Raw genomic sequence first — 144,179 nt, 5'->3', positions numbered from 1 at the left:
GCGTCAGTCACGATCAATGACATTGCACTACCTTTCATTTTCTTGTAGCGGTACAGCCCCTCACGGTAGATAAGTATTCTACTTTAATCTCCCAAGGCAGTACCGCTTGCGTCTCACTCTCCCCGAAACAAGACAAGGTCACAACAGATGAAGGCTTAGCGGGCACGTGCACAAACCCAACCTTAGGTGTTTAGTGAGTAGGCACCGAAGGTTTCATGTGAGTCCTACATAACCTAGGCATCCGGCTGCGTTGGTATGCATGAGCATTCATCATTTCCATCGTTATTTTTTTTATGGAAAAGGAGGACAAACGAGCGTACGGGTCACCTGGTGTTAAGTGGTCACCGCCGCCCACACTCTCTTGCAACACCAGAGTAATCACAGGAGCGTTGCCGACCTTTAAGGAAGGAATTCGTTGTCTTGGAGGGTAGCCCTTTCTTCTTTGTCTGGTCGCAAAAAAAATAAAGTCTAGTTTTTTTTTATGTATCATTTAAAAAGGAGTTTGCGGAGTTTTGTGCTGTTAGAAATGGCATAAATACATCTTAATATATATCAATTACGTGACACGTTGTTTGTCCGCGATGGACTCCTAAACTAATGAACGGATTTTAATGGGGATAACTACATCGAGTATATACGAGTCGATACGATTATAAACGTCATTAAAGTCCTGTCGTCGAGAGCTATTGCAATGCAACTAACCAACAGAATTGGACAACCATCGCGATAAGAGCAACCATCAGAGAGGACAACCCCATAACCACGACCACTCTGCCAGGACTGAACGTCTAACAAAAAGAATGTATATACCTAGTAAATTCGTATATTATAACACGGGTGGTTAAATAAAGTTAGGTTTACCCGGGCATAACTAGTATTACCCAAGCGCTTTGGGTATAGTCTGTAAATTTAAGGAACATTCTTCTCGCGAGCTCTACTTTTTTCGAACATAAAGGAATAAATATAAAATTTAATTTTCAGTAGTTTAAAAAAAAATATTTATAGTGACGATTCAAAAGGGCTTATATTAAGCCTATTTAAATAAAGTATTTTTATTAGTAGTAAACTTTAAAAAAACAGTAAGAATGAGAACTGAGTGGATACCCACTAAGTATCAAACAGATTTAGCAGTGTTGTAAACACAATTATTAGAACAATTATCACACGAGCGACCTCAATTCCTACGGCTTCTCGTTTTTCACAAACTTTTTCAAAAAATCTAGTTTCAATCAATATGTTATGTTTTTAAAGTGATAACCCTCACTTCTAGCATTAATACACAAATAAAATTTGAAAAACAAAATTTTATGAACGATGCGGGATTCGAACCCACGACCTCCGGCGTTCCGTGCCGGTGCTCTAACCAACTGAGCTAACCGTTCGAGTACCGCCTCGTTATAAAATTCTTTTTACTTTGTTCGTTCATAAAATTTGGTTTTTCAAATTTTATTTGTAGTTTCAATCAATTCATGTCTATCATTACTATATAACCTGTGTATAAATTATTGCTTCGTTATACAAAATTAGGTCTTATTTAAACTATCCCTAATTATTATATGACTTTAAAAGCGAGCCCTGCCCTAGTATTAAAATATGGTTGGATAAAAAAAAAACAATAAATAATATTAGATACCATTAAATTTATTATTTTAAATTGTTGGGTATAGGACTGGAAAATTCATTAAGATTTAAGCATTATAATATCAAATCCTCTTTTAATTTTTAATAGAATCATAAATGTTCGTATTTATTTAATTTTTTTTTGTATGTTTTGAAGAGAGAACTGTTTAGGTGTGCTAACGTCTTTATTTTATGGATATTGAATGAGATCAAGCTGTCACTCTTATTCGGACGAAGTCGGCTCGAATCATCTACCAAAGTAATTGTTTATATATTTAGAGTTATTTATATATTATTGTAAGTACATAACAAATTGATATAATATTATTAATCGTAAGTCATTAGTGGACCAAAAGAATGTTAAAACCTTTATATAAAAATTGCCATAATATCAAAAAATCCAAGGCAGTGCCTGACCTTTCGTACTGAATTAGATGCTACGAACGATTTTTGAATAGAACATTTTGAACCCAATATTTCTGTATCTGAAGCAAATACATGTTTACTACACAAAAAATATCACCTATATTTTTCCACTCCCGGTGGAGTACCGTGCGTGCGTTTCACTGCAGTGCGAAACACTTTAAGATCTAACTAACATTCCGCCTGGAGAGGTAGTGTAACTTAGGTTTGTACAGATCAGACGTCTCATACCGCTGCACCATCAGCCTCGGGGCCTTCAACTTGCCGTTGGTCTTTGCTGGTGTGTTCTGCTCGTAGTTCTCAACTGATTTGTCACTGGACGGGCTGTTCGGGAGCTCTGGAACGTGAGAATAAAGATTGTAATTATTAACATGATGACTAATAGGATAAAATTAAGTCACTCATCAACAGATCCTGCTTATGTTAACTGTAAAAGTCAATACATTCTGAAAAATACAAGGCCTCTGTCTTTGCCCCTCCGGTGACGTTTAACGACTGCTTTGCCGGGAGTTTAGTGCCCTTCAAACGACGTCGTAAAATACCAGCAACAATTCGCCTTCGCATAAATATTTCCATGACCAGCTCTTTAGTATTGATTGGTGGCACATCATAGCACTGGTTCGTTGCGTCTCTTACAGCAAACTGCAAACAACAGGCGTAGCGAAACCGGGTGACAGCTGGAAACAATAAATTCGAACTGCAAAGGTCCGAAAAGGAAATACAGCCTCGCCATTGTGTTACTCAACTGGAACAAGCAAGTTCTGGGCGTTGTTGAAAACTACGATTGGTAAATACAGCCAGCCGTCTCCGCAGCTGTTGTGCCTGGGGAATAGCACCTTGGCCCATACGGCAAATGAGAAAGATCATGTACACTCGACATGCACTCTTCAACTTAGGACGACAGTAAAAACACACACTCGTATCAGAGCTCTATGCTTCATGACAATAAACTGTTCAGAAAGCTCTGTTTCTTAATGAGGGTGCATGCAAACAAAAGGCTCACGTGATGGGGAGAGGTGAGGCAACCGCCCATGAACATCCGCAACGACAGGTGTCAAGAGATGCGTTGCCGGCCTTTAAGGTGGGAGTATGCTCTTTCCTTGAAGGCACTTAAGTCGTATCGGTTCGGGAAAACAGCAGCCGGTAATTGATTCCACAAAGTGGCTGTGCGAGGCAAGAAATTTCTTGCAAAACGAGCTGTTGTGGAATGCAAGACGTCAACGTGATGTGGGTGATATTAAACATTTTAACGTAATGTAACGGTGGTGGAATTCGGCTGCTGGTATCAGCCCGGACAACTCCTCTGAGCACTCCCCGTGATATTTCCTTGAATGTTCAGAAGTCGAGCGTAGGGTACAAGTTAAAAAACGTGTTAATTTTTGATAATATAAGATAATGACAGCTCATTCGATTCGGAATGACGTCTAGAAAAATGTATCGACAGTATGTATTAGTAAATTAAAATTAAATAATTGCAATTGTAGTTTTCAAATTAAGACAAAAAAGACAGCATTTACTCTTTCGTTAATTAATGAAAGAGTATAAATATATGAGGAATTAAAAAAAAATATCCTTATGAAGGGGAAATTTCCAATAAAAAAGGTACGACTCTCAGAACTCTATCGCTATAATTTATGTCCTCGAATGGCGACCACGTACCGGAAGACGTAGTGGTTAGTACGCACAAGATGAATCGAAGTTCTGGTCAAGATCGCCAGAGTAGGTTGGATGAGGGCAGGACCGATCGTCATGACAGTCTGTGGGGCCTTTGTCCAGCACTGTATTATCATATATGCGCAGATCATATTTCCCAACATTTCCATAAATTAGTACCGTCACTTAGTCTACTTTCACTATATCTTCTTGTGAAATTTAGACATGACCAAATCACCTGAACTAAACTGATTTACATCTCAAACTAGTGTTGTTAATGAATTGAAGGGTGTGGGGCCTGTGTTATTAAAGGCGGCAATTGAGATATTTAACTCTCAGGTGGTTTTGCAATGTGGTTATTACTCACATCATATTATGTTAACTTTTTGAGTACAAGTTGCCACTTAACATCAGATGGCACATAACACACTCGTCCCATTACTTATTCCCATATATAGTATCTCTAGTTACCAGTTCTCCTTGGTCGAGGCAATCCAACTCGCCTTGCTTTCCCCAAATATTTAGATCTTGTGTTTGCTATCCTACCATCATATGTTGTTTCTTCTGTATCTAAAAGGAGGCAATGAGTGTGATTAGATATATTTTATTAAATTTACTGTATGTAAACCTTTATAAAAGTGGAAAACTGATTATATTTATGAATATATTTTCTTTATTTTTGGAGGATTTTAATCACCATGTATGTTTTCTCAGTTAAAATATATGAGGTCGTCATCAGACCAACATCGAATTTATTATTCTGCAATAGGTGAGCAGGTACATAATTATTGAAATTTAAAAAAAATCCTTTGCAGAGGGGTGAAAATATCAATAAAAATACCGGCAAAATATCTCTATTAAATATTTGTACTTATGTCATTCCTGGAAACATTGTTTGGGAAATAGTATTATACATGGACAGATAAAAACTGTCCATGTATAATACTATTTTCTCATTTTACGCCTAGTAAGACAATGACTCACCTTGAGTTGTCGAAGAGATTTGATCACTGCTTAACCTCCTTATTTTATTTGGTGTTAAAACACTCCTATTATTATTATCAGCTGTTGTTTCAATATCAATTTTTCTTTTCAAACCATTATCAGATGCATTATCGATGTTAGATTCCATTACGTAATCTATTCTGGGCATTTTTGTTGGGGATTCATCTACCAAATTACCAAGAATAATCTCCATAATTTCTCTTCTAGATGTGTTATTAACCATGTCTTGCAATTTATCGTCGTAATCACTTCCTATTTCAAAGGAACAATCAGATTTATCTGGACTTAAAATTGGAGATAAACTATTTTCTTCATAGCCCATTGGTAAGGACACTTCAGTGGTAAGGTTGACATTTTTAACTTTATTTGTTTGAGGTAGTTTTAGATGTCCATTTCTCTGATAATTAACAATTTCATAATTACCAAAACTCTTTGCCACATCTCGTACAACATTCTCTTCATATGTATTGCAGTTGATTAAATATATCTTATTGATAACTGAATTCTTCATAACATAGTTTTTATAAAAATTTTCAAACTTAGCTTGTTCCAATTCAGCGTCGTATTTTTCATGTTCAGCGAAATAACGAAAATTTTCTTGCTTTAATTTATTAGATGGTTCCATAGTCTCGTCACTAATCTCTTCACAAATCACAGAAATATTTAGTTCAATATTTTCAGTGTTTGTAGTTGTAGCTGTTATAATGTCATTTTCTCTTTTTTGAGATTTAAAAGGAATTGAAATCTCAGTGGTTTCACCCTCATTTTGATTATTATTTATTATTGGCGTACCAGAAGTGCAAATAATATCTTCACATTCTTTTTTAATAACTGGATCTGTGTTATGTGTATGAACTGTTGAATTATCTTCAATAATGATTGGCTTATCACTTTCAGTATATTTAGCTTGCAGATTGGTCAATTGACTTTTTGCTGTTTCATTAATATTTTCATTATTATGTATTATATACTGTGTTTGTGACATGCTAGCACCACAAACAAATTCTAATTCAGGTCCCGGTATGCTTGAATAAACTTGACTCAAACTAGGCCTTACATTTGCCTGAAACTCCAACAACAATGCAGCTTCTTGATTCATTCTTCTTTGTTCTTCTTCTAAGAATTTTCGCATTTTCATAATTTTTTTGGCTTCCTCAAAATTAGCAGCAATTTTAGGTTTCCGTAATGTTATATCAGGTACAAAAGGTAATTTAGGAGGGGAAGCTATAGCTTTCTCTAAGTGGTTATCTACTCTCACAATAGGCTTATTTTGTACTAATGTATTAGCATTTGTTCCTAACTGATGAACAATGTTTTCTTTATCACTGGGACTGGTCGAGTTGCTGCTGGTAGTATTATCTGACTTTGAGCTACTTTCTTTAGTTTCTTTTTTACTCTCTGATGACTGAGAGCCTGAAGGTCTGTGTGAACCTTTTGATGATGAACTTCCATCATTTGAATCCCTGTCAGTAGAACGTCTATTGGGATTCCCCCGACCAGACAAACTATAATGATCATCTGTTTCTTTCTTAGATTTTTTTTCCTTATCCTTCTTATCATCATTTTGTTTATTTTTGCTTGAGCTACTACTATTACTTTTTCTGTCTTTGTCTGTATGAGAACTAGATTTAGAATCTCTTGGCTTATCTTTTGAAGATGTTGATGACTTCTCTGAAGTTTTATCTTTGTCCTTCTGGCTTGATGAAGACTTTTTATCACTTGAATGTCTATGGCTAGAGCTGGTGCTTCTATGTGATTTCGAATCCCTATGGCTTGATTTATGAGAGCTTCTGTGCCTTGATGACTCTCTACTGTCTTTGTCTTTCTTTTCATATTTATCTTTAGACTTGTCTTTATCTCTGTCAGATGATTTATGCTTAGTTTCATCTTTAGACTTTTCTGACTTTTTATCATGTCGACTACTATCTTTACTACTAGATGGTTTTGAATCTGACTTTTTGTCCCTACTACTAGAATGTTTATGTGAATCTCTAGATCTATGTGAGCTTTTGTGACTCTTTCTCTTTTCTTCAATAACTTTGTCCTTTTTTATATCTTCTGAATTTAGATCAATGTCCATTGATTTTGTTTCTATCATATTAGTCACCCTAGTGTTCATATCACTTTCATAATCAATTTGTAAATTATGAGAGTTAGAGCTGTCTTCGTAAACAGGTGTTGCAAAATTGTTTATATTCACATGATTGTTGAATTGGTAAGACAACTCTGAATCCTTTGTTTCAGGCTTTTTATGATCTGAGCAGTTCTCAGCAGACTTAGAATCTAATGCAAATTTAAAGGAGCTAGGTTCTATCTTCTCTTCATTTTTAAAGGAAGAAAAGTCATTCTCAAATGCCTGCTGAGCGTCACAAGAATTTTCATTATTAAAGTTTCTTATTGGTGTCAATGGAGACATATTTCTGCGCAATGAGGAGTCAGAACTTGAATCGTCATCATCACTCTGTATTGATTTAAAGAAAGATTGTTCACTTGTTTCTTTTGCAATTTCGTCAGGCAATGGAATGTCAGTAGTAACATCCTGTTCTTTTGGTAATTCAATATTCTCTAATTCAATTTTCGGTGGACTATATTCTGGTGGAGGAATGTCTTCTGGTCGAATTTCTTCTGCAGGTAATGGAATACTTTCCTTATCGTTACTTAATTCATCATCATGAATAATCATTTCACTTACAACTGATGTTTCAGGAACATCCATTTTGTCCTTAACATCATCTATATATACAGTATTGTCATCTTTTATTTTGAGTGCACCCACATCAGTTTTATTATCATTTCTTATTTCTATTGAATCATTATGCCCATCATTACTTTTAACAGATCCAGGACTGACAGCCTCAAGATCTGTTGGGAGCAGGTCAATTTTCCCATTTGAAGTTTCAGATGTTGGGTTTTTCTTTCTTGCTATACCCAAGTAGTTATATACTACATCTTCTACTTTAGTTATGAATACAGTTGATACTTTAGGATTGACAACTTGATCAACAATTCTTTCTACACCTTGTTCTAAGTAGTTTCCCCTGCAATTAAGTATTATATTATTCAATAAGGTTTGCTATTGTACATAAAACAATATAGGGCTTTTCATTGCACACAAAATCTGAAATTGACTGAAACACAGTTAATGCAAGTTATTTTATTATTTTATTTGTACATACTTTATGTTACATTTGACATGCACAATCAGAAAACCAAGGCTCAGCCAATGTTGTTCAAAAGGAAAACCAAAGATTTTTTATTAAATTGAAAATATATATTGTTTTGCTAAATAAAATTGAAAACACAGGATTTCAGAACCAGAAACTTAGTCTTATTCTTACTCATAATCTTATTTCCCACAATTTTCTAATATAAGGAAAAAAGTGAGTGATGAAAATTACAGTAAATACATATAAAAAAACAATGAATAAATCACTTCTCACTTCTCTGCTGCTTAAAGTAAAAAATGTAGGTTTCTATAAATAATAATAAAACCGACAGTGAATTGAACGCTCATATTAATTGAAAAAGACTGCAGTGTGTTACTTTATAAAATCAATAAAAATATTCAGGTATGAAATTTTTCAACCAATTTCTCTGCCACATACACCTATCCACACACAGAGGCCAGAAATGATTATTTTTAATGTTATTATTTACTATGTTAAACAGAATAATATTTATATAGAACAGAATAATATTAGAAGTTATTGAAATATATTTTATTTACCTTTCAGAAAGCAGTTTCTAGAAAACTGCTTTTGACAATATGTTGTGAGTAGAGCACTACCTCAATACTTCACTTATGAAGCATGCAATAAGAACTATTGAAATCTAGACAATTAATATCTTTCGAAAGGTCACATGAGAAAGGTTATGTAAGTCCTGTCAAAGGGAAAACAGGCTAGATAGGCTGTGATAGGAAATAATGTGAAAATATAGAATATAGAAGCTTTTGCAAATAAAAGGGAATCAAAATGGTATACTATTAGTTTAACTCCACCGTAAAATAGATATTTATGCATATGTCTTAGGTATATTGACAAAGCGGTGATATTACAATTTCACTAGTGATATTATAATAAAACAGTAGATTGTCAATCCACTTCATTTCTTACAATTTAACGGCCTGGTTTTAGTGGCACTGTAATATCACAGGTACACTAAAGTGATATTATAATAAATCTAAGTATATTACAAATAAAGTTAGCAGTGTGAGACATTGAGAGTTCTGAATCACTATAGAGTATCCGTGACATTATAATGTCTCTAAAACCAGGCCGTTAAATTGTAAGAAATGAAATGGTTTGACAATCTACAGTTTTATTATAATATCACTAGTGAAATTGAAATGTCATGGATTTGACAATATACCTGCAACATATATATGATTTAGAACCACTATAGCTTAATTTATGAAAAAGAAAGAAATATTCAGCAGAATTATTGTATCCAACCTTGGCAAAATATGATAGGTCACTAAAAATCTTGTAGGTAAAGCCACTTATAATAAATAATAGTTTAAAAAAACTAAATAAAACACCCTTTTTATAGAAAATCCAACTAAAACTTGAAAATAAATATTAAATTAAGAATAGTGTTAAAAATTTTGATGAATATAAATTAATAATGTGTACTCAAATGAGAAAAAAATATTTTGTTAAAAAAATGTTTGGGGTGCTTTTTAAAATAATATCCAAATGATAATTCATCTACTCATGTCTAATAATAAAATATTTTAGTACAAAGTTAAGAAGCTCTCATCTATATTCAGTTTTCACTATTAGAAACTGGTAAACTGTAATCATGGCTTTTCTTTTCTTGAATAAAGTAGTTGTAAAACATGAATTTTTAATGTTAAGTGAAAGGAGTAAGACATACTCAAATATATGCTTCCTCAGTTTTTCTCTTAGCTGGTTCTTGTTCAGATCTGGCTGCCAGCACTGTCTAGCCAGGAATGTAGATACAGAGTTCTCAACTCTTTGCCGAAGATTTTGGTATGCTGGTCTTGTATCAACATCAGCTATACAATCCTTCCGGAACTGGAGAGAGTAAAGTATGTTATTTTCTAACTAATGCATGTCTCTTTTCTTTTATGCTCATAATTTGTACAACACTTGTTCCATCAATTTTAAATATTTGATTATTTCTTTCTAGCAATATCTTGAGTTCAGTTAACAATATATATATATGGATACCTAGTGATGTTTCCTGATTTTTTAATAGTAATTAAACGCAAATCGTTTTGTTGTGAATGTCTGTTACTAATTCGTAAGTCTGAGAATTACATGACTTATGCAAAATATATATATAGTTTTTAAAAATATTTAAAATATAATTCTAATTTGTTTTCATTACAAACCTGATCAAAAATTCCTTTGGATTTAAGTTCGTACACCAATTGGTCAACTAAACGAGGATCTCCTGGCATATATTGTACGTGAGCCATCTTGTATTAAATAATAAATTCAGTGTTTATTTTATTTGAAACATTATATAATTTTTATTTAATTTTAAAAAGGACAAAATTGGAAATGTATTTGTTTTAAATACGATTTTTACAATTATATCTTTTTTTAATAATGGCTCCGCTGAGTGTCACTGGGTGGCGACGATTCTGCCATGTCGTGGTGGATATTTACGTGAGGTACATAAATAATGTATGGACTATGTTCAGCGACACAGCTGTGGTTTTCTATAGTGGGCTGAAAAATTGGCAACTCAAAATTAAATACGGTTACTTTAAAACACATATAATTATTGTCGTAAACCTTAGTAAATTCTTTATAATAGTAGGGATAATATAATGTATCGAGGTTAAATATAAAATAAACGAAAATATAAAAGTTAAAGGGTAGAATATTTGCTAGAATTCAAAACTATATTCCATCAAAGCCATGGTTCTCAGGTTTGGTGTTGAGCAGGAGAGTGACGTGTATCTTGACGCTTATGTGTTTGGGCCACGTTTGCTCTCCTGTTCAACTGGCGAAATTTGGAATTGTGAATAGTGATCTGTGTGAATGTGGTGAATTGGGTGACCTGAACCATATATTTTTATCATGTCCAAAATATAACCGGGAATCGTTATACCCGGGTCTTATTCAGTGTCATGTCCCACTTCCTACTTCTGTTGACATCCTCTTATCCTCTGTTAAACCTTGTGTATATAAACTTCTTTCCTCATTTATCCTATTAAATGATATTAAACTGTAAATAAGTAGTATAAGTATTCCATTATATATTATTTTCTATCCTTTCCTGATCCTATCAAAAATTTCGTTAGTTATTTTCTATTTTTTTTTTTAAGTAAATAAGTTTCCGAAAAAATAAAAACTTGACAAAGGCTCAATCGCTTAACGCGCAGAGCCAATAAACCAAGAAGAAGAAGAAGCATGTACCTAACTTGAAGTGACAATGACAATTGACAACTGAAAAGCTCGGTCTCTCCCCACGGCCCACCCCCCTGATTAATCTGAACTTGACGCCGCGTCAAGAAAGTCGTGTTTCTGTTTACGTGAGTGTTCTCGGTTGAAAAATTTAAATTACTATATAGAAACTATTGTGTTGTATACAATATAGTGTGTTTATGGTGATTTTTATCAGCTTTTAAAAGTGTAGTGCAGAAACTTATTAGTAAGTATGTAACAGTATTTATGTTATTATCTTACGCCATGATATGCCGCCCGCCATTACGCTTTATTAGGTTATTGTTCCTGTTTTTATAGGAATTATGCTTGTTATTGAATCGTGTCGCAATAATTATAGCATAGTATTATTGTGTTGCATATATGGTACGCCGTTCGATACTTTCAGAGGAATTTTCATTATGTTTTGATGGATCGTTTTGAGGTTAGAACAAGCGTCTTTACGATTCCAAATTAAAACTTAAAAAAAAAAGACTTCTAAGCGTTGTAGTCTGTTATGTCTCTGAAATCTCACTATAAATATTTCTAAATGTAATTTAATTAATATTTTGACTGTTTAGAAGTAAGGCCCACGTAAATAGAGCTCGTATAGACAAAAAACAAGGAAGCGGGCATAATTATCTAATGTAACAACCTGTCTCAGATTTTGAAGGCATGACCTTGCTTTTAGTTATAGGTAGGTACGTAATCTAATTTCATAGCATCATAAAGTTATTATTTATGTATTTAAATGGAACACCTATGTATACATATAACATTACTTTTATAGTAGGATGCCAAACCATTTATCAAGTGTTTAGTTTGCCCCACCTTTCAGATGACAAAGCCTAATCCTCACTAAATGAAGTCATGTGTGACAATCACTGAACCAAATGTAACTTTTTATGCCACACATCCCTTTAGGTACCATGAGTAACATGGCATAAATAATATATACTTTTTTTAAATGTAGTAATTTTTGATCAGGTGGTTTTTGCAATTGTATCTAAAAAAATGTTCACTGTGACAAACTATTTCCTCAAGAATATAATTCAGTGTCATGAGATTTTATGATCTTATTATAAATTAATTTTTAATATTTACCTGACATTTATGAATAGGGATATTCTATAACAATCTAGCAGACAGTATCTCAAATTGTAATTTTTTAATTGTTATTAATAATGATAGGAATTATCAGAATTTGCAGTAAGTTTTGTGAATGAAACTTATATTTACTCAGTAACGTAGCCTATGTGAATGTTTCCTTCAGAACAAGAAGCCACTCAAGTGATTCATAAGATTCCCTTATGAAATAAAATTTACAAGCCAACACTTACAGCAAGTAGCAAGATATTTACTTGAGTTGTTTACATGAACAACAAATAATATTAGCTTACAGAATGCTTAGAAAACATTGAATTTACAATTCTAATAAGGAACACATTACTTGACCTGAGGACAAAAGAGAAACTCGAAGTTTATGCTAATTTTGATGCAATTGTGATTTATGCAAAATGATTTTCATATGAAAGAGTCTGAATTATATACAAAACAATATTATATATATCATACAGTACAAAATCCTTTTTAAGTTTGTTTGAGATATGGATTTTGTTCAAAATAGGATTTGAAATCACTTATTGACCATCACACACTACCTACCTGTAAGGAAAATTATATGTCAAACCTGAGTAGAACTCTTTCGTTAATATCATTGAATTAACAAAATTGGTTATAATCACAGATACAATAATGTGGATGTAACTTCATTTAATAACACAGCTTTACTCACATTTTATTGATGTGTGTACCGGCTAGTTTCAGACCATTTGATGGCGTACTCACCCACCACCATCGTGGTGAGTGAGTACACCATCATGTGCTGCCTCAGACTGATGAAGGACCTTGTAATGGTCCAAAACTAGTCAGTACCATTAATTGACTTTGACTATCATACTCATGACAACCAAGTTCAATACCAAGTTGAACTTATTGCACAGACTAAATTTTCAAAACTTAAAACCATAATTTTATAATGTAACACATTTGTTATCTAGAAATACATTATTATACCGATGACTTAAGGACAATGCCATTGCGTTTTCCTTCAGCAAACTAGGTTTGGTCAAAAGATATGCAATTAAATATTAAGTTTAATTATTATGGATCAATGAATGTAGAGCATCTTTGTAAAGGTGTACATATTATTTCTGTTAAGTTTATGTATGAAAAATGCATAGTTTAATGAAGACTAATCTAATGATGCAATTGCCTGCCTTTTTTTTTATGGAATAGGAGGACAAACGAGCGTACGGGTCACCTGTTGTTAAGTGATCACCGCCACCCACAATCTCTTGCAACACCAGAGGAATCACAGGAGCGTTGCCGGCCTTTAAGGAAGGTGTACGCGCTTTTTTTGAAGGTACCCATGTCGTATCGTCCCGGAAACACTGCACAAGGAAGCTCATTCCACAGCTTTGTAGTCGTGGAAGAAAGCTCCTTGAAAACCGCACTCTGGAGGACCGCCACACATCCAGATGGTGAGGATGATATCCTAACTTGTGGCGTGTCTTGGAAGGTGGAATTCGGCGGCAGGAATCAGGTTAAACAGCTCTTCGGAATACTCCCCGTGATAAATGAAGCCTTAGAAGAAGTTGCGCATTTCACAACTTCCTTATCATAATGTGCAAAGTTTAATATTTTTAATAAGCTCACACAATCCATTGTGTTGAGGCAACCACCCATGGACATCTGCTACACCAGGGGTCAAGAGATGTGGTACCGGCTTTTAATTTGGGAGTACACTATAATCTTGAAGGTCACAATTAAAATCTGTGCCAACTACAAACTAATTTCTCTATTATATTTTAATAACGCAATATCTATTTGAATCACAAAGCACACAGCAATATTACTCACTGTGTACACCGTGTTATGTCAAGAAGAAACTGAAAATAAACAGATATTTAATCCAAATATTTTTATTCAAGATAGGATTTTAAATAATAGAACGTCTAAAATCACTTATAAAATGTCTAAAACTACCATCCATTTGAATAAGTATGCCTAAGAGTAGAACGGGCCTAGAGAAGAAACTCAGTGGGCTTCTTTATTTAAATATTTTTTGTTTTAAATATTAACGTGAATGTTACACATTTAATAAAACTTTTAAATGGAATAAAATGTGTGTAATTAATAACTGTTTTACATTTGATTTCAAGTATTATTTTAGGTAACCCAACATTTCAAGACCTTTCCTACCAAACCTTTAATTTTATCTTATTTCGTTCTTTGTCTTGTATCCTTTAAAAAGTGGTTTAATTAAAATTTCGTTACAATATCAGGATTCCTCTGGCGTTGCAAGGTTATGTGGGTGGCGGTGATTACTTAACATCAGGTCATCCATACACTCCATTGTTTCTCCTCTCCCCTTATCTGCTCACTTCATATTAAAAAATAATGGCAATATGCTTTTATACTAAAGTTTGCAGCTGCCTGAATCGAATTTAATTGACAATAAGAATGTTATCCTGTGGGCTCCAGCATCTTGTACAAGAAGCCGTACACATCTTGTACAAGAAGCCGTACACGACACCCGAGCCATGCTTGTTTCAGTATTCTTCTATTTTTTGTTGATATTATGTTACATACCTGCCCGCTGGCAACATTCATTGATTGTTGCTCTGTCATGCCCAAGTATTTGTAAAGCTTTTTGTAAATTCCCACATAGTCTGGGTCGAAATGGATGATCAGGAGAACCAAGGAAATGAGAGCTTGTATGAAAAGGTTGAGAGGAAACAGACATGGAAGTACTGAGGACTATGATAATGGAGGATAGATGGATGTAGTCTATGCCCTGCTCTGTGGTTTGCATTAAAACCTCAAAATATATTCAAACTATTTGTATTTACGATTTCACCTTGACAATACTGTCTTTTTATGTAAAAATCGTAATCTTATCACAAACCCGTTCGACTAGTAGTGACTTCTGTATGTAATGCAAATGATACAACAAAAGGAAAAAATTGATAGTTTCGCTTTCAGTTCAACAATGAAAAAATAATGAAGGACAAAAATCGTAAGTACAGTCTAGACATAGCGTCGCGGTAGGGTAACTTGCATACTACGACATGCGTGTCGCGCCTTTGATTTGCTTGTATGTGGTAAAATATAATATGATAGCGATGTCCGTTCCGTCTTTGTTTCAAGGCTGTGGGTTTATATATAGTATATCTGCCTGCGACATACCGTTACACCGACCACATTAACTTAATATCACGCTCAATCGGGATCTCTAAAATATTCGCGTTAGCAAGGCAGTAATTTTAAGATTGGCCCTACATCAAATACGTCCTCCGCGTTCATATAGAACTTGGTATGCTGTGCGACCTGGTGGGCACTGGGTGCTGCAACAGAGCGTATAACAAAAACTATTTCTCCACTTTCTATTTCAAGGTTGAACGGTGCAGAAATTGCAGCGCCACCTGGTGGAGAGCAGCAATAAATATAATGGCACAAAAACATTCTTCACAGAGAATATACTTAAGACAGTAATTTCCATAGTGATTAGTTGAACGGTGTCGGAGTAATAAGTCAACTTACATTAATTATTATATGTAGGTATATAAAAATCAATTTTTTTGTATAATATCGATAGTAATAATATTGGTCGGGATTATCGTTAGTCGTCGTCGTCGTGTAATAGTTACTAAAATATTAATATTGTTCTTTCAGGTCAGTGATACCATGGTATTTATTAGTAAAATAGATCTAAACAGAGATGAATAGCAATATTTAATTTCATCATAATCAATCCTTGTTAAACTGGAATATAATCGACGACCTAAACGGACAATTGTTTTAGTCACAGACCTGGCCTATAGATGGCTCTGAGTAGATTCAATTCCTAATAGCTATATTATGTTAATTTACAACTACACTGTCGACATACAATTAAGTAGATACTTATAGAGTTTTTATGCATTTCTTCGTCGGTAAAAAATGTGTGTATGTATAATCAACGGCAAAGGTCTCACTATAACTCTGCGTTAAGAAGAATATCTTGGAATAGTTATATAATTTAATATTCATCCCAATGACGTCATGTTGTTGTGGAGAGGTAATTTTCGGCCTCTTAAGAATTATGCATAAATTTAAATAATTTATAATATGATACTTTTGATTTTTGTATGAAATAACACAAGTTTTGATGATGATGATGGATGGAGGATGATGATTTAAGTTATTTTATTAGTGAATATACAACGATCTTAGAATTTTAATATATCTAGAGTATAGAATTTGGTACGAATGATTGATAAACAACCCACAAAAAGGTGAAAAGGAAAATAAATAAATACTTTTCATTTAAGAATGTGTATTTTAGATATTTTGGGGTTGTGATTATTGGGATTCTTAATATAATGTGCGTACACTCAACGGCGCCTTCGGGAGATGCAAGATAGTGTTGGCGGCGGAGATCACGTAACTACTATCAGGCAGCCTGCTGTTCGTATCAGGTTGCCCCATTAAAAATTTCGGGATTTGATCTATCTAAAATTACCGGAAACGGTACTATTATCATCGCATGCTCTAACAACGCTGTGGAAATTGGGGCAACAGGTAAACGACTCCTGACTCCTGACGCGTGATAACACGAAAGGTGAACGTTTCTGAGAAAATTATCATTGATTCAATATGTCGTGTGTTGGCGCCTTGTTATTGTATTAGGCCGCATGCAGATATATATAACGGACGACAGCGAACGAAAGCTGACAAACGAAAGGGAAAGAGTATGTGTCTTAATGTTATGACTATCATAAGTCAAAATTTCGCTAAGATTTGTGATTCGTGTAACTCCACCCCGCCCGTAGGGCCCAGAGTTAGGGTTATACGCGCTCCAAGAAACGGGCCCGGCTGAATTTGGAATAATTATGGAACGCCTACGGAAAATATGTCCTCGAATGGCGACCACCTACCGGAGGACGCAGTGTTGGTAGGCCCCCCACAAGATGGACCGACGATCTGTTCAAGATCACCGGAATACGTTAAACGAGGGCAGCGCAGAACCAGTCGTCGTGGAGATCTTTGGGGGAGGCCTTTGTCCAGCAGTGGACGTGTTGCGGATGATGATGATGGAACGCCTAATTCAATAAATGAATAGGTGTTTGTGTGGGGAGTGGCTACCAGTTTATGACATTTTATATCCATATAATATCCTCTCATAGACTATTTCTCTCAGAAACAACAGATGCTGCCAATTTAAGTATCTCCCAAATACAATCACGTACACGTTCTCATTAACGTATTCTCTTAATAATCTCAAATCATGTTCAATATTCCAAATAGTAATTGCACATTCCTGGAACTTTTTAATGTCGGCCATCTTTACTACTACCATTAAACCTATTTTAATCGAAGCGTCTCAAATTTTTCACTCGAATTCGCTTTCATTATTTAATGGAAGTTTAACTATAAGCGTGAACCTGTGAACACGTTTTTAGATGCACATCGTTCTGTCTCAGCACAAAAACTAGTAGTTTTAGGGGACGGTTGGCTTATCGAAAAATATTTCAATGTATAGAAGTCCGAAATTATTAATAACCATATCCATTGCTAAATTAAATTCCATTTACAATTATTTTGAATGTAAAATCTCTTGTTTTGTTCTATATGTATTTTCATCTATAAAACGATTATTTGTTATATTTTTTTAAGTGGGTTTTTGATTAGAATTTAAACTCGGGTGGGTTTAGCTGAATGTGCACTGTAGTGTAAAGTGTTAACAGAGGGACTTATCAGTTGGGAGTGCCGTGCAGGGTGATTGTTCACGTTCACGAGGCGCTTAACCAAAACGCAAAGTCCATTTTAGTTGCATGTATACCAAACTTGTCATCGGCGCTGACGACGAGTGTTCGGTTAGTTTCACTGTTTATTTACGGAGTCGTATCGCGCCACGTGTTCACTGACTAATGTTTGTAGTTTTAAAATAGTTTGGCGAGTCTGCCCGGTTTTTTACTATTTTAATTATACGATACCGAAGTGTTTTCTGCTGTTTTTGTTTGGTTTTAAAAATAGATAGAATATGAAATATTATTACGTGAGATTCAATGTATTTTCATCTATAGAATTAATTTAAAACGTTATTGAGTTGTATTTATTATTAAATTAAATATGGTGAAGCCAAAAATACAGTTATTAAGGCCCGTGTGTTTGTATGTTAATCTGCTCTCATGTTAGGTACCTAGTTCTAATTATAACTAGGTACTTAATAATTGTAAACATAAGACAAATAAAGATGACGTTAGCACATATTAAATAGACACATCTACACACACACGTAAACAGAAGTAAATAAGTAGTTTAAATAATAAAATATTATAAAGCTGCAGTGTTTGTTTGTTTGAACGCGCTAATCTCTGGTACTACTGGTCCGATTTGAATGATTATTTCAGTGTTGGGTAGTCCATTTATCGAGGAAGGCTATAGGCTATGTTTTTTTTTCAAAATTAGGGATCCGTAATGAAATTGCTATTTTGTAACACAAGGTGTAAAATCGAAAACCTATTTTTGCGTGCGCTGCAAAAACTATTGACAATAGAACAAAATGATGTACAATATATATATAGGCAATATTTTATTACTTATAAAACTATCGCGTGAATTATACTTTATATGGCAAAACAACGTTTGCCGGGTCAGCTAGTAGTTTAAATAACTAAAATACGCTTTGAAATTTCATAACTAAATTGAAATATTGTTAAAAATATGGAGTTCCTTTTAAAACATTCTTCTCTTAAGATTTTTTCCATTGAGATTTTTTTGTCTCCAACGAATAAACAAAAAACTACGTGACTGATTTGAAATATTCTTTCACCAGTAGATTAGTATATTATTATCACTAACTTTATTATTACTAACTAAAGTGAAGCAAGAAATTAGATAATTTAATAATTTGTTACGAGAGATGAAGCGATAAATATTATCGCACCATGTGCACACGAATCACGCATATTTATTATGAGCTGCATTTATTTAAAAAATATCGAGATCCCTACGTAACTTGTTTCAATGGAACAAATGGTAAACATTTTAACCAATGTTGGTTTGCAACACGCTGAGAGCAATGACGTAACATTTTTACTTGCTGTCAAATATGAGCTGAAGGAAGTCGGCACGAGCTACTGGTGCCTACATAATATATGAGGAGGTTTGTGAATATTTGAGCCTGCGGGTAAAATTTAAAGCAAAAGAGTTTTATAACGTTTGTTGTTTTTGTTGTAAAACGTCTTCACAATAAGCGCTTTATTAGAATTTACAATTACTTCTCATATTACTTCACTTAATGTACGAATATGGTATTAGAAGGCAACCATGCCAGGCGACTGTTGTAGCTCGACTGGCTTGCTGATCGTTTGTGTTGAACACGTTAGTAACCGATTGACAACTTGCTGAACAAAGAGTAGGTTAAGTTGTCAGGAGGCAGATTAGAGAGAACCAACATTGTCTATGGAATTAAAGTAGAGTAGACTTATGGTTTTAATATTTGTAACAAGAGATGTCGGGAACGTCGTACTACGTAGTTTATTGAGTGAGATGATAGCTTTGAATGGAGGACCAACTAAACAAGGTTTTGTTATGTATTAAATATGTAAGCTAATATACCTAGGTATATTTGTGCTTACACAGTTTTATCGGTCTGTGAACCTTAGAAATGTTGAATAGGCAAATATAAATTAGTTCAGCACGTAAATTACCGCTGAACTGTGAAATCGTTAATTCTTCGAAATTTATTTTAAACAGATTGTTATGAGGGTGATTATGTAATAATAAAATATAGTGGAGTAAGAAAAGGATTAAGCTTAGGGATTACGATTAGGCTTGATTGATTTTACTGCTGTCAGCGAATGTTAAGACTCAAGTTTACGCGTTTACCACAAAGAAAACCCCTTTTCTCGTATCATCGCTCTTCGATTACACTTCCCTTCCTCGTGTATTATTGGAATACTGAGTCTCGAAATATCGAGCAATTGCAAAAAAACAAGCTGGGCGTCATAAATAGAGCACGGCAATACTTACCCACATTTTAGCGCTCTGCATAGAGCAGGTCCGGCCACATATGGAGTATTGCTGGTATCACTGGTCTGGTGCACCCCAGTATCAGCTCGATCCATTTGACCGCGTCCAACGCAGAGCAACTTGAAATGTCGGGGACCCAGTGCTCTGTGAACGGCTTAATCACTTGGCGTTGCGTAGAGACGTCACTTCTTTGTTCTACCGCATTTATCACGGAGTGTTCCCAAGAGCTGTTTCACCTGATTCCTGTCGCGGAATTCCACCCTCGCACAACACGCTTTCTTCTTTAGCCGTTCTCAACCTCTAAGGTGTAGGCCTCCTTCCTCCTCCGCACAACACGCCACAAGTAATGATATCATCCCCACCATCAGGATGTGTGGCGGTCCTCCACAGTGCGGTTTTCAAGGGGCTTTCTTCCACGTACTACAAAGCTGTGGAATAAGCTTCCTTGTGCGGTGTTTCCGGGACGATACGACATGAGTATCATCAAAAAAAGCGCGTACATTTTCCTTAAAGGCTGGCATCGCTCCTGTGATTCATTGATTAATGTTACAAGAAAATGTGGGCGGCACATAACACCAGGTACCACCCGTACGCTTACCCGTACTTTTCCATAAAAAACGCCGTAAAAATTAATAAATCTTTTATATTATGTTTCAAGAATTGAAAAAAAAAACCTGTTAATATGATAAGTACATCAGGAAATTCTGTAAAAATAATTAATTCCAAGATATGTTGCATCATATCGTGGCATTTGTTACGAAATTCAAAGATTATTATTTAGAAACGATTATGTGGTAATTACTATTAACAATAACTTTCATAATGAAAAACGCCTTAGGAATGAAAAGTTAATTGTAACTAATAATGTTATTAAAAGAGAAATCGGCCACTGAGTTTTGTACGCCCGTTTTTCTAAGGTCTGAAGCTGCATTATATCTACAAATGGGTCATAATTATAAACGTTTTATATTATGTTATTTAAAATGCTGTATGTTATTGACAATAAAAATATTTGAATTGATTTCAATAGGTATGTTTATATATGTACTAGCTGCCCCGACAGACGTTGTTCTGTAGATAATAAAAAAAATGTTTTATAGTAATTTGCCAATAATCAAAACATCAAGAATTATTTCGTAAAAAATGCTCCCTGTTGTTATAATGAAATTGTTTCACAGCGGAACTGTCAAACTGTGCGTCACTAAATTCTCTCATGGAAAATATGTCCATACAAAACAAATATTGAAAATAAAAATAAGTATGAGTCCCAAATCGAAATAAAAACTATCCTATCTCTCAAGTTGGACCAAACTGCACTCCATGGAGTAATCCCCATTAAAATCCGTTCATTAGTTTGAAGTCCATCGCGGACAAACAACGTGTCACGTAAATTATATATATTAAGATAATATATGCTCACGTCTAGGTTCAAACGGTCTTTTTCAAACCAAGACAAAACCAATAGGTTTGGTCATATTTGTTAACTGGCCTTTATTATCTTAAACATTTATATCTGTATTATACAATCATTTAACCTAGTTTTCAAGTACAAGTTAATCGATCTTGAAAATGGACACGTGTCCTTCACATTCTGACGATTACAATATAATAAATATTACCTTTTATTGTATCTTTTAGATTATTTAAGATTTTAAATGATTAATGAAACGAGAACATGAGCGATAATAATCAAATACAGTCAGGTGTCATCATTAGGTACAATAAATCTACTAATTCCAAGTTTGTTTGAGTTGCAGTGATCGTACCCATATAACGATGAAGTTCGAAAACTGTGTCTTAAAATAGACACATAGACGTCTCTAGCAGAAAGTAAATGTTAAATAGTTAGGCACAAGCGTCTATCTTATGTTATGTTCATAAAGCTAATAGCTACGGCCCTCTCACGTTCCGCGTCGCTGCGGTTGGCCCAAGTCATACGCTGATAGCTATATAATAATATATAAATATCTTAGCTATATAAATAATCTTATTCTAAACCAGCGATTTTTAGATATTTTGCTTTTTTGTATCTCGGAAACAGCTTTGATAATTTAAATCAAATTTTGTATTTAGATAAATAATGCTTTCAAAAAGTTATCTCCTGAAAAACCGCGTAAAGGAAGTATTTTTCGTTAGAAATTATTTATTAAACTAATATAGTAATCGTTTATTTATTTCTCTGTTTTACATGGATAATAATGATTACTATCTATCTATATACAAACAAATAAACTTACAGCATATCAATTTCATTAAGTCAGATTTTCAACATTAGTTCAAAATTGTTTGACCATAATAATTGCAATAATTCTGACATTATTATAATAAGATGACAGCAAATATATTTAAATACATCAAGGGGTCATTGGGAAGGAAATATTTCATTGAACAAGATTTGATAGGCCTTAGGACCACACGACCTTACTCGAAAGAGCGTCACATAGCCAAGCGTACAAGGAGCTGACCTTAAGAAGTTTTCACTTTAAATATCGAACTTCGGCCTATTTGGTTAAAACTAACGACATCTCAATGTATTTAAACATTTTGCAACTCGGGCCAACACCAAAACACTTCAGCCAAGTGTGTGTTAGTTACGTTGGAGTTCATTGACCCGCGACACAAACACAGATATTGTGTTTCATATTATACTGATTACTGCTACAAAATCAAGGTGAACTCTATAGGGATCTAGGTTTTTTGTTCATCAGAGTTACTTTTTATCGATTCTGATTTTTTCTTGTAAGTTTTATTATCTACGGATGGGTATTGGACTCACTAAATGGTTGTAGGTTACATCAAATGAGTTTTTAACTTTATTTACTAAATAGCTACCTGCTTATTGTAATAGTGTATTGGCCTATTGCGCTTCGAGATATGAATGTACATTGAAGGTAAGGAAGTCCCACAATTCATACCTATTGTTACGAATATTAAAGCCATAAGTCTACTTTACTTTAATTCCATAGACAATGTTGGTTCTCTCTAATCTGCCTTCTGACAACATAACCTCCTCTTTGTTCAGTAAGTTATTAACGGATTACTAACGTGTTTATCATTAACGATCTATTTTTTTCCGATTTAGTTTTATATATATTATTCACTAGCTAACGCTAGCCTTCGCTTCACTTGTTGCTTATTTTTATTTTAAGAACTAGCTGACCCAGCAAACGTTGTATTGCCGATATTAAAATCGCGATACAAAAGTAACTGTTGATCGTAGATGGCTGAAAATTTGAAGTTGTATGTATGTATTTAACAAATTTAAAAAAAAATGTCAAATAAATTAAAAAAAATCGTGTGGACCACCCTTAACATTTAGGGGGATGAAAAATAGATGTTGTCCAATTCTCAGACCTACCCAATATGCACTTAAAATTTCATGAGAATCGGTCAAGCCGTTTCGGTGGAGTTCAAAGTTTAACACCGTGACACGAGAATTTTATATATTAGAAAGATATCTTACTTTGACGTCGACCAATAACACTCATTTTTATTTTTGAATTATTTAATAATGTTACTTTGACTTTTATCTAAACAAATAACTTGTTTATTAAGTTTTTTTTTTAGTAAGCGGTTTCGATCCTGAAACGAAATGCCGAATCATGATGTTGTACATTGGCATTAACTCTTGGTATCACCTACTATCAAGTGGGTGATGGTTCCCATACTTTTCCGTTGTTAACTGAAATATAAAATGTTTTACTAATAAATAAAACATTATGCGCTATCGTCGATCTATGTAGAAAGAATCGTTTGGCAGTCGAATGACATTTACAGGGGAGTTTTACGTGTTAGTGTAGTATAAGGGCAACCAGCTCGTAAAATTCTTACTTGTACGGAATTTATTAACGTTGAATAACTGTGCTAATTTCACGGAACGACAAATCAAGAAAGGCATCCATTTATTAAATTATGACACGTGACAACACCTTTTTTTTATGGAATAGGAGGACAAACGAGCGTACGGGTCACCTGTTGTTAAGTGATCACCGCCGCCCACAATCTCTTGCAACACCAGAGGAATCACAGGAGCGTTGCTGGCCTTTAAGGAAGGTGTAAGCTCATTCCACAGCTTTGTACTACGTGGAAGAAAGCTCCTTGATAACCGCACTGTGGAGGACCGCATCCAGATGGTGGGGATGATATCCTAACTTATGGCGTGTCGTGCGAAGGTGGAATTCGGCGGCAGGAATTAGGTTAAACAGCTCTTCGGAACACTCCCCGTGATAAATGCGGTAGAAGACATACAATGAAGCGACGTCTCTACGCAACGCCAAGTGATCCAGCCGTTCACAGAGCACTGGGTCCACGACAATTCGAGCTGCTCTGCGTTGCACGCCGTCAAATGGATCGAGCTGATACTGGGGTGTGCCGGACCAGAGATGACAGCAATACTCCATGTGTGGTCGGATCTGCGCTTTGTACAGCGCTAGAATGTGGGCCGGCTTGAAGTATTGCCGTGCTCTATTAATGACGCCCAGTTTCTTTGAAGCCAATTTTGCTTTGCCCTCGAGATGGCCACGAAATTGGCAATCGCTCGAGATTTCGAGACCCAGTATTCCGATACTAGGCGAGGCTTTAAGAGAAGTGTTGTCGAAGAGCGGTGATACGACAAATGGGGGTTTTTTAGTGGACACTTTTACACTTACCTGCAACTCAAAAACGATTGTCAAATATGGACACTTCACAAGAAGGCGGCGGCGGCGTTAATTCCGAACATGGCCACGTGCCAAAGATCGCGCTGTAATCTCAGATTTGATATCATAATTTTATTTACTTAGCTAAAAGAACACACTATTGATATAAATGTTAATTTGTTCCTCCGTCTGAACTGAATTTTACATAATTTTTTGCCTGATTCAAAAATTTCATCCGGTTTATAGAAATTTAAAGTGATAGAAGAACATCGCAAAGAGACCGAGAACAAATAATACGTAGATATATTATCTTATAATATGTATATATAAATTACGTGACACGTTGTTTGTCCGCGATGGACTCATAAACTAATGAACGGATTTTAATGGGGATTACTTCAAGGGGGTGCAGTTTAGTCCAACTTGAGAGATAGGATAGCTTTTATTTCGATTTGGGACCCAACATTATTTTTATTTTCAATATTTGTTTTGTATGGACATATTTTCTATGAGAAAATTTATTGACGCACGGTTTGACAGTTCTGCTGTGAAACAATTTCATTATAACAACAGGGAGCATATGTTACGAATAAATCTTGATGTTTTGTAATATTATTGACAATTCATAAAAAAATAGTATTTTATTTATTACTAGCTGACCCGACAGCAGTTTAGTTCAGTTCAGTTTCACAGCAGAACTGTCAAACCGTGCGTCAATAAATTCTCTCACAGAAATTATGTATGGGCACATATAAGGAAAAACAAATTTGTTGTTTTTATTTAATTTAGCAGCATTTTCCTATTTATTCACCTTTTAAACCTTCTCTGGACTTCCACAAATAATTCAAGACCAAAATAAGCCAAATCGGCCCAGCCGTTCTCGAGTTTTGGCGAGACTAACGAACAGTAATTCATTTTTATATATATAGATGTATAGAACAACGTCTGTCGTGTCAGCTAGTACTTATATAAACAATATTAAAATATAATTGGGAACCTTTCAGTATATCAAATTAATATTTTTTATTATCTATTAGAAGCCATGAAAACCCATACGGGTGATATGTTCAATGTAGTTTAAAACTACCTCCGCCTTGACTGATTGTTTATATTCTTAATCTGCGGGCAGCCAGGTTATCACTGCGACACGAATGACTTATCGCGGTATGATGGATGCATATTGCCTAATAAATGCAAGACTGTGCAACACTATGTTGTTATAATATATATTTTATATAATTTAATATTCTATATCAATTTTATTGTGTTTGGAATAAATGAATGAATAAACTAATAATATTTCGTACTTTATTTAACACGGAAAGTTTTCCATTGGATCATATTTAAATTATTATAGTTTCTTCGTTTTTTTAACAAATCAGTTAATGATTACGTATGTTTTTAAAATATGTGTATGTTTTAGGTAAGACATGAGTCAGATAATAACGCGTAAGGGGCCGGTCGGTGAGGATAAGGAGAAAGATAAGGTGAGAACATTTATTAATACTACTACTCGGAGATTCTGTACAAGTATGCCATGCATTATAGTTAGTAATACCCTTAGTTATTATGTCAAGTTAATTTCAATTTAATAGGTTATTGGCAAATATCCGCCGTGGACAGGCGCCGGCCGGACTGTCTAATTATTCAACATATTAGTCACTCTGAGGACTTAGCCACATATCCCACCGCTGCGCCATTAATAAAGCGTAGAAGCGTACAACATCCCATGTAAATTATAAAAGAGACACATTTCAATAACTATTCATGCTGCCGGCGAAAACTTCACTATACTGCCACAGCTACTACAGCTACCAAAGGTAGTACTGTTGAACCGATACTCGATAAGTGTTCAGAAACACTCGCCCATCGTCCCTAGTGGTAATGTTCTAGTACAGTCCGATATTGGCCTGTCCCGCTTGTATACTCACTATACTCCAAAGACAAAACTATCGTAACTCTTTTCTACTATCTAGATCTTACTACCATCTTTATTACTGGCTGTGTGATATATATTCTACTACTAATTATTATTAGAACCTGTAAGTAGTTTAAATATGCCGTCGATACTACGTCTCTACTTTGAAGCTTGTTTCCATAATACGAGACTGCAAGTAATTCCTAAATATTTTTTTTTACTGTTAAAATATTGTATTCATCCTTAGTTTTGTATCTTTATAACCAGTTGTTTAATAATATGATATTCATTAAAAGGCCTCTAAGATTAATTCTTATAAGCTTATATTTAAAAAAAATGTATAATTTTACAGAAACACGCTGACAGTCCCGCAAAGGAAACGAAAAAGAAAATGGCTGCTCAAGCAGAAAAGGAGAAACAGGTGAACGAGAAAGAGAAGAGTACAGAAAAATCTAATTCGAGTGATAAAACTAACAAATCAAACCAGAACGACAAAGAAATTGTTGTTGATAAGTCAGGTGAAAAGAAAGATAAAGCTATAGAAAAATCTGCTGACAAGAAGGAGAATACAGCAGAAAAACCTGTAGATAAAAAGGAAAAAGCAACAGAGAAACCTGTAGACAAAAAAGAAAAAGCAACAGAAAAACCTGTAGACAAAAAAGAAAAAGCAACAGAGAAAGCTGAAGCAAAAAAGGACAAGGTTCCTGAAACAGGTGTAGAGAAAAAGGTTGAAAAGGTTGTTGAAAAGAAGCAACAGCCTGTTGAAAAAACTGTCGAAAAGGCAGCAGAGAAGAAAGATAAAGGGGAGAAGAAGGAGGCACATGTGCCTCCAATGGAAAGGGCGAAAGATGAGGCAAAGGAAAACGGGAAGGTTTGTAGTTTTGTTATATTTATATACAATTTATTGACATAGTATGACCACACTTATGCAAGTCAGTTATGCAGTTTGATTGTTGTATAGTACTTTATAAATTACATTTGGCCTTTTGACTTAAGTAAAACGTAATCCCACTAGAAGAGCATAGTATTCTAGTGTTGATACAGGATTATCTCACATTCTAGGATAATGAGTTGATCTAGTTTCTTCATACATACTACTAATATTATTGTTTAATGTACACCATATATTATATTATATATATGTATGAAGAAGAATGCTCAAATAGAAAACTTATTATTCTTATTCCAGGTAGGTTTAGCAATAGGATACATTTGTTATTCTTTAAATTAACACGATTTAGCGAAAACCTGTTCCTTTAATGGAAAAAAATGTTGCTGATCAAACTGAAAAGTATTTCCAAAAATATCAACAACAATGTCTGATAAATGACTAGTGTTCCACATTGTTATGGCTTTGCCACTTGATCTGAATTTTAAATCTGATAACATATTCGATCTTGTTCATGGATTGTAGCAAACCGAATTTTAAAATATGATAAAATTATTATATTTTCAGGGGGAGACGAGCGACACACCCAAGCCTAGCAACAAGCCAGCGCAGAATGGCACTCGAGTGAACGGCGATTGCGAAGTCACGGTGAGTTCTGAGGACGAGGAGTTCCCGGAGCTGGCGTACGAAGACTCGGATATCGAGTGCTTCGAGCCGTCCACGCCCGACGGCCTGCCCAGTCGCAGCTACACGCGCCGCTCGCAGGTCAGTCGACTGCCCGCGCCGGCGGCCATCTTGGATAGGCTGGGCGCACACTGCGGACTGACACTACGGTCTCCCCACTGTTGATACATCATCACCGCTTTTTTTTACTTGTGCGGGCCCATCTTAGTAACTGACTTATTCTGAATATAATAAATTCCATATCAGTATTAATGTTCGTATGAACCTGATTCACGTTCGTAGCTTTTTCCATGTGCATTCACTTATTAATATATAAACTCATATTCTTGGTAAGTTCCGCGCGGTTTTTTTAGTACTTGGTCTGTGAAATATAGACCCACACGCCAACCTTTTAATTCTAGAACCATCTCAGTTGGTTTACAGTAATATTATTCTAATACAGCTAAGATTGTTAAGAATTAGATCAAATCAAATCAAAATACTTTATTCGTATAGGTCAAGGAAATGACACTTATTAATGTCAAAAGTCGACTTTTCTTTTTACATTTACCATTATATTAATCAAGTACGGTGACATAGGAACTGTGGTGTTGCATTAGTTTCAGGAATTGTTACGGATGTGTGGTCTGGTAGTGGGGTGTGTTGTGGGAATTTTGGTGCTTCTTTGGAGATGGGTTTGGTGGGCTGGCGTGATGGGTGGACAGTTAGACCCCTTGATCAACTTGCAAGTACATTAATACCGATTATAAGTCATGACTGATTTAATAATATTTGTGATACATATTTAATTTTATATCAACTTAAGTTCTGTGAGTTAAGTAATATTTGGACCGAGCTTGTCTTGTCGGCTTGATGACGCGGTGTCAAATTTTTGTATGTTAAATGGGGGTAGTAATCTGTAGTACTATTTGGTACTCATTTAAGATTTGATTTTTGTGTGGACTAAAATTAGACACAATGCTTTTGTCAATAAGGTCCTCATAGATGTACAAAGTAAATATTAATAGTTATAATAAGTATAGCAGTTTAAATTCCGTTTCAAAGTTAGTGCAAAATTGAAATTGTGAATTTACTGTGTAATGAAGCTCTCACAAATCTCAAGTTGATCCAATTGTTTGAACGGTTTCGGTACATGTCTGTTTGTTTTGTGGTACCAATTAACAAACTAACAAACACAATTTGGGGTAAAGGTGAAGTCGACGCGCACGCCCGAGACGCCGCGACCGGCCTCGGATAAACAGACGGACAAGGAGTATGTGCCCGATGTAAGTGTTGTTTAGCTTTCCGACCGCCGGCTACTAACCGATGATCACAATCTGTGGCACTCGCTTGATAAGAAACATGTGTTGAATGTCACCTTTGTAAACCATTTACCAGCACTTCGGAAAAATTGAGCTATAATGAGAAGAAGTGGCGAGAAATTCATTGTCACTCTTTTCAATTAATGCTTCATCATTTTAAAAATTATTTTTGGTGTTGATATATCGAATGACGTCCACTGCCGGTGGTTACTTGGAGGAGTAGGCCAAAGCTTGGTGTGCTCATTAAGGCGAGACAGTATTCAGTATAAGCCATCACCTGCAACTAAATAAGGCGCAAATTCGGCCTCCCATGGAGTACTGTTCTCACCTCTGGGCGGCCGCTCCCCAGTATCAGCTTCTTCCACTGAACGCATAGAAACAAGAGCGGCTCAAATAATCGCCATGTCATCTCCGATCGGCTTGATTATTTGGCATTCCGTAGGGGGGTTTCCGTGGGGGTTTCTCTGCATATATAAACGCATACATTACGGGTAGTGCTCATAAGAGTTCGTGTATTAACACGAACCATTTGGTATTAACCAACAGTCTATTTTCACTATGGTGTCGGGTCATAAACGAGTATATACTTCCACGGCACAGATCGGCCACGCATCTCTTGGCCGCTGGCATAGCTTTTACTTGGGCGGAGGTTCTTTTCATTTCAATCAGGCCATTAGCCCGTTTGCCCCCGTTAATAAAAAAACTACAAGATAATATGGGTGGCGGTGCTTATTCGATGGTTACAAGAACTTTTATTTGCCCTTCTATTTTTACAAATGGTAGATAAGTATAAAAATAATTTCAATAAAATTTATAAGACATGTTCTACCAAACTATCACCTGTAGAATCCTAATTTACCTATAATAATAACGACAAAGTAGACACTGACTAAATGTGCCGCAGCTTGCAGAGACATTCGGCGAACGATATATTCTGACATGGGGTGAATTTGTCGATAAGGATGCGTGAAAAACACCTTCTCACAAAAACTAGTAATAATACTTAAAAAATGTTACAAATGAAATGATTTTGTATTCTTTGGGAAATATTTCGGATTGGTATCACTCGGTAGCTCGTTTTTTTGTTGCGATCACAACGCATCGCTCAATCTAATCGAGTTGATTATAAAGGCTGTTTGTACATGTTCATTATTTGACATGCCTGTCAATAAATCAGAGATTCCTTAAACTAAAAAATAAATGTCGTATTATTTTATATAAATATATTAGTTCAGAAGCTGTTTTAATATGTAAGGATGTCTAGTAGTAGCATAAGGAGAAGCTATTTGCGAAAACCTTTTATATATACTATATATACGTTATTTTATTGATTTTGTTTTAGTTCACGTTTGACACCCTACTATAATATTAAATAACGCATTTGAATCAATATTGCAGTCGAAAGAAACAAAACTTCTAAAATTAAAAGAAGACCCGCCGTCGGATCGCAAGTTGCGGTCATCGGACTCTCCCAAGCCACAAGACAGAAAAGAGAAGAACGACTCACAGAGGCCGGAAGATAATAAGAGTGAGCAGGATAGAGATGAAGCAGGCACAGGCAAAGTAGTGGAGAAGCCGTCACTTGAAATTATAGTTGATGTCGAAATGGAAGGTAAGTCGGAAATAAATATACATACACTCCATTGATGAATTGTCTGAAACTAAACTCTGCCTACGTGTCTATTAGGCATAGTTTTCGTTCAGTTGTGTTTTGACCGCGCTTTGAATACAACGCCACGCAACGTCCGTTCCGTGAATTTCGCACCATAATAAATGAGCTTCTTATGAGCGTATACAATTATAACCTTTGAATATTGAAATAAGGTGCTAATTTTAATGTAATCGGACATTTTTGACAACCTTTTTTATATGCGATTGTCAGTCTAGTTGTTAACCCTAAATCATCATTAATTCTAAAAATCGAGACTCACTTTATACACATTACGCAGCAGCTCTTCTTCTTTGTGTCCACTAGTCTTGGTATAACTTATTGTTAACAGAATGACACAGTTTTTACTGTCGTTAAATTCAATAATATCCTTTTCTATACATAGTGATGTGAAAACAATACGTATACCACGTAATATATAACGTAAATTAAATATCGCTTTATTGCACTTTCGTTCTTTTTTATGGAAAAGGAGGGCAAACGAGCGTACCTTGTGTTAAGTGATCACCGCCGCCCGCATTTTCTTACAACACCAGAGGAATCACAGGAGCGTTGCCGGCCTTTAAGGGGGGATGGCCTCCGGTCCTCGACACTAACCTATGCGAAACATAGCGGCACTAGGCCGCTACTTCACGCCGGTATTCTGTGCGAGTGTGGTAATTAACCCGGACGAGTCTGGCCCGATTGTGATGACATCATAAGACGGCAGTGTGACTCTCGCACTTCCAAAAGATTCGGACGAACAAGGCGATGAAAACAAAACCAATTATGTTTTGAACTGATTATTTCGGCTATTAGAACATAATAGTGCAATATTTAGCTTGAACTTGCACGAACAATGCGAAATAGTCATCCTAAGTTCGTACGATCGATGGTCAAGTAGGACGCTGCCTGATAGCACTGATATGAAGGTGTGGGGGTGTCAATACAAAGGCGTGTGTAGTATGACGTTGTGTGACCGCAGAGGAGAGAAGCAAGCCCGACACCAACTACAGCAAGTCCCGCGTGAAGGTGTCGCCGTACCGCCGCAGCGCACGCCTGCTGGACCAGACCACCAGCTCCGTGATGGCTGACTACACGGGTGAGTGCTCCCCAGAAGTCACAGAGGTTTACAAAACATATAGTCCCAGTCAAAATTCAAAATAATCTGAAATAGCATCTACGTGATCGTTCGTATTCATCATGAACAGCCGTAAGACGTCCATTGCTAGACAAAGGTGCTCTTTCCACCTTTGTCCAGCCAGAAAGCCAACCACGTTTGGTCACGAGTAAAACAACTAATCTTTACTATGTAGCACTACATCCGGGGACGTTCACTCGCAACAGCTTGTTAGAACTGCTTTCCTTCAACATCACACGGTTAATGTCACTATCGATGTCATGATAGTGAAAATTATTGTTGACACATACTCGGTTCAGACTAGATGTCAATACACTACAGTCTCCACCAAATATCTCCACGACGATCGCTCCTGCGCTGCCCTAACTGAACCACTGCGTCTTCCGATACGTGGTCGCAATTCGAGGACTTTACTGCTCCACCACACTCAGTTTCGCAATCATTTGAGCTATGTCGGTGACTTTGGTTCTCCTACGTATCTCCTCATTTCTGATCGATGATTCGATCTCGTAGGGAAGCTTCTACCCCTCTCTATTGCTCTCTAAGCGACCATGAGCTTGCTCATCAGACCTATATATATATATATAGATATAGTTAGCGACCACGTTTGCGTACCGCACGTCATTCATACTCATTATTTTCTTATTGCTAACTATAATCACACACACGACGACAACACGGACATACTACAACAACTTAAATTAAAAAATAAAAGATTTGGAAGTTTTAGTGCATCTTGGTGATTCAATTTGTGGGTGTTGGCATTTTCTCCATATCTGTCATTCACTGTAAAATTCACATATAATAAAATAATAAGCTTACATGCTTAGTGTTTATTTCATTACTAATCGGTTCACTATCAATTGTAAACTAAACACCCTGTTCAGTCAATGTGTTTATTAATTTTATCTACACCCATGCTTTAAATCCTTTATTAAAAATTCTAAAACAGTTAGCTTATTGCCTTTAAAACACCCAATGTCCTAATAACCATTACATCATCCAAACGAGTGTTGTAATGAAATTCAGTACAACATTACAACACTCGTATGGATGATGTAATGGTTACTAGGACTGGCTTTTTTAATGTTAGCAGTAAGCTAACTGTTTCAAAATCTTTATAGAAGATTCATATTATGGGTTTGGATAAAGTCTTGTATGCAACTGTTGATAATTAGGTCTTAAAACACTCATGTGATACTATTATCACATAAACCCACATTCGTGTTTTAATACCCCTTATTACACAACAGTTGCATAATAGTTCTTTATGCAAGTGTTGTGTAATAAGGCGTCACACGAGGCGAAGCCGAGTGTGATAATAGTATCACATGAGTGTTTTAATACCTAATTATAAACAGTTGCATACAAGACTTTATCTACACCCAGAATATGAATCCTCTAAAAGATTCTGAAACAGTTAGCTTACTGCTAACATTAAAACACCAGTCCTAGTAGTAACCTAATATCATCCATTACTGATTACTGAATTAACATTTTGTATAGTGCAATAATTAAAATTCACTCGAATATAATGTTCTTTTGCAGCGTTTAAAATGAATCGCTCATTTTTTGTAAACAAGACAATAAAAATATCGGAGAAAAATGGCAGGAATTCGAATAGCCTACTTTTTTTTACGGCGCGCGACGTTCTAGTTGTGTGGAACGCGGGTAAACGAAAATGTTCTTTTTTTGAAATTTATACAGATACCACGCATCGAACAATAAGAATGTGGCTGTCTGTTGAAACTCTTGCGCATGAAGGGATCGAAAAAAAAACATAGGAGTGTTGTTATGAAATTCAGTACAACATTACAACACTCGTTTGGATGATGTAATGGTTATTAGAACATTGGGTGTTTTAATGTTGGGAATAAGCTAATTGTTTCAGAATCTTTAATAGAGGATTTAAAGCATGGGTGTAGATAAATAACTATAATTTAATGCAAAAGGCAATAACACTACAATGGAGATGGACATAACTGAATCATCGGTCATCTCTGAGGAGCCGACAGAGAGCCCTTTCCTGAGTGGTCTGCGCATCAGAGGCCGGCGCTCGTATCGGCCGCTCAAGGAGATGACCCTGAGGAACATTGGAGTCAACACCAGCATCAGGTCAACGGCCAGTCTTAATGGTGAGGATTTGTTTTCGATTACGTGCAGATTATTATTGGCCTTGTTTCCGAAGCGATGAGAGTGAATATTATGGATTTTTTTAAGGACAATAAGGGACTAGATGAACAGGACTTTCAGCTGATGGTAATTGATACGCCTTGCCCATAGCAATGCAGTGCCACTCAGGATTCTTGAAAAACTCAAACATTCTGAGCGGCACTACAATTGCGCTCGTCACCGTGAGACATAAGATGTTATGTCTCATTTGCCCAGTAATATCACGAGATACGGCGCCCTTCAGACTAAAATACAATACAAATTGCTCCTTAAATAAGCGTTTTTGTTGTACCCATAATGTAGCCGGCATCCTGTGCAAAGGAGCCTCCCATGTCCTTTTGTAATATAAGAATGGCTTGTACGATCTCTGAATGTTGGTGTGTGATAAGATCATTTGATGGCCATATAAATTAATAGGCTATGGTACGATTACTATATTCTGTCGGTGATTTAGTTCTTATTAGATCGTGTTCGCACATCTACGGAACATTAAAAAAAATCGGGTTAATATGTTCTTCTTCTATGTCCTTTTCTACTCAGTGTGTGATTTCATGATTCGCTTTTTAGTTAGCGTGAAAGCATCATAAAGAAACTCATAATCTATACACATAAAAATGAATTGCTGTTCGGTAGTCTCACTAAAACTCGAGAACGGCTGGACAGATTTGGCAAATTTAGGTCTTGAATTATTTGTGGAAGTCCAGAGAAGCTTTAAAAGGTGAATAAATAGGAAAATGCTCGGAATTAAATAAAAACAACAAATTTGTTTTTCCTTTGATGTGTCCATACATAATTTCTATGAGAGAATTTATTGACTGTTCTGCTGTGAAACAATTTCATTACGACAGCAGGGTGCATATTTTACGAAATAATTCTTGATGTTATGATATATTATTGACAAATTCATAAAAAAACATTATTTTATTTATGATATACATAACAACGTCTGTCGGGTCAGCTAGTATTAAATAGAAGTTCAAATATTTTTATTCTAAATATCACTTATTACAAAAATTAGAAACTATCACCTATGCGAAAAAGTATGCCTCAGACAAGAGAAAAAGAGAAAAACATGGATTTTATTTGGTGCTTTTTAAATTTACTCTTTTGAAAAATTCGATGTTTTATTTATTTTCTCCTCGTTATAAAAGCGGTAAAGATGAATAATTGTTACCGTCAGTTTTCCTCAGGCCTTTCAGACAACTATTTGCCTCTTTGCCAGTTTTTCAACAGTAATTTAATTTCTCAACCTATCGGGGCTCACACTACCCCTGGTATTGAAAATAAAACCTCCACAATAATATCTTCCCATAAAAAACATAATATAAAGTATGTTTCTACGTTCTTACATAATCAGATGACTTTTATGACATTTGATTGTTTTATAATTTTAAGCATCGGAGCCGTCGGCGCGACCCACTGGCACTGTCGTGGGCAGGAAGCGCAAGCCGGAGAGCAACGAGGTGGAGATCGCGGAGGACGCGCCCGAGGGTCGCGGCAAGAGGAGCAGGCTGCTGGAGCGGCTCGGAGGACTCACCAGGACCTTCCGCTCCACCGGCGCCGCGCCGACCCCGGTCTGCGACATCAACGCTCAGGTACACACTCAGCGCGGCATAGGTGCCAACATACAAGAAGCCAGTCACGTACACGTACCAAAATAGGCGCACAGTAGACGACGAAATATGTACTAAGAATGTGAACATATACTGCATAAACCCTGTGTTTAAAGAATGCATAAAAATAACAGGGAAGTCTCAAAGGTGTCGTAAATTGCCCTGAATTCTTCAAGTCCATTTGAACCTAGTTCTAATACAACACTTTGAATTATTTAGCGATGTTTTCCTTCACTATAACAAGTATTAGAACATCAATTTACGTGGGTGACACTGAAAGTTTTTAGAACTGGCCAGTTAGAAACATTGCCAATGAAAACATTTTTGAATTTCAATTTTAGAACTCTTTGGTAACCTAAAGTAGTATATTGCATTCATTTGTCATTTGTTTTTGTGAATTGGCGGCAAATCTAAAACTCTTGTGACACGTTTAAATGAACCTAACGCGAGTTACTTAGAACTAATTTTCGGTCAATGATTTATAATGACTTTCGTTGTGGGCTTACTCAACAACAAAGCTAATGAAGCCACACCTCGTGCCACTTTTTACAATTTGTATAACGAGTTTAAACTTGGACGCAGCAATCTTAATGATGATCCGCGTGAGGGACGTCCTTTAACAGCGACTACAGAAGATAACATCAGTGCTGTAAGATGCATGATAGAGGAAGATAAGAGAGTAATCTATCAGCAGATACGCGCAAGCCTAGGCATTGGTATGAGTCAAGTTTAAAAATATTACACGAACATTTAGGCATCAGGAAGCTTTGTACCAGATGCATTCCCCATACTTTGTATTTCACATCGTCACCGGTGATGAAAGCTGGATATATTGCTACGAACCCGAAACCAAAAGACAATCAGCTCAGACGGTGTTTCCTTTCGAGGATCGGCCAACTAAGGTAAAGAAAGGAAGAAGTCAAGGAAAAAAGATGATTGACTCATTCTTTGGTCGGAAAGGTCGTTTCGCGACAGTTGTGCTAGAATATGGAAGGACAGTTACTGCAGACTGGTATGTCAATCGCTGTTTGCCTCTTGTCTTGGAAAAAATTCGACAGCATCACCCTCGAAGTGGGATCCTCCTTCACCACGACAATGCTTCAGCGCACTCCGTAAAACGGCCTGTTGAATATTTGACTATGGCAGGTGTCGAGATAATTAGTCATCCGCCATACTGCCCTGATCTGGCGGCCTGCGACTTTTTTTTATTTCCAACAACTAAAGACAAAATTCGAGGTATTCGCTTTACGAGCCCTGAAGATTCGGTGAAAGCGTACAAAAATACCATACAAGAGACCCCTGAGGAAGAATGGGCCCACTGCTTTTCTCAGTGGTTCCACCGAATGCGACGATGTGTAGAGAGGAACGGAGATTACTTTGAAAAACAATAAAAGTTCTTCATTTTCTAAACATTTTCAGTGTTACCTAGGTACCTTACATTGAACCGGTGCATTTCGGGTGAGAGGCTGGTGTCATAGTCATCGCTCCATCGTATCCTAGAGCCGGTACTTTATCTTATCGGTTACTTTATCTCATATACTTAAGTTTTTATTTCACATATATTGAGTGTTTGTAGTGACTGGTAATTATTAGAAACAGAGAAATTATAGAGTTTAGTTGGACTTTACTTCTCAAAATAAATAAGTGTTGCTTGTTAATACTTATATAATAATATACTTACCTATTTATTTTATTTTGTGCTATTCTGATGTTATGTTAATAATTTTCCAAATTCCGTTAATCTAATGTCAAAATAAAAAAAGTGTAATGAGTTGTGTGTTAACAGATAGTGGGCATCAACACGGATTTGCCGCTCCCTCAGCCGGTGGTGGTCGACGAGAGTGTGAGGTCCACGCAGGAAGTGGGGCGCGACCCTGAGCCAAGGGACAAGCGGTGTGTCGTTATGTGAGTTGTGTTTCGTATACGTTCGACCTGCCTATATCTTATTTATTTAACGTGAACGAAACTAGACCGTTCATTTTCTTTCGTCGACTAGTCAATCGACTAATGGTGGACTGTAGTCGCTAGACGGTTTTTTTACTAGTTTACATTGCGGAACGACAGAATCGACTGTATGGGCTCGTCGCGACCTCCGTGGTTACAAAGTAACCTTTAATTCGTAATAATTACTTTATTTGAATTTTATGCGAATTGTAAACTAAGATTATTAATTTATGCTGATTAAATTAATAATCTTAGTTTACAATTCACATTCTGTTTTAAATGGTCTGTTGGTCCGTTCATTCAACGCCCATTGCTTAATATCTTGTCACCGAATAGTTAGCCACCGCAACTGCATCATCCAGTGCACAGATGGCAGGGCACAATGGACTTTCCAGCGATTGTGATGGGGCTTCATAGTGGCGTTATTCCTTCATGAGTGTAATGGCAGTTAATGCCTACAAACAGATACTGCAAAGTTGTACAACCGACTTCAAACAAAGCCTTCAAGAAGTCGGTTTCCAAGAACTCCAGATGATCATATATGGTGGTAAAGTGAATAAACCAATCAAAATATTATTGATAATGCTTGCCATAAACAATAATTTTCGGAAAATGTGTTCTCATTCACCGAAAATTGTTCTTGAAAAGTGCTTAAACTTGATTTATAAAAAAAATACACTTGATCTAAAAAAACGTAATTCAAATAATATTTTCATGTTCATTTATGAATTATTATTTTTTGGAAAATTTAATTCATAAAATAAGCATTACTTCACGATTTACATGTTTCTACCTTAAGGCTATGGCACAGCGCTCATGTTCCGATTTAAAAAAAACACAAAATGGCTGCTATTGTATTACCCACCATATATACCCCATATGGTGGGTAAAAACTTCTTCTGAGGGGCTATTTGTCGATATATATTTCCGTATTTTTCCCCCAAAAAGGCTCCGACATCGACCAGACACATGAATTCAAATATATATTTTTGTGAATGAATTTGGTGCCAAGTTAAATATGCCAATATTGCAGTACAAATTATAAAGAAGCAAAAACCGATCGCATTTATGTGACACTTTTTTCTATAATTTATAAATTTGGTTGAATAATCTTTTTTGAATGGAATTTTATATTTCACAGGTAACAGTTAGTGTGAGATTTATTGTTCAAGATGAGAATTACTGGATGGAGCGAGTGTTCACATATTTTTATATATTAAGTGATCTCTCTGTAAAGGGGGGAGTCTATATTCTACGTCACACGTTAAAATCCTTTCTCTTTCCTACAGGGCAATAATGTGAAAGCTTTCGTTCCGATAAGAGGGCGCCAATATCAAAGTCCCCTTTGCTACGGGAGTTTTGTCATCAGGAATCCTTTTCTTATGAGAAGTTTTCCACAACAAAGGGAGGAAACCATTTTTTAAGAGACGAATTAATTAATTCTAGGTTAGGTGTTATAACACTTTTAAGCCTAAATATTTATAATCCATTAATAGAGGCACATGTTATTAATTATTTCATGATGATTTAACTTTACTTAGTAAAATATCTCAAAGTAATTAAGAAGTTTTGATCAAATTTGCAGAGTACCACGTGTGACTATTTTATAGATTGTCCTCGATTTTTAATATCAAAGACAAAGCAAAATATTTTATATTATAACGGTTTATAGAGATATTGTCGAATTTAGTTATACATTTATAATAATAATATATGACTTTAACATTTATATTTACTTGATTTTAAGGAGAATGGTTTGAGCTCGGGCTTTTTATACCGACTATAAGCCAAATTCTGCATGAAATTATTGTTAAGTTCTCTCAGTAATTGTCTTTTCTGTGTTTGTATGTATTTTTTTTTAATTTCATTGGAAATATTTAGAGAAATCATAAGATTTGTATTAACAATAACTAAATGAATAAGGCACTTATACTTTTTGGAAGACACAATAATTGTGAATTCATAATTTTTCTAAGAGGTGACAATCAAAACCGCCTTCAGAGAAATGTGTTTAAAAACATCGATCGTATTACGCATTTAAACACTCAATTTTTTATCTTTAGTTACTAGAATATATATATGTTTACGTTTCGGCCGTAATTGCAACACTAGTTGCCATATGAGGTTGCCATCGATAAGATATTCAATGGATATTCTGTTACGTAACGACTTAAAATTGTCCATATGTGGTTTACGTAAAATTTTTGTATTTATACAGATTTGTAAATATTTGATGTTATTATAATCTTGGTTCATTTTCATATGTGAAGTTTCATAAGATTTTAATGAAACTAAACTCAGAAGAAGATGATTCCATTTTTATGTCTTCCTTTGTCATTATTTCCAGCCTGAAATTCCACAGATACCTCGAAAATACTCCTTTGGTAAATGCAGACTGATATCTTTTTGTGATTCAAGGATTTTTTGGGGGATGTAATCGGGGAAGCCCATAAATATGTTAAAACAATGTCGAAATACAAAGAGCAGTTACATTTGAGTCTATTACGCGAAGGACATGACGTACGCGTGTACAAGTTCGGGATATTACGGTTGTAGATTGAGAGCGGGAACTGTGAATATAATATGTAGTATTATAGATATTGAAGTATTTAGACACTTTAAGTCGTATGTATTCATTGAGAGCTGGTTATTAAAGTAAAATTATTTATTGTACTCTCAATGTTAACAGTGAAGCGCGCTAATCGATACATATTTTTGTTCATTTTGATAGTTCAAGTTATCATCTACCATTACATTCTTCCACTAAACACAACTACGATCTTCTGTCTATATCTACGATATAAGATACTATTGCAATTTGCACGATTTGCAACTGCTAAATTATATTATGTATTAAGACAGGTAGGCGGCTAGTAGACGCCTACGCCCCGCACGAAGTCGTATACATTTCATATAAATTTACACTTAATTTACTGTCATCTTGTCACTCGGAAGACGTCCACTTGGCAAATTTTTATTGTAATGGTCGATTCAATAACAGTAGGGTTATGTTAGATTATTTAGAAGATATGTGTATATTATTTTAAAAATGGAGGACGATAAAAACGCTTAAAGCGAGAGGGAGAACGCCTTTTTCTGTATTCTTAAAGTTAAGATATTTGAGCTTATATTGGTTTACTGGTGGAATACGTATGTACGTACTACGTAGAAAAATTGCGTACCTACGTTTTTTTGACACAAAATATATGTTACAGATTGTACGATGTTTCAAAAAAATATTAACTAAGTAGCTGAAAATGAAGAAAAAACCGCACTTTTAATATAATTTTAGACGTTTCCTCGACTGTCACTAAATCTGAGTCACTGAATAAATTCTTTATGATAAATTCCTAGTTAACTTTTCAAATATATTTGCAAATTTAATTAGGACTACCTATTTAGCGGAGGACCCCTTGAAAAATAATTCTTAATATGGATCTCGATTGATTGTAAGTTGAGCAGTTTTCAAAGTTATTCCTCCGATATGGTCATTCATTGTATTCAGCTGGAACGGTTTTCGTTTTAAACTATCTTACAGTAAACCTATACAAATGAGGTCCAACATCAAATGACAGCTATGGTAAAGACGACAAAAAAGAATATCACAGTGCCTCACATCCAATACATGGAAATCGATATGAGTTTGTCCGTACTCAAAGAGATGTCGCACGCAATACGTATCCTTGATCAATATATGTAAGTTTCCATGTTCATTACGATGCTTAAAATGGATATAAAATATAAATACAGTTTTATTTTTATTGAATATGCATTTTGGGAATTATATCTATGAATAAAAATAGTACTCTAATAAAATGTTTATATTCTTATAAAATTAATACTTTATTATTTCAAAATATTATGTGGTATTGAGTTATAAAAGATTATATTAATTATATTTACCACCGAATTGTGAGTGTATTTTGTATTAAATAATCTGAAGTAAAGAAATAGGTAAAGTATTTTTGGTATCGTCCATAGTTTAGGATTAGTACCAATGTCTTGAACATGTTATATACATATAGCAGTTAGCTTAGTTATACAAATTGAGGTTGAATTGAAATTATAGATTGTTAAAAAATTTTCAAAATAAATTTTGTTTTATTTGGCCATGATTAATATATAATACTAATTGTCCCTTTTATAAAAATGCATAAAACAACGTTTTTATGTAAGAGGAGGACAAATGAAAATACATACGCGGGGGTCATCTGATAGTAAGTGATCACCGCGCCCCATACTGTCTTGTAACACCAGAGGTATTGGAAGAGCGATGCCGACCTTATAAAGAGTCGAATAAACGTACAAATGAATTGGAAAGACGAAAACAAACACGTGGCGAGTGGCGGATGAGGATCAAACCGGGGCTCCGTGTAGAGAGTCAACGAGTTGTACGTATTGCGCGCCCGACATGGATGAAATGAATGAAAATAATTGCACTAAAATACATAAAGTTACAATTTGTATATACCTAAGGCCGGGTTCCCACTATGCCGGACCGGCAGATTTACCGGTTCGGTAAAACTGCCGGAAGAGCTAATGGCTAAAGAATATATATGAAGCTGTTCTCATTATGCCGGATCCGGAAAAAATACCGAGCCCGGCATTTTTACCGAGCGTTTTGTCACTGCCGGACCGGAGTAATGTGAACGAATTTGTGCCGTCATCTGTCCCCCGCTCGCCCCGCCCGTGCTCCCCTCACGTGATTCGGCTCGCATTTTCTGATAAAAGAAGACGTGTAGCATGGACATTCAAGCAGAAACTTTAATAATGCTTGTCCAAGAGATACCTCTTCTGTTGGATAAAACCGAACAAGATCCGGTGTAATGTGAACAGTCTGTTCGGTTTCCGTCAGATCTACCGGTCCGGCATAGTGGGAACAAGGCCTAACAGTTATGTTAGCACCATTAGGCGACCTTATCGCTATCCAGCGATCTTTTCCAGGTAGGTAACCTAAACGTTTAGGTGATTTTATTTACATATAACTTGACATAACAAGCAATAAATTTACATCATATAGGATATTTATTATATACACAAATACAAATATTTGTGCAACTAAAATTAACATTTATACTGATTTACGCACAAAAGAGGAGAAAAAAATGGATTTAACAGCTACAAACATAATAAGACTTCAAATATATTATAAAACCTTTTCCACATCAATGAACAACGGCGCACGAAAGGTATACCATATTTTTCTTCGCTACGACGCTTTTTTCACCGAGCTCGTTATATGTGGATCCGGCCTGAGACAAATGTAGTTCGTAATTATTTCAACTATCATTCTCAAAGAACAAAAGACCACATTTACTAAATAGCAATAGTCTTTTGGGCATAAACTAATTCGCTAGAGCTTAAACGAAACTTTGCAATGAATCTACTTGCACGGTGTTGTCAGTTCGATATGATATGATTATAAAGATATTACATTACGCACCTAGGCAGAAAAGTAGGTTATCTCACCCGTAGAATATTGACAATCGCGGGTGGCAATGTATTACTTATCTCACGTGGTGCGTAGGTATACGATTTTTTTTTCACCTTGATGAAAAACTCGCTTTTAGTTTCTGGTACGAGGGACAAAAGTCGTCTTGCCGGGAGAGAATCGGCCACTTTTGTTCCTCGTACCAGGGACTAAAAGATAGCTTTTCATCGAGGTGGGAAACAAATAGTATATTATGATACACGTGAGCTAAGTTGCTCTTTATACATGAGGCTGTGGGTTGCAGCCCGAGGAGCAGGCGAGGGCTTCAATCAGCCGAGTGAGCAAGTCGCTCACGAGTTTCATACGCACTTCTTCAACACACCTGGGGAGGAAAAAACAAACATTGTTCAAACAAAATATGAAAATTATGGGAAATGGTGCGCGCGTTTTTTTCTCCCGCGCTGAATATAAGGTGATTTATCCATACTGCCTACTTATTAATTATTGTAAGGAGTCAAGTAAAGTTAGCAGCGGGTGTCTGACTACTTTACATAATAACTAGCTGACCCGAAGGACACTGTTCTGTAGATAATAAATAAAATACTGTTTTTTATGAATTTGTCGATAATATTTCATAACACCAAGAATTATTACGTAAAATATGCTCCTTTTGTTATAATGAAATTCTTTCACAGCAGAACTGTCAAACCATGCGTCAATAAATTCACTCATAGATAATATGTTCATACACAAATATTGGAAATAAAAATAATTATGGGTCCCAAATCGAAATAATAAAACTATCCCATCTCTCAAGTTGGACTAAACTGCACTCTATGAAGTACCTAATCCCCATTAAAATCCGTTCATTAGTTTAGGAGTTCACTGAAAACAAACTGGATTTATATACATTAAGAATTAAGTGATAAACACCATATATATTATAAATTATATTTTATAATAATTAAGGCCCATAGTTAGCGATCACGTCTGCGTACTGTAAGTCATCACTGGCAACACGCACTGGTTAAAAACCTTTAGACACTGTGGTATTTTGGACGAGAAGATTTTACGGAGCTTACCGAACGCTGCCCATGCGATTCGGATTCGACGAGTTACCTCTTTCTTGAAATTGGACCTGCCCAACTGGATTATTTGTCCAAGGTACGTACTCGTCAACAATTTCGAGAGTGCATTGCTGAATTGAGGAAGCTGTATTGAGGCCATCCAGCATATGGCTTAAGTCTTCCTTGGTCTCAGCCATGATTACGATATCGTCTGCAAATCGAAGGTAAGTGATTTATTTGCCGTTGATATGATGCCCAGCCCGTTTCAGTCCAGAAGCTTAAAGACATCTTACAACGCAGCGGTGAACAGCTTTCGCTTTCGCTCAGCTTGTCTGACTCCCCGCTGCAGTCGGATAGGTTTCGAGAACTGATCCTGGAGACGGACTGACACGGTTGCGATTCCATAGAAACACTTCAATGTTTCGATATATCGATAATGAATGTGGCACTTCTAAAGAGACTAAAACACCTCCTAGATTTCGATCGAATCAAAAGCTTTCTCATAGTCCACGAACGCCAAGAATAGTGGCTCGTTACACTTTTCCATCTTCTGTATAGCTTGCTGCAGCGTATGTATGTATGCTTGCTCGTAATGTGAGTGTGTCCAGTTGAGCTAAAAAAAATATACATAACACTTATCAGTCACTTACATAATATCTAGTCACTTGGGTACCTTTTTTTTAAAACGGCTATAAACTAGACTAAGACAGTAGGGTTCTAATTTTATTTAAATTTAATTGCAACATATTATGTATGATATTGTACAATAAAGCTTATTAAATAGCCTGAGGGCGTTCGCTCCATTCGATGTCAGTGTTAGATTATGAAAGTAATTTATGTTATAGTACCTAGATAAGCTTAACTTACTTTTTTACCATATTAACGTTACCAATTCATTTGAAATTGGATTTGGTTTCAAAATTTTCTGGGATCTTGTTGGAAAGTATATAGCTACATCATCAATGAATTGATCATCGAATTCAAGAAGTCCAGAAAAGACGCATGTCACATGGGAAATGTATGCATAAATATTATAAGTTACACCGATGATATGGTCCTGCTGAGTCCGTCGCTCAAAGGGTTACGTAAATTTGTATCAATATGTGAAAGTTATGCTTACAGTCATGGATTGAAATGAATGTTAATCAAACCGTATCAATAGTATTAGGGTCTGGAAAGGGACCAGAAAATATTCCTAAGGTATATCTGAATGGTAATAGCTTAAAATTGTAAATCATTTCAAATGTTTAGGTCATATCTTCAGGGAATATCTGTAAGACGACTGCAATATTGAGAGGGAGCGAAGGGCACTCTCGGTATGTAGAAATATAATATATTTCACCCACGAAATTTTGCAAAGTGCACCGAAGAAGTGAAAACAACTCTTTTTAAAACTTATTAAACCTACCAACAGTGGTTTAATAATGTAAACAGTATCTTAAGTTCACTAAGAGTACAATATTATGATTCATTTCATTCTCTTATGAAACTTCCCAGATATTACAATGACACTGCTACAAATATATTTGCGAGAGGGAGAATCTCCACTACGAAATTCTGATGACTGTCTCTAACAATGTTAATTTTAATGATATTTACAAATTTGGATAGATGTCCATATTGCTTAAAATACAAAATCACACGTTACAATCATCAAATCACGAAACATAATTGTAATTCATTTAATTAATTTGTAATTAGGTAGTATTTATGAAACTAAATAAAAAAAAAAAAAACATAAACCATAAACCATTCAAATTTTTCCAGACGATTTAAAGTGTCAAAAAGCATGGGATGCACTTCTTTGTAAGTCAGCCTTTGATGATCTTTTGATCTCATCTACTGACATAACAGAGCGTGCACGTCTTTTGGCCGTGACAGAAAATGAGTCGGGATTTTGGTTACAAGCCTTGCCTTCTGCGCCGATTGGAACGCTACTTGACAATATGACATTGTCAATATGCGTATCACTCCGGCTAGGTATAAAACTGAATGAACCACATCAATGTAGATGTGGCGTTCAGGTAGATGCTCTTGGACGCCACGGGTTATCCTGCCTAAAATCGGCAGGCCGTATCAGTCGTCACGCCAGCATTAAGGAAGTCATCCGCAGGGCATTTGCCGCTCTTAATATACCAACTGTTTTAGAGCCAAATGGTATTACTCGCCGCGATGGCAAGCGTCCTGATGGAATGACGCTGGTGGCTTGGGCACGGGGAAGGGCGCTGGTGTGGGACGCTACTTGCGTCGAGCTACGCTACTCTGGCTCCTTCTCATGTCCAAGTTACGTCAGTTGGTGCTGGGGCTGCTGCTTCGACTGCCGAAGACAGCAAGCGTCGCAAATATGTTGGTCTCAGTGAGTCATACATCTTTGTGCCGTTTGGTGTCGAGACACTTGGCCCGTGGGGCCCAGAGGCGCGGAGAATGTTCAAAATACTATCTTCGCGCCTCAATAAGGCTACTGGAAACCCAAGCGCTGGCAGCTATTTCGGTCAACGGATCAGCCTTGCTATCCAACGCGGTAATGCTGCCAGTATTCTTTGTACGCTTCCACGTAATGATAGTTTTAATTTTATGTAGTCGTAGTATTGTAAATATAGTTATAAGATTTGTTTTGATTAAATAAATAATTTTATTTATGAAACTTAATGTTTCATATTTTATTAATGCTTATTTAATATTTCATTTTTATTTTCTATGGGTTCGTAGTACCTAAACTAAATGATTATTTGCAAATTCTAACCCATCTTTGATCAATATAATTTGCCACTTCAGTTCCGGGATCTTAATTAATTTATTACCCGCTAGGTACTCATACGATTCTCTGTTGATAGCATCGTACATAAACTCGTTACTATCATAGATCTCTTTAAATTTAGATGGAGTCTTGATCAGACCTGAAAGTTGTTCGTGGCTACCATTGATCGAGTATAGGCCTAACTTGAGATGGTTAGGTAGTGGTAATAGGGGTGTGGTGGGTGAACCATATTATACTAAATAAGAGCTATTCTTGTTAAAATATTTCTTGAATCTTGGAAACCAAATTTAAAAAGCTTGACCTCTATTACTGTTTCGGATCATCCATTTTATTTTGCGGCTAATTTCTTACTCAACACCGAGCGCAGTTCAGTGTAACAAGTGACTGCAGTGCGTACAGATGCCCTGATGTGATGCGGCACTGTGATTTGAGTCGGAACTCAACTCAAAACGACTTATGGGTGCGTTGGAAAGAATAATGTGTTGGCATCCGTACCCATGCTGTCTCAAAGAACACAACATTACTAAGCGCAACACTACATTGCTACAGAATGTGTGGTGTTGTGCAAGTGTGATGGCACAACTGTTATGTGCGAACACTGCATTTTTGTTATAATATAAACATGTCATCATCATCGTCATGATCAGCCGGAAGACGTCCACTGCTGGACAAAGGCCTCCCCCAAAGATTTCCGATCGGCCCTGCGCTACCCTCAGCCAACTTATTCCGCCGATCTTGACCAGATCGTCGGTTCATCTTGTGGGCCTACCAACACTGCGTCTTCCGGTACGTGGTTGCCATTCGAGAACTTTACTTCCCCAATGGCCATCTGTCCGTCAAACTATGTGCCCTGCCCACTGCCACTTCAGTTTCGCAATCATTTGGGCTATGTCGGTAACTTTGGTTCTCGGATATCCTAATTTCTGATTCGATCTCGCAGGGAAACTCCGAGCATAACCCTCTCCATCGCCCTCTGAGCGACCATGAGCTTTCTCATAAGGGCCATAGTAAGCGAACACGTCTGCGTACCGTAAGTCATCATTGGCAACACACACTGGTTGAAAACCTTCGTCTTCAGGCACTGCGGTATTTGGGACGAGCAAATTTTACGGAGCTTCCCGAACGCTGCCCATCCGAGTTGAATTCGACGAGTGACCTGTTTCGCGAAATTGGACCTGCCTACTGGATTGTTTGTCCGGGTATACGTACTCGTCGACAATTTCGAGAGTACAGTTCCCAATTGTTATGGGAGTAGGTGCAACGTAGACATTTGACAAGACATAAACCCACTCCCACTTTGAACGGCTCCACTTTAGAATTCTGAGCTGAGGTTAAGTATCTGGGAGTCATATTCGACCAGAAACTCACATGGAATTCACACATCGACAAAGCCGTAAAAAAGGCTAAAATAGCCTTGGGTGTATGTAGACGTCTGGTAGGGAGATATTGGAGCATGCGCCCAAAGCTCTTCCTATGGCTATTCACAGCAATTGTGAGACCAACAATCACATATGCCTCCATTGTGTGGTGGAACAAAGCCATCCAGAAAACAACTGCATTTTTGCAATTAAATAGCCTGCAGACTTGCCTGTATGTTGGTAACCGGGGCCATGACGTCTACTCCTGGTGTGGCCATTGAGGCGATGCTAGACAGAGTAATTCTCAGATGGGTCCCTGGGCATACCATAGGCAATGAAATGGCCGCACCAGCTCGCAAGAGCTGTAGCTAAAGCAGTCCAATATGGTCCGGACCCTATTTGTAGACTGCCTCAGAGCGCCATCCGACACACCCTGAGAAACCAATGTAAACAAGAAGCACCTAAACGCTGAAACAACTCTTCATTTTAAACCACTCTAAATCACTCATAAGGGCATTCAACAGTAGATAGGCGAATGAAGCCCTATCTTTGAACAGGAAAAATCTATGCATACTCACCATGATGCTAACTGGGCACTGTTGCCTAAACAAGCACCTCAGTGTGGTCGGCATCAAAAATGACAAAACTTGCAGATTTTGCTTGAGACTGATGAAACGCCTATTCATCTACTCTGCGATTACGGCCCACTAATGCATAAGCGGAACACAATCTTTGGCGACTACACCTTGCCACCAGATGGTGTTTGTAATACTCGCGCCAAGAAGATACTGCGGTTCGTAATGGCAGCAGGGCTTGACGACGAGCTATAGTATTAGTGGCGAACACAATAGTTCAATTTTGGACGCGGTTTTACTAGGAATCTTTAGGACTAGATAATAGCCATCCTCTTCAAAGAATAATAATAATATGCAGAGATATCAATCTAAGAATGTAAAGGTACGATCTGGTATGCTCTATCTATCTATATGTATAGTCTAGGCTATAATTTGCATACAAGTTATATAAATATTACGAAGTTGTCAGGACGAGATGAACCGTTAGCTTTGATCATCTTGAGGTCGATAAACTACTATAGTAAATAGTTGTACGTTAATAGGGCTATTAAATTTAATAGAATGCAACTTACATGTACCGTAATGAATGTTCCCGATGTATTTTTCCACGGTGACTCCGGTTCGATTCTCGCCCGCCTCGTATTAATGTGTTTTCTTTGTTTTTAAAATATACACCTATTCGAGGCTTTATAAAGTATAAGTAAAGTTCAGTAACGGGCTTCCTCGGCCTTCCTCTAGAGTTACCAATGTACAAATGTCTCCGACTTGTTTTCTCTCTCCCAGAAGAATTTACTATTACTATTAATGAAAATAATAATTGTTAAGAGTGTTTAATAATTGTATGTTAATGGCTATATTGATGTTTGTTTCCGAGTCATGGATGTTTAAATGTATTTATGTATGTTTAAGTAAGTATATTCTATTAAATATATCATTGTCTTGTAACCCATATCACAGGCTATATACGCTTAACTTGGGGCAAGATAATTTGTGTAAAAAATGTGTCAATATTATTATTATTATATTCAAGTGGGCATGTAGCTCCAGCCAAAAAATCCGAAACTATGAATTCGATCATTATTGGCGACAATTTCACACTTATTATTATTTATTTATTTATACTATTAATCATTTACAGAAAGAATCTTAAAAGCTAACATAGTCCCGCAAAACTGTTTGGGCAGTTTGTCTGCAGGATTAAGTCTCTTGTTATACATTAATGCTTATTAAAACATTGATTTTATACAAGTGTAATTAACAAATATTGATAAAAAATATAATAAAAAAATACCCATGGTATACCTACAGGAATGGATAGGTTAAACATTGCTGGACCAAGAAGGTCCAGAGGGTGTGGTAAGGGCCTTGCTGACAGCCAACAAAAGACGAAATATTATCACTTTTGAATAATAAAATGGATGGTTTACTATAACACTGCCAAATATAATGTAAGATCAAAAGAGTTATATTTCTGGCTTCTCTCAGCAGAGCTACATTATCCACAGAGTTTAAAGCATTTTTCACATCTAATTTTAGTAATACAACACCAGAGTTACTCGCTAAAAAAGTACGCGAAGCATGGACTACAACTTTGCAACCATCTTCGCAGCCGGAACCGAACTGAGTTGGGATGAATTTAGTTGATAGGAAAGAAGAAATATGTCTACAACAAATTTTAGAAACAAAAAGGTGATAAGTGTTAAGGGATCTTAATTTTGTCTCGAACTTAAAATTAGCTAAGTAAGGGATTACTTAGTCCTTTAAGTTACAATACTTGGCGAAGTTATTTATTTCTCTATTTTGACAAGTTATACTTTTATTTACGTTTTCTAGACATTCAAAGTGTGTCTTTCAATATCATAAAGATTTGAACTAATAATTCATATCAAAACTTTACAAATAAATACTGAAGGAGGAGGTAGTTGTAACGCGTACGTCACAGTTAATAAAGTCCATAAGTAAAATCAATCAATAATTGTCATTAGAAATAACGACTAGAAAAATAGGTAAAGTGGACCGCCGACCGCCGACCGTCGTGTTATGTAAAATTAACTTAGTCACCTCAAGTTGTCCAGCTGTGTCGGACGTTCACTTATATAAGTAAGTGTGCATTTTATTTTAACTTAGCCGTATGATTTTATAAAAGTTATTTATATCAATTATTATTTTTAATGTAACTTGGGCTGCTTTCTCTTGATTTCGAACTCGATCATACCAAATGGAACTTAACTGGAAAGTAGAGATTTGAAAGTGCTTTATTTTAAATAGCAACTACTTTTCGTCGATAATTGAGAAAAAGTTTAATTAATATTGGTACTAAGTAGATAATATATATATTGATTTATTTTCTTATAGTTGTAATTGAAATTTAATCGCATTATTTTTATTTCATGATAAGTTAACATATTTTAAGTTTCAAGATATTATAATATCTATTATTATATAAATTGTCATTAGTATTATTATATAAATTTTTATTATTATTCGTCAATCTAATATATAAAACTCGTGTCATGGTGTTAAACTTTGAACTCCTCCGAAACGGCATGACCGATTCTCATGAAATTTTGAGTGCATATTGGGTAGGTCTGAGAATCGGACAACATCTATTTTTCATCCCCCTAAATATTAAGGGTGGTCCACACGATTTTTTTTTGACATTTTTTTTAATTTGTTTGATTATGTGTCAGCATTAAAAATACATATATAAAAATATCTTCAAATTTTCACCCATCTACGATTAACAGTTACTTTTGTATCGCGATTTTAATATCGGCAATACAACGTTTGCTGGGTCAGCTAGTAAATTATTAAATTACATTAGCCATCTATGGATATAGATTTAGCCGAAATGAAAAGGGTCGTTATTCTCGATTTATTGGAAAGTTCTCGAGATATAAATTATTTTTTCGGAGATGTTAAGAATCAACGATTTTCTAATCTTGTTTGACTCAAAGTCAAATAAACCTTATCCAATTAGACTTAAACTAAGCGTTTTTGAGTCGTCATTAAAAATAGTAATGTAATATGAATTATTGAATCTACTATAATATGTTCGGAATAAGTAGAGTGTCAAGAAAAAATAAAGAGTGAAAAACTTCATTTGTCTATGAATGTCTGGTGTTCAATAATTATTCGCGAATTTATTTCCCGCCAGACTATTTTTAAGTTAATGCTGTTGTCTTGAAAGGTAGAGAAAGAAATGTTTTGTTTTTTGCCTTTATACTGAGAAATAATTAAAACTTTTGACTGAGAAATACTTAATTACTAATATTATAATTGTGAAAGTTTGTATGTCTGAATGTATGTTTGAACTTCTTTAACGCAAACACTACTGAATGGATTTTGATGAAACTTTGCAATAATATAGCTTACACACCAGAATAACATATAGGCTATAATTTATAAAAATATTGTGTGAATTATCTATACATTTAAATAAAATTGGAGTGTCTGTTTGTAATATTGAAAATACCGTTTTTTACTAAATGTATATTATGAACACATACACCAAAATAACATTTTTTTAAATTTTTGTCTGTCGGTCTGTCTCTCTGTTTGTTCCGGCTAATCCGGCGACTTTTATTGGCAGGTAGCTGATGTAATAAGGAGTAACTTAGGCTACGTTTATTTTATAAAAATAAAGCAATATCCAAGAAACGGTCTATCTCTAAAAAAAATTATATGGCAAAACAACATGTGCCAGGTCAGCAAGTAAAAAATAAGTAAGACTAAACAAAACAATATTACATAATTAATGTAGATATTTAAAAGTTTACTGAATAAAAAAAAATATGTTATTGTGTTTACCCCGCCATGGACTCTAGAACACCACCAATATAATTTTGAAAAAAAAAAACTTTGGTATTTTGATTTTTAGGCCCGAGTAGAACATACTACCTATACCTATATACCTCATAATTTACTAAAACATTTTCGATACCAAATGGGTATTGAATGCGACTGAGCCAACACGTTCGAGTGTGCAACGCTCGTTCGGTCTCTAGTCTAGACTAAGGTAGTATGTTTCGTTGAATATTTAGTTGTAGTTCGTATTATTAACCTCACCTTGATAAAGTTTTCACTTGTGTCGCGTGCTCTTACGCAAACATCGTTTTTAAACGTCCTAGTATTATTATTATTATTAGAAGCTGACTTAAATTTGTGCTGATTAAGTATATAAAACGTAAGTAGGCCCCCCACAAGATGGACCGACGATCTGGTCAAGATCGCCGGAATACGTTGGATGAGGGCAACGCAGGACCGATCGTCGTGGATATCTTTGGGGGAGACCTTTGTCCAGCAGGGGATGTCTTCCGGCTGAAATGATGATGATTATGATATAAAACGTAGACAAACTCGCATGACTATAATACTAATATAATAAACAGCAACTTTTTAAAATTAAATATTGATGTCGACATTATTTCCTTATTTTGGTAATTGCTCATTACTTCTCTTCTATATTTTGATATAACTTATAATAATATCTGTTGAATTAATAACCTCATTACCTACTGATGTCAATTTGTTAACTTTTCATAATTATTTTAATCTGACGACATCAATACACGTTGTAACAATTAATAGAAGAGCGGCCATTTTGTTTCTGACATATTTTTTGCTGACTAGTTACACGATGCTGACAATTTACTTGTACTTTGTTATTTATTGTACAGCGATGTTGCGTTTTTAAAGAGAAACTAACCTACTTAATGAATCTACCTTATATTATAATATAATTTAGGTCCTATTCGCACAGGTATGAAGTACTGCCTGCAATCCCTTCTGTTTTTTTAATATTTAATATCAAAGCGAATGGTCTCTTACTGAAATGAATGAATATTCACTATAATAGTGAACACAAAATCCGAACAACCTTTTTTTTATGAAAATAAGGGACGAGACGAGCAGGACGTTCAGCTGATGGTGATTGATACGCTCTGCCCATTACAATGCAGTACCGATCAGGATTCTTGAAAAACCCAAAAATTCTGAGCTGCACTACAATTGCGCTCGTCACCTTGAGACATGAGTTAAGTCTCATTTGCCCAGTAATTTAACTAGTTACGGCGCCCTTCAGGCCGAAACACAGTAACGTGTATATATTACTGCTTCACGGCATACATAGGCGCCGTTGTGGTCCCCATAATCATCCTGTGCAAAGGAGCATCCCACTGGTAAACTACTTGATTTCTTGTTGTTATTCCAACTTTTTTTAATACAAACTATAACTGCAAATTTTAGGAATACCACCCATAGTGTCGATTATCTATGTGAAATATGAAATTTCAATCAGCTACGAGTAACTAAATAAATATCTCAGCTTCTTGTTCATATGAAATATTATAATGATTTATATGACTGGGTCGGAATAACATACATAATATTATACACAATTTATTCATGTCGCATCTCTAATGCTTATTATAACGGCCACACCACCTTACCGTCTAACGCCCTGTTACGACAGTAAAAAAGGTATTCGTTTACCGCAAAAATACCGCCATAAATGATGTGGTTTACCTTAGTAATACGGCAATGACGTTAAAACAGATTTATTTTTTCAATTTTCCAACCTAGAGGTTAAATTTATATAATTACTAGCTGCCCCGACAAACGTTGTTCCGTAGATAATAAAAACAAAACTGTTTTATAGGAATTTGCCAATAATATTTCAAAACATCAAGAATTTATTCGTAAAAAATGCTCCCTGTTGTTATAATAAAATTGTTTCACAGCGGAACTGTCAAACCGTGCGTCACTAAATTCTTTCATATAAAATATGTCCATACAAAACAAATATTGAAAATAAAAATAATTATGGGTCCCAAATCGAAATAAAAACTATCCTATCTCACAAGTTGGACCAAACTGCACTCCATGAAGTAATCCGCATTAAAATCCGTTCATTAGTTTAGGAGTCCATCGCGGACAAACAACGTGTCACCTGATTTATATATATTAAGATTTATCATATAAATGTTGCTACCGAGATTCGAAGCAGAATCCACCTCATTAAGTCAGTGTTTCATACTATTGGGCTAATTATTCGTCAGGGCAATTTTGGGCATAAACTTTGCTTCATATGAACATCGGTATTGTACATGATGGGCGGGAGTCCGCCACTTGGTCGTTTGCCCCGCTGTATATAAATATCATTCGATATTCTTATTTATTATATTATATAGAATTACTTATTATTATTATATTATATAGAACGACCATCGCTACGAACTGCACACGTGCGTACAATTATTATTTCGAATGTGTGACATTGATTCGTCACCCATGTTACAATTATATAAATATGTGAATGTTTTGTATTACTTTCAATGAAAAGCGGTGATTTTAGAAAGACGATCACTCTAATTTACAGAGGAGGACATTACCTGTCTCGCAGCACAATTTTCGCGATTACTTACCTATTTTCGACTGTGCTCTTAAAAATAAATACTTTGAAATACGTAGCATGACCATTGGTTCTATTATAAAATATAAAAATACATTATTTTTTTATGACGTAATCTAACAATAACAACATTTATATGGAATTACTGAAGTCTCACCAATAAATAAAAAAATATTTTATTCAACTTTGTCGTTTCGGGCGGGCCATGTCTTCGAAGACTGACCATTATTTGTAGTTCAATGGGTTCAGATCCGGGCTGGACTAGTCTTGCTGGAAAAGTTACACACAAGGTACATTTTTAAATGCTTTATTGAAACACAAGAAGAAGACTAAGACAGGAAGAGGTTTCACAATACGATCTAAGACAGTCAATTGATAGACGTCTTTACTCATTTTCATTCACACAAAAATGAGGCTTTGTCCATGATATCAAAGCAGGCGTGTCGAACTTGGGTTGCGGGCTGGGCTAAAAGGATCCGAACTACAAAGTTCTAAAGAGGAAATATAACCGTGCCTCCAGATTCTTTAAGCGGCAAATCGCCCGTGCGAAATCAAAGCACGTTGTCAAATTCGGCGAGCAGCTTTCCAGTTACCCGACTGGAACACGCAAGTTCTGGTCATTGTCAAAAGCATGAGGAATGACACCCTTGCCAATACGGCAAAAAAGAAAGCCGATATTCTGTGCGCTCTTTTTGCCTCCAATTCGACTCTTGACGATAATGGAAAAATACCGGCGACCATTCCGCGGTGTCAGAGCTCTATGCCTGAAGTACAGTTCAGTCAGAAAGCTGTTCGGCAAGCTCTGTTTTCGTTGGACGTCACGAAGTCGAGAGGGCCGGATGGCACTTCTCCAACGTTAGACCGCTTAGAATGTTTGCCACTGAGTTGACGCTGGTGCTAACGCGTTTATTCCGGCACTCTTATTCAAAAGGCGTAGTGGGTCAGGCCCATGGAAGTCAGCCCTTGTCCATTCGATCCAAAAAAAATGGAAACAGTTCGGATCCGGCGACCTTCAGGCCTATTGCTATTACCTCCCTGCTCTCCAAAATCATGGAGAGTATAATTAAGATACATACCGCATACCAAGGTATATACCTAGATGGTCACAAGTTGATCAACGACCGTCAGTACGGCTTTCGCCATGGTCGGTCGGTAGGCGATCTTCTGGTATACGTAACACATAGATGGGCGGCGGCTATCGAAAGCAAGGGGAAGGCCCGGCAGTTAGCCTGGATATAGCGAAGGCCTTTGACAGCTTCCTCACTGGGCGCAGCATACAGGTCGTTGTCGACGGTTATTGCTCGAACCCGAAGCTCATGAACGCTGGAGTGCCCCAAGGCTGTGTGCTGCTATCTCTAACGCTGTTTCTTCTGCATATCTGTGATAGGTTGGACATCTCCAACATACATTGCTATGCAGATGACAGCACTGGTGAAGCACGGGTACACACGGGCCATGCAGGTCTCTCTCGGGAAATCGTCGGGCAGTCCAGTGCCGGGCGAAACTTGTGTCTTCTATCGAGTCCTCTGTTGAGAAGTTCGCGGAATGGGGTAAATTGATCCTTGTCCAATTTAACCCCCTGAAGACTCAAGTTTGCGCGTTTACCACAAAAAAAAACCAATTTGTCGTATCACCGCTCTTGCGATTCGCCAATTCCGAGGCCGTCTAGAGGGCAAAGCCAAATTGGCTTCGATGAAGCTGGGCGTCATTAATAGAGCACGGCCCACATTCTAGCGTACTAGAAAGCGCAGGTCCGGCCACACATGGAGTATTGCTGTCATCTCTGGTCAGGTGCACCCCAGTATCAGCTCGAGACATTTGACCGCGTGAAACGCAGATCAGCTTGAATTATCGAGGTTCTGAAGAGCTGTTTCACCTCATTCCTTCCACCGAATTTCACCTTCGCACGACGCGCCAAAAGTTAGGATATCATTCCCACCATCTGAATGTGTGGCAGTCCTACATAGTGCCATTTTCAAGGAGCTTTCTTCCACGTACTACAAAGCTGTTGAATGAACTTCCTTGTGCGGTGTTTCCGGGACGATACGACATGGGTACCTTCAAAAAAAGCGCGTACACCTTCCTTAAAGGACGGCAACGCTCCTGTGATTCCTCTGGTGTTGCAAGAGAATGTGGGCGGCGGTGATCACTTAACACCAGGTGACCTCGCTTGTTTATCCTCCTCCATAAAAAAATTAAATAAAAAATGATAAGATACCCCCCACAATGCACTTTTACCGACTACTCGTGAAGTTTCTTCTACCTAGAGTACCTTTTTCATTTTGCTAGTTGTAGTGCTTTTTAATTGTGAACATATTTTGATCAGTGAAAACCATATTGCTATACTTTTCATACGCGTTTCTGGACAGCAAGCATTTGGAGCCACTCACACTGGAGTTAAACTGTAGGGATTGGGGCATGCACTGTATAGAGACGATAAGCATCAAGCTTCAGGTGTTCTCTCATGATACGCGAGTATATAGAGTAGATAAACAAGAGTCTTAGCGGAAATCTTTATGTCTTGTGATAATGTTTTCCTTCCTTAAGGATTTCGACTAGTTTTGGCTTTAACAATATTACCAGCCTTTTTCCGTAGCCAAATGGCAAAAAACGGAACCCTTATATATTCATCATGTCTGTCTGTCTGTCCGTCCGTATGTCACAGCCACTTTTTTCCGAAACTATAAGAACTATAGGTACTGTTGAAACTTGAAACTTGGTAAGTAATACATTTACTATTACTGTGAACCGCATTAAGATTTTCACACAAAAATTGAAATAAAAAAAGAAATTTTCGGAGTTCCCCATACATAGAAATAAAACTCAAAACTTTTTTTCATCAAATCTATAGATATGATATTGAGGTTTCTAAAATATATTTTTTTCTAAACTGAATAGTTTGCGCGAGAGACACTTCCAAAGTGGTAAAATTCCAGTCCCCCCCTGTTACTTCCAAAATAAGAGAACGATAAAACTAAAAAAAATATATGATGTACATTACCATTGCCTTTGCATTACCATGCAAAGGCAATGGCAACTTCCACCGAAAATTGGTTTGAACGAGGTCTAGTAAGTAGTTTTTTCATATCGTATTATCAATAACCTAATAGAAAAAAAAATACACTTAAAATATTGATCAATGTTACAATGAACTACAAGAACTTTTATATTCTGTTACTTGCTGCTACGGAACCCTTCATGAGCGAGTCCATCTCGCACTAGGCCGTTTTTTTTAGTTTTTAGCAGCACGCTGCCGCAGATCATTGTGCTCTACGACAGAAGACGTGATTGGGTATAATCTATCGATAGTACGATATACGAATATACGAGAGATACCTAGCTTTTGTAGTGTCTTGAAAACATAACAAAACAACTTAGTATACTAGTGTACTAACGCTAATATACTAAGTTTATACTTAAAAATGACCGACGCGACGGCTCTATCTTTTTACACGCTTTTTAATAGCTTCACCTGTGTGTATGTTTGTTTGTATCCGACTCATTTGGGCGCGATTTTAACCCACATTAAACGACCAGATTTTGTTAAAACTTCGTACTTTTATCGAGGACCGATGACATTATATTAATTTGATAAAATTATTCCATTTTACAATTTGCAAACACGGACTATTAAAAAAAGAAGGACTCTGAGCCGTGATATTAGCAAGTGAAGCACCTTTATGCTAGTGTGTGTGCGGTTACGGAGTATACCAGTTACACGATTTTTTCTCCCTTAAATAATCAGATATCCACAAATACTTTTATAGTATTGTTTTTACACTTTTTCACAACGCACGACGGCTGTTTTTAAATATTTTATTGCGACGCAAACTGATCTTTCACAAACGATGGCAATTCTCATAATGGCGGCCGATCGGCTTGTATTAGTGTAAGTGTATGCGTGGGGCAATGTATCTATCTACACGTTTACCGGCTTGTTTTCGTGCTTCACTGTTATGTAAGGAGTCCTTCTTTTACAACTCGTCCGTGTTTGCAAAATAATATTTTTGTTATTTTATATAATTTTCATCTATAAGGCAGGAATTGTGGTTAATTTTAAATTTCAAAATAAATTTTCTATGCGTATTTTTTTTAACTACTATTTTTTGTTCGTAGTTATAACTAGTTACTCATGTGGTTACACGACACAAACAAACTTCATGTGTAAAATAATAATCACGTTTATAAATATAATGATATTTGCCTGATAGATTATGTTTTGAGGGTCAAAAAGGTAACTTTTGTCTAGGATATTAATAATAATGCCGCGCTGGTAAATTAAACTCATGAAATTGTAAACGAAATCCGATTGAATTGTTATATTATCGTAACCATGGAAACAACACCTACACAGACGATCGCTCCTTGATATATATTTATGTACCTTATATGAGCTACCTTCAGTTAATACAACATCATTGGGATTATAAGTTATTTAAGGTTAACCAAATGTTTTGAGTTTACTTGAATTGAAGACAAATATTGGCGGAATTAACACTCAAGAAAACTCAAAACATTTGGATAATTATGGATTTCCGTAGAGTAACGCTACTTCAATATTTTTTTTATTTAAGGATAATACGTGAGTATCTATTCCTACTCTGTGCCATCAGTTAATTGTTTGTGTCTATAATATTATTGTCGACTTCATTATTAACAGTATTGCAAATTTCAACCGTTGCAATAACACGATTAAAATAAGCTTTCCTCTTCCCAAGTGAAAACCAGAGTTGATATCCGCGCCCACAATTTAATACATTATTATCTCAAATAAAAAAAATAATAATTAATTATACATATTAAACAAATTGCTTTTGGACTGTTTTACGCATTTGCTGTCACTTTTACCTCTTATTGAATCTCACACAAATTATCTGTGTGCCACACAATAATAGGTATATTATATTATAACATACATAAATATCAATGGCTTAGAAGCAAACATTCATATTCAAGTATGCTTGCACGTACCGAGATTCGAACCCGAGACTTCTAGCTCAGTAGGCAGGGTGAATAACCACTGGGCAACTTGGGTCGTCAAGCCATGCTTATGCTGTTGTAAGGAAAAAATACATGTAATATATAAAATTCTCGTCTTATATATAAAATTATCGTGTCCTGGTGTTTGTTACCAAACTCCTCCGAAACGACAGAACCAATTTGTATGAATTTAGGTGTGCATGTCGGATAGGTCTGAGAATCAGCCAACATCTATTTTTCATACCCCTAAATGATATATCACCCACCAGGGTGACCCACGTCAAAATATTTTTTTTTTACTTTTTTTTGATATTTTTTTTATTTTTATTTAATTATGTTGTAACATAAACAGACATACAACTTCAAATTTTCATTTGTCTGCTATCAACACCTATTTTTGTATCGTGATTTTTATGTTCCATCCACATATCCGCAATAGGGTACAACCCTATATGGCAATCGAATACAATGATTTTTCTAGAACGCAATGACGTTCTAGAACGTCATTGGTAGTACGATCAATTTTATGTACGATATAATTTTCGGTAGGTCTGAGAATCGGTCATCACCTATTTGTATTTCCTCAAATTATTGATTTTTTTCTTACTTTAATTGGCAATACAACGTTTGCTGGGTCAGCTAGTTTTAATTTAAAAATTATATGTGTCCTTATGTCTTAGATATGTAAAACAATAAGATAAAAGGATCTGTAGATTATAATCCTGGCCTCGATAAATAAAGTGACACCCTTGTGGTGGGCGCTAGTATCTACTGCCTGCTGTCGACCTACTTACACAGTTAGCCTCCTGTTCATGGTCAACCTCTTTATTGTTGTCGTATTGCATTATCGTTATAATGCCGGGCATGCCGATGTGGCACGTGGAATTATTTATATACCGACTATCTTCTGCTCGCGACTTCGTCCGCAATAAATACATACACCTCTATCTCCCTCCACAACTAGAGAAAGTTTTCCAGATAAGATGTATTCTATTATATTTATGTAATAAAGCGGGTAATTGAAATGTTTGTATCGCGAATTTAATATATGTGCACTGATATCGTTCGTATGCTAACAAAACACACCCTAAACTGAACACAATTAATACCTCGCATAGTAAAGGAAAACGAGGTCATCTGGAAGGCAAATCCAAATTGATTTCAAACAAACGGGGGTCACTGCTAGAGCTTGGCCTCTAATAATAAATACTTCAAGCCGGCCCATTCTAGCGCTCTACAAAGGGCAAATCTGGCCTCACATGGAGTATTGCTGTCATCTCTGTTCTGGCGCATCCAGTATCAGCTCGATACATTTGACTGCGTGCAACGCAAAGCAGCTCGAATTGTCGGCGACCCACTGCTCTGTGAACGAGTCGATCACTTGGGGTTACGTAGAACGTCACTTCATTCGGTTTTATCGCATTTATCACAGAAGAGCTGTTTGATCTGATTCGACACATTTTATGTTTCAGTGTGTGTTTTCAACCAATATTTTTTTATATATACTAAACAAATACGAAAGAAAATGACTTAACACAAAGAACTACTTATTGTTTCACAACGCTATAATATTTGTTTTAAACGAAGATATTTGATTAATTGAAGTTATCTCGCAATTGTTTTCTCTTCGCATATAATAAGCGTGTGAGCAGTGCACTTTTGGATTTTCCAAATTTTGTATGTTATTCATATTAACTCGTTACCAAGAATTCTAGAGGTATAAAAATAATGTATTTGTTATTGAACCTCAGCAGACAATAGCAGTTCGAGGGTTCTTTCCTCAGGGAACTACAGCGACCTGTATCAGTGATGTGGTTTGGGTTTGAAGAGTGCTGTAGCCAGTGAAATTACTGGGCTACTGAGAAGGCTTTGCATTGTAGGCCCAATTGCATTCTAGGCTGTATCTCGATACATTATCTTATAAAAAAATATGAAAAACCGACGGTGACTCAGATAGAACTGGTTTAAACATTATTATATTTGTAACGTGTAACTCCTTAAATTAAGTATTACATCATTATACGTATTGATATTAACCTTTTAAATGTCCGTTAGTCAGACGAGGAAAGAGCTAATTATATAAAGAGTTTAATACGGAAAAAGCTTATATTCTGTCTCTCTGTTTATCATTTTGGACAATATTAAAGTATTAACAGCAGTCGTGCAAGCTGCACGTCGTCCAATTCGTTCGAGCTTGTAGGTAGTAAGTAGATGTTATTAAACTTTTATCATCGCGGAACTTTATCATTGTAATTATTATGACGGGTGCTCACGATATCTACATGGCGGAACTTCATGCAATTGGATGGAAATATCATGGATATCTGCAATATGAGAAGGCAAGAGATGCGTTGCTGGCTTTTATGGTGAAAGTATTTTCTAAGCTTAAAGATCCAGTTTTATCAGTTAAGAAACATTATATCCGGAAGATTATGAAAATAAGATAAAACGTTTCGTGCGAAAACCGCGTTTGTTGATGCACATGAGGTTACGCTCGTCATGTGATGTCCGGGTTAGAAATTCGTACCTGAACAGCTCCTCCGAATGTAATATGAGTGGCGGAGTCGTATTGAAATACGCAACTCGATAGATAAAAATCAACCTCTTTAACAAAACAAATCTTATAACTATATTTACAATACTACGACTACATAAAATTAAAACTATCATTACGTGGAAGCGACCAAGAATACTGGCAGCATTACCGCGTTGGATAGCAAGGCTGATCCGTTGACCGAAATAGCTGCCAGCGCTTGGGTTGCCTTATTGAGGCGCGAAGATAGTATTTTGAACATTCTCCGCGCCTCTGGGCCCCACGGGCCAAGTGTCTCGACACCAAACGGCACATTGGTAAAGGGCTCCTGTTTCCGCAATTAGACCGCTTCATTGGGTCCATTTTGCGTGCAGTGTTGGCCAGTCATTCCAACCAGCCCAGCTCCTTCCAGAAGTTCAGAACACTCCTGGGGTGTTCGCAGACTTCCTGGAGCGACCTTGTATTTACTAAGGTTTGTGCCCTTTGGTTGGCCACCCCAGCACATTCCAGGATTACGTGAGTGACCGTTTCATCTTCGGTTAGACAGCCCCTGCACTTAGGACTGTCCGTAACGCCGATTGTAAATAGGTGTTTGTTCAGTGTTGTGTGACCCGTTAGGGTGCCGACCATAATTCGGATGTCATGTCTATATTTTGATATTATTAGTCATCAGAAAATCTTGTATTGTAACATAAAATAAAACACAATATAATATTTATATATATATATATATATATATATATATATATATATATATATATATATATATATATATATATATATATATATATATATATAACGGCACAAAGATTTATGACTCACTGAGACCAACATATTTGCGACGCTTGCTGTCTTCGGCAGTCGAAGCAGCAGCCCCAGCACCAACTGACGTAACTTGGACACGAGAAGAAGCCAGAGTGTCGACGCAAGTAGCGCCCCACACCAGCGCCCTTCCCCGTGCCCAAGCCACCAGCGTCATTCCATCAGGACGCTTGCCATCGCGGCGGGTAATGCCATTTGGCTCTAAAACAGCTGGTATATTAAGAGCGGCAAATGCCCTGCGGATGACTTCATTAATGCTGGCGTGACGACTGATACGGCCTGCCGATTTTAGGCAGGATAACCCGTGGCGTCCAAGAGCATCTACCTGAACGCCACTAACTCGATAGATAGTTTTGTATTGCGTTGAGACCATATTGTTACCATTTAAGGTAATGTGGGTCACCTGCTTGTTCTGTCTTATATTCCGAGATTAAGAATCTTTTTATCATCAAATATATATTTTCCTATGTGTGAATCATTCCATGATTCTAGAATTGCTCTTTAGGGTTTGAGTGACGAGCCTTTTATAGAAAGGCGGTACTAGTTGAAGGCTCGTCTGCACAGGATGGCGGCTAGATTATGGGTACCACGACGGCGCCTATTTCTGCCGTGAAGCAGTTATGTGTAAACACTTTTGTGTTTCGGTCTGAAGGGTAGCTAGTGAAATTACTGGGCAAATGAGACTTAACATCTTACGTATCAAGGTGTAGAGCGCAATTTTGGTGCCGCTCAGAATTTTTGGGTTTTTCAAGAATCCTGAACGGCACTACATTGTAAGGGTAGGCCGTATCAATTATCACCAGCTGAACGTCCTGCTTGTCTCGTCTCTTATTATCATAAAAAACAAAGTGTCATATGTGGTAGGTATGATTGTTGGTAAAATAATGTCTATCAATTAATGTGGTGACCCAAAATATTTGTCAATGATTTGGAAAGCTGTTTATTTCAAGGCAAGATGTTAAATATTATAAAAAGTCGATAATACATATAATACGTAGATTTCGTATTTAAAATTAATTATTTGCACCTTATTAAGTAATTAAATAACTACTTAGTTAATATGTAGTCTTCATGTGTAAGTATAATTTGTAATGGCAAAATAGTAAGAAGATACACAAGAAGCGAGACACGAAAATCCCATTCCCAATTAAAAAAGAAAAACTTGAATGACAGATTGACAGTTGTTAGTGACAATCAGCCAACCTGATGAGCGGTTGTAATACAAATAATGGTGGGTCCGGCGACGTTGTTATTATTAAAATATCGCAATGTTTAACAATTGCAACAGTTATAAAGTGAGTATTACATTTACTGTTGAGGTCATTCTATTCAGATCTTATTGTAGATTTATATTTAAGGTAAAAAATAACAAAAATGTTATTGTAGAGTTTTGAACAGCATAGACTGTATAGTGTATTGTGTAAATAAATTTATAGATAGAGCGTTCAATATTTGGCAGGGCGTAAATATATGATATTGAAACCAGTGGGCCGGCCCTTATCAAGGGTAAAGATTTCTCACGAAAGGAAAAAAAATGTTTGCATAAAATTAAAAGAAATATTTTTACTGTCACTTTTTCCAAAATATTTACAAGCAATTCAAATTAAATATACACTCGCCTTGCCTAATCTCGTATAATTGATACGGGAAATACGGCGGTAGCTATGCCCCTGATTGGAACTATCATGACCTGGGCGCCAGCACTCCTCACCACACTCTGCGCCCGTCACGCCTCAGAATTAATGGATAGGATCTCTCATTTGTCTCTCTCCGACAAATTGTGATCTTTATTCCTTTAGCTCCAGGTGTGGTAATGTAGTATTTCAATCTACAAACTGGTTCAAATTGCTTAATTGTCTTTAATTGTTAAATGGAAAACTCACAAAAAGAGTAAATAAATTTGATATGAATAAATTAATTTAATCTGATTATTTACAACATCTGATGATCGAGAGTCCGAGGACAATGTTCTAACTGTAGAAATTACTTTTAAAGATGGTGTTCCAAATCGATGTTTTTTACGCTACTAAGTTAAACAACGACTAAGTTAAACAGGTCCTGTAATACGTATCGGTTCGTAATTACATGAAAAAATGTGACACGATCACCATAAAAATCAGATTATATATCCCTTCTTTCAGAGATCCTGTAATTCCTCTAATATTGCCGTGGTTGTAATAACTTAACATCAGAAACAGTCAACATAATATTACCTTACTTACCTCTATAAATGACGCATTCATCAACAACATTATACCGGTCGGTAAATTGTTTACTCCAGTGTTGACTGGAATGTGGGGCGTCGTCCATTATTCATATTATGTTTAGATGTATACAAATAACAGATATCGAAGGCAAAACTTCATATATATTCAGTTTTTTAAAAGTTATGATTTATTTAAAAGATAGATGTATTTTCACATGTATTACTTAGTATATACTATATTTTTATTAGTAAAACGTATGTTAGTGGTATCGTTTTACCTCTTAACAGCAACATCATAATACTAATAATAAGAATCATCGTAACTACCCTACGGAAAATATATGACGATGGTATCTGACTCGCATCGCATTCAGATCATCAGTTCGGGCCATACTTGGGGACTTGGGGAATGTAGTAGAGTCGACTGTATCGAGAATAACAAATTCAAATTAACTTGACTTATTCACGATCAAACCATGCATACATCTTAATGTAAATAAACATGTCAAGTTCTTGATACATTCGATATTGCTCGACATCAGAACCAGAAAGAGTTAAAACAGTGAATCTGTCCTATCAATCAGTGACTTGCACGGAATAGATATATTTTGCTGTGATGCTTCCATGGCGACTATTTTGGATTTCGCCTTTCAACTCTTAATATATTCGGGTTAAGATATTTAATAACTCAAAAGTTAAAAGCTACTTGGTAAATTATGTTTTTAAACTTTTATCATCGCGGAACTTCAACATTGTAATTATTATGACGGGTACTCACGATATATATATATTTTATATATTTGATGCCGATATTTCAATCCAATTGCATGAATCGTGGTCAGGGCGGAACTGCGCTGGCGGCGAGAAACACTTGACACTAATAGTACATCAATCTGTCCACTTGGCGCCTAGTTCGTTTTGGTCTTTGATTCCCTAATTCAAGACACACAATACTAACGACGTCCATACTTCCGGGTTTTTTTATTGCATTCGTACTGCAGAGAGAGACCACAGGATTCCTCGTTTGCGCTAGCCTAAAACCATCCTCCCTATTAAAATTGTTAGGATGCTTTTAAGTTCTATAGCTTCTCTAACAAGCCGTGGGATGTATTGGCGTTCAGCGGAAATCACTCGTGGGTTGTGCAGCTCGATCCAATCAGCGGGCTAAAGATATGGTTACAATGTAAAATCGTACAATAAAATTTATTATTTAATAGCCTAAGGGCGGTCGCACCATTTTCAATCTGTGGTATTAATTTATGTTATAGTAACCTTTATCACTAAGCGTTTTTTAACAATTATTTTCAATTTCGTAATACACTTGTTTTGAACATTTTCTTGGATCTTGCTATACAAGCTTGAAGCAAATACAACGCCCCACAAAATACTTACTAACTTGACTTAGCAGAGTAGTAGGCATTCTAAGTTTATTTTTGTTTCTGGTGTTAACATTATGATTATGACAATATGTATCAATATTGAAGTAAATATGTTTGTTTCAGTAAGCCATGGGGTGGTGCCTCGCCCTGTTCGCGCTGGCGGTGCTCCAGCTGAGCTCCGGAGCCGGTGACTACCAGCTGCCCGCTGACGTCACGCCCTCGCACTATGACGTCAAGTTGGCGTACGACCTCGACCCTGCCACTAACTACAGCTATTTCGGCGTAGTTGATATAATGGTGAGGCAAGCTGGGATTTATTTATTATCTCATTGACGATTATTTGTTCTTAGATATTTTTTTATAATAATCATATAGTTGTTGAATAAATATCGAATTATTTTAGAATATAAATGTAAAAATATATTATTACCTACTATTGTTTATTCATAAAACCGTATCTGTCATTAACATGTTCATTCACATACTGTCACAAATCACACTTATTCCCAACTGCAGACTCACCGTGTCACACTCACACTTCTCATTCACCAGCATAACACACAAAGAGAGGATCAGACCTCAGACCACTATAACAAAGCCTGATACATTTTGAGGGGATTGACATTGTAAGCCGAAATACAGATTCCATCTAGTTCGGCTTGAGGTGCTAAAACTTTATATATTATATAATATATAAATTAAAATAAACGTAACAAGTTTGCGATGGACTCCTAAACTAATGAACGGATTTTAATGGGGATTACTTCATGGAGTGCAGTTTAGTCCAACTTGAGAGATAGGATACTTTTTATTTCGATTTGGGACCCATAATTATTCTTATTTCCAATATTTGTTTTGTATGGACATATTTTCTGTGAGAGAATTTATTGACGCACGGTTTGACAGTTCTGCTGTGAAACAATTTCGTTATAACAACAGGGAGCATATTTTACGAAATAATTCTTGATGTTTTGAAATATTCTTGGCAAATTCCTATAAAACAGTATTTTGATAATTATTTTATCTACAGAACAACGTCTGTCGGGGCAGCTAGTATAAATATATTATTATTAAAGAATATAATATGTAATGTAAATGTTATATTTTAGTTACGACATTCTCTAGTCTTTGTGCCGTAGTTTATCAATATGTAATTAATTGTATTTGAAAATTCTTCTCTATTTAATCTTTAATTGTGCTAAATATTTTTGCTCACATCCTTGAGAGCCTCATACTAACGTACGCAGCCGGAGAATTCAGAAAGTTAAAAAGCTAGCCGAAACTTGGTATTTTTTATGGAAGATGTCAAGGTTGTAAAAGTTCACTTATTATAGGCGACCGCCCCCTTTCTCTTTGAACATTGGGGAATTTTATATGTTCACAAAAGCAGTAACGTGTTCCGTAATAATGTAAATGGAGGCTTTAATTGTTTTCGGCAAATTCCTTCCATACGCAAAAACACATAGAGACCTCATGAGTATGAAAAAATCAGATCCTGTAAAAAAAGTCAGTTCTACAGATTTCATTACAATGATGGCACTTGACAAAGCGTGTATAAACCAATCAACTATGCTGAAGTAGCGCGCAGATTCGCGTTAAATTTAATGTGATTTGATTCTCAATAATGGCTACAGTGAAGATTTACTCTCTTGCCGGAACGCTGTAATTAAATCTACAATGTCATCCTTGACCTTGTTAAGTTGTCAATGAGTGACTCCCTTCACATTTATTTACAAACCTGTAAGTAGTTTCAAAGGAAAAAACGAACCATTCGACCATGTGCAACGCACAGTTATTGAGAATTGAGCAAACGCGCTGACAAGCCGGGTCCATCGTATATATACCTCCTAGCCTCGGTTATCTGCAATATTAAACATCTCAGATATGCGTTGCCGGCCTTAGATTTAAATTCTACTTTATTTTTCCTTCCCGAAGTACGTTTTAACATTGTACTGTCTGAATTATCCCTTTATGGTCCTTCAAGTTCCATAAGATGTTATTGTAAGGAAAACATAGCATGATTAATTAATTAATTTATATTGTTATTTGTGTAATTTATGAACAACAGACAAACCCTTTGGCAACGATAATAGAAATCGTCCGGTTCAGTTGAACGAACCTTAGCGAATAACGCCAACAAATTGATATAATTAACTAGAATATATAAATAATAATAGAAAAAAATATATCTTAATAATAATAGACGGCGGAAGTAGTTAGTTTGTGTTTCGTTATTACAGTAATATTTTGCGCATTCGCACTACGTAGTTGGTATGGTAGTTATATACTTATACTTATATACTACTAGCTGACCCGACTGACGTTGTTCTGTACATAATAAATAATATACTGTTTTTTATGGATTTGTCAACAATATTTCATAACATCAAGGATGATTTCGTAACATATGCTCCTTGTTGTTATAATGAAATTGTTTCACAGCAGAACTGTCAAACCGTGCGTCAATAAATTCTCTCACAGAAAATATGTCCATACAAAACAAATATTGCAAATAAAAATAATTAGGAGTCCCAAATCGAAATAAAAACTATCCTATCTCTCAAGTTGGACTAAACTGCACTCCATGAAGTAATCCCCATGTAAATCCGTTCATAAGTTTAGGGAGTCCATCGCGGACAATCAACGTGACACGTAATTTATATATATTAGATAAGCAGATTACTATGGTAGCTTACGCACTAGATCCGGATTCCGTCATCCAATTTCTTTCCGTTTACCGTAGAAATAGTTCTACGGCTACTCCGGACTGTGACGTGTTTCCACGCATACGGATCGGACTCTGATTGGACATAGTGCGAAAGCGCTCTTACTCTGTGGCAAACATTAGACTCCATTTATTCGTTTTATTTCAGGACAAATTTAAACGTGTAGTTCACTGACCTCAATAACCGTCACGAAACCAAAACAAACACAAAATATGTTCTGAGCATAAATAAATTTGACCATGAATAATTTTAAGAAATCTTTGTCTCCTTTTGTTGCGAGTATAAGAGATATTGTTATAATAATACGCAATAAATTAGGCAAGCAACTTTCGAAGCGAATTATTGCTATTGTGGAGTCGCCCACGCGCCCCAAAAAACGTATCACATGGCCCCAGCTTGGACGAACAAATAATACACTATATTATTATATGACATGATATTTTCACTGCCTATACTTAGATAATGTTGTTTGATATTCTATCTTTTAGAAAATGGGTAATTAAACATCTCAGCGACACGGCGAAATCGGTGGGAGGCTCCTTTGCACAGGATGCCGGCTAGATTGTGCTGCCACAACGACGCCTATTTCTGCCGTGAAGCAGTAATGTGTAAGCATTACTGTGTTTCGGCCTGTGGAAATACTGTACACGCTAGTGAAAATACTGGGCAAATGAGACTTAACATCTTATGTCTCAAGAAAACGATCGCAATTGTAGTGTCACTCGGAATTTTTGGATTTTTCAGGAATTCTGAACGGCACTGCATTGTAATGGGTACGGCGTATCAATTACCATCAGCTGAACGTCCTGATCGGCTTGTCCCTTATTGTGATGAAAAAACGGCGTAACAAATAATTAATAGGTGTGTTGCGACATGGAGACAATGATATTGATTTATGTAACTGTGTAGCATTACTCTACTATGAGGCTTACAACTAACTGTCTTCCACGTACAACCAAACTATGAAATAAGCTTCCTTGTATGGTGTATCGAGGACGGCATGACATGGATACATTCAAAAAAAGCGCGTACACTTTTCTAAACGGCTGACAATGCCTCCTCTAGTGTTGCAGGAGAATGTGGAAGAAATGATCACTTAACATCAGGTATGTAACACGTTTATAAGGTTGCACTTAAAAAATCAACAATTTTTTTCATGGTTGACTAGAACAAACGGTATGAAGATAAACGATAGACAAGCAAGGAAGCGTATTCCACAGTTTGGTTCACAGGAAGAAAGTTCCAATATAGATACTCTTTAAATAATTTTATTATTAAACAAGAGAAGGCGCTAAGAGAACTTGAAAAATACAATAATTGTAATAAACAACTTGTCATTATCAGCAATACACTCTCTGTCAACATTTCATCCGCCCAACTGTTGCGGTGTGAGATACAGTCCACTGACAGACACACGGACAGGCGAACAGCGGAGGCATTGTGGTTCCCGATGACCCTTCGTGTAAGGAACCCCAAATAATGCGCCTAACTGCAGATTTAACAATAAAACAAAATAGTACTAAAAGTCAAATAAATGTAAAAAATATTATCAATTGCGATTGAGTGTGAAAAACGTCACAATAACATGTTGGTTACGGTTACACGAGTGTTGATATTACGTAGGTACCAGCAGTTTGCAACATCGTATTGTTTATTAAACCAACTGTAAATCTATAAAATAAATTCTCCCGATGGAAAAAAATAGTAGACTACTTAAGGAATTAAAAATTTACCTTTTTTTGTATTTTATAAAAAATGTGGAGAAATATATTCAGTTAATTGATTAATACTATCCAGTTATAATAATTTTAATATGTGCATTGTGCATGAATCTCTATACTGCATATCAAATCCTGGTACATGTTGCTAGGATGACACATGATTTCAACCGCTGTGAAAGACATTACTATCACCGCTAACATATTTATGTTCTCCTGATGTCTATGTAGATTACTATATATTACGACGTATTAACGTCGTACGCATGATGTCAGAATATATTAAGGTATACTCGAATCATACATAAGCCAATCTTTTCTTCAACTAAGATAGCCTGGTACCAAAACATGTGTATAATGTTTTCTATCTCATTTTCTCGCCTCAATCCTATATATTTACCTGTTTAGTCTCTATCGTCTCGCTTTTTCGGTTCAAACCCAACGATTCTAAAGAAGTTTCACTTCAAAGAATTATTTGGCGCTTACGCTAATTGCGTTTCTATAGTTTTACGCACTTGAGGTGAACTACGAGGCCACCGAAACCACAGGGTTCAGCCACGACCATGTCGTTTCAATCAATTTATAATGTATGTTATGTGTAGTAAGTAGCTCATATGGTAGCATTAACTAGAGTAATAAACAAACAATCTCACGTGTCGGACACTTTAGCAACAGTACATTACATACAGCACCCTGCGGGTTCACGTTTCGTTACAGATGTTTCATGGCTGTCGCGACTCTGTATTACTCCTGCACGCTTCATTTTGTCCTGCTTATTTACTGTTAATTTGATTACTTGTATACAAACTGTTATCAGCGTTATGTGAATGTGTTCAATCTCAAAACACAAATAGTTTTCCCCGCAGCTTTTTATCTATATTATACTTAGCCATCTGGTTGCGCCGCAATTGTTTATTCTCTTTGTTGTTATGACATAGGTACTATAGATCAGACGGTTCCTTTAGTTCGATGCGTCAGTTAAAGCAGCATCTGACTGCAAAAAACAGGCGTATCGAACTTGGGTTGCGGCGCTGGGCACAAAGGATCCGAACTGCATAGTTCCAAAGAGGAATTACAACCGTGCTTCCAGATTTTTTAAGCGGCAAATCGCCCGTGCAAAGTCAAAACACGTCGTCAAAATCGGCGAGCAGCTTTCCAGTTACCCGACCGGAACACGCAAGTTCTGGTCGTTGTCGAAAGCTGCTCTTGGTAACTTCAGCCAGCCGTCCATGCCGCCGTTGCACATGAGGAATGACACCCTGGCCCATACGGCAAAAGAGAAAGCCGATCTCCTGTGCGCTCTTTTCGCCTCCAACTCGACTCTTGACGACAACGGAAAAACACCGCCGACCATCCCGCGGTGTCAGAGCTCTATGCCTGAAGTACAGTTCAGACAGAAAACTGTTAGGCGAGCTCTGTTTTCGTTGGACGTCAGGAAGTCGAGCGGGCCGGATGGCATTTCTCCAATCGTGCTTAGAACGTGTGCCCCCGAGTTGACGCCGGTGCTAACGCGTTTATTCCAGCACTCTTATTCCAAAGGCGTAGTCCCTGACTCATGGAAGTCAGCCCTTGTCCATCCGATCCAAAAAAAAGGAGACAGTTCGGATCCGGCAAATTACAGGCCTATTGCTATTACCTCCCTGCTCTCCAAAATCATGGAGAGCATAATTAGCCGTCAGCTCTTATACCAAGAGGGTCACCAGTTGATCAACGACCGACAATACGGGTTTCGCCATGGTCGTTCGGCAGGTGATCTTCTGGTATACCTAACACATAGATGGGCTACGGCTATTGAAAGCAAGGGGGAAGGCCTGGCAGTTAGCCTGGATATAGCGAAGGCCTTTGATCGTGTATGGCATAAGGCGCTTCTCTCTAAACTTCCATCATTTGGGCTTCCCGAGAGCTTGTGCAAGTGGACCTCCAGCTTCCTCACTGGGCGCAGCATACAGGTCGTTGTCGACGGACATTGCTCGAACCCGAAGCCCGTGAATGCTGGAGTGCCCCAAGGCTGTGTGCTGTCTCCTACGCTGTTTCTTCTGCATATCAATGATATGTTGGACACCTCCAACATTCATTGCTATGCAGATGACAGCACTGGTGATGCCGTATACACGGGCCATGCACGTCTCTCTCGGGAAATCGTCGACCAGTGCCGGGAGAAACTTGTGTCTTCTATCGAGTCCTCTCTTGAGAAGGTCGCGGAATGGGGTAAATTGAATCTTGTCCAATTTAACCCCCAGAAGACTCAAGTTTGCGCGTTTACCACTAAAAAACCCCATTTGTCGCATCACCGCTCTTCGACAACACTTCCCTAAAAGCCTCGCCTAGTATCGGAATACTGGGTCTCGAAATCTCGAGCGATTGCCAATTCCGTGGCCATCTGGAGGGCAAAGCCAAATTGGCTTCAAAGAAACTGGGCGTCATTAATAGAGCACGGCAATACTTCAAGCCGGCCCACATTCTAGCGCTGTAGAAAGCGCAGGTCCGGCCACACATGGAGTATTGCTGTCATCTCTGGTCTGGCGCACCCCAGTATCAGCTCGATCCATTTGACCGCGTGCAACGCAGAGCAGCGCGAATTGTCGGGGACCCAGTACTCTGTGAACGGCTGGATCACTTGGCGTTGCGTAGAGACGTCGCTTCATTGTGTGTCTTCTACCGCATTTATCACGGGGAGTGTTCCGAAGAGCTGTTTTACCTAATTCCTGCCGCCGAATTTCACCTTCGCACGACACGCCACAAGTTAGGATATCATCCTCACCATCTGGATGTGTGGCGGTCCTCCACAGTGCGGTTTATAAGGAGCTTTCTTCCACGTACTACAAAGCTGTGGAAAGAACTTCCTTGTGCGGTGTTTCCGGGACGATATGACATGGGTACCTTCAAAAAAAGCGCGTACACCTTCCTTAAAGGCCGGCAACGCTCCTGTGATTCCTCTGGTGTTGCAAGAGAGTATGGGCGGCGGTGATCACTTGACAACAGGTGACCCGTACGCTCGTTTGTCCTCCTATTCCATAAAAAAAAAATAGAAACAGAGAGATTCCCATAGACAACAGACGCATTGGAATCTGATTGGCTAATCTAATGCTAATTGGCTCTCGCCCCGTAACCAAAACTTTATCACCGAGCATCGTAGAGTTCGCACGCAATACGCATATAATATTAATAATTAATTCATCAGTGGTCATCGACCTAATCGCATCGTATCAAAGGTGTCACGCAACTCACATTGCATTCTAGAACCGTCGCGGCCTAGAGGGTAGTAACACCCACTATAGCACCAGGAGTTCCTAAAGGATTAGCGGGGGCCTGAGACCATCTATCCTTGGAATCTCAGATATGTCTGTCTATTATTTAGTTATAACTAATTTTTGAATTTCACCGACTTCAAAAAGGAGGAGGTTCTCAATTCGATTGGTATTTTTTTATGTATGTACACCGATTACGCTAAGATTGTTGATCCGATGTAGGTACGTAATTGTGCCGTATGTAAACGTACGGAATAGATGACATTTGGTCCCATAAAAATTTTACATATTTTGGCCGAGTAGTTTTCATTTTATGAGAATTTTTGGTTACGTGGTTGAAATCATTATTTCTTGTGTACAGCTTTTTGAGAAGTTTTCATTCAAATTCAAATATTTATTCAAAATAGGATATGACATCACTTATTGAAAGTCAAAAACTACCACCCATTCCAAAACAAATGCCTCAGACCTGAGAAGAATGGGCGCAACAAACTCAGCGGACTTTGTTTTTCATCGTAAAATATGTTTACAAAGTAATATTGTACAATCAAACTTATTATTTAATAGCCTGAGGGCGGTCGCTCCATTCCCAATCTGTGGTATCATTAAGAAAGTCATTTATGTTATAGTAAGCTTTACCACACAAACGTTCTTTTTCTTTAAATAATTTTAATTCTTTTCAATAACGTAATATTTTTGTTTTGAACATTTTCTGGGATCTTGTTTTAAAAGCATATACATCGCCCCACAAAAGACTTATTAACTCGACTTAGCCGAGTAGTAGGCATTATAAGTTTATTTCTGTTCCTAGTGTTAACATTATGGTTATGACAGTTTCTAGCAAATTCACTTATGTGCCTATGAACATATTTTCAAGAATATATTGGGAAGCAACAGTCAAGATGTTAATTTCTTTGAATTTTGCTCTCAATGATACTTTAGGACCTAGGTTATAAATAGCACGAATAGCCCTCTTCTGCAGCACAACACATATTGTATTAATATTGGCAGCATTGCCCCATAGCAATATACCATAGGACATAATGGACATAGAAAATGGACTATGGAAATAACTAAAGTATACTAGTCGCGCCGCTGCAGAACTAAGTCTGTTTGTTTGTAGTTACGAATTGTAATTCAGGTAGATTATTATGAACTGATACTAAAAAGTAAAAAAAAACTACGTTTTTGTAGTTTATTATTTATTATTTTTAATATCATATGTTTCCTAAGCACGCGCTAATACACCATCTTAAGAATATTCTCAAACCGGCTACTGTGAATAAATACTGCATTCCGTGTCTGTAAACATGTTCTATAAGTACAAAATAATAGCAGGCAAGGAATCTTGTCTAAAGACTAAGTTGAAGTTCACCCATTATTATAACAGTCTTATCGAAATATTTTAATTACAGTTTTTACCAGTGGGAGGCTCCTCTGCACAGGATGCCGGCTAGATTATGGGTACCACAACGGCGCCAATTTCTGCCGTAACGCAGTAATAAGAATTTTTGTGTTTCGATCTGAAGGGCTCCGTAGCTAGAGAAATTGCTGGGCAAATGAGACTTAAAATCTTGTCTCAAGGAGACGAGCGTAATTGTAGTGCCGCTCAGAAAATTGGGATTTTCAAGAATCCTGGGCGGCACTGCATTGTAATGAGCAGGTCGTATCAATTACCATCAGCTGTACGTCCTGCTCGTCTCATCTCTTACTGTCATTGTTTGGATCTGTAAAATATTATTTGCTTTTAAGTTTTACTTGACACCGGCTTCAAAATCTTGTAGAAAAGTTAAAAATTTAGCTTCATTCTTTTAATTATAAATTTTTTAATAAATATACGTAGGACGGTTCTTACTTGTTACAATACGGCCAAGTAGGGCCGGGTTTATTGAGGAACATTATTTATGTTATGCTATTTGTTTTAGTCTCATATTACCCATTACAAATTACAGGTCGTTTATCTGTAGGACAATGTGAAGAAATGTAGGTAACTACAGTTATACAGTAATATGAGTTGTAGATACAACAGTAAGAACTGCCTCAACCCGCGACCCACAGGTTAGAAGGCCGTCCGTGTATCGAATTTACAATCACTTCGGAGAAAGTTGTCAGCGTCTGCAAACAATGAAATAAAATAGAATTATATTCGTTTCTCTTTGAATATCTTAATATGTTTCATTTTTTGGAGACAAATTGTAAAGAATTTGATATTGGCAGATGGTAGCATATTGTAATAGGTTGGGGAAAGTCTTTTTCCTGTCCCATAATTGTATTTTATGCAAGTTGCCTCGGCCGACCGACCGACTGACCTATTGATAAATATGCTATTTTTATATATATATATATTTTGATGAGTTTTTGGACTGAATATCTGTCAACTGAATCTGAACTTTTACGTGTCATAAATTAAGCAAGTAATTAATATTAATATTGATAGGTCCTGGATATTACTGGGAAGATTTTTGTAAAAACCCCTAAAACACTGGCCCATAAATGAATTATAATATTGTGGAGAGATGTTAGATATAATATAGCTAAGTTTTATTTCTTGTAATCATTTGTGAGTAACACTTATTTTGGTGAAGCTACTGTTGTAATGAACATTTAAAATATTTTCATATATTTTGTACACAGCTACGGGATGCCTCAGTTAATACTTTTTTTTATTAATCTTCTCTCTGAGTACCACCCTGGGATCGAGTTGGGCGCCCTGTCTGTAACACAAAGATGGTATTTATATCAGCAACATTACCCCACAGTAGAATACCGTATGTCATCGAACTATGAAAGTAACTAAAGTAAACTAAGTTTGCGGTATCTACATCGGTAGATAGACAAATTTTTTTTGAGGTATATGCTGCAGATTTATCAATGTGCGATCCACATCGAAGCTTAGAATAAACAATTATACCTAAGAAGACCGTTAATTCCACTAACTCGATTTTCTGCAGTAATAATATTTCGTGTTTTACGTTGGGTAAAGTAAATTTTATACAATTCGTCTTTTCTTGTTAACAAAAGATTATTTACTTCAAAACGATTGACCACCCCAGAATTACTTACCTTACATTGGATTATATGACGACCTGATAAAGCTACCGGAGAACTGTTGCGGGCCGCTCAACATCTGTTGTTGTCGAAGTTTTTGGCAAGGCTTATGTTCAGGTGTGGACGTCGTCGGGCTGTTGATGATGTGATGATGAGCGTCATCATCACATCATAGACAGCCAAGACAGTGCTTTATGCGCACGTAGTGTTACATTGGAAAATTATGATGAAATTGAAATTGAAAATATGAATTATTGTTATGTGGAAGAAAATAGATTTACATTATTTTTGTCAAATACATGTTTTGTTATTTGCAGCTGGTGGCTAATAAGCCAACATCGAAAATAGTTCTTCACGCGCAAGACTATTCCATCGTCAACGAGAAGATCGCGTTGAAGGGCCAGAATCACCAGTACCGAGTGATGGGGGTCCACCTCAACGACACCTACAACTTTCTTACCCTCGACCTGGACAGGCCGTTAAAGGAAGACAGTATCTACAAGCTCACGGTGCCGTTCTACGGGAACCTGCAGATTGGCTTGGACGGCGTCTATATTAGCTCATACGTGAACAAAAAATCTAAGAAAACTGAGTAAGTTTTAAAAGTTAAATATTGTGACTTTGTTCATTATCACAAAACAACCGCCGCAGTAACACACAGCCTTTCCTTACATCTGGGTCATTCTTATGGGTTTCGTAAATGTATCTTTGTATATTTTTAATGTCGAGGAATGCTTGATCGTAGAACTATGTGAGTGAAGTTCATATGCTTAACAACTACGTCTTACACTCGCAATTTCCTAGTTACTTTGTTTTAGTGTGCGTGAAAATAGAAGTTATGAGTTGGCTGCTATACTTTCTACGTCTACCTAGACGTATAAATTATCTCAGATTTCTGCAGACACGTAGTGTCTGATCCCTGTGTAGGGCACTGCAAGCGCCAATCTATCTGTGAGGAACTGTCGGAATGATATTCATTTGATATCGCTAGGTACCTGATAGCGACACAGTTCGAGGCAACATCAGCTCGCAAGGGGTTCCCGTGCTTCGACGAGCCGATCTACAAGTCCACCTTCTCCATCAACATTGGACACAACAAGCAGTTCACAGCCGTGTCCAACATGCCTCTGGAAGCTTCGTCTAATGAGAAGTAAGTTATCCTACATCTACTAATAGTGCTAAATTCCCATAAAGTTTATTAGTTAAGGCACCCTGTAACATTAAGATAATTTTTTAGATTTCAGTTTGGACCATATATGGTATCTTCATTAGGTTACAACGGACAAAGTATCCTAGCTATTGAATGAGGGTAGTATAAAAAATAATTAACGACTAAAAAACAACTGCTAGTGTTTCCTAAGTCTATCTTGTAGATCACTTAGCGTTACGTAGACCGCATGTATCACGGGGAGTATTCCGAAGAGCCGCTTCACTTGATTTGCCACTGAATTCTACCTTCGAACGACACGCCACAAATTAGGAAATCATCCCCGCCATCTGTATGCGTGGCGGTCCTCCGGTTTTCAAGGAACTTTCTTCCACGTACTACTAAGTTGTGGAATAGATTCCTTGTGCAGTGTTTCCGGGACGATACGACATGGGTACGTTCAAAAAAAACGCGTACACCTTCCTTAAATAGCATTTAGCTGTTTTCCGTGTCACCCGGCGACCCATATACCCTCGTTCGTCCTCCTTTTCCAATATAAAAATATCAACTAAAAAAGCATCGCTGTTGGATGTTGTTAAGTAAGTTGTTATCCTATCTGGCGTTTTATAATTTCCTGTAAGCGAGGTCTATATCAAAACATCTTAATAAACATTTTAATGTATCTAAAGAGTATTTTCAACAATAAGGTATTTCTAAACTATCTACGATGATCCAAATTGATTGATTGTTTTCTTTCAGTTCTCTAGAAGACTACTGGCCTTGGGAAGTGATGCGAAAGTCGTTCAAGTGAGTGAATCTTTATAATTATTATTTAAATAATTGTTCATAAAAATTAGCAATTATGTTAGTATTTAACAATTAGTTGGTTTTGGTAATTAAAATAATATCTATCCAGCGTGGCGCTGCAATGGCGATATTTAATTAATACACGGGTAGAACAACAAATTTTAAACATAAAAAACTAAATTTTAATCAGTTTTACGTAGATACATTATTACCTACGAATTCTGAGCGCTTGCGGCACGGCGTAGGACAGGTAGGTGTCAGTCTAGCTAGCTAGCGCGCGGCAACTATATTATTAAAAGGTTGTTCCGAAATTATAGTGATTGTGGTGTATTACGTATCTTTAAGTTTGTGTATTATTATTAATTTATTGTCTTCATTGTAGCTCCAGGCTACCTCAATATCTTAACTTATCTCTGTCACTACACTGGCTTTATCTGTTTGCCCTTTGTTATAGGTCTCCCCAACTCCCATCCCAGCACCTACGTTATCATGCCATCGTTTAAATTGCCTGCCTCTGTTCCTTTTCCCATCTCTTGGCTGCCACACTGTGAGCCTTTTGCTGCATTTCTCCAGAAATTAATTCTTATATCTCATACAACAACTGTTAACACACATCAACTTAGTCATTATCAAATGCTATCAATGAAATATTCTTTTTACCTTTTAGCTATGAAAACATAATATTGTGTCGTAGCTGTTAAAAAAACTATGGTGGTTATTTTATATTTTGGTATTTTCATCGCTTAGGTACGTAATTTATGCTTCACCAGCTCTTGATTTTTCTTGTGCGAGTGGGAGGAGAAAACTGCTCGCAACAGTGGCAATGTTATCTTTTGATATCATATCGCAAAACGATCCTGGGCGTAGCGTAATGCGACGTGAACCTTATGAAATCTTTAGGCTGATACTTAACGTCAGTTGTAGCTCACCCTCTATACTGGATCGTGTACTGCCTTCACACGTGCTCCGCGGCTAACGACAAATTAAAAAGAGAAATATTAAGTTAGTAGATCACCAGATTAGAAGGATTAAAAGGATTACGGGAGTTAAAGGACTGATTGATTGCGTTTGTTGATGATAACCATTTTGGTACCGCAAACCGTCTGGAAGGTATTTCTAAATGAACGTTATTTTTTATGATCGCCAGTCAATGGGATGCAATACTTCAGTCGGTAGTCTCATGTTCCTTGTTGTCTACACAGGAAGGACAGCAGCGATTTCGTATGGGACCAGTTTGAAAAGTCTGTACCAATGTCGACCTACTTGGTTGCGTTCGTGGTCTCAAGTTTCTCGTATGTGGACAGTCCAAGAGAGTTGTCCAAAGCAAAGTTCAAGATTTGGGCGAGAGATGATGCAATTGACCAGGTGAGTGAGGAACTTTTAATGAGTGCAATTTAGGTTTCACTATCAGATTATTTTACATTATATTTGATAATGATAAACATTATCATAATAATATAATAAAATATTTTTATTCAAAAAATGTTTATTTAGTGAAAGAAACAGCATGAATAATTGTCATGGCGAAATATATTTTTTGGTTTAGTTTTATAACTTCTACGAAAATAGCAATTTTAGGTAGGTAAGTATGTCATACAGCCTGTTCAGAATAAGGCAAATAATATTTTTACTAATTTGACATTTTAATAATAAGACTATTTTTGAAGGACCATAAAATAATTTCAGACAGAATACGCAGCGACAATTGGCCCAAAAGTTTTGACTTACTTTGAAAAGTTCTTCGACGTTCCGTTCCCGCTGCCAAAACAAGACATGTTCGCAATTCCTGACTTCTCCGCCGGCGCTATGGAGAACTGGGGTCTCATCACGTACCGAGAGACAGCTCTGTTGTACGACAAGGATCAGTCTTCGTTTGTGAATAAGGAGAGAGTTGCCGAGGTAAGGTTTAGTAGACAATCTTACTGACACATAATAATATATACACATGATGCCTGTCTCCCAGATCCTCTAAGATCTTACTTGATGTAGGTCAAACAGATGTGGCTAACTAACAGTATTGTGCAGGTGATCGCTCACGAGTTAGCGCACCAGTGGTTCGGCAACCTGGTGACCATGAAGTGGTGGTCGGACCTGTGGCTCAACGAGGGTTTCGCGACATTCATGGCGTCAGTGGGCACCGATGAGGTGGAGCCCAGCTGGAGTGCGCGCCAGTCGCACGCCGTCTCCAACGCCATGACTGTACTCACCCTGGACTCGCTTGAGTCTTCGCATCCGGTGAGTTCCATTTAACGTTTCTAGGCCAAACGTTTTACGTCAAACCAATCCATAAAAAATAGTGCTGAAGTGACACCAGAGCTTCTCTGGGCACAACTTGTCTCTCCGTTCTCACAGTAAACTTGTGACATTGCAGGTATCCGTGGCGATCGACAACCCGAGCCGCATATCGGAGATCTTCGACGCCATCTCGTACCTGAAGGGCGCGGCTCTCATCCGCATGATGACCATGTTCCTCGGCGAGGATGTGTTCCGGCAGGCACTGCACAAGTAACTAGATGTTCAACTTATCAATACTTTTAAATTCCTTTGGGTTTGCTGACTCTGAAGAGAGGGTTACTTTCTCTAAGATATGGTGACAAAGATATGGCTGATCCATCCATGCATCATACTTGTTTATGCCAGGTCGATCCTGCCTTCGAGAACTCCATGTTTTGTATTATAAAGTCAAATCTATTCAGTCTACTCTATAGAGTCTATTACAGTTTGTGCTGTATTATCTATCATAACTTTTGAGGGTTTTTATGATTAAATTACTTTCTTTATTAACATGCTTATGTAAGTTGAAAGTTTGAGTTTTTTTGTTGAAAATAATGATTTGCGAAGATAAAAATATATGCATAAATATTTCACAGAATTATGTCTTATGATATTAATACCATCTTTGAGCTGCAGAAGTAGGCTATTTATAATTTATGTCCATGAGAATGGTTAGGAGAAAACTATGAATAAATAAAAATAATCGTTAAGGAAATTAACATATTACCTGGTGCCTCTCATTATATTATGGAGAGGTAATTTTTATAGCTTGTGAATTTTCTATAATAGAATGTGATGATTAGGGCTCAGATTAATATTTAGATACATGTTTTTAATTTGTAAATGTTTTAGTTTTTATTTATATTTTCCACGTCAATTATGTTATTTAGATTTTAGTTTCACTATTTATTTTTTCCATATTTTAAATATATTTGTGAATATCCACAGGCGGTTGTCTCACTACTTTCTATCATTTGAGTCTCTCGCCCGTTTGCCCACTCTTACTCGTATATAAAATAAATTCAATTAAAAAAATAGCTATCTGTCCACAGCTACTTAATAAAGTATTCGTACAAGAACGCTGAACAAGACGATCTGTGGGCGGAGCTGACGAGAGCCACGCAGCAACATGGCGGCCTCACCAGAAACGTGACTGTCAAGCAGGTGATGGACACGTGGACCAAGCAGACCGGGTACCCGATACTCACCGTCTCCAGAGACTACGGGGATCAATCACTCACCATCTCGCAGGTGAACATTACTCCATATCACACCTCTTGTATTGAAACGACTACCGGTCTGAACCGTCATTTATTACGTTATATGCGGCCGAAGAAGATCCATTACTCCAACATGTTCTAGTGGAGAAGTTGTATTAAATACGAGTTGTTCTTTATTTTTTATTTGGATATTGTAACAACAGACTTGTAAGTTTATGATCAAAATATTGCTAGTCCTAATATACTGTCATATAGACTCCCTGAAATCCCGATGCTATTGATATGTCAACGTGTGCGTTGCTAGTGGTTTATATTACAAATATTAAGTAAATACTAAACGTGGCTGATTGTTTACGACTTGTTAATTATAATCGGTTACAATAATTATAAATAAGCTTTTATTTTCTATCTAGCTGTATTTCCTTATGATATGGCTTTGTCTCTTGCATGCTTTGTTTGTCTGTACGTTGGTATATTGGAATACAATTTACATAAGTTTATTTTACATAATTTCTTTATATAAACTATTTTATGTCATTAATAATTTTATTTAAAGATGTCAAAAAGACGCCGAATAGCTTATTATAATTTGTACTTACTTCGATACTTTTTATTTTATTTATTTATTTATTTATAGCTTTATTTCCTTACATCTATACATTAAGATATTTACTTATAAATTGTATTTGTTAGTATGTGTTAGTATTTCACTATTTTAAATGAAAATACAAATTTTGTTAGTATAATTAGTTATTAATTTCGACATAAGGACCTCCTTTAGCGGTAAAAGCCTCCTCCATTGATTTCCACTTGTTCCTGTCTCTTGCAATTCTTCGCTCTACGCTCCATCTCTTATAAGGCCTGCCTCGATTTCGTTTCCTATTTATAGGGTACCAGTTCGTTACTACATTGGACCATCTTTCATCTTTTGTTCTTTGTATATGTCTAGCCCATTTCCATTTTAAACGTAGAACAGATAAGGCTTTCTTTTGTTATTATTATTTATATATATTAGTTATTTCTTATTGTGACATTTTTAATTTTGTCTCTTATTCTTAGCCCCATATAACTTCTCTTAATTCCTCTCTGACAAACTTTAATTTTTTCTAAGTTTCTATAGGCTAGAGGCCCTGTCTGACAAGCGTAAGTGAGGCATGGCATTAAACAGGTCTCCGTAGCTTTTGTTTTAAGCTTCGTTTGCAAATTTGATTTGAAAATTTCCTTCATCGGCCAGTTTTTGTTCCAAGTGCTTTTAGTTCTACGTTCTATTTCATTCTCATTGCAAGATTTGAAGGATATTACATGCCCTAAGTAAATGTAATCGTCAACATATTCAATAAATTTTGCATTAAGACTCATAGGTACCTGTTCTCTGTTAGACATTATTTTTGTCTTGTCTTGATTTATTTCGAGGCCCACTTTCTTACTTTCTTGGCAGAGTGAGTTTATCATGAATTGCATTTCTATTGGATCTTCTGAGAAAAATACAATATCATCTGCAAACCTGAGGTGTGAGAGAACTTTGCCGTGAAGTTGGAGCCCTTTATCTTCCCAGTTTAGTGCTCTGAAGACTTCCTCTAATACAGACGTAAAAAGCTTCGGTGATAGCGGGTCTCCTTGTTTTACTCCTCTTCCTATTTTGAATGATGGTCCTGGAGTATCTAATTTAATTTTGGAAGTACTTTTTTCATATATCTCTTTGACTATATCAATGTAGTTTGTATTTATAATATAATAATATATAATAATAATAATTCCTTTATTTCAGGCTACATGGCCCATAAAATAAATACCTTATAGTCTAACATACATATGATATATAACTTAGATCTACGTCACATTTTCGCGGCGATGTGAGGCGCGGGTTCGGTAGCTTCCGTCGGGACGCGAACAACAAAAGAGTTGAAGTCTACTGCGTGACGCGTCACCAACTTTTGGACCCCCAACAGGAACCTTGTCTTTTCCACCAAGTACTGAACAATGTCGGAGGCCTTGGTGGTGTGGTGAAAGCGAGAGACGTAGATATACGTCGCTGGGATTACGGGACGCAGGAGCTGGTTCTGTCCTATCGGTGCTGTGCCACATTGGTTATGACAAGGAGGTCTCCTCTTCTTCCGCTCCCCCTTAATGAAGCCATCCTTGTCGGTCAGACCCTTCGACACAGCTCTACAAGCGGGTTCGTTGCGGGCGTGCCCGCTTCCACTTTCTGTCCTCAGCACTGTCCGCTTTCTGGGTTGCTGGCGGATGGCAGTAGCATAGTCACGTTGAGGTGTTGACGTAACGACAGCAGGCGACACCTCCGAGAAGGGAGGAGGTGAGGGACGGGCGGCAAGTACATTACCGCTTACACGTGCGGGCGCAGCGGCCGGTGTCGAGTCGAATTTCGCTGATTCAATACTCGCTGGCGAAGCAATGCAAGCCCCACGTCGTGTGTTGATGTTATTGGCCTCTAATGACCTACTTACAACAGTATTGTTGCGCAAAGTCGCAACTTCAGCTTGCAGGTCCCTAATGGTGTTCTGAGATGCCTCTAATTTCAACACTACTTCTGCCAGGCCTGCCTTGAGGTTTGTGATGTTCTTCAGCAACCTGGTGACGTCGACATGGTCGAAGGTGACGGGCGGTAAGTTGTTCAAGTTCCTTGCCACGAAACACGGTACGTCGTCAGGATCAGTCACCTTCAGGAGATTAATCATGTCCTGAAGACTTCTCTCTCCCCTTTCATCCCTCCTGCGGGACGGCATCTGGTCGGTTTTCATCAAAACCTCGTACAGGAGTGTCTTGGCGTTGATGATCTCCTCGCTCTTGAAATTTGATGCACAGATCTGGATGATGCTGATCTCGTCCATAGTATCAATTGCGTGCTGAAGGAATGCCAGCAATTCGTTGGCTATGAGTTTTTCGGATCTCATAGTCATAATAGCGTGCAGCGGCGGTTGCCGCGCAGATCGCGAATATAAATTATATTCAATATATTAAATAAATTGAGTAATGAGAGATTGAGTCAAAACTTACTTACTTCGATACTTGCAAAAGTATAATTTCATTTCTCTCTTTCTCTTCAGTGTAAGATTGTTTCCATTACATACGTGTTGTTTTATATGCTCCAAAGTGATCGTCATTTAACTAGATTTCATTTTGATTAACTTTTCAGTTTTGAAACGACTAAACTAAGCTTTACGGCGTTTGACCTATAAATACTGGTCCTTTTTCCTATCAGTAGGTTCAAGTCAATGTTTCTAGCATCCCAAAAATACTCACACACGAATTTAATTCTATTACGCTGACGATCCTATTATTATTCCGGTCCAGTCTATTTTCAATGTTTTTCCGTGTAGCTCAGCGTAACCCTCCGTACTCGATGAATTTGTAGCTATTTCGAGAATGATGCATAAGAAGCTCTGGCTTACATGGCTTATGAATGAATGAATTAAAACACTGTATTGCACTAAAAATAATAATTATAAAAGTTATGGCAGCACACTTATTCGACTTTATCGATATTCAGCGATTTGTTCTAGATAATCTCAAGGTGAAAGTAGGAGATCTTATTTATAGCTTATGGTTAAGGCTTATGCCTCTCCTAGGCTAGGCTCCTCTACGGTAAATTTAATCCTCTGTTCCTTAACTTCTCTTTTGATTTCGCTCCAGATCTTTTCTGACATTTTGCCTACAAGGTTTTATTATGATTGCTACGTTTGAAATTTATTTGGTAGTTTCCATTTCGGAGTTTGTGAGGTTTTTCCAGCTCCATTTGTAGTGTTATCAATCTAACTTCTTGGATATTTGTTCCAACAAAAAATACCGATGATTTTGCGAGGGCGTTTAATTGCGAATTATTGTCATAATATTGAATTGCAACAGAAACGCTACTTGTCTCTGGGCACGGGCAGTACGCTGTCGTCGTGGTGGGTGCCGCTGAGTGTGCTGTGCCAGGGTGAGCCTGAGCCGCAGACGGTGCAGTGGCTGGCTGATGATGAGGGGGTGGACCAGGAGTACCGCTACGAGCACGGCGCCGCGCCCGATCAGTGGCTCATCTTCAACTACGACATGATTGGTAATGTTTGTGATAACAAGTGACGCTAAGATAAGATACTCCCTGAATACTACAATATATTACTACAGAGCGGCACCGCAGACATCAGATAAAGAATAACTCAGAGCGCCCTTTCAGCCCATCAAATAGTGCTCGGCTCTGCTGGACGGCAGAACAAGTCCTCGCTGTGGTGGCAACCTGCGTCACAGTAGCCTCTCGCTGGTAACATTTAAGCTTACACGAGCCTACACAAAAAGCCATAAGACTACGATTATTTTAATTCTCTGCGTATATTACATATGCTTGGCAATCTGACTTACATCAGATTTTGTTCATATGTTCGAAGACTTTAATTATTACTTAATTTAAAGCATAACTCTAATTCATTTTGAAAAATATAAAGTAACCAAAGTAAACGCCTTATGAAACGGGCTATCTGCTACTTTGAGCTCTGTCAAGAGCAGTCCAGATGTTTCGATGATTAGCCAGGATAAAAAGACATGAAGTTAGTTAAAGCGTGTTGTTTTGATATTACAAACACACAGTCTTCGCAGCAGTTTGCCCTTGAGAGAGTGATTTGTACAGCGTGGCGGTCCATTGAATGCTGGTTTCACTTAGTCAGTCTATCTCATGGCCGATTTGCCTGGACCTCGTATTGCACGACAAGTTGATGGATTCTCCACGAGCATTCGTAGAATGTGACAGTGAACGATGGACGCTGCTTGATGCGGTTTCTATGAATCTTCTCTGACCAGGATTCCCGCAACTTACACATGGTGCGCGGTATACTTACAGCTCCGTACCGAGTGAACTATGACGAACGCAACTGGAAGCTGCTGACAGCGGGTCTGCGGCGAGACAGCGGTACAGTCCCGGTACTGGCCAGGGTTCAGCTCCTGTCAGACGCTTTCGCCCTCGCCTGGACCAACAGACTGGACTACTCCACTGCTTTAGAGTAAGTTGGAAGTAGATCTTACTAATGAATCATGATATTGTATTTTTATTGTTAAAATTCGTGATAATATAGTTTTATTTTACGACAATAAGGGATGAGACGAACAGATCGTTCAGCTGATAGTAATTGATACACCCTGCCCATTGAACTGCCGCTCAGGATTCTTGAAAAACCCAAAAATTTCTAAGTGGTACTACAATTGCGCTCATTTGCTTGAGACATGTCAAGTCTAATTTGCCCAGTGATTTCACTATCTACGGCGCCCTTCTGACTGGAATACAAAGATGCTTACACATAACTGCTTCACGGCAGAAAAAGGCACTGTTGTGGTACCCATAATCTAGCCAGCATCCTGTGCAAAGGAGCCTCCTGCTAGTTTCTGATAATGATGATATTTAATATGTCTTACAATTAGTTTATTTTGATTTTTTGTGTGTAAAACTTACACTACCAGTACTAATTGAACTCAAATCAATATGATAAAACTAATATATTATGACCATATATATCTACGGGCACTATACTACTACTATATAACCTTATTTTATTTCACAAAGCATGAGTTCGACTGATGAATGATATTTACAGATTGGCGACGTACCTCCAGAACGAGTCAGAATACCTTCCGCTATCCACAGGATTGGGCGCGTTATCCAAGATAGGACACGTTCTCAAACGTAGCCCACACTACGGGGCATACCAGAAGTACGTGCGGAAGTTGATCAGGAAAGCTTACGAGAAGGTTGGCGGTCTTGCCGTGAAGGAGATCGTCAATGGTGATGACTTGAACAGCGTGAAGCTGCAGGTACTGAGTAGTGTTATATTTACTTATACGAGGACCCCATAGCCTACTGCTATTAACTCTGACCTCTAATCTAAAGCTAAAATATTGAAGGATTCGCGAATAGGCTTAGTTCTGCAGCATATGCGGTTAAGAAAATTAGACGGTTAACTGACATAGATACGGCGAGATTAGTATACTTTAGTTATTTTCATAGTATTATGTCCTATGGTATATTGTTTTAGGGCAGTGCGGCCGATATTAATACCATCTTTGTGCTGCAGAAGAGGGTTATTCGCGCGATTTATAACCTAGGTCCTAAAGAATCATTAAGAGAAAAATTTAAAGAAATAAACATTTTGACAGTGTGGGAAAGGTTTTTATAGCATAAACGATTTTCTTAATGACACCATGGACTGGGAATAAAGCGAACACCCTCAGGCTCTTTAATTATAAATGTTTATTGTACGATATCACATTGTAATCCATATTTTATATTTAAAAAAAAGCCCGCTGAGTTTCTTGCGTCCATTCTTCTCAGGTCTGAGGCAGTCTCTTTTGAATGGGTGGTAGTTTTTGAAGTTCAATAAGTGATTTTAAATAAAAATATTTGAATTTGAATTTGAAAAAAGGTTTTGGGTTGCGGTCCGATATTGTTTTAAGTATATCATTATTTGGCACCAACAGTACAGGCTGTACCAAGTTTGGGGCTACATCATTTGTGTGAATTTGATTAGATTATTAAAATTATTACCTTACAACAAAATTTTAATATTAATTTCGAACATTTATAGGAGAATAACATTTTCCCTTTTGAAATAATAATAATAAAAAATCTTAAATGACGTTAAAAAGTGTGATAATATGTTCGTCGAGAAGATTAAGTGATCCTCACTTTTGGGTTTAAATATTTATACCAAAATTCTTTAACGGGACTCGAACCTGCGCCAACCATCTGAGTGACGCACCGATCATAAATCTTGATATGCGTTTTATTGTACGAAAATGGTACGAAGGGAGCGAATATCTCGCACAAAGGTATCTATGTAGTATATCTATGTAGATACATACCAAGCTGTTAAAAAAGTGAGAAAACGAGAACATCCGCCACATTTTGTAAAGAGGTATCATCTGCCCATAACTAAATGAATAAATAACAGTGAAGTATCGCATAACGACCTGCAGTGAGGGGAAATAAATGCTATGTGCAATTTCTGCTATACGTCTATGATTTCGGAGAGAAGGGAAGAAATATCAAAAGGCCTGTAGATAGCCGGCACGAACTGTAACCTTTTTCTAGAATTGGATGGAAAAAGGCCGACTTACCTAAGTCCAGGACTACGCTTTTTTAGTATGAGTGCCGGAATAAACGCGTTGGCACCGGTGCTCGGGGGCGCGCGTATGGGAGTATTGGTATCAAGCCCGTTCAACTTCTTAACGTCAAAGAAAAACGTGCCCAGAAAGATTGACCAGATGATTAGCCTCATACGGCAACCTCATATGCAACAAAGACAGTGTAGTTTTAAACAACATCTAGAACTTGCATATTCCATATGGGTGACTTGAAAGGTGCTTGCCGATTTTGACGACGTGATTACATTTTGCATGTGCTATTTGCCGCTTCAAGTCACTAGAGGCAAGGTTGTATTCCCTCTTAGAAATTTACAGTTTGATCTACTTGTCGGTGGCAGATCACAACGGCACAGCCACTTCGAAAAGGAAAGGGACAGTAATCTGCCCCTGTTGGGACTAAACAACTGAGAGTCAGCTCGACTCTTGATATCAACTTGCTTACACCAGATACAGATTACAACCAGCTAAAGTGTTTTCTCAATATACACATTCATACCTTTCTTGTATGGGTGTCAACTGATCAAAACATTGGATCTAAAAGTACGTTGGATGAATTAATTAATTTTGACATTTGGTTAGGTGTTGATGAGCGATGCAGCTTGTGCAGCAAAGTTGCCCGGTGCTGAGGAGAATGCTATTGAGCTGTTCCAGGAGTGGATGAACGTCGACAATCCGGACGAATATAACCCGTAAGTTCTTTCACATTTATTAAACGATTTTGTTCCATATCAAACAAATAACAATAGGTAACAATTATAATGAAATTTTGTTATTTAGCCTAATTAAAGTTCTTGCTCCAATTGATTTCCCCTATAGCGTACGTAAAGTAGCATTCCTTTTCTGAGTTATGACTTAATTACCGAAGTGTTCAAATGATTCCGCAACGCATTTGATGCATTTACAATTCTTGTTTTGCGTTCCGCTGATGAAACAAGCATGACTTCTTAAACTAGGGATTCAATGTGACCCCAGATATAAAATCAAACGGCGTTAAGTCCGGACTCCTTGCAGGAAACGGAATGGGTCCTCCTTGCCTTATCCAATGATTTTGAAAATGGCTATCGAGCCATCGCCTAAAATTGACACCGAAATGTGCATCCGTCTTGCTGGTATATCATGTTTTGCCTTGTACTCTAAGGCACGTTTTCGATGAATTTAATCATTTCATTTATCAAAAAAAAATCTAACAGGAATACGTCGATATACCAATAATCCTGTATAGAGTAAAATAGCCTATTAACTTAGTGTGTTTGAGAACAGATTGGATTGATATAAACACTAATGTTAGTGAGTATGTATGTACATACAGAATATATCAATTAACACCGTGTCTGACATGGGCAAGCTGCCGACTTTTAAAAAGACACGCCTATTATTTTATTATCTTCAAATACTTGCGTACTGTACTTTTGTTTTTAGCTCAAATTTCAATAGCACATAATAAATAGAATTCGAAACATAATTTATACACCATAATTTGAATGACGTCGTTGTCCAAAGAACTTTTTTCTTTTTATTCTATTTTATTATTATTATTATTTTCTTCCACGTATTTTACGTGACGTTTTTTCCTGATGGTATGGCACTAATATTTACAAGCGTGTACTCTCATGGCCGGCTAGTCCAACCATTTCATTATTTAAAATACAAGCACTTCACTTGGTATGAGATTATTTATGAGAGAGAGTTGAGAGGTATTATATGAGATAATAATTATTAAAACCTTACTCTGAGATCCAAAAGCAACAAACAAAGTGAAATGTCGTTTCTTCAGCAAACATATGTACTAAATACACAAAATAAATTAATAATTGATGGCAGTATCCCCCTGGACCTGCGCTCGACGGTGTACTGCGTGGGCGTGAGGCGTGGGTCGGTGCGAGAGTGGCGCTTCGCCCTGGAGCGCCGGCGCCGCGTCAACTCGGCCGCCGCGCGCGACCACCTGCTGCGAGCACTAGCCTGCTCGCGGGACGTCTGGATACTGTCTCAGTACGTACCGACTGAAGCATTTCGCATTCAGTTGCTGGACAGTTGGAATTCATATGGACCTAGGTTTATTAGACGGTCTCACGATAAGAAAGACATAGTGAGGAATCCTAAAATGAATTTTTTTGGTTGAGTATAAAGTAACCACACACACAGGGGCTCAATGAGCCGTTTTTTTTTATATGTGAGGGGGCAAACGGGCAAGAGACTCACGGGATGGGGAGAGGTGAGGCAACCGCCCATGGACATCCGCAACAACAGGTGTGTCAAGAAATGCGTTGCCGGCCTTTAACACCTTAAAGTGGCCCACCGGAGTATGCTTTTTTCTTGAAGGTCCCTAAGTCGTATCTGTTCGGGAAGACCGCTGCCGGTAGTTGATTCCACAAAGTGGCTGTGCGAGGCAAGAAATTTCGAAGAAAACGCTCGGTTGTGGAATGCCAGACGTCTACGTGATACGGATGGTACTTTGCACGTAATGTCCGATGGTGGAATTCGGCCGCTGGAATCAACCCGAACAGCTCCTCTGAGCACTCCCCGTGATAAATAAAAGGGGTAGAAGATGCAGAGAGAACTCACATCTCTACGCAATGCTAGAGAATCAACCGATCGGAGATGACTTGATCGTCGATGATTCGAGCCGCTCTTCGTTGTATGCAGTCAAATAGAAGAAGCTGGTACTGGGGAGCACCCGCCCAGAGATGAGAACAGTACTCCATGTGGGGCCGAATTTGCGCCTTATAAAGTTGCAGGCGGTGGCTTTTAGTGAAGTACTGTCTCGCCTTACTGAGTACACCAAGCTTTTTAGAGGCCAGTTTGGCCTTCTCTTCCAAGTGACCACGGAACTGAACGTCGCTCGATATATCGACGCCAAGTATGCCAATATAGGCTGTGGCAGTTAGAGGAGTGATCTCGAATCGAGGGGATACGACAAAGGGAGACTTTTTAGTGGTGAACGCACAAACTTGTGTCTTCTTGGGGTTGAATTGGACTAAATTTTGTCGGCCCCATTCCGAGACTTTGCAAAGCATAGTCTCGATTTCAGACACAAGTTTGTTCCGGTTCTCGTCGACGCTATCCCGGGACATGTTGGCACGGCCGGTGTAGGAAGCATACCCCGTGCTGTCGTCTGCATAGCAATGAATATTGCTGATTTGCAGAATATCATTGATATGCAAAAGAAACAGCATAGGGGATAGCACACAGCCTTGCGGGACACCAGCGTTTATGGGTTTTAAGTCGGAGCATGCACCGTTGATAACAACCTTGATGCTCCGATCAGCCAATAAGCTACTGACCCATTTGCACAACTTCTCGGGAAGCCCATAGGATGGCAGTTTCGCTATAAGCGCTTTATGCCACACCCGATCAAAGGCCTTCGCTATGTCCAAACTCACCGCTAACGCCTCTCCCTTCGACTCAACCGCTTGCGCCCATTTATGGGTGAGGTACGCAAGAAGATCACCAGAAGAGCGATCCTGGCGGAAACCGTACTGGCAGTCGCTGATCAGCTGGTGCCCCTCTAGGTATCCCAAGAGCTGGCGGTTGATGATCGACTCCATTACTTTGGAGAAAATGGAGGTAATGGCAATGGGGCGGTAGTTGGACGGATGTCGAGTTGGACGCGAAGAGGGAGCCCAGGAGATCAGCTTTCTCTTTCGCGTCATGGGCCAGCGAGTCATCATCCCTGTACAGTGGCGGAATGGCTGGCTAGCAGAAGTTTCCTTGGACAGCCTTGGCAAGTGACCAGAACGCACGAGTTCCCGAGGGAAGGCGTGCAAGTCTCTCGCCAATTCTGCCAATGTGCTTCGACTTCGCGTCAGCAATAACTCTTTTGAAGGACCTGGAGGCATGATTGAAGTGTTTTTTAAGTTCGCTGGAATTCACATCCTTAGATACCACCGCATTGACCCAAGCCTGATAGCACTCCTGCTTTCGGCGAGAGGCCATTTTGCAGGAGCGGTCAAACCATGGTTGGGACCTGCCACCGATAGGCACAGAGGAGGATGGAATGAAGAGTTCCATATCTTGTAGTACCACATCAGCAACAGCGTCAGCAGCGGCATCTGGATCTCCCAGCGAAAAACAGACCTGCCTCCACGGGTAGGATGCAAAAAAGTACCGCATCTCGTCCCACTCTGCTGACCTATAGTGCCACACGCGGCGACAGCCTAAGAAGCGGGGCCGTGTTAGGCGCGTGATCGGCACGGTGCTCCGGATCAGGCAGTGGTCCGACGATCCCAGAGGAGGGTCAACGGAAACTAGGTAGCCGTCCGGATGTGAGGTCAACAGAAGGTCCAACAGTGAAGGTGTATGATCTTGCACATCTGGGATTCGCGTTGGCGCAATAACCAGTTCCGTCAGACCATATGCTAAGGCGAAGTCGTGAACAGATCTCTCTGCATGATCGGTGGTTCGTGAGCCTAGCCATTCGGCGTGGTGGGCGTTAAAATCGCCAAGAAACACGATCTCTGCAGTGGGAATCTGCTCCAACAGGGAATCTGTAGCCATTTGGATGTGTTCGAGGAGCCGGTCAGTCTCTGCGTTACCGCTATGGGACCTATACAGGCATGCGTAGATTCGCGGATGGTCTTCGCAGTCTACACGCAGCCAGATGATGGATAGATCCTGTCCTTCAAGAAAACTCAGGCGTCGAGAACAGACATCCTCCCTGACGTAAACGCACACGCCAGCCCGTGGTATAAAGGAGTGTTCCAAATTATACCCCGGGTAGGAAAGGTAAGATGAATCAGCCAGGGAGGATATCTGTGTCTCGGTTAAAAAGAGCAGGGCCAGCTTTGCCGTCTCCAGGTGAAAGTGGACGGCATTTAAATTTGAGCGAAGCCCCCTGATGTTGCAAAAATCCACAGCGAGTGTGGAGGAGGGTGGGTTGAGCCTCCTGCTCTGTTTGCCCCGAGTCAGCGCAGATTTGCCCCCTCCAGAATACGCGGGGCAGCCTGGGCAACCACTGTTAGGTACAGGCCCTAATTGTGGACGCTCAGGGACGGATTCTCCAGGGCTGCATAGCCTGGTGCCGTCCTGGAGTAGTCTCTTTTTAGTGTGTGCTGCCATTTGTATTTGGGAGGGGGGTGTAGGCCTCCGGATACCCCACTTACCGGACGAAACACAGCGGCATAGCCGCTATTTCACGCCGGTTTCGAGCCAGTTTCGTTAAGGGAAACGTTTTCAGACATAGGTGTCCGACTGTTTTATAAAGGCGATGTAGTTATAAGCTCAATAGAGCTTTATTACAGAGCCTTATAGAGTGTACTTACCTTAAATACTCCTGGTATTGACTATCCATCACGTGTAAGACCCCAGGCGTTTGTCTTCTCTAATATTATAAGAGACCTGGTGAACAGAACAGCAAAAAATCTAGTAATTTTTCGCGAATGTTTGTGTTTGGGTTTTCAAATGTCTTCACATTTGAGGTAGAACGATATTACCTTCGAATTCGAAATTTTGAGAGATTTAATAATGTTCAAGTATTAAAAGTTTCATATTTATTAGAGTGAGATTTTATTTAATGTTATTTTTGGTTGGTGTGTACTATTACGCTCGCGGAGCACTGAATATGAATCATAATTTTAATATAATGAAATAATTATTGTAAGTCGCAGGAAATGTAGTCCTACTAATAATAATAATTTTTATTTAAAATTCCTTAACCTGTTAAATATATAATATTTTTTTATACGAATGTAAGAGTAAGAAATCTTAAAGTTTTATTATTAATTCTTGTTAACCTGGTAATCTTGATAACATAAATATAACTGTTACTCGTACACAGATACCTAGAGTGGGCCATAACTGACGGGTCAGAGGTCAGGCGGCAGGACTCTGCGTCAGTTTTGGCAGCCATCACCTCGTCGGAGGTCGGCTACTATGTCGCCAAGGACTTCATCTACACCCGCATTAAAGATATTCATAAAGCGTATGTATTTATTAAATTATAAAATTATAATTGGATCGCCAAATAAGACTAACACAGGTATAGAGCCTCTTGCTGCTGGACAGCTGATAAAAACAGGCCAGGAATATTACTCTAGTGTGCGTGACAAGCTAGGTTTTCACTCGTCATTTGTAAGTCACTTTGTGTCAGTGTTAGTGTGCGTGCATTGCCTAAATAAAGGTTATCTGTCAATCTTGACATTTCGACGTTTTCACAGCTGTCAGTCTATCTAGACATATAGATGATTAAGAACAAACACATAACGTACACAAAAAATTGTAACAGTTTGTAGGCAATAAAATACTTTAATAAAACAAATCAACATGTTACAAAGAAATTACACTAATGAATGTCGAAGAACAGCTCGTCACTAGAACGAGAATGTAATGTACTAGTTAACAATGAACTGCCTATGTAGTTACATAGTACATTACATTATATAACAATAAAAAACATATCGCAATAAATGAAGTAAGTAGTATTTGAGGACCCTTATAGACCAGTGCTTAGTAACCCTGTCTACTGATAGATGTCACTGGTTCGAATCTCGGTAGGTGCAAACATTTATAAGATGAATATGTATGTTTGTTTCCAAGTTATGGATGTTATATGTATTTATGTATGTTTAAGTTAGTATATTGTATTAAATATATCGTTGTCTTGTACCTATAGCATAGTAAAGTTAAAACAAAGAATAATTTCTAATCCAATCGTCATAATACCTCTCGTTATTCGACTGTTGTAAGTTTTATAATTATAATATATTATTTGTTTTATATTTACAGTCTCAACCATGGGCGGCGTCTGGGTACGATCATAAAGATACTTCTAGACCAGTTCACGACACAGAAAGACTTAGATGAAGTAAGTTATATATATCTTTATTCTGTCATTTAGATTCTGATTTTAAACTCACACCTCTATCTGACTCTCAGTTTCTATGATATGATTTGAATAAATATTTATTGTGTATGGACAAAAGTTAAAGAGATTACAAATTAGGTATTATCATACCCTCATAGTGTTCTATTTTCAAATACCGTTAATGTTCTTAAAAATAGTTGTGTTACAAACGGCAATCCCAGAAACTTTCAGCGTGGCCGACGTATTCTTGATCTTCAAAATGGCTGAATAAATTTAAGGAACATACGTGTGTTCTGGTGGGTACGTTATGTTTTAACGTATAATAGGATCCAGCAGTTTAATATTTTCTCATATCAGAACATAAATAATTATAACCCATAATTTTACTCCCCTCCCGTCATCAGTTCAACCACCGCAATTTTTCTGAGTCAAATTTTGATTCTATTTCATTCTCTGCACTAATTTTGGCATCCCGTGTTGTCGTGCTGGATCGCTTAGAATACCATCATTGATATCTTCTCATCTTTCTATGTAGGTCTTCTATCACTTTTTTACATTCATTTTATAGAGATTTTTGGAAACATTTTTCAAATTCCAGTCCAATCACCAACCACACCAAACCTAGTCTAACCTGCTCGGTCTATCAAAGACAAATATGCGAAATGGCTGATATTGACAACATGTATGTAGTGTATGTAATGTATGTACGTAATCTCTGTTTGTAATCCTCAGTTCCTGAAGTGGTCGGAAGAGAACTCCAAGTACCTGGAGGAGGCTCGGCTGTCAGTGTCACAAGGCGTGGAGAAGGCGCGCGTCAACATCGCGTGGCTCGAGCGGAACAAGGCGCTGGTCCTCACCAAGCTGCGGGAGTACGCTGCGTAAGAGCTCTGTCTACAGCGCACGTTACCACCGCGGCCAAACACACCCACAGTTCCACTTTGTAAAGTCATTTCGGTGACATAAATTGTTGCAACAACCAGCAGATTAACAGGGTACGCGAATAACATTTACTATCCTAAGTATATCAGTTAGTCACATTATTTTAATATTTAGGTATATTGAATGCAAACAAAAACAAACTATAAAAAATAAAAACAAAATATCTATATCAAGGCCATTATTATCACATCTATTGCTTGCAACTTCAGTATATTGAAGCCCTTAAGAGTTCGTTCTCATATTTAAGATACAACTTATTTTCCAAGTGTTAAAGTTTTGAAACTCCAGTAACATAATAAACCTCGTAAATTAAATTATTTCTAGTTTATTAATTTAAAATTACCAGCGTCCTACACTTGTTTTATTACTACACTATTTGTTTGCACACTCATAAATTATAAGTAGTAAGAAGTAAGCGCTAAAGACAACTTCTGTCACGTGACTTTCGTTTGCTTTGTGGTTTGTTTTTTTTTTCATACACTCACATCACTTCCGAAATAATTGTTATTTAAAATTGTAAAACAAATGTATTTCTGTGTCTATTTTCTTCTATAACGTATCAAAAGAAACAAAAATAATATAATAATTGTATTAAAATATAACTTATAAAGTGGAACTTTGGGTAACTAATGGAATGCTTGAGAAGCACTTGCATTAATCTAGGTGAGCACACACAGCAGCACAAAAACTTTAATAAAATTACAATGTTTTGCCATCGAGAGAACGTAGACAATAATATTGTATAAATATAGTTTGCTTTTAATAACTGACAATACTTCAAGCTCTGTTGAGTCTTAGCACTTGGCAGTCACATTGTTCGTTGATGCTCTCTGTAGTTATTAAACAGTAGAACCTCTGTAAGTCGAACTATAAAGGAGACGCGAGATAATTTTAATTATAGACTTTTCGTTTTATGTAAAATATCGGCTTAGATAAATATCATTAGGAATTATTCGACTTGCAAATAAAATTCAAATAAAATTAGTAATTATAAGCACCCAAAAATCAACATGTGACCTGCAAACAAGCACAATATGTTACAATCAGCCGTAACATATTTCATCATATATTGGTTATATATATCATTTTATTGGTACTCTATATAACTCGAGGTACATATCAAATGATCTAGTTGTGATGGTTGCAAAATTAAACTTCGTAATTAGAGATACATACCAAATTTCTCGAATAGTAAAAAATTCGAACTAATTCAAGTTTTGGGGCTTGAAGGGAAGTTAGCGAGTGTCTGATGTTTTCGAGCTTAAAAGTTCTTCTTTAGTAATAATAGAGTATCATTTAGTGGTTGGTTATATTTGGGTACTTATTATTATTATTATTGTTGATATGTCATCACGATATAAAACGCTTAAGTATTGCTAGATTGATTTATTTAAAATAATATGAGTTACTGTAGTAATGAGTAGCGTAAAATGAGTATATCGTAGAAAGCTGCACTGAGATACTTAATATTGAATTGTAAATGTATATTAATTGAACATAGAGATCTAATCTGCGCAGTAATTTGATATTGAACTTTTGAATGATATTTTCAAGTTTTTAATAATTAATAATAATCTTGGTGTCTATGGGCTAGTGTAGGTAATTCTAAGGTATTACTATTATATTGAGCTGATGCTTTTCATTCAAAATAGAGATTAACGTGTGTTTGTCTATGGCGTAGTAGGGCCATATGAATCTCAGATTGATCATACACTGGAATATTATTTGCGTGCTGAGACACCTACAAAGCTATCCATAGTATTTAACACAGACCTTGTATTTTTTTCCACAAAGAAAACTTAAAAAAAATGTGTAATTGTAAATTAAGATGGCGTTTATTTTTATTGTTTTTTTTTTTTCAAGTAGCAATGAAACAGAGGCTGAGTATACGGCGAAAAGAAGACCGATATTATTTGAGTCACTGTACGCGATACATAATATATCAACGCATAATAATATGTGATAACTTATATATTTTGTTACAATAGCAATCCTGTGAGATGGTTAACATGTTATTTTCATATTATACATATATAATCATCTGATTTTTTGTTAAAATTATTCATTTTTATTATAACTAATATATATTCGTATTTTATTTGTTTTTTTCTTCACATGTTTTTGTATTTAAAAGTATTTGTCTTTTTTTAAAACACAATACAATGACTTGGTAATCAGGTGGTAAACAAAGAGAATATCATACATAAACCTACAAGTTATTTAGGTAATAACATAATTTTACTTACATTTTAATTAAGACTTATCAGTACCCTAAGAATATATAGAGTATTATTATATATTAATTAATTCACTTTAATTATAGCTACGGAAACTTCTACATTTCAAATGTAAAATTCAAATAAAATTTGAAAACAAAATTTTATCAACGATGCGGGGCTTGAACCCACGACCTCTGGCGTTCCGTGCCCTGCTCTCCCGACTGAGCTAACCGTCCGAGTGACGCATCGTCATAAAATCTTGTATGCTTTGTTCAACTCTCAGGTTGTGGCTTCATCTACAGGATCTACTTTACAGTTGATAACCTGCTCAACCCAATATTTGCATATTAGGAAATTGACTTGAGATGTCGCTCTTGGTGTCGGTCGTGGGTTCGAGCCCCGCATCGTTCATAAAATTTTGTTTTCAAATTTTATTTGCGTATTAATCCTAGAAGTGAGACTTTAAAAACATAACAAATTGTTTAAATGTAAAATTATTTATTACCTAGGTATATATATTTTTTGAACTTTAAATAGAAAAATATGTTATTATATTTTCTTAGCTAACATACTCTGATCTTTTGACATGCGACAATCTTGGAGGTTTATGTCTGGTATTGTTTCCGGTTTGTGGCAAGACATATGGTATTGAATATTCCGTCCAAACTGGGCTATGAGTGTCATTTTGAGAAATTATTTATCATCACTATGTAATATTAATCTTGTTTTATAAGAATAAATATGCCCAAGACTCTTGTTTTTTTTTATTAAGTAACCTCTACCAGTATGAAAGTTTCTCAAATAATTGCAGGTACTTAGTTAAAATTTTTGGGAATCTCCCGAATTTTAGAATTGTCAAGGCATAAAATATGTAATGACAGGAGGTAGCATTTATAAGCGGTGTTTATTTATAATGTGGCTTTAACAAATCCCGCTCATGAAACTTAGATTTTCCAACTTGATGGGATAAACGGACAACTGACCTACGGGAACCTACCATTTTCATAATTACTGCATCCTTTACCCATCCATACTGAAGCATATGTCAGCCAACCCTATCCATGAAGTTAATGTGTTTTGGTCCGTTAGTTTGTCCGATGGTAATTCATTTTCTTCACGAAGTCATTCAGGATCCGACTGCGCGGTTCATAATGTTTGTGACAGAATCTACATCTGGGATTATCAGTAAGATATACTTACAATATTTTAACGTTTAGACAAACACAGCGTGCGAGAGAAGAACTTCTCTAGCAGAGATACTTTATTGAATTTATTGCTACTGTAACTGAGCCTGTCAGCCACGTTTGGCTTCAGCTCCACAGTATTTTGAATATGATTGAACCAAAATTGGTCACGAAGACTCACGGGTAGTATATTATAAGGCTGAGATCTATAGTGCATACATAGTCTTTGCTCAGACTTTACTCACGTAAAACATAGCTAACTGTAAGCTTAGCATAATCTTTTATTTCGTCTTTTAGTCATGTGACAGCTGAAATTATACTGAGCTTTAGTTAAGATAGTCGAATACAAAAGTCAAGTTCACGTTTTATTACAATCAGCAAAGTTTTACGTAGGTAAGTAAAGTCTGAGCAGTCTAAAAAAACTTAAGTTTTTATCCTGCTTTTTTATATGAACAGATACGCAACTAGCTGTTTCGACTTTGGGATCAATTTTCATGAATTCCATCGAAATGTAATGACGAAATTGACAGATACTACTTTTTGCTTATTTATGAAATAATCTGTAGATGCCATTGAAACAGGTCATTAACCCGTGGTGCCCGTTTTATTTTTGCAAGAGTGAATTAATTATAATGTACGTTACACACTTGTTTACATTTAATGATAATTTCTTATCGCAACCGCATGGCAAAGGGACACATATATCTATATATCTATCTTCTTTCAGAGATTACACAGACAGTCTAACCTTAAGGATAAAACATAGAGGATTTCAATCCAGTGCCGCTGTTCGGAGTCAGTTGAGGATGTCAACTTTTTTATTTGTACCCTGCTTGAATGCTTTCATTTATTTATTATGTATATAAAAACCTTACATCACAATTTGATGATTTTTATTATAGATTTCGTATTTAATAAAAAACCTCCATTCCTTAACATCGATAAATTAATTAATAAGCGACACGAAGCGATGTCACTACAGATCATAAATACATTATAACCAAGCAAGACGCTAAAAAACAAAATGGCTGCCATCGGATAATGTACACTACCGGCCGTTCCCAATATTCAGTCTATCTCCGGTTGTGGCTTACATGAGATAAAAATCGGAACTATCGTTGACTTTTCTGTCCCAATAAACTTATCGACGGTAACTCATCTTATCCTTACACGCTGTCTGTCAATGGGAGGACGCATAGCTTACCAGTGATAGAAGTTTGTATGGAAATTGCAATTCACGCGTCCCAATATAAGGCGATAAGAATAACTTATCGGTTATATTATTAACAGCTAATTACTGACAGTAGAAGGTAGTAATTTATCTGTATCTGTAGATAGTATATTGGGAACGGCCGTACGACAACAAAGTATAAGTGGGGGCAGACTGACTAATACGTACTTCATAATTGATATAACACTTAATTTAACTAGTACCTTAACAACTAGACACGGAGAAAAAATCACTACTTTGAAATTGAAACAAAGTATAGATATATAAATTTATTTATTTAACATCAAAAATACAATATTTTATATAAAATGCTTATTGGTATAAAATCAATGGCACCAAACGGTAACGTACATGCTTTCAATAAAATATAAAAAAAAACTAATAATATTTGAGTAATAAGGCACTTACGATTGAAAGGACATTATCACAAGCTCATATCCTAGAAATGTTTGTAAATTTTAAATTAAAATTAAATATTATTACTAAGTGTATTTTATATTCTAATTAATATACAAAGCAGTTTAATATTGGACACCACAATACATTATTCTATAGAAAAAAAGTGGAAAGCAATTCCTTCACCTTTTTAGACTTAAAAGGAGAGTATTTTTCTCGTAGCATCACAGAATAGACACACAGACATCACAGAATATTAATAATATCAATGATATTATAATTTAAGTTGTTCTATATGTATCTATAAAGCTTATAATAAAGGTAGGCTGAAGATATATTATGTATATACGATAATATACTTCTTGCAAAACAATCGAAAAAGTATTTCTTACACGATAAAATAAAGTAACAAGGATGACAGAATTATATAATAACTAGCTGACCCGACAGACGTTGTTCTGTTCATAAAAAAAAACTTGGAATTTCGTAAAATCCGTAATTAGCTGATCTCTACTCGGCGAAAGGAATAAATCTACCAAATTTCAAGTCTCTACGCCTTATGGTTCCAGAGATATCGTGATGAGTGACTATATACGTGGATATCTCTTATATATAATAAAGATAATAATGAAACACAGAATATATATTACTTCTAATTGTTACTTGCATAGATATATTAATATCCGGACGACCGAGCCTTGCTCGGATTTTTCAGGATGTACAAAACTTGAACAAAACAAAACTAATAGAACACCTGGATTCGGACCGGGGTCTTCTGCATTCCGGATCACCCAAAGTCCCATCTGAGCTATTATAGTCTTTTATATAGTTTTCACTTCGTGATGACCACGACCGCTCTATCAAGAGTATAACGACCTTTACCTTTGTATTCTAATGTTATTGTAGCTGTTTTTCATTAAAACACGGATAAAACTACATTTTTTTTAAATTGAAACCTAGCTAGATCGATTTATCGCCCCCGAAACTACCTCTATACTAAATTTTATGAAAATCGTTGGAGCCGTTTCCAAGATTCAGATTATATACATATATATATATACAAGAATTGCTCGTTTAATGATATTAGATATCACTGACGTTATCAATATAAGACATCTGTGGTTACTTGGGCTTAAGTGAAAATACAACTTTAGTTATTGTCAATATATCTACGTCAATTAACGCACTCAACTGCGCGATGTGCACGCGCCATAAACAAAATCTGCGTCACTATTATAAATTATGATGGTTTAGCATCAAAACAATTATTATTTAAAATAACTTTATGACTATATAACTAAACCATCCATTATTAATTAAAATTGATAACGTTCACAGAGAAATACTCTACCAAATATAATCTCATCTCACACAATATAATATTATAATACGCACGCAATAGGATTTGTTTGTATAGGAATTATATTAACTCTTAAATGGTACTTATCCTAGTCGTTCATATATTTGTATTAAAATTTTATTTCCAAAATAGCTATAGGAGTATCTAACTATAATAATATTCGTGTACCTATAATATAACCTAAAAATATTTTTAACGTTTCCAGATTGTAAAAAGCTATGAAAATATTTTTAAAAATGTTTTAAATAAGACTATCGCCAATTTTTATCACAAAATATATTTTTCGATATAAGTTAATTCCAGTATGTATATATTAAATTATTATGTAATAACTAATGATATCTTTCAGTATTTTCAAAAATACCAAGTCATTATAGTAAATATTCTTAATTGTCTTTTCATAATCCTCAGAACATAATAACATAAGGAATATAGTCATTAAATTTTTAAAGATATGTAAATATGCAAATATAAAAACTGAGCTCCAAAGATAATAGTCGTTGTTTATTGTAAAAACACGTTATTGAATTAAGAGTATAATAAATATGATGAAATCAATAGTAAACAAAGGATATTTGTAAATGTTAAAGAAGACACACACGACAGAGTAGCTGAAGGGTCAAAAGTTAAATATATAACTACTGGATACAAATTGGACATTGCAATTATGTTGGCACCTCATCTAAAAAAATATTGCGATATCTTCATTAAATATAAAGTTCTTAAAATTTTATGAAACAACGATTTTTATAAGCACTTCGTGCTCAATCATATTGTGTTTACGCGGACAAAGTCGCGGGTATCAGCTTGTTTTAAATAAAATGAAATTTATGATATCTTTCGCGATAGTGTCCCTCAAGGAAACTAAAATAGACAAGAAATTATCTGAATAGAAAAGGTCACAGAGATCAAATTTGTAACGTTTGCACAAAACATTGAGAATAATGTAACACAGACTGAGTTTACCAAATTAAGTATACATTTACAAATAATACAAACACATCTACCAGAAATAGCCAAAGCCCATTCATGCACCAACGATCCAGTAGTTAATAATTCTGTATGCGTCATTACATCGATCTTGGATGACAATCTAACAGACTGAGTGACATGGCGCCGTGGATCAAACAATACGCATATCTTTTTAGCCATCCACCTAGAAGCATAAAGCTTTGTACAACAATATTATAATGGAAGCGTATTCGTGTTCCTAGTCTTCCAATATATAAAGCTTTTTTGATTTTAAAATAGACCTAATATTTTAAATATTACATGACTCTAAGACGCAAAGAATCTCTACGTGTTTATCAGTCGTTATATTATTTGTTTCTATATGGCGCTCCAAAGACTAAACGCTTGTTTATACAATTGTCTTATTTTCCTTAGTCATATTGTGTTATATTATTTCTTTTAATTGTACAACATCACGATTCGTTCTCTGCCGCGGCAACCACGCTAGGTCTGCTAACATTGCGCCGCTTCCTCAAGGTACCAAGTATCTGAAGCATCTCCTTAACAGCTTCCGGTTGTTCATCTTTAGGTTTCTTCTCCATAAAGTTCTGGTCCGTCGATTTTAATTGGAACTTCCCCCCTTTAATCTGGTCTACTATCGCGTCAATAGCACCACCTGAAATTTTAGTTTAATCAAAGCTTTCTTTTATTTGCAATAGATTGTAGTTTAATCCTTTGGGTTCCAAGCCAGTTTGGGTATGATGTGACTACGGTCTATGAGGGAATTCACAATTTTTTTTATATATAAGAGGGGCCGACGGGCAATAGGCTCACGGGATGGGGAGAGGTGAGGCAACCGCCCATCCGCAACATCAGGGGTGTCAAGAGATGCGTTGCCGGCCTTTAAGGTGGGAGTATGCTCTTCTTGAAGATCCCTAAGTCGTATCGGTTCGGGAAAACCGCAGCCGGTAATTGACTAAACACGTGTCAACGTGATGCGGGTGGTACTTTGCACGTTGGTAGAATTCGGCCGCTAGAATCAACCCGAACAGTTCCTCTGAGCACTCCCCGTGATAAATGCGGTAGAAGATGCAGAGAGAAACCACATCTCTACGCAACGCCAAGAAATCAAGCCGATAACTTGATCGTCGATGATTCGAGCTGCTCTTCTTTGTATACGGTCAAGTGGAACACGCTGGTACCGGGGAGTCAGAGGTGAGAACAGTACTCCTGTAGAGCCGAATTTGCGCCTTAAATAGTTGCAGGCAGTGGCTTATAGTGAAGGACTGTCTCGCCTTACTGAGTACACTAAGCTTTTTAGAGGCCAGTTTGACCTTCTCTTCCAAGTGATCACGAAACTGAATGTCGCTCAATATATGTATCTACGCCAATTAGGCCAATACAGGCTGTCGTATTTCGTTCTCTATCATGACATACGTGTGTATATTCAAGTCTGTTTTATAAAATTGAAGGCAAAGATAACGACCTATTGACAGAGATGAAGTACACCTACATCTTCTACCAATACTACTCGCATCTGTTCAGTACACTCGCTCGGTACCTGGTCGTGGAGATTGTGCCTTGATCAAATATTCCGTCCACATCAGCTCTATAAAATTGTGCAGACAATCAATAGGATTTTCACGTACCTCCATTCTGCTTAGTCTTCTTCAGAGTTCCCTGTTTATTTGCCAACATTTGTGCCATGTCCTCTACCTGGGTTGACACCATACCCGCCGGACTGAATATAGGGGGGAGTGGTGGTGGAGGGGGAGGGGGAGGTAGCATAGGCGGCGGGGGCGGAGGCGGGGGAGCGGAAGTGGAGGCAGGGGGCGGCGGGGGAGGAGGAGCCAGCGGAGGAGAATGTTCTTGGGATTGAGGTTGCGATTCTGTAATAGAGTGGTTAAAATTACTTGTCATTAAAATGTGTTGTTTTGTCGATAATTGCGACGGATAGTGTCCGAAAATACGTGAAATATCAAAAAATAGAGAGAGATATTCTTAGTATAGAAACAAAACATCCGCCGCGATCAATATTATTTTCAAGTTTTAAAATACTTTCTTTGAAGTCTGGTAATGTGTGTTTAATTAATTTACATGGTTTTGTTAGTATGAATTGACACGTGATAAATTTGTGAACCCAATAATATCGTGAATAACTCATACGTGAGCGACTAGATTACATTTTTTAAAAACTTCTATACAACACACTTTGAGGCACAGTGTGGAAAAAGAATTGGATTGAATATAAATATTAAAGGTGCCTCAAACGCATTTCCATGCATTCGTAGTAAATAATAAGACGCCTAGATCCGTGACATAAGCAAATTGGTTCGTATCTGTGTTGAAAACCATGATAAATATTGGTGGACAAATTCTAGTAAACCTAGACACTGGTCGCCAATATTACACACAAATAAAATTTGAAAAACAAAACTTTATGAACCCTCAATCCTAGGATTAGGTTATCACTTTAAAAACATAACATATTGTTTAGATTTAAGAGCGACATCTCAAGTCAATTTCCTAATATGCAAATATTGGGGTTGAGCAAGTTATCAACTGTATAGTAGATCCTGTAGATGAAGCCACAACCTGAGAGTTGAACAAAGCAAACAGAATTTTATAGCGAGGCGGTACTCGAACGGTTAGCTCAGTTGGTTAGAGCACCGGCACGGAACGCCGGAGGTCGTGGGTTCGAATCCCGCAACGTTCATAAAGTTTTGGTTTTCAAATTTTATTTGTGTATTAATCCTAGAAGTGAGGGTTATCACTTTAAAAACATAACATATTAATTGTATTACATTTAATATTTAAGTATTACCTATGATTTCTTCCATTTCTTTTGCTATATCTTCGACTATCTCATTCTTCTTCTCACTTTCTTCAATAACCTTTTTTACTTCTATCTTCTCTTTTGCACCACCCTCAAAGTAACTGATTCTTGATTTAAGATTGGATTTAGGTTCAGTCTTCTGTCTTCTCTCAAGTTCAACGAGTTTTTTCTCCGCTTTCTCGGCCCGATGGATCGCTTTTTGTGCGTCTTCTTCGGCTAATCTTATTTTCTCCTCCCACAGAAGAATGTCAGTTTCTTCGTGTTTTTCCGATAGTTGTAACTGGAATAAATTTTTTTAATGATATTAATATTAAATAAAATACTCCATGATACTCCATGCTATACTAATACATTGAGATTGATGATTGTACAATTTTTAAATGCTGGTAAAAAGTTTATTGTTCAAAAAGCTTTTTTCTTTCAATATTTGGTGAATTGAGAATATCTTAACGTCAAAATTTTTCGTATGTTATTTAAACATACGAAAAATTTAGACTTACAATATTGAAAGACCATTTAGAGCAAGAGTATGCAGTTCTTCAGAACACAAAAGTGACGATATAAAGTACGTACACGATGGTGTATATGTGTTTAAGTGATGACTTATGATGACCGCCGCCAATGCTATTTACATCTAACAGAGAACGGAAGCAAGAAGCGCTTTGAAGGCGAAATAATGCGTTTTTGAGGGTAGTTTTATTTTAAGTAGGTACTAACAAAAAAAAGAAGAATGAGTACCTGTAGGCTGTCGATCTGTTCTTGGTGTCGCACGGCTTGCATCTCGAGCGCCTCCTTTAGATGTTCGAGCTCGGCGAGCAAGGCACCAAGCCGTTCATCAGGCTCGAGCGCGCCGAGCAGCAATGTACTTTGATGTGTGAGCACCTTAACACGCTTCTTAGCGGCGCGAGCTTCACTTGCGTAACTAAAACGAGTACTGACTTAATATCGACGTGGGAAATAATTATTTAACATGTGTGTTCGTCAAGTCCTACATAACAAAAATTTTGATAGTTTTGCGTATAGGTACGTAGTTTATTTATTACTATTTCACTTGATTGTATTTTTCTTTCATTTTCATGTTCTGGTATAATGTTAGCAAGATTCGATACAGATGTTACATCTGTCGGGACCGCTGGTATCCATACAAGTTTAGCTACGATGGTTATTTATTGTTTTATTATTAAGGCCGCTATTTATTACTAATAACTTATATAATTTAGCAATGTGCGTGCATTACATAAAGAATAGTAGACATGTGCTTAAAGTGTCATACAAATCGCGAGTGTAAGACGTAGCTTGTCACGCACACTAAAGTACTAACTCTGGCTTGTTTTTATCGGCTGTCTAACAACAAGAGACTCTATCTAGACACGTAAATTATCTAAGACTAATAAGTTCACTTTTGTAAAGTTACTTGAATATGCGAATGTAGTAATGAACCCGCTGTACGAGCTAGCTACATACAAAATATTCATAATCAATTCAATATATAAATGTCTACATACGTCTCCGCCATCTTCCTGTCCTGATCAGCATTATCTTTGAGCGCTGTCACCTCGTCCATCAACAGCTTGGAGACACGGTTGTGTCTCTCTAGCTGCAGCCTAAGTTCTACTAACTCTTTCTCTTGTGATGCTGTCTTCTCTTTCTCGGCTTCCAACTCCTATAATTATAAATTGAAGTACTTATATTAATAAAAATTAAACACAAAACATTCCCATATATATAGAAATCAACGTCTATACTGGCATAGACAAAGTTGTGAAAGAAAATTTCAATTACGTATTTGTAAAAAGTTGACTGTTTACCAATCAGAGCAAAGCATTTAACGGGCATTTTAAATTTGCAAAATTCTAATAAAAATCACTACATTACAATAAACTGCTATATTTACTAATTTGCTTTCTAAACCTCCTTTAAAATATTCAAGGTGCCAAATCGAGTTGTCCCACGCATTCTACTTTTCTCCCTCAAAGGCCTGGTTGCAGACGAATCGAATGTGTCAATTCCACTATAGCGTTTAGTCTTTTGAACCGTACTTTTTTTTTTTATTATTTATTTATTTACATTAAAGTTTACAAAAGAAAATACTTAAAGCTAGCATCAGAAAACCACACGGGTTTGTAATATATGCTAACAAAGAGTTAAATCTAGGTACATTATCTACAGAACATTAGTGCCAGTTAGATAAATTGTGTAAATATATTTATTTTAAGTGACTTAAAAAGTATGACTTTTGTTTTTTCTTAATATTACAAGGATTTATACAGTTCCGTACATCAGTGGGTAATTCATTAATTAGGCGAGGAACTAGGTAAGCATTCGTACGTTCGCCATATCTATTGAGCGCGCTCGGAGCGCATAAACAGCCCCGAGTGACGGCCCGCGTGCATACAGGGTGTTGTACTTTATCCCAGTATTTAGTATTGAAAAAGTTTTGTTTTAACATTGAATATTTCATCAGTACCTGCACCGGTAAAATTTTGCAATGTTTAAAAAGTTCAGTTTCGGAATAGTCACTATGATTTTTGTTAGGCAAAAACTTAGCCATTCTATATTTTTAATAAACGTGTGTCAGGCTTAAAGCGATATGGGATTTACATTTTGGATCGTGCACAATTTAACAAGTAAAAATATTGAATTTGACAATGATTTCAAGAAGAATCGAAGACTCTTATGCTTCTTTTTTTACCTTCCTTGTTAGAAGGTGCCCATGTTTTATCGGCTGTAAACACCGCGCAAAGAAATTTATTCCAAAGTTTGGTTGCACGTGGACGAAAGTTTCTTAAAAAAGGATAATGTGGAGGAAGGCCATTTTACACCACCGAACCACTTTGTCAGAACGTTACTGTTTATCTGTGACGTCGGCCGCGTCTGCTGGAGCGGCTTATCACGCGCACCCGACATGCCACTGACGTCTACTGTGTACTTTATTACGTTGATTCTTGAAGTATGAATAACACGGAAAACGAATGAAGTTAATTCAAAATGCAAAAATAATTCAGATCGTATTGAACGTTCCTTCAAACGTCAAAATTAGTTCTCTGAACGCTCGCGAGTGGCGCTTCATATTTGAGGCACAAAAAAATTGCTGTCAAACATATGAAACAGCCGGTCGAGTGGTATTTATGGAAGAACGATCCTACAATTCGAGCAATACGTCTGATCGGCGACTTGGTCACTCACAACGTGACATTGATTTATTTGCGGACAAATTTGAAACGATTGTTAATGACATGCATATTATGTTAGATGGTACTTGAATTATTTATTAATGTTAATAACGTTTTATTTTATTACTTGAATTTAATTTATTTTTTATTTTATTTGGTTATTTGGCGATATGGACATAATTTGATTTGACAACCTGAGAGTTGAACAAAGCAAACAGAATTTTATAACGAGGCGGTCTCGAACGGTTAGCTCAGTTGATCAGAGCACCGGCACGGAACGCCGGAGGTCGTGGGTTCGAATCCCGCATCGTATATAAAATTTTGTTTTTCAAATTTTATTTGTGTATTAATCCTAGAAGTGAGGGTTATCACTAAAAAACATAACATATTGTTTACAATTTGATTTAATAATATAACTTAAGATTTTTTGTATTATTATATCATTGTTTTTTTTACCTTTAATTTAAAATCCAATATTGTTATTTTATTTGTATTTCTGAGACTAACTTGTAAAACTCAATATCAATATAAACTAAATCAGTGAGGTGGCTCCATCTCCCACAACCTTGGCCTGTCAGTACCTGCGTCAGATGCACGTTGGTCTCGTGAGCTTCGAACTCATGCAGCCTGGCCGCGCTAGCCTCTGTCTGCAGACTCGCAACTTGCTCTGACAACTCGCTCACACAGCGCTTCAAGAATTCCACCTCCTCATTGCTACTGGCTTCTGATGCTGAAAGAACAAAATATTCATTTTTTTTTTATGGAATAGGAGGACAAACGAGCGAACGGGTCACCTGGTGTTAAGTGATCACCGCCGCCCACACTCTCCTGCAACACCAGAGGAATCACAGGAGCGTTGCCGGCCTTTAAGGAAGGTGTATGCGCTTTTCTTGAAGGTACCCATGTCGTATCGTCCCGGAAACACCGCACAAGGAAGCTCATTCCACAGCTTCGTAGTGCGAGGAAGAAAGCTCCTTGAAAACCGCACTGTGGAGGACCGCCACACATCCAGATGGTGGGGATGATATCCTAACTTGTGGCGTGTCGTGCGAAGGTGGAATTCGGCGGCAGGAATCAGGTTGAACAGCTCTTCAGAACAATCCCCGTGATAAATGCGGTAGAAGACACACAATGAAGCGACGTCTCTACGCAACGCCAAGTGATCCAGCCGTTCACAGAGCGCTAGGTCCCCGACAATTCATATTTTATTATTAAAATATATATATTTTATAATGGCCACAACAGCTAGTTTTCTATTTCTCATCGAGTCCTGACTCTTCCACCTAATAAAAAAGCCGTCCATGACTAATTCCTATAATCAATTGCTATTGTTAAAATGTATGTTACCGAAGGCCAAAATAATTAACTTTTAAATTGTTTTAATAACCTTACAAAGCATTATTCAATTTGGTTGAGGTGATTCGAAAAGACAACTTTTATTTCAAATGTGTTTTTGAGATATTTTTTATGATAAAGGTGGCGTAATAGATAGAACTGTTGACACTCACTAAAGTGGTGTCACTTTGGTGACCCAACCGATTGAATAAGAATAAGAAAAATTTATTCCATGCCAAACACATAAAATTACAATCTAAATACACAAATAAAATTTGAAAAACAAAATTTTATGAATGATGCGGGATTCGAACCCACGACCTCCGGCGTTCCCTGCCGGTGCTGTAACCAACTGAGCTAACCGTTCGAGTACCGCCTCGTTATAAAATTCTGTTTGCTATAACGAGGCGGTACTCGAACGGTTAGCTGAGTTGGTAACATATTGTTTACAATCTAAATACTTCAATATATTCCTAATCCTAACTTAACTAAATATGCTGTGTGGCAAAAGAAAAGGCCGATGCTCAGCTTGTGCTGTAAACCAATTCTGGGTGCAGCGCTGATTTTCAGCATCTACCTTAACTGTCGAAGTGCCAGTAAACATAGGAACATTTTTTTTACATTGGCACACTTACACAAATCATCTTGCCCCAAACTAGGCGTAGCTGTAATATGGTAACGATATATATACATAAAACCATCCATGACTCGGAAACAAACAAACTCATAGGCATCATAAAAATTTATGCACCTCCGGCTCAGTACGCTCAGCGTACGGTCACTCATGTACTCCTGGAATGTGCAGGGTTGTATAACCAACGGGCTAAAACTTTACTGAATACGGAGTCGCTCCTAGAGTCTGCGAACACCTGAGAAGTGTTTTGAACTGAAATAATTGGCCTACACTGCACGCACAATGGACCCAACTGAGTGATTTAATTGCGCAAACAGGAGCCTCTTAACCAATACCAATAGTAAGGGACACTAACCACTAAGCTATATGGTCCACGGGTAAGCGGACATTTTGGAAGTCGATTCTTATTTCAGCCGGTTTATGAGATACCGTCCACAGACGAGTCTACGTGTATTGCTGGGCAGTACGTACAGGTGTCGTTAGCGTCGGTGAGGTCGATGTCGACAGCGGCCGGCAGCGCCTGCAGCAGCACCGTGCTCCGTCTCTTGAGCTGCTTGTTCTGTTTGTACCACTCGCCCGCCTGCTGCATCACCCTGAACACAAACATGTCATTAACAACAGCATCAGTGTTGTAAGCAGTCCACTCAGGGTTCAACTGCCACTTATTTCTGCTGTAAGGAGCGTATTATTCTTCTTTTTTAAAGGTACCTGGGAGCACATAAAAAAAAATGCGAGCGTACAAGTTTAGATTATTTCTATGCATATTTTTTTGTATTTAGGATGTAACCTGTTGTTATATCTTGTACTTTTTTGTGTAGGTTCATTCAGATTAGTAGTGAATAACGAGGATTGTAAGCATATTTTGAAAATATTGGCTTTGTTACATAGATGGCGGGCCGACAGCCGTGAACTCATATCGCTCATGGTCGCTGGCATTTAGTGTCGCCTTAACGTAGAAGAAAGTTGCTGAAAAACCGGACTGAAGAGGAACGTCACACATTCAGGTGGTCAGCAAGACTAAAATAAGGTTGTAGCGTGTGGAGTAAAAGAATTTGGCAGCAAGAATCAAATAGATCCTCGGAACACTCCCCGTGATACATGCGGTAGAAGACACACAATGATGCGACGTCTCTACGCACTGGATCCCCGACAATTCAAGCGACCATTTGCCAGTGGGTGGCTCCTTTGCACAGTATGCCGGCTAGATTTTAGGTACCGCAACGGCGCCTATTTCTGCTGTGAAGCAGTGATATGTAATCATTATTGTGTTTCGGTCTGAAGGGAACCGTAGCTAGTGAAATTACTAGGCAAATGAGACTTAACATCTTATGTCTCCAGGTGACGAGCGCAATTATTGTAGTGCCGCTCAGAAGTTTTGGGTTTTTCAAGAATCATGAGCGGCACTGCATTATAATAGACAGGGCGTATCATTTACCATCAGCTGAAAGTCCTGCTCGTCTCGTCTCTTATGTCATAAAAAAAATGATCATGGATGGAGCTGATGCTGGGGCTCAGATCTCAGATCAGAGATGACAGCAATACTCAACATTGCGCTAAAATGTGGGCCGGCTTGAAGTATTGTCTCTCCCGTTTATCTCCCAGATATAAAACACTTTATTCCGATACTACGCGAGGCTATAAGAGGTGTTGTCGAAGAATTATGTTACGAAAAATTATATTTGATTGATATTTATTACACGCAAGCATGAGTCTTCTGGAAGTTGCACTGAACGAGGTTACATTTTACTTTATTACCAGATCTGTAAGCGGGGCCTTACAAGATAGAAGTTTCTTATGGCATTGGTCGACACTTTGTTGTTTTGGAAGGGACACATTGTGCGAGAGTTTCTAAGTCTGTCTAACCACAGTCCACACACGTTTTTTTAACATATTATATTACGTTTTAAACAATTTGTTATTTTCAAAGTGATATCCCTCACTTCTGGAATTACAAATTTGATTTGTAACCAAATTATATTATGGATATACCAAGTATTTACGACCCATGCGTCTCGAACGGTTAGCTCAGTTGGAAAGACCGTTCAGACGGAACCCGAGATGTCGCGAATTCGATTCTTGCATCTTTCATAAATTTTACTGTTTAAAATTGTTATAAAATGAGACTAATAATAATTCAACAGATATAAATGAAAGTATAGTATACTCACATGAAACAGTTGACAATTATGGTCATATTATGTTTATCACGTTTGAAGCTAGTCAACTCGACCAAACACAGTTTGAACACGCACTTATCAGCACGACGCAGCATAGCGCACCACGGCCAATACAATAATACGGGTTTATGAAACTACACGACAATAAACTATATTATATACTTCACAGATTATTAGAGTTCCGTTATTTTTAATTTATATTATACTTATATAGGTTTATTTTTGTATATATGTATATTATAGGTAGATTTTATAGGGTCACTTAGTTGCTAGTATTCCTTTAAAGTTGTTTATTTTTATCCGAAATTATGGACTGTTTGTTGTAAACAAATGTTAGTCCAGGGTTTTTCTGAAAGAGAAGGGTGGTAAGAGGAGTTCTGAATACCATCACAACCCAAAAACGGGTGAAGCTATCAAAATTAATACACACACACTCAGGTACGCGTGCACACTTTTCAGCGTATTTAATTACAAGCCGTTCCAGCTCGCTTCGCTGGGCGAATCCTAAAAGTAAGGAAAGTTGAAATTCCAGCCATAATCCATCTAGCATAAATTTCGCATCGAATGGTGGTAATTGCATGTCGATACGATCAGTGGTTAAGGCATAAAAGAGCCTCAAACAAAGACCATTTTCACTATAAATATATAGATACTAGTTGATATGATACAATAACTTGGTTAATTATTTTTTTTCACCTCATGTTTATGAGGTGAAATTAAATTAATTTTCACCTCATGTTTATGAGGTGAAAATTTGAAAATCGTTAATTTGTAGTAACATGATCACAAAAATTATTCCCAAGAAGCACCGTGTACGAGATTAAACCAAAACTTCTTAAAAACAATGGTGTATGATTCCACCGGGACACTCGAAACTAGTATCATCAAAGCGAAGTTAATAATTTATTTATTTATAATACGAAATACAACTTTTTATTTTATTCATGAATTTATGAAGAATCTAATTATTGTAAATCTAATTTGTTATAATTATAATGATGTAACTCCGATGCACTTTGCTCTGGCGATCGCGTTTCACTAATCGACTCGGGTTGACTTAACCGAACGTTACAAAGCTTAGCGTAAAAGCTCAACCTAATTCAATATGTAAACAAAATAATATCACGTAGCCAGCGTATCTAAACAATTTTCCATTTAACAAATAAATTATTTATAAATACCAACAAGTTTACGTACGGGGCCCTCGGTGAGCGAATAGACTCGCACTTGACCAAGGACTTTTTATTAAGTTTTTATATTACAAACAGCAATACATTTTTATATGACATCTATTGAAAAATAAACTTTAAGAAACTTTTCTTTATTTGGAGTCATTATTTGGCGCAATCTAAAAAACGTCATTTGCCAGAAGCGAATAAAACCTATAGTGAAACTCGTAACACAAACAAATACACAGTACTGTTATATTATGGCATGTGTTACACACTTAAATAAAAAATGATGGAATATTTCCCTTTAACCTAAAAAGCAAACATATGACCACACAAATCAAGATAAAATATCCAAAATTCATTATTTGTAGTTTACATCACAAACTATTTCCGAATGCAAGTAATATGTGAGGTTTGGTTTATATTTGAATTTGTATGTTTTTGAACACATCAACACTAAACAGATAAACTACGAATTACCAACACGAGTATATAACCGCACTATGGTTAACCGTGCGATCGGTTTCTCAAACTGATCCTAAATGTAATATCGATAGTGAAATTTGTAACGAAATTATCATATTTTTGGCGTAATTTATGACCCGGTTGCGTGTGGTTTGTAGATTTCTAACTGTATGTTATACAAGAACCGTGAATTTAACTTCTGACACGGCTTACTTTTGGGAAGTATATTAATGTAGTAAAATTTGAGTTATAAAAAATAGTATTTATAAAATTCTCAGGCTGAGATTTATAGAGCGCTATGTACGCTTTACTCACATAAAGGTTAGCTGTTATTTAACAGCTAAAATCATACTGAGCCTAAGCTAAGACTGCCCAAATCAAATTTTAAGTTCGCGTTTTATTACACTCAGCTAAGTTTTACGTACCAGTCGAAGGACACAGATTGCCAGCTAGATTATGGGTACCACAACGGCGCCTATTTCTTCTGAGAAGGAGTAATGTGTAAACATTACTGAGTTTCGGCCTGAAGGACGACCTAGTGAAATTACTGGGCAAATGAGACTTAATATCATAAGTTTCAAGGTGACGAGCGCAATTGTAGTGCCGCTCAGAATTTTTGGATTTTTCAAGAATCCTGATCGGTACTGCATTGTTATGGACAGGGCGTATCAATTACCATCAGCTGAACGTCGTGCTCGTCACTTATTTTCATAAAAAAAACGTAAGTATAGTAAAATATTCTGATTCAAGGATGTGTAATTGATAATTCACATAAGTCAACTGTAGTTTGTTGACCCGGTTTTAACTTGGGAAAATCTTTTCGACCGACTTCGAAAACAAGAGGAGGTTCTCTGTCCGACTGTATTATCTGTATGTATGATATTACCTCATATCTCGAAACTCATGAGTATACTTCAGAATTGGTCCCACTTGAGAGATAAGATCTAGATTATATTATTATTATTTTAGAACGGTAGATTCAATGAGTAATTGTAGGAACACCTCAGAATTTAGGAGTTAGATATAGAGAGGTACATAGTTACAGAGGTACTCGTATACCAGTGGGAGGCTCCTTTGCATCGGATGCCGGCTAGATTATGGGTACCACAACGGCGCCTATTTCTGCCGTGAAGCAGTAATGTGTAAGCATTACTGTGTTTCGGTCTGAAGGGCGCCGTAGCTAGTGAAATAGCAAATGAGACTTAACATCTTATGTCTCAAGGTGACGAGCGTAATTGTGGTGCCGCTCAGAATTTTTGAGTTTTTCCAGAATCCTGAGCGGCACTGCATTGTAATGGGCAGGGCGTATCAATTACTATCAGCTGAACGTCCTGCTCGTCTCGTCTCTTATTATCATTAAAAAAAAATATATAAAAAGACCTTGTTACTCGATGTATTTTATGAATTTAGCCCACTGGAAGTATTCTGTAGGTTTTAATTTGCCTGCGCCTACATTTTAAGCTAATGTTTGTTATTGAAGTAAATATCACCGTGATTCCTCCACGAGTTCCTAAAAAATGGTATTGACAGATGGACTGGATGGATAAAATAAACATACTTATGCATGACACCGGAGTCAATCTCATGCTGGTTCTTCAGCTGCTGGTACTCCCGGAACAGCTTCTCGGACACCTGGCGCAGCTTGTTGAGCTCCTTCTCGCGGTCGTTGAGCTCTGCGTCCAGGTGGTTCCTCTCCTCCACAACGATGTTGTACCTACGCTGCAGATCGTCATACTCCCGACGTGCTGGAACATAAAACAAAATCGAAAGGTCAAGTATTTATTGATGATGAAAAGGGGTGCACTTAGGGGTAGATATATATATTGGTTTTATGGTAAAAGGCTGTACTGGCGAGTACGCGGATCTCTACTATTAATTGGTTAAAATGGTTACTCGGACCAGTCCTGTAATGGTTATAGGCAAATGGTTAATGGTAACTTGGACCGGACCGATCAATGGTTACTCGCGTACTGCCTTACTAAAGGCAACACATGGTTTTATTACAATTAATTTTATCTAATAAGCAATATTTGTAATATAATGCTGTTCCATGGATTTACTTCGAACAGATGACATTTGACAAAATAGACTTTTTTTGGCACTTATTAAATGTACACTCACGACACTACTATGATTTTATTATAGGTTTTGTGTACTTAAGAAATAATATGTAACTCTTAATTACACAAACAGTTTTCCTTCATCTATGGTATGAAACTTAGTTTAAACTCGGACAATTTCATGAATCTATATTAATGGGAAATACACATGGTGTTTTTAGACAAGTTTTGTGGTGAAAGTATAGCATTTCGAGCTATGAACACTACTTAATCCTGTTACACATATCCTTAAGTGTTATTTGTAGGTTGCTAAAGCTTGCTGTTGGTTAAAGTTAACACTGCCGAACCCTTTTTGAACTACCACTTTTCTTTGAAGTTAAACAAGTTTTTTGGCATGGCGTGACGCATTTTTCTGGTACTTCTCTCAGAAAAGTTATTCTTATAGCTTGTACTTTTTTGTGTAGGTTCATTTATTCAGATTAGTAGTGAATAACGAGGATTGTAAGCATATAAACTGTTTTCCACGCAAGAATTTTCAAAATATCGGCTTTGTTACATAGATGGCGGGCCTGCAGCCGTGAACTCATATCGCTCAAGGTCGCTGACATTTAGTGTCGCCTTAATGAACGCAATCTAAAGTTACTCCAAGTTTAGAATTACTTCTCCCTGTCATGTAATTCTGTAGTGATAAAGGTAATATAAAGATAAATTTGGAATAAATTTATTTCGCGTTTATAGAACAGACATATGTTTAATTATATATTTACGTTATCTATCTATACTTATAAATGGAGAGCCTGCTTTTTGTGTGAAAACTACTGAACCCATCGGAATAATACTTATACCATTAGACGCAGCGTGTTTCGGAGAAGGTTTTAGTATATAATATGTTAGTGATTACTTACCCAGAAACTACATTTTTTGACTTAGAAATACCTATATATTCGCAATACAAATAATTCAGTCCATGACATTTCATTACGTATATGACAATTCATACAATGAGCGGGGCGGGTTACTTAATTTATATGGACATAAACAATATATTACGTTTTTAAAGTGATGACCCTCACTTCTAGGATTAATACACAAATAAAATTTGAAAAACAACACTTTATGAACGATGCGGGATTCGAACCCACGACCTCCGGCGTTCCGTACCGGTGCTCTAACCAACTGAGCTAACCGTCCGAGCACCGCCTCGTTATGAAACTCTGTTTGCTTTGTTCAACTCTCAGGTTGTGGCTTCATCTACAGGATCTACTTTACAGTTGATAACCTGCTCAACCCCAATATTTGCATATTAGGAAATTGGACTTGAGATGTCGCTCTTGTACATCTAGTTCTGGTTCTGGTTAGAGCACCGGCACGGAACGCCGGAGTTCGTGGGTTCGAATCCCGCATCGTTCATAAAATTTTGTTTTTCAAATTTTATTTGTTGGACGTACAACTTTTTCAAAAAATACACCTTTCTCAAATCTACAACTAATGAGTGGATGGAGCCATTATGTGCAAAATTTTTGCGAAGTCTTCTTCTTTCTGTTTCATTTAAAACCATCTTCACTATGAGTATCGAGGTCAGTGTTGTGGTTTTAGCGTGTGTGTCTGTGTGTGAGACGCAACTGGTATCGCGGTGTAGCGGTCTGTGGTTAGCGACTTCCTGGAAAAATACGTAGTGTGACCTAAGCCTTATGAACAGATTTATATTAAGCATTCATTGAAAGAGTACTTTAAATAGTTAAGAGCTCGCAACTGTGCATCAATTTTTTTTGGTGTTTAATAACAGAATTTTTATATTAATATAGGTATAACAGTTTTACATTTAATGACACTGAGCAAAAATTATAAAAATAATACTTATTAAAGCGTTAATTCATGCCAGTACTGAGTAAGAAAACTAAAGATAGCCACCAAATGTCATTTCCTTTACTTATTTACTATTTCTATAGTATTATGTCCTATGGTATATTGCTATGGGGCAATGCTGCTGATATCAATACCATCTTTGTACTGCAGAAGAGGGCTATTCGTGCCATTTATAACCTAGGTCCTAAAGAATCACTGAGATCAAAATTTAAAGAAATGAACATCTATATAATAAAAAATTGATGCCTTGATAATGTTATGTTATGTAGGTAACATAGGCACATAAGCACCTTAAGTGAATTTGCTAGAAATTGTCATAACCATAATGTTAATACCAGGAACAAACATAAAATTACAATGGCTACTATACGGCTAAGTCGAGTTGGGATGTCTTTTGTGGGGCGATGCTTTTTTAACAAGATCCCAAAAAATGTTCCAAACAAATGTATTAAGTACTTAATTCAATAGAAATGTTAAATTCGTTTAAATGTGGTTAAGGTCAGGTTATTTAAATTATACATTTGATTGTATGGAAATTTTATTCTTGCGCCCGTTCTTCTCAGGTCATTTCCGAATGGGCTTATATTTTTGACATCCAATGAGTGATTTCATATCCAATTTTGAATTAAAATATTTGAAAAAATATAATGGTATTTGAAGTAATATTAAACGAACGTTTAGGTTTAAACTAAATATTTCGAGGCCTACTTTACTATTATGTTGGTATCATTTATTGAGGTTTTTTTTTATTTTCATTAATGAAATAGTAAAATACCGGTGCATACCACATAAAACTAAAAATAAGGGATTGCTTGTAACTAATTCTAGTAGGCGTCATAAGATACATAATAGCTTTAAGGGTAAATGTATACATTTCTATAATAAAGTCCCAGCCACTGTTCAGGCATTATGTATAAATAAATTTAAATGTTTTATAAAAAATGGCTCTGTCGTAAATCCTATTACTCCACTGCTGAATATCTAAATGATCGGACAGCCTGGGACTAGATTGTGATTATTTTATAGCGATAGATGTGACTGTACAATATTGTATATTTTTATTGAAAAGAGCGCAAAAAAAGAATGCTGGGAGAGTTTCTTGCGCCGCTTCTTCTCTCTCAGAGCGCCATTTGTTTCCGAAGCGGTAGTAGTATCTAGTGGTAATTAGAAATGACATAAAAAAGAATTCTAAAGGAATCAATTTTGAGAAAATAAATGCCTTTTATGCCTTTTACCTTCCAACTAATAACTGTTCCTATTACGTCATTACTCCATTACGTTTCGACTAATTACGAACAACCACTAAAATGATGATAATAATGTTAATTACGTAAACAATTAGCACAGTTCATTTTGTTTGACTATTGGCTTCGTTGGAGGTAAACTTCATTTCTTGTATATTTAATGTTTTAAATTATTTAATATTATTATTTGTATTTCGCTCCTAATATCCATTAAATTAATACAAATTCACGTTTCTGCTGGTTATTAATATATTAAATTGTGGAACCATTTTCTATTTTCTTATATATAATTAAATATCTACGCCTGACTCTCTTTAGAGATTATTTGCTATGAAAATAAGAAAGGCGTTATAAATGTGAATACGTACGATAGGTCACACTAAAAGTTTTACGTAACTTAAAAAAACAACATGTTATAACCAAAATATTTTGTTTATTCCTTTTCAAAATACTCTCTTTTACATTTCAAACATTTTTCATGCGACTGAACCATTTAAACCAGGAGGACCAAAGATCTAAAGGCTTGTTTTCTAAGTATTGATTGAACGCTATCACTGCCTCTTCGGAATCGGTGTAAGTGAAACCTCTCATCAAATCTTTGATTTTGGGGAAAATACAGAAGTCACAGGGTGCTAGGTCGGGGCTAAGTGCAGGATTGGTGACGAGTTGAACTATTTCGGAAGCTAAAAATAACTTAGTTTTGTTGGCCGTGTATGAAGCGTTGTCATGATAACGCTATTTGGTCGTCTTTCGCGAACTTTTTTTAACATCCTGTGTAAACAAATGGTAGAATACCACTCGGCATTAACACTCTTTTGATCTTCAAGTGGAATTGTGCAGATGGGACCCGCTGAGAAAAAAAATGCGATCATTTTTTACCTACGTTTGTCGCCTGTCTCACTTTTGTTGGCCTGTTCTCACTTTCAAACACCCATTCACAAGATTGCTGTTTTTTTTCGGGTTCAAAACAATAAATCCACGTTTCGTCTCCTGTGACAATGTCATAAACAGGATTAGAATGTCCGTCGTCGTACTTCATTAGCATCTTTGAGCACCATTTCACGGGAGCTCGCTTCTGCTCCGCTGTCAGTTCATGAGGGATCCAACGTCCACATAGTTTCCGAACTTTCAATTCTTCGTGTAAAGTTTCTGAATTTGGCTCATACCAATCCCCAATAGTCCTCGAATTGTCTGTCAATTAGCCGCTTAACAGTAGCCACATTATTTTCGTTGACGGCAGCTGTTGAAGGCCGCCCTTCACGAAATTCGTCATGTAAAGAAACCCGATGTCTTGAGAGACATCGGGTTTCTTCAGCAAACCATCGCCTCACGGTGCTCAAGCAAGGTGCTTCCCTCCCAAAAGCGTTTTGAAGATGAGCGGCACAGTCTTGCGGTAAAAGAGAACTTTTAAAATCATAAAAAATCATCGCTCTAAAATCTTTTCGACTTAATTAGATTTTCGTTGCGTACGTAGAACTTTGATGTGTGATAAAAAACAATTGACAAATGATTTCCCGCCATTTTTTTTCATTACAAAGAAGCTTGCAACGTTTAAAAACATTTAACATTCGAAATTCAAATAGTTCCGACTATCTAGAAGTGCCCCATGTATGTCACTAGGTAATTGTTAACTTTGTACCCCTTTGTTCATCGTTGTTATGATATTCTAAATGGCTTTGTAAAATAGTTTTGAAACATATTATCCACACATATGTATAAATGTGATATTTTTAATTTACTATTAAAATTTTCAAAAGATCTTTTGTATGGTATATGACAAACTGATTGGAGCGTACGATAGTCATTATAAAATGCATAAATCCTCCGGTGTGGTCTGTAATCTGTATACGTAATCTATGCTCAAATATTGTCGTCTCTTTTATATGCAGTTATGAACCCAGTGATAAAATATACATGGCAATGAGTTATGTACAGTTATGAGTCCAGTAAGATATAAAAGGTTTGCTTTTAAATAACCATCCCTTTCATTTAAGTATATAAAAAATATTTTAAGTATATTTTTTGTAAGCTATCTTATCTTTGTGTTGTAAGTTGTAACCGTGTTTAATATGAATTAACATCATTTTCCATAACATATTACACATTAGCGATAAGACATGTTTCCACAAACTGTGGAAACTTAATGCTAAATTTATAACTAGGTACCTATAGATTACTAGTTGGTATGATTCTGGGTAAATCTATTATTAAGAGTGTATCTGTTGTGCGTAAGCAATATTACCTATTCTTTAACGAATTAGTACGTGTTTTGTGGGCCGGTGTATATGCTTTTACAAGAAGATCCCAGAATGTGTTCAAAACAAATGTATTACGAAATTCAAAAGAATTGTTAAAAATAATTGTGTGGTTAAGGTTACTTAATAATAACAATGACTTTTTTAATGATACCACAGATTGGGAATGGAATAACCGCCCTCAGGCTATTAAATAATGAATTGAATGATAAATTTTTAACCGACTTCAAGAAAGAGGAGCGGTTCTCGATTCGTCGGTATTTTTTTTATGTTTGTTACCTCAAAACTTTCGACTGGGTGAACCGATTTTGATAATTATCTTTTTATTTGAAAGCTGGTGCTTCCCGTGCGGTCCCATTGTAATTCTAGTTACGATTAGTGTAATTTTTGGAGTCGGTGTCAGACAAGGTAGGGTTGTAACTACATACATAGTTATAGGTGAGATGTGCTTGAGTTGTGAGGAGGCGAGAGGCGAGAGCGGGTCGCGGCGGAAGGACACCGATTCCAAAAATAACAATTATCGTAACTAGAATTAGATTCATTAATTATATTGTATAAAAATACGCAATTACTTTTATACTTTTTAGTCCTTTTTAAAAAAAAATGTAAAAAAAGTGCAAATCTTTTGTTTTGGTTATATAGTGATTTTTTTTTATTATACGATATTAGATACTAATGTTTTTTTTAATAAAAAAACCCGCTGAGTTTCTTACGACAGTTCTTCTCAAGTCTGAGCCATACTTTTTAAAACGGTTTATAGTTTTCAGTTTCAATAAGTGATTTCATATCCTATTTTGAATAAAAATATTTGAATTGAATTTTCATGGGACTTGCCGCGCAATACAAACTAGAAAGTGTATTATATATTTAATACGTTATGAGATTACATTTATTTACACATTTATTACATTACATCAAAAAGAATTCTAAAGGAATCAATTATGAGAAAATAAAAGCCTTTTATGCCAGAATTTATTTATAAATAAAAAAAACTTTTAAAACAACTACGCAAACATCAAAATTGAATTAATGAAATGTATTAAGGTATCGGAATTTGAAATTATATTGACATAAGTACCTAGTTATTATGTACCTACTAATTAAAAATTTATTATCTTAACTAATAAGTATTATAAATTTGGTTATTATTACGTTTTCACGTCTTGATAACTTACAGATCGTAATGAAAATTTGTACACACTTTGTCAGGGATACAGAAAAAGGCATAGGATACATTTTATCCCGAAGTTTTCCTGCACGATACAACCGAATTCACCGCGAAAGTAGGCGGAAGCTAGGATTACCTATAAGTTAATAATACATGAAAATTCATGAAACTAACTCCTATTATTCACGGAAATGTTTTAAGCAAAAGAATAAATATCATGTCTTTGTGTCGTAACTCTATGTTGAGTAATTATTTTAACCTTAGATTAAATTACACACGCTAACGATCATCAGATCAAGATAATATTTCTTATCTAAACGTTATTTTATAACAAACTAAGGAAAAAGTTGTGATAGTCGATACTCTAATATTACCTTTTTCAGATTTAAGCAGGAAAGTCTTATGTTTTCTTTCAGCATCTTCGTATCTGTTTTTCCACTTCTCGACGTAAGTAGACAGCGCAATATTTGCTTCTTTAGAATTTTGCTGCGCATCAGGGTGCGTCATTCTCGCACTAGGAGCAGTTGTGGCTCGCGGTATCCTTGTTGTGGCCGCAGGATAGAGCGAGACAGAGCTACGTACACCTTGACACTGATTGTTTGAAATTGCAAAAACATCACCATTCCTTTTAATCATTTTGCAATTACAGGTATCGCATTTTCCCGTTTTGATCACACTTTCAACCGGTTTTAGTTCCACTGGCTTTGTTCTGGAATAATATAAGTGTCACTGTCATTCGAAGCGCGTTCACTTGACAACAACAACCTTGAACAATTAACAAATAAAATGGAAGTCGGAATACGGACGCGTCACGCGACTCAGTCTGTTCGCGTTCGAATTGCAACTAACTTAACGGCTATCGTAATTCGTAATATTATTCTACATTCTACGCTGTGCTTGTGAAATGTTAATCATATGGACTTCATTGTGAGTCATTCGGCTAATGTTTACGCTTTTTGTTTATGTACTAGTGGCATATTAGATAAAGTAGTGTTATTTAAGTTAGTGATCAACGCTTAAGTGAGAATTTCGTAATTGGAAAGATTGCACTCTATTTGTTTTTAAATACATACAATTTAGATTTATTTATATACCTTTCTATCTTAGTATGAATTATGGTGGACGTAAACTAACTATAAGTAGAATCAGCGTGCAAAAAGTAGTGTGCTAGGTTTAGAGAATAATAGATATACTTCCCTTATAGATTAGTTTGTTTTTATCGTGTCTTGGATACAATAATTAACAATTTATCTGAGTCATAGGAATAAAATAAGGTTCTTATATACGTTCTAGCCTAATGGCTAGAACGGCTTAGGTAATCTAAGCCGTTCAGAAATTTAAATAAATCTTGAATGTACTTATACGTTGTGTTGAGTAAATAAGGATAACCTTTTGTAACTTACTACTTATCAAATTTTTTCGACGAATGCGAATGTGGAGCGAGAGAGTACAGTGATAATTTTATTACTGGTGTGTTGAGCAGGCATGGTCATTATTAAATGCTGATGATTCAACCAATCAATGTTCACAAATTTACAAGCGATGAAGTGTGGACTGCACTTTTCGGTCTTACTTTGTAATTCTCCCCAGTGCCAGGAGTGCTCTAATTTACAGTAAGTAAATATTCTCAAGGTGATTATTGTTTATGATGTAACGAAAGGGAGTTCATTAAAAACGCAGTCATGGCCGCGGCAGTCACAGGGAAAGTGAAAAAAATATCAAAAATTTTTAAAGCTTCCTTCCTGGTGTATGAATCTAAAGACTTAACGTAAATATTATGTACATAATACATTTTAATCACCATTAATATTGCAAATGATCCTAAATCCTGGCTTGTATTAACTACAATAAAACAAATCTTAAAGAAATAAACAATTACTGGTAACGCAGGAAGAATATATTTGACCTCGTTGAAATTCCTGACTCAATTAGTAACTAAGCTTATAAATGGTCTAGGACTGTTCTGAACGACGAATATCTTTATATATATATTTCTTGTGTGCGTGTGTATGTATGACTGGACCGATTTTGATGAAATTTTTTGTGTGAGTTAAGGGGGATTCGAGGATGGTTTAGATTCACAATTGAACTACCTCCTAAACGGCTGGACCAATTTTGATGAAGTTTTTGGTTGTTCCAGTGAATTTGAGATTGGTGTGTGTCATCAGGTGGATTCGAGAATGGTTTAGATTTACGATTGAACTACCTCCTAAACGGCTGGACCGATTTTGATGATTTTTTTGTGTGTTCCAGTGAATTTGAGATTGGTTTAGATTCTCAATTCCGTCCATATAATATAATTCTCCTGCTCATGTGTATGTTAGTGAACTCCTCCTAACGGCTGGACCGATTTTTCAAATTTAAGACGTGTGTACAGGACAACGTCTGTTGGTTCCACTAGTGTTCTATATAATAAGAGACAATATATAATATAATATCTAGCAATGTCTATCGTGTCTTAACGGTCGTCAACTTACGATTGATTATTATATTCAATCACAATTCTACAATAAATCTGCGATTTATATTTTAATACACTTCTTTGGAACATTATCTATGGAACGTTTTGTTTTTGAGTTTTGTCCAAGATTGATTCTTGGTAATGAAATATTGGTATTTATAATAATGTGTGCTAAAATTAATTCAATATGTCAAATATGGAAATCTTAAGATAGAGATCGAATTCTGATACTAGCCAATAATGGCGAGAAACTAGCGTGCTATTAGAGCACAAGGTAGGCTACGCTGTCCAATCCTCTTGAATATCCTTCAGTGTTTCTTCTGAACAGAAATATAACTATATCATTTCAAAAATTTTAACAGGCGTATCGAAAAAGGCCGTAACTTTTTAATAAATCAGTCTGCCGGCCAACTTTCTTACAATAATATACTCCATTTTTTATTTTGAAATACATACTCTTCTTAATTTTTCTTCTGAGTTTTGCGATGCAAACAATTGTAGTCATCTCAGACTTAGCCTTCATGTAAGTGAACCATAAGGCAGCACTGAATATAAGTTATCAACTAATTGGACAATTGATAATGTCAAAGAAACGGACAGTTGAAACCAAGCCGGTCGGGGTGACCTTACAAAACTCTACCATATATAGCAGTACTGTGGCTGTAGACTGAGGTCGTGAGCTCCAGATCTGTGTAAAGGTCCAGCAAGGCTATTATACCTCACAATACTTAAAATTATTATAATATAGTATCATTTTAAAAAGTGTATTCAAGGTTTTTTAAACACAGATAAATATGAAAAGATATATCAGCGAAACGATGCGCAAATAGCTTTTCCCCCAAATTGTTCCTGTAATCTAGCCGTAGAAAAGCCCTGCTCCCAGCAGACTGACTTTCTCTTCTCCAGATATCCTTACCGCTTTCCTCTTGCTTTCCTATATAGTTCCGCTACTATGAAAAGTGTTTAAAAATATTAGTATCACAACAATCACTTCTAAGCAAACACATTTGCAACGATTTCCGAATAAAATCTTATTAATTAAATTGAAAAACCTGATTTTGAGAAAAGATCTAACAACATGTTAACACTATTATAACAATTGCTGTTAAAACTGATTGATGTAACAAACACATTTAATCCATTACTTCGACATTTATATTTACTACTATATATAACATTAAGCATAGAAAAATTATTTTAGAGAGAATCGAACCCGCGATCATTACTCAGCGGGGCCACGTCGTCGATATTATGAGCCATCGCATGTATTTTAATTGGTTCATTATAAGAACGAGTAAATAAATCAGTTTGTTCTTTCGCAATGTTTTATATAAAACTTGACGCAGAATGGCTTCCTGAAATGTAAGTCTTACTCATCTAAATCGAGCGCATTTTTACGCGACGGACAGATATATGACGGCGGAGATCGTTCACCCCTCTGGAGCTTGATCCATCTATTTTTATCCAGTTGTTATCCCAAACGTGCACAGATAAGCTTGAGTTAGTATCTCAGACAATTAGAGGAACTAGTCTTAACAGTCTGACACAATCAATTTTTTAACGAAAAATTGGTAAGATAATAAAAATAATAATAATTAATATAAACCATTAACCCCCTTATTCATAATAGTCTGCTAACTTAAAGCATTGCTAATTCTCACTCTGTCTTCTTCTATTGACCTAAGTCAGAATGAGGAAAAACACTCCTAAGCGGCTGATTAAAGTTAGCGGACCATTATGAATAAGGGGGTAAATATATAGCTTTAGTATTTAAGAAGATAATAATGACGGTATATAAAGTTCTGCAACCTACATAACAGAAGAATAGAATAGATTTTTTTATTAATTACAATAACATAACATATTGAAACAACACTTGGTCATAAAGCTACATCATATCAAATGGGGAGAAGCACTGACAAGAAACTCCCAGCCCATCTTTTAAATAATAAAATAAATTAGCCTACTTAATATTATACAATTTTAGGTGGCCTGCGCAGAACCACTCAAGAACGATACATCATTATCCTCTACATCTTAATATATATAAATAACGTGACAGGTTGTTTGTCCGCGATGAACTCCTAAACTAATGAACGGATTTTAATGGGGATTACTTCATCGAGTGCATTTAGGTCCAACTTGAGAGATAGGATAGTTTTTATTTCGATTTGGGACCCATAATTATTTTTATTTCCAATGTTTGTTTTGTATGGATATATTTTCTGTGAGAGAATTTATTGACGCACGGTTTGACAGTTCTGTTGTGAAGCAATTTCATTATAACAATAGGGAGCATTTTTTACAAATTCATTCTTTATGTTGTCAAATATTATTGGCAAATTCCTATAAACAGTATTTTTATTATCTACAGAACAACGTCTGTCGGGTCAGCTAGTAATCTCAATACTATAGTAAGCCTTCCTTGCCAAAGAAGCTTTAATATATTTCTTCAATTTGTGCTCAGCTATTTGTCTGGTATTTTATTATAAAACTGAATACCAAGAATCTTAATATTACGGCACGTACAGTTTATTATTTATTCTTGAATTTAAAAAAAGAATTCAAATCACAATTGTTCAACACACAAGAGCGCTTTCAATTACTGGAGTTTTTAACAAAACAACATATTGTTGTTAGAGGTTACCATTGACAACATGTTAAGCACAAATTAACGAAGCTGTGGAATGAGCTTCCTTGTGCGGTGTTTCCGGGGTTCTACAACATGGGTACCTTCAAAAAAAGCGCGTATACCCTCCTTAAAGGCCGGCAACGCTCTTGTGATTCCTCTGGTGTTGCAAGAGAATGTGGGCGGCAGTGATCACTTAACACCAGGTGACCCGTACGCTCGTTTGTCCTGCTATTCCATAAAAAAAAAACAGATGCATAAAAATTATAAAGTAAATGTGAAAGTACAGCTACACCAGCACATCAATGTCAGGTACCGTAGGGATTAAATAGAGTCTATATTTTATCGCGACATTTTGAATACGTCCGCGGAGATCACTATAATATATCAAAGTTCAGTGTCTTCTACCGAATTTATCACGGGGAGTGTTCCGAAGAGCTGTTTGACCTGATTCCTGCCGCCGAAGTAAGTAAGTTAGGATATCATCCCCACCATCTGGATGTGTGGCGGTCCTCCACAGTGCGGTTTTCAAGGAGCTTTCCTCCACGTACTAGAATACTGTGGAATGAGCTTCCTTGTGCGGTGTTTCCGGGACGATACGACATGGGTACCTTCAAAAAAAGCGCGTACACCTTCCTTAAAGGCCGGCAACGCTCTTGTGATTCCTCTGGTGTTGCAAGAGAACGTGGACGGCGGTGATCACTTAACACCAGGTGACCCGTACGCTCGTTTGTCCTCCTATTCCATAAAAAAAAATGACATTCAAAGTTTAAATTCTTCTAGTGTTTAAAAGTACCAAGGGCATATCAATTACCTTCTGACCTCAAACTCCTGACCTTCTAACTCCACGTAAAGCATCAAAAACAACTTAAAGCTAAACGGTTATAGTATTATCATTTATAATCAACTGCTAGCGTCATATATTAAACTCCAACCATAGACAGTTTATATCAATTAGGAGGAATAGCAATGAATAGAACGTTATTTAAGTGTTGGTTCCGTATAATTTTACTGTTTACTGTTTTAAAATAATTGCATTTTTATATGATTAGAATCTTGTACACCATACATATCATAAAGGCATAAAATGCATTTATTTTCTCAAAATTGATTCCTTTAGAATTCTTTTTGATGTCATTTCTAATAACTACTAGACACTACTACCGCTTCGGAAACAAATGGCGCTCTGCGATAGAAGAAGCGGCGTAAGAAACTCTCCCAGCATTCTTTTTTTGAGCTCTTTTCAATAAAAATATACATTATTGTACAGTCATTTCTATCGCTATAAAATAATCACAATCTAGTCTCAGGCTGTCCGATCATTTAGATATTCAGCAGTGGAGTAATAGGATTTACGACAGAGCCATTTTTTCATAAAACATTTAAATTTATTTATAGACAATGCCTGAACGGTGGCTGGGACTTTATTGTAGAAGTGTATACATTTACCCTTAAAGCTATTATGTATCTTATGTAGCCTACTAGAATTAGTTATAAGCAATCCCTTATTTCTAATTTCATATAATGTAGGGAGTCCAATAGATCCTTAATTTCATCTAAATTAAATAATTTAATCAAAACACGTGTAATTAAAACTGAATTATAAATAGACTTTTGGTTAAAATTTACATTATTCATTTTCCCGACGTTTCCATGTTAAATTCACTTATTTACACCTGTAGGTATCATGATAAATTATTCCAAGGGCACCTTAATGTTAAAACAAATAATTAATTAATTATTATAATTTCAAATATATTAAGTAATAGTTAATTGAATAAATAAATGAAATTTTTATAATTATTTTTTAAATAATTCATGCATACATGCGTGAAAAGAAAAAACTATCAAGCAAACCGTGAATTACAACCACCCAACAATTTAATAATAGTCAAAAAGAAAACATTCGCAAATAGAAAAAATTGTTTAGGTATAAAAATAACATTGCTTAAAGGAATACAATATATATTATTATTTACAAGGTCTTCACCTACAACTATCTTTTCAATCTTTTTTTTTTAATCAAAATTTGTAATAGTATAATGCCAATGATGACTATCAAGATATTGGTTTACTGTTAATCATACATATATACATATCTATACTAATATTATAAAGCTGCAGTGTTTGTTTGTTTGAACGCGCTAATCTCTGGTCCTACTGGTCTGATTTTAATGATTCTTTCAGTGTTGGGTAGTCCATTTGTCGAGGAAGGCTATAGGTTATGTATTTTTTTTTCAAAATAAGGGATCCGTAATAAAATTGCTATTTTGTAACACAAGGTGTAAAACCGAAAACCTATTTTTGCGTGCGCTGCAAAAACTATTGACAATAGAACAAAATGATGTACAGGCTATAATATAGGCAATATTTTGTTACTTTTAAAACTATCGCGTGAATTATACTTTATATGGCAAAACAACGTTTGCCGGGTCAGCTAGTATTTACATATATTTGATACAGTCCCCGACTAGTGTGGCGATTCAATGACAATCACAATGTAGTCATAATGTATATGCATATTATAAGCTTGTGAAATATTTAAACTTAATGTAACTTAATGACAATGTATTTGTAAATAGATCGATTTAAATAAATTATTCTTTTTCTTATTCTTTCACTTGGAAAGTCAATATTTTTTTAATAAATTACTTATAACATATTATAAAAGAATACAATAATATTATGATTTGGGTTTGTTCCGATTGCTGTGACGAAGGAATTCATTTTCTTGAAATTCTTCTTGCGCGGTCTATTTTATTTGTTGAAACTCTTTTGATGCTTATTTATTTAAACTGTATGTATGTAACATGTAGTTTTATACTGAGACTATATAAAACCTTTCCTCTTAGCACACATTATGACCATTATTTTAGAAATTCGAATAATTTTACTATTAGACAGCGTTTTCGATGAAAGCTCGCAGTCGGAGAATTTTTTCCGAATATTTCAATACTCATAAAAGTAATTCAACTATTACACATAATATACACCTAAACCTTTCTCATGAATCGCTGTGTGGTTTAATATAAACACATTACAATCAGTTGGGCAGCTTTTAAGTTTATCGCGAACAGACAAACAGAGAAACTAATATTGGTAAAAAGTCATCCACAGATTGATCGGGTCAGGCAGCGAAGCGAATAAGACTTATGTACGGATCTCTAATGTTAGCTGAGTCGTCCTTATTTATAGCCAGTTTCTTGGTCGCTGGTACATCGCTAACTGTAGGCGACAGGACAAACACTCATAAATACTTTGATAACTCATTGAATAATTGTTTCACCGCTATGCCGTCATGAGTCATGGTGATGGGAACCGTTTCTAAGATTTATAGGTACTAATGTATCAATAGATAGCCATAAGTATGAGGTCTAGTATGGGCAGCCTTGCATTGAGCTACCTAATACCATCAAATATAAATCGCTCACGTGTTACTGACGCACATTCTTCACAAATTCAGTTCAAAGTAGGAAAAATAAAACAACAATAGGAATATTTGTGATACTAGGTGGGCGTTAGACAGTTAATAGTTCAAGTTAGTAGTTAATAATTGAAGCCACAGCCTATGCCACAGCGTTGCACTAAAGCACTCATTTTGTGACACATTGTAATTTGTTTGATAGTTAGACAATAAACTCTTATCTTATTAAACACTTGCAGCAGCTGTCAGTCAGTTTGTTGATACTTTGTGATTTTGAACGTCAATCATAATGTTATATCATGTAGTTATAATGTCCACACTTGCTCATCCCCGCGGTTTCTCGACCAAAACGTTAACTTATTGTTATTTTCCATAACATCCTGAAGCAAAGTATTTTTTCATAAGATAATTAGTAAGGATTAACATGCCATACCTAGTAAAAATGCTGATAAATCATTGTAATTATACAATTAAACATGTCGTAGATTTTTTTTATATTTTGTAGGATTCATCGTGGATATAGCTGTCATATACAATAACCATAATATATTCAGAGAGCTCCAGAGATAAGCCCATTCAAAGAAACAAAAATAAAAAATTTGCCTTAGGCTGTGTCTTCGGCCAAGTGTTTTTTGTTTATTTTGTTAGAAGAATCAATAAGGTAAGCTCTAAGAATTATTAATACATGTATTCTAGACTGCATCCGCTAATTTGTGCAATAAGTTACAAATTCAGACAAAATGTTCATAAGATGTTATGGAAATTAAGTGAAGAAGCGAAATTATCTCAAGATAGATGTACTTTTCTCTCAACCTGGTGTAATAATTATTAAAATAACAATTTCATTCAATATTTAGCTTTGGATATTGATTGTAGATATCATAATATCTTTTCTTGATTGTATGCCAATATTTATTAAAATTTAAAGTAGTAATTCATGTTAGAACTGATAAACTTTATAACATTAGTAGATACCTATATTATATGTAAAGTTCTAGCTTAGTAAACGTTTATGTTCAAACAAAAGAAACATGTGCGCGTAAAGTCAACTGTAATGTGTCCTTTGGAGCACATGTAGAGACGTGACGACACACATGTGTTTCCAGATGGTTGTGTGCGTTGGTAAGACCTGTTTTCTGTGGATGGATTGATTATTTAGATGTTTACGTATTGATGGTACAAACCATTATTTGTATATTTGGGTTTCTCTAAAAAATTAATCTCATAGGTTCAATCTAACCGTCTGTCTGTGTGTCCGCACAGTTTGCAGGAAAATCAAACCCCACTTGAAATTTAGGTAGAATCTTGAAATTTGGTCTCCACAACGATCGGCTCCGCGCTGCCCTCATCTAACCTATTCCGGCGATCTTGAACAGATCGTGGGTCCATCTTGTGAGGGACCTTCCAACAGTATGTCATCTGTCCGTCGAGCTCTGTGCCCTGCCCACTGCCACTTCAGTTTCGCAAGCATTCGGGCTATGTCCGGTGACTTTGGTTCTCCCAAGGATCTCGTATCTAAAACTGTAGTTACATAATATGCACTGCTGGTCAATAGATTCTTTAAGAAAATTATCCATCAAGTTATCGTTTGCTACGTTACGTTTTTTATAAACTTGTCGAACGTTTAACAACTGAAATACATTAATAAAAGTGTTTGCCTGCCTTCAATCATTGAAGTAAAAGGTGCCCTTCTTCAGGCGCGCAGTGTTCTTTATTTTGTTAGTATTGATTAATACTGAGCCGTCACACTTGGGTCTATAACGCTCGTTTGGGTAGTCGGCTCGAATAAGTGCGATGAGGGAGAGCCATCAAGGCATCAGTCTTGGGCAAACACCGTATATTTTTCTTTGATATATCGTTGAAAGTAACTGTTCTTGTTGGTTTAACCAGGAGGTTAAAACAACTGGTATTAACAAGGTGTCTGCTGCCGTTGCCATAGACCACCGTTTAGTACCTACTCTGTTATTTGTTTAGCACACAAGATATTAACAGTACGGGACCCTTTGTGCTTAAGGTTATAATTGTATACTTATAGTCACGGTTATCCTGTGTTTTAGAACTTAAGAAGTTAAAATTATATTATGTAGGTCGTCGTCAGTACTACATGTTCGAAACTCATTGTTACAACCGATATAATTAATACTCGGAAGACCTAAAGACAATGAAATTAAATTAATTTAACTGAATTGTAGTTAAATACTCGTGAAGTAAATGTATGATTCAGAACTCGAACAAAGTGATGACCTATTTCCTCAGCGTAACGATAATACGAGTTTGAACCAGTATTAGTGCGTTACACATTCACACCAACACATCACATAACATTAATAATTATGCTATTTATAAATTCGATCGGGAAGTTTTTATTCATTCAGGACACTCTTTTGAGCTCTCTCTTTTTATTTTTTTATGATACAACATTAAGAAATACATACAACCCTAAATTTTCATTCGTCTACGATCAACGCCTATCTTTGTATCGAGATTTTAATATTAATTTTTCTTTTCCATCCACAGATATGCAATAGAGTTGAAAGATGGCAATAGAATATAATGATTATTGTAGTATGATAAATTTTATGTATGATATATTTGGTAGTTCTGAGACTCGGTCGTCAACTACACTGGCCTGCAAAAGTAAGTATCACACTTTTTAAATTAATTTTTTTTCTTAACTATAGAAGGTAGAGATTTAAGATTAAAAACGTTTTGTTGCAAATTTTATTGGCTTTAATTCTTAGAAACTAAAATTATACATTAGTAACATTTATAACTTAAAAAAGATAAAACAATGAAAATAGACATTTTTAGTTTAGTGTAAAAAATTTCAACTAAAATGTATTACATGTTATTTAATTTTTAATAACTGGTATTGCCTCCTCGAGCTCTGATTACAGCTTCGAGCCGGTTTGGCACTCTGAACACTAGGTTTCGGAGCCGATGTTGGGGAATATTCTCCCATTTTTCTACCAGGGCCTGCTTTAGTGCCCTGAGTGTAGTAGGTGGTGGTCTGCGATTTCTGACTAGCCTCCCAAGCTCATCCCAGGCGTGTTCAATCGGGTTGAGATCAGGACTTCTTGATGGCCAAGCCATCACGCTGATACCGACCTCCTGAATATACTCTTGTACGATATGAGCCGTGTGTGGCCGGGCATTATCATGCAGCAGCATCGATCCATCACCCATATTTGCCAAATACGGCCCTGCATACTCATTGAGAATCTCTTGAGCATATCTTTGCCCAGTGAGGGTGCCATTTTCTATGGCTACTAGCTCTGTGCGACCTTCTGAAGATATGCCAGCCCATACATGTACACTGCCTCCACCGTATTGGACTCTTTCTGAGATGCAGGCTTGAAGGTATCGCTCACCAGGTCGCCTGTAAACACTTCGCCTTCCATCAGAAGTGTAAAGGGAGAATCGAGACTCATCTGCAAACAAAATTCTTGACCATTCTTCTTCATCCCACTGCATGTGTTCACGGGCGTATCGCAGTCTCGCTACTCGATGCTGTCTCTCGAGTTTTGGGCCACTCGCTGGTCTTCGGGGTTTCAAATTTGCTTTAGCAAGTCTTCTTCTCACTGTACTGTCACTAATGTAGTCCCTCCGGGTCTGAAATAGCTGTTGCTGGACTTCAACTGTATTTTGGTGGCGATTTCTTAACACAGTGGAAATAATATAACGATCTTCTCGGGCACTGGTACACCTGGGTCTGCCATTACAAGGTCTCCTCAGATGGTGTCCAGTCTCTTCGTACCTTCGCTTTACCTTCTGGACCGTTCGTACCGTCACACCCACCATTCTTGCAGTGTGACGCATACTGATGCCTAGTTCTAGAAAAGCCATGATCCTAGCACATTCTTCAACTGAAAGAGGCATGATAAATAAATGTTATGTGCTTTTTAGCATAAATTTTTAAAACAAGACCCATCGATCTTGAAAAAAATTTAAAACAGAAAGAAAAATGGGAATGGTAAAATTGTAATTCGGAAACGTCCACTTTGAAAAAGGAATGGTTTTGTTTTTGAAGTTTTTTTTCAGCAAATTCTTAAAATAAGGTTACCGACTATAAAGTTTTTATGTACAAAATTAAATTCTCTTTGGAGTCCTTTTTATTTCGAAAGTATATCTTGTGAACTTAAAACGTTATCCCAATTTTAAAAGTGTGATACTAACTTTTGAAGGACAGTGTATTTTTTATTACTTTATATGGCAATACAACCTTTGCTGGATCTGCTAGTATCGTTATAATATTTTTAATGTAAGTATTGAATACAGCAATATATTATATATTTACATTGATAAAGTTTAAATTTATTTCATAGTACATACTTATGTCTTGAAACTAATCCTATGTTGTGTCAGATAATAAAATACCTCATTCCAGTATCTTAGTCGTATAACATGTCTAAAATATATATTGGATAATTATTAAAAAATAACTATCAATAATTAAAAAATGGGATCGAATCTATCAATGACACGTTACATACTATATATATATATATATATATATATATAGTTCTAATCATAGAAAACGATCTAATAATTAATTACCGGTGATTCAAATATAATAAAGTCAAAGTCAAAGTCAAAAAATCTTTATTCACTGTTCAAATTTAGAACATTAATTCCAACTATCTTTATCATTCAAATAATCTTTCACATTATAATAGGCCTTAGATGTTAATTTATTTTTTACGACACATTTAAATTTTTTAATAGGTAATATTTTAATTTCATTCCGTTATTTGTTCCGGAAGTTTATTATAAAATATAACACAATCCACTTTAAAAGATTTAGCAATTTTACGGAGCCTAGTAAGTAGATGGAATTGCGAGTTTATGTTTGTTTCGAGTATTGACACTGTGTACATCACTATTCTTTTTAAATTGGCTAATATGTTTATGAGCGTATAGGAGGTTCTCGTATATATACTGGCAGTGTACTGTCATAATATTTATTTCACTAAACTTTTCTCTCAATGAATCCCTTGAACGCATTTAATATGAAGGTTTATAAAGCTACAGTCTTTAAAGTAATTCCTGAAAGATACTTTTCATTACCAGCGCAGTGCTCATATGCAGTGGCTCTTTATACAAATTATATTCTACAAAAGGAGTCAGCTTTTTATCTCCACTTCTTAAAATACTTTGAATATTAATCAGTTCAATTCACAAGTTGTTGTACCAATGTACTTGGTCGAATCAAACTCTTTGAAGCAAATTCAAATTCTATATATTATACTAGCTGACCCATCGAACGTTATATTGTCATACAAATTAATAAAAATTTAAGAAACATTTTCATACAAATCGGTTCAGCCGTTTCGGAGGAAATTGGTAGTAAACACCGCGACACTAGTTTATATACATATTAGATATTTTTCGACTGCCTACTTATATTATTCATTCAGGCACCACAATCAAAATCGAATGCAGAGCTATTTTTAATACTGCGAAAACTGCTGAACCGATCGGAATAATACTTTCGGATTTTAATAAAGATATGATACATTGGTGATAACTTATCTGGAACCTTTTTTTATTAATATAAAATCTATATATTCGCAACACAAATAATTCAGTGAGCGGGCGCGTGGTACTCAGTTACATAGCAGAACAACGTTTATCGGGTAGCACTTGTAGTAACTATAATATACTTAAGAATAATTAACTAACCACATAGGTATTCTATTCAAAAAGATTATTAATATTAACTGATAACGTTCCTTTTATCTCACCTTTTCTCAAAGCCAACCAATCAAACATCTATCACGATTTTAGTGCCTGTATTTAAATATGTATTAATAAAATACCCAATTTTTTTTTAATCTAACATATTTATGTACCACATCGTAATTAATTTAGCTTTAACTGTGGTTAGTAGAGATGGATATACTTACATATTAACTCTAACATTACTTTTAAAATAAATTTCAACCTTTACTGATTACCGCCCTCTGTTGGTGTTATTATAAACCAAAACATACTAAGTGATTACTGTAGGCTTACAGTGTCATCTCGTTTTCACAGATGGCGTTATACCACTACCTCTAGACTAACAGTATAAAATATGTACTAATAGTTTATTAATTCATAGATTATTAATTGTACTACGTAGGAATGTTTATTTTAACACCAGGTCCACGGCTTCGTATATTAAATAATAAAATTATGTATCTTTGTCCAACATAAAAAAATAAAATAGTTTTGTACTGGTTGGGTATACAATAATTATCTTCATTTGAAATTATTTTAGTTACTTTAGATAGATCTATTTGATACACACCCATAACATAGTTAACAAACAATTAATGACAACGGTCTATAATTATTTTTTTCATTTCATTTTCATTTTCTTTGGATACTAGTGTATTGAGGGCCTGGTTTTTATGCAACGCATATTGATGTTAAAATTTGTAGGTATATCAGCATTATGGGATTTATAAAATACTGTCTGTATGTTAACCCTCCTGCCTAATTGTGGATAGCCTAAAGAGAAAATAAAATCAGTTTCGTGGTCACATGGTGGAAGAGAACGCCTAATTGGTCTCTTAAAAGTTTAGTGTAGTCAGTAAGTACGTCAATACAAATCAACGCTTGTAACTATATAAGGCGCAAATTCGGTCTCACGTGGAGAATTGTTATTCACCTCAGGGCGGGCGCTCCCCAGTACCAGCTTCTTCCATTTGACCGCATACAACGAAGAGCGGCTCGATTTATCGACGATCAAGTCATCTCCGATCGGCTTGCGTGGAAATCATTTCAAGACAATTTTCCACTTGGCAGTAATCTGTTATCTGTAAATGTAAAATTGCATTGTCAAGCTACGCATCGTCGACTCAAATCATGAGTCATTCAATGACTGAGCAAGAGAAATGTAGTGAAGCTTCGTTAAGTATTTCTTGGACTTTTGCTAAGCATATCTAATATATAAAAATCTCTCGTGTTTGTAGTTAAACTCCTTCGAAACGGCTTGACCGATTCTCATGAAATTTTGAGTGCATATTGGGTAGGTCTGAGAATCAGACAACATCTATTTTTCATCCCCCTAAATGTTAAGGGTCCACGCCAAAAATTTTTTTTAATTTTTTTGATATTTTTTTTTAAATTTGTTTGATTATGAGTCAGCATTAAAAAATACATGCAACTTCAAATTCTCCCCCATCTACGATCAACAGTTACTTTTCTATTGCGATTTTAATATCGGCAATACAACGTTTGCTGGGTCAGCTAGTATACATATAAAACAATTCACCGATCCTGACATAGTTTAGGAATGCATGCTTGAGGCAGACAATGTTTTGTTTGAGAACAGAAAAGATGTTGTGGAAACTATTCGACGGATTCCGTTATTTGCGAGTACTAACACAAGAAACACACACGTTTTCGCAGAAGAAAATCATTGTGATGTGAAACGGCAGTTAAATAATTCTGACTATTACGCCTTGGCTTTGAATGAATCATGTGATATCACTGATAAAGCACAATTGGTTATTTTTGTATGTTAATTGAACAAAATGAGATAAATTTTTGTTGAGGAGCTATCAATTATTTTGCCGTTAATAGGAAGACCCAAGGAGAAGACATGATGGACGCAGTGATGGATTATATAGTTAAAAGTGAGTTAGACTTAAAAAGTTTTTATCAGTACCGACCAACTACCGATGGTGCACCAGCGATGGCGGGGGCTGATAAAGGACTAGTTCACCTATTGAGAGCCAGTGCAAGATGTATTAAAAATTTGATTACTCACCATTGTATCACTCATCATACTTTGATTTGCTGCAAACTTGTTGTCGTACATTGTGTGTATTCTACCGCATTTATCACGGGGAGTGTTCCGAAGAGCTGTTTAACCTGATTCCTGCCGCCGAATTCCACCTTCGCACGACACGCCACAAGTTAGGATATCATCCCCACCATCTGGATGTGTGGCGGTCCTCCAAAGTGCGGTTTTCAAGGAGCTTTCTTCCTCGTACTACAACGCTGTGGAATGAACTTCCTTGTGCGGTGATTCCGGGACGATACGACATGGGTACCTTCAAAAAAAGCGCGTACACCTTCCTTAAAAGCCGGCAACGCTCTTTTGATTCCTCTGGTGTTGCAAGAGAATGTGGGCGGCGCGGCGGTGATGACTTAACACCAGGTGACCGAGGTACGCTCGTTTGTCCTCCTATTCCATAAAAAAAACTTAATCTTAATCTCGAGAGAACAATGCAAGAAGATATAAAAATTATACATTTTCTTCGAGCAAAATCTGAACTGAAACATCGTGAATTGAAAATATTTCTTGACGAAGTGGATGGATGGATGTTTCATATTATTTTATGTTCTCACTCTCATGACCTTCCAGTTTGTTACTATTACAAAAAAGATCTGAGCAGAGTATTCATTATAATTCAATTTTAGGTATATAGTAGTATCAAAAATAATTCTAAAGGCATCAATTTAAGAAAATAAATACCTTTTATGCCTTTTTATGTTCCTGTTCGCATTACACCAGATATATGTGCGTAAGGTTATCAGAAGATGGTATTTGTTAGTAGTAAGGTAACAATACCAACTGTATAGTTTTGCCAATGACGTTCTATACATACATAAATCGTGATTGCGTTTTGCACAAAATATATACTTGTCAATATTTCAGTCAAGTAATGTATGTTTAGCAATTTCGATGTCTTCGCTGTGATTTTATCTTATATCTCAAAGAAAAAATTCTAACGGATTTCATTTTGAAAAAAAAAAAGTAACCGATTGTGTTTTACGTGGTCTGTACGGTTCCGTACAAGAACTTATGCAGTCTAATACGGTTTTTCCTACCATACGGGTCACCTGATGTTAAGTGATCACCGCCGCCCATATTCTCTTGAAACGCTAGAGGAATCACAGGAGCGTTGCCGTATTTTAAGGAAGGTGGCGCTTTATTAAATATAACCATGTCGCATTGTCCTGGAACCACCGCGCAAAACCAGAATAGCAGTGATTGTCTTATAATAAGTGTGTATGTTTGTATACACACACAAACACATGCTCGTCGGTCATTTCAAGATACATCAATACGGCAGTTATATGTTTGTATATAGTACTAGCGATAGATAAACTAACACATCTTTTGTAGAACATCTAAGACCATAAAAGGTCAGGGCAGCCGCGTATTGTTACAACTAAAACGACTGTTAATTTAAAACAAAAATAATATCGCGAGAAATTATGACTCCCGCTTAAAACTGC

At 36.5% G+C, this 144,179-nt stretch overlaps 4 protein-coding genes across 13 annotated transcripts; 2 read left to right on the top strand and 2 right to left on the bottom strand.

The window, feature by feature from the left end:
* Positions 1-1,623: 1,623 nt before the first annotated feature.
* Positions 1,624-10,256, bottom strand: LOC126972284 (uncharacterized protein DDB_G0284459-like). Its single transcript, XM_050818928.1, has 5 exons — positions 10,061-10,256; positions 9,580-9,740; positions 4,681-7,739; positions 4,168-4,266; positions 1,624-2,380 (listed from the first exon to the last, which is right to left on the bottom strand). The coding sequence occupies exons 1-5, from the start codon at positions 10,145-10,147 to the stop codon at positions 2,211-2,213; spliced, it is 3,576 nt and encodes a 1,191-aa protein (XP_050674885.1). The 5' UTR covers positions 10,148-10,256; the 3' UTR covers positions 1,624-2,210.
* A 925-nt stretch (positions 10,257-11,181) lies between these two features.
* On the top strand, positions 11,182-42,224 carry LOC126972296 (myb-like protein X). 5 transcript variants are annotated; one of them, XM_050818950.1, is made up of 11 exons: positions 11,182-11,331; positions 26,244-26,307; positions 27,091-27,609; positions 28,195-28,275; positions 29,502-29,576; positions 31,011-31,224; positions 32,246-32,362; positions 34,354-34,536; positions 35,969-36,168; positions 37,973-38,091; positions 39,272-42,224. In XM_050818950.1, the coding sequence occupies exons 2-11, from the start codon at positions 26,251-26,253 to the stop codon at positions 39,273-39,275; spliced, it is 1,569 nt and encodes a 522-aa protein (XP_050674907.1). In that variant the 5' UTR covers positions 11,182-11,331; positions 26,244-26,250; the 3' UTR covers positions 39,276-42,224. The 5 variants fall into 5 exon arrangements, with proteins under 5 accessions (XP_050674907.1, XP_050674903.1, XP_050674904.1 ...); XM_050818946.1 differs by having other exon boundaries at positions 28,195-28,392; XM_050818947.1 differs by having other exon boundaries at positions 11,182-11,335; positions 28,195-28,392.
* Positions 42,225-51,379: 9,155 nt separating this feature from the next.
* Positions 51,380-102,988, top strand: LOC126972286 (aminopeptidase N-like). 6 transcript variants are annotated; one of them, XR_007731111.1, is made up of 19 exons: positions 51,380-51,419; positions 67,775-67,948; positions 78,709-78,983; positions 79,383-79,541; positions 80,298-80,345; positions 81,548-81,710; positions 82,032-82,244; positions 82,371-82,580; positions 82,717-82,850; positions 83,672-83,870; positions 87,704-87,896; positions 88,671-88,830; positions 89,419-89,635; positions 91,544-91,653; positions 92,786-92,953; positions 96,738-96,881; positions 97,685-97,763; positions 98,496-98,755; positions 102,833-102,952. XR_007731111.1 is itself a non-coding variant. In XM_050818930.1 (19 exons), exons 2-19 carry the CDS (start codon positions 67,781-67,783, stop codon positions 102,969-102,971), a joined length of 2,925 nt encoding a protein of 974 aa, XP_050674887.1. In that variant the 5' UTR covers positions 51,380-51,419; positions 67,775-67,780; the 3' UTR covers positions 102,972-102,987. The 6 variants fall into 6 exon arrangements, 4 of the variants coding, with proteins under 4 accessions (XP_050674887.1, XP_050674889.1, XP_050674890.1 ...); XR_007731110.1 differs by lacking the exon at positions 102,833-102,952 and adding an exon at positions 100,569-101,675; XM_050818930.1 differs by having other exon boundaries at positions 98,496-98,641; positions 102,833-102,987.
* A 604-nt stretch (positions 102,989-103,592) lies between these two features.
* Positions 103,593-127,271, bottom strand: LOC126972293 (shootin-1-like). Its single transcript, XM_050818943.1, has 9 exons — positions 126,803-127,271; positions 119,394-119,580; positions 114,493-114,614; positions 112,634-112,782; positions 110,385-110,542; positions 109,618-109,801; positions 108,868-109,159; positions 107,693-107,932; positions 103,593-106,719 (listed from the first exon to the last, which is right to left on the bottom strand). The coding sequence occupies exons 1-9, from the start codon at positions 127,062-127,064 to the stop codon at positions 106,517-106,519; spliced, it is 1,797 nt and encodes a 598-aa protein (XP_050674900.1). The 5' UTR covers positions 127,065-127,271; the 3' UTR covers positions 103,593-106,516.
* Between the last annotated feature and the right edge of the window lie 16,908 nt (positions 127,272-144,179).

The sequence above is a fragment of the Leptidea sinapis genome, chromosome 26 (assembly GCF_905404315.1).
Source record: "Leptidea sinapis chromosome 26, ilLepSina1.1, whole genome shotgun sequence".
Lineage (NCBI taxonomy): Eukaryota > Metazoa > Arthropoda > Insecta > Lepidoptera > Pieridae > Leptidea > Leptidea sinapis.
The sequence above is the reverse complement of the archived record's forward strand: the minus strand, read 5'-3'. Positions and strand labels throughout refer to the sequence as shown.

Coding starts and splice junctions, on each gene's coding strand:
- LOC126972284 (XM_050818928.1), bottom strand. CDS start 10,147: ATGGCTCACGTACAATATATGCCAGGAGATCCTCGTTTAGTTGACCAA. Junction 9,741..10,060: donor CCAAAGGAATTTTTGATCAG/GTTTGTAATGAA, acceptor TACTCTCTCCAG/TTCCGGAAGGATTGTATAGC. Junction 2,381..4,167: donor GCCTCGACCAAGGAGAACTG/GTAACTAGAGAT, acceptor CTCACGTTCCAG/AGCTCCCGAACAGCCCGTCC.
- LOC126972296 (XM_050818946.1), top strand. CDS start 26,251: ATGAGTCAGATAATAACGCGTAAGGGGCCGGTCGGTGAGGATAAGGAG. Junction 29,577..31,010: donor ACAAGGAGTATGTGCCCGAT/GTAAGTGTTGTT, acceptor TCAATATTGCAG/TCGAAAGAAACAAAACTTCT. Junction 34,537..35,968: donor GTCAACGGCCAGTCTTAATG/GTGAGGATTTGT, acceptor TATAATTTTAAG/CATCGGAGCCGTCGGCGCGA.
- LOC126972286 (XM_050818931.1), top strand. CDS start 67,781: ATGGGGTGGTGCCTCGCCCTGTTCGCGCTGGCGGTGCTCCAGCTGAGC. Junction 80,346..81,547: donor GTGATGCGAAAGTCGTTCAA/GTGAGTGAATCT, acceptor TTGTCTACACAG/GAAGGACAGCAGCGATTTCG. Junction 83,871..87,703: donor AATCACTCACCATCTCGCAG/GTGAACATTACT, acceptor GAATTGCAACAG/AAACGCTACTTGTCTCTGGG.
- LOC126972293 (XM_050818943.1), bottom strand. CDS start 127,064: ATGATTAAAAGGAATGGTGATGTTTTTGCAATTTCAAACAATCAGTGT. Junction 119,581..126,802: donor CCTGCTTAAATCTGAAAAAG/GTAATATTAGAG, acceptor TTTATGTTCCAG/CACGTCGGGAGTATGACGAT. Junction 114,615..119,393: donor GACTCCGGTGTCATGCATAA/GTATGTTTATTT, acceptor GTTTGTGTTCAG/GGTGATGCAGCAGGCGGGCG.